Source organism: Mastacembelus armatus, chromosome 11, assembly GCF_900324485.2.
Source record: "Mastacembelus armatus chromosome 11, fMasArm1.2, whole genome shotgun sequence".
Lineage (NCBI taxonomy): Eukaryota > Metazoa > Chordata > Actinopteri > Synbranchiformes > Mastacembelidae > Mastacembelus > Mastacembelus armatus.
This window is the reverse complement of record NC_046643.1, coordinates 3,294,291-3,396,749: the sequence shown is the minus strand read 5'-3', so window position 1 is coordinate 3,396,749 and position 102,459 is coordinate 3,294,291. Positions and strand designations below refer to the sequence as shown.

The 102,459-nt window shown below is 39.5% G+C and overlaps 5 protein-coding genes across 5 annotated transcripts in view; 3 read left to right on the top strand and 2 right to left on the bottom strand.

Moving 5' to 3' along the window:
• The window catches only part of LOC113126247 (protein lin-28 homolog A-like), an 8,318-nt gene extending 6,421 nt beyond the window's left edge, over nucleotides 1-1,897 (bottom strand). The window contains exons 1-2 of the mRNA XM_026300204.1: nucleotides 1,867-1,897; nucleotides 872-1,026 (exon numbers count right to left, since the gene is read on the bottom strand). Coding sequence (XP_026155989.1) covers nucleotides 872-1,026; nucleotides 1,867-1,897 — 186 coding nt within the window. The remainder of the gene's footprint in view (nucleotides 1-871; nucleotides 1,027-1,866) is intronic.
• Nucleotides 1,898-8,939: 7,042 nt separating this feature from the next.
• On the top strand, nucleotides 8,940-16,503 carry maneal (mannosidase endo-alpha like). Its single transcript, XM_026300614.1, has 4 exons — nucleotides 8,940-9,462; nucleotides 10,258-10,367; nucleotides 15,010-15,086; nucleotides 15,867-16,503. The coding sequence occupies exons 1-4, from the start codon at nucleotides 8,958-8,960 to the stop codon at nucleotides 16,501-16,503; spliced, it is 1,329 nt and encodes a 442-aa protein (XP_026156399.1). The 5' UTR covers nucleotides 8,940-8,957.
• A 9,671-nt stretch (nucleotides 16,504-26,174) lies between these two features.
• Nucleotides 26,175-32,902, bottom strand: sf3a3 (splicing factor 3a, subunit 3). Its single transcript, XM_026301090.1, has 17 exons — nucleotides 32,676-32,902; nucleotides 32,510-32,557; nucleotides 32,196-32,248; nucleotides 31,942-32,047; nucleotides 31,784-31,856; nucleotides 30,851-30,942; nucleotides 30,682-30,764; nucleotides 29,583-29,721; nucleotides 29,372-29,440; nucleotides 28,797-28,864; nucleotides 27,950-28,057; nucleotides 27,782-27,851; nucleotides 27,519-27,683; nucleotides 26,956-27,066; nucleotides 26,691-26,781; nucleotides 26,545-26,600; nucleotides 26,175-26,470 (listed from the first exon to the last, which is right to left on the bottom strand). The coding sequence occupies exons 1-17, from the start codon at nucleotides 32,769-32,771 to the stop codon at nucleotides 26,393-26,395; spliced, it is 1,506 nt and encodes a 501-aa protein (XP_026156875.1). The 5' UTR covers nucleotides 32,772-32,902; the 3' UTR covers nucleotides 26,175-26,392.
• A 2,217-nt stretch (nucleotides 32,903-35,119) lies between these two features.
• On the top strand, nucleotides 35,120-92,185 carry LOC113127002 (ubiquitin-conjugating enzyme E2 E2-like). The gene is made up of 6 exons (XM_026301196.1): nucleotides 35,120-35,252; nucleotides 39,120-39,317; nucleotides 44,557-44,607; nucleotides 79,708-79,840; nucleotides 85,650-85,797; nucleotides 91,451-92,185. The coding sequence occupies exons 2-6, from the start codon at nucleotides 39,127-39,129 to the stop codon at nucleotides 91,546-91,548; spliced, it is 621 nt and encodes a 206-aa protein (XP_026156981.1). The 5' UTR covers nucleotides 35,120-35,252; nucleotides 39,120-39,126; the 3' UTR covers nucleotides 91,549-92,185.
• Nucleotides 92,186-97,391: 5,206 nt separating this feature from the next.
• The window catches only part of LOC113127003 (ubiquitin-conjugating enzyme E2E 1), a 22,608-nt gene continuing 17,540 nt past the window's right edge, over nucleotides 97,392-102,459 (top strand). Inside the window, exons 1-3 of the mRNA XM_026301197.1 lie at nucleotides 97,392-97,487; nucleotides 98,593-98,754; nucleotides 99,334-99,384. Of these exons, the coding sequence (XP_026156982.1) occupies nucleotides 98,600-98,754; nucleotides 99,334-99,384 (206 nt within the window). The 5' untranslated portion in view covers nucleotides 97,392-97,487; nucleotides 98,593-98,599. The remainder of the gene's footprint in view (nucleotides 97,488-98,592; nucleotides 98,755-99,333; nucleotides 99,385-102,459) is intronic.

Sequence of the window (102,459 nt, the reverse complement as noted above, 5' to 3'; positions counted from 1 at the left end):
CTTACTAACTTCACACCCTTTTGAATGACACACAGGAACAGCTTCTAATATATAGATACATTTTCTTTGACAATTATAGCCAGGAGCTAAATGAGACTGAGAGCAGAGAGTTTGAAGTTAAAAGCAGCAGCACTGGGTGTTAGCATTACCTAAATAATGTAGTCAGGCCAAAAGGGCTATGTTTTATAGGCTTTGTCAACTGTAATATGATGGTCAAGGTTAAAGCACTGCGTTGAAAGATGACAAGACCAACCAATACATTCAAATGCCTGATGGTCACATGAACCCGTCGTCATGTTGGGCCTAACATTACTCAGCAAAACAAATGCCATTTACCTAACTCAAGCTGTCTCCCTATGTTCGGTGAAATGATGGGTCAGCTGGTAACTGATGTATTTGTCTTTATAGAACAGAGACTCAGAGCCATGATGACACATCCTATTAGAAATAACATGCTTTACTTTAAGAAGACGCTGTAGCCTGGAAGCATATTCTCTGTCTGTAACTGCTGCATTTCATTGCTCATTGACTTTCACAGAAATGAAGTTGTGTTTATATGAATAACATTATTATAATACCTGTGTATCATTTAAAGAAATTATTACAAAACAACCCACCTGAAGAAAAAGCCAATGTGCTATAGGCTACCTATAGGATTTAGGGGTGAGTGGGTTATGCACCTCAAACAAGAGTTGAAGCACCACCATAAAGTCGCCAGAGATTTGGCATGACGACCAGTAACCATTTCAGTAATTTGATGTTGTCTGTCTAAACGCAACACCACAAAGACAGTGAATGCCCCCACACACGAGCGCTGCTCTTTAAGAAAATCACGCTTCTTTGGAAGCCGAAAGCAGCCACAGAGCCTCACCTGATGGACGAACACGTCGAGCGGCTGCTCCAGAGGCGCTCCGTCCCTGCTGCTCATGGCCAGGAAGCCGAAGCCCATCCGCACGTTGAACCACTTGCAGACTCCGCTGCCCCGGGACAGAGCCGCTTCCTCCTCCTCGCTCTGCGCGCACCCTCCTGCACAAACACACACGCGTGAAACACGGAGATGCTCAGTAAGCATTCACATCGAAACAGGCACGCAAAGTGAAGCTCGAGTTCTCCTGCAGGATGCGTCGACGTATTGCGTGACAGCGCTGGGAAAAAGTCAGATTAACAGTGTAACACGGGAATATTGATAATATCTAACAAAAATACAAGGGCTCCCTAATACTCCCTAATAACCAATGCTCTGCAGCTGCATTCATTTTATTATGCCCATTGCAAAATCCCAGATTCCAGATAATTTAAAAGCCTTGACATATTACAAAACCACAGAATATTGATTGTGTTATGATAAATAAAGCTAAGAAAACAGCTCAAATGACTTAATGGGATATTTTTAGTCGATTTATCTTTCCTACCTTTCTGACATTTTTCTTCTGCTGCTACAGGCCGATTACTGGTCACTTATAGCATGTAGTTCTCACAATAATACACACTGAGGACATGCATGGACTGCAATGAAATGTAGAAACCCTTTATGCACCAATCATTGGTCAAATATCAGTTTCATACATGACCTTAGACTGTGTAGATGTATTTAACGAATATATTTACAAATACAAAAGAAAGTACATTTCCTAATATTTGTACATACAATTCCTAATAACACAAACACATCCACTATCTCTAGGCTTCCCAAATAAAATATCATAAAAAGTTTTTCCTATGTCAATCTAAAAGCTAAAAACAGCTAAATTCTTTGAAAGCCATGTAATGTATATATATATATATATTACTCAAAAACAAACTTGATCCTTTTTTCTAAGAGAGGTAAAAGTTAGATTTATTAGTAGACGGTTGATTGTGGTCTACCTGTGAGAGTCTGAGTGGAACCAGAGCCCATCTCTCCGCTCTCTGCTGCTTTATCCCCGGCTTTAACGTGCACTGAGCTGGTGTCCTCCTCTACATCTCCATTTTACCATCACTTCAACAAAAGCATACCTCCCCCCTGACACAGAGTCATGGCAGCACATCTGCAGAAATGTTTTCTGAATAGACAACCACCCACCAGCCCCTGAAATAATATAATAAAGAAAGGGGAAGAAAAAGACAATGCAAGGGGAAGAAAAGCCAACCCTCTTTTTCCTCTCTGGTCTATTGAAGGACCCCGGTCCTTTCAGAGCATCTTCAAAGAGGCTCCTCTCCTCATACCTTCTGCCATGGTGGGAGGTTTCCACAGCCTCCAGCAGAAACAGCTCCGGCCCAGAAAGCATTAGATGAAATGAATTAATTGCATGATGGACATCTGTGCACGTTCTCTCCCTGCTGATTAACGCATGTAGGTCTGTGTGTGCACGTATGTATGTGTAATCCTCCAGGAGAAATAATGTCTTTCTTCGCTTCCTCCTCACCTCTTTCACAAATGCACAAAGCGTAAAAGCCCCCGACCCTCCTACATCTGGTAACCCCCACCTCACACACACACACCACCACCACCTTTTCGGTCAAGTCCACGTGATTTCCAATCACAGATAAATCACATATGTCCAAAAAGACAGGGAGCGAAAACAATTGAAAAACTGACCAATCAGAAAGCAACAGCATTAAGGTTGCACCCGAGGGTCCAGGGGGGGATAGCACACAAACACACACACACACACACACATACACACACACCAAAAACAAAGCTGATTTAGTAGGTACTATTTAAATTGAAAACTTTCAATTTCATTATTTTCCTGAATCTATAAAAACATTTTCAAATTTCAAATTGTGCACAAACAGAACTAATGTTAAAAGCAAAGGACTTCAGTTTTCATTACACATTAAAACCACTTTGAAAACTTATTGAAAATTTGCCTTTACATTTTAAAAACATTAATAATTGGAGAAAAAGTACACTGAAAGAGTACAGAGGACAGAGTTCAGAGGGAGTTTGGGCTTTTCATGTAATAAATACAATTAATCAAATTGTTATAATTACAAATAATTTTGGCGGAGCTTAATTTGTCAAGTTTGAGAGGTAAAATAATTGATAACAATAACATGCCAACACCAAATAGAGACTTTTTTCATTTCAAACTTAAAAAACAAAATTTGATACCAATGTTTAAAATGAAGAGTTAAATGCAGTTAAGCACTTTACTTTTAACATGTTATATAAACTTATATTATTACAAGTAATACAAGTAAGTCACTGACATCCTAGATATTGTTGTCACTATAAAGCTGAAACTTAATTTAAACCTTTAATAACAATTGAAGCTATGTGTTAATTTAATTTCATTTAATTTTATTTGGTAAAATGTTTAGCCTTTAAAAATTAACCCCATATGTGGAGCACTGCTGACTTTGTACACTGATTAGAAAATTATGGTATTATGGGTGGTTTATCTACCTTTTGCAATTTAAAAACCCTTTAAACCATAATCCATTTAAAATCTTTTGAATAAAGATTATCCATTTATTCATAAATTGACCCCATATTTAGAGTAAAGCCCTTAATTTACTCCCTAAAATACTTTACCCAGAAAGCCCATTACAAAATCCTTAATACAACCCATTGTTTTCACTTATTTACTGCAAATCTGGGGTAAAATTATAAAATAGTTGAATAATGTGTAATAATCCCTTAGAATATCAGAATTTGTAATGTCCAGATCAACCCTGTAACTTCTTAATGAATACAATTAAGGGACTATATAATGCTTCTATCTAAAAATCTATTATTATATGTAATAAATTATTAGATAGGGGCCTATTAGACACCAGATGGTTTCTGCCTTTTTCTTTAGTCGTTGAAGATGAATCACATCTGTTGTGGACAACATTAATCTGTTTGCTTTGTATGTGCTGAGGTGATTCACATCCACCTGTTATAATTTGTAAAACAAGGCATACGGTGGCCAGTTCATTTACTCCGCTCATTAATAGATAACTAGTGGTTTTGTAGCTGCTGTGGAGGACCACAAACCTGCTCTCATCGCAGCTGAGTCATGGAACTTCCTGTAATGACACACTCACACATACAGGAAATGTATATGTGCAGAGATAACGAGCTAAAGCCAGCAGATTTTCTTGCTTCCTGTGAACAAGTGCAGTTTGATGTCTATACATTTTGCATGTGTGTGTGCTCTTGTGTGACTGATTAAAACCAAATGACTCCCTCTTTTCGTTCCAGAGGCCTTCTTAAAGTCACCATGGAAATAGAAAAGCCTGCCAGCTTCTGCATAACAAAGCAGACCACCCTGGGGTCAGAAGAGTTTGTGGAAACAAAGCCTTGGCACACGCTTGTTCAGCAGCCATCACTGAGTCAACACACACAGACAGTTATCTCTCAGTGACTAATAAGATAACAGAAGAGATGCAGTAGGTCTTTAAACACTGGAATGCTTGAAACACAATAAACTTCCATTAAGTGCCTACAGTATTCATATTGTGTGTGTGTGTGTGTGTGTGTGTGTGTGTGTGTGTGTGTGTGTGTGTAATGACGTATTACTCGAAACATTCTTTGGGAATGACTGCCTGGGCCCTTGTGTATTACTGTGAGGAGAATAAACAGCTGTCCCATGGGAAGCCTGTCAGCTCATTTTTGTCCCCCATCCTCCAGAAAGGTATCAATCAATGAATTTGATCAATAACAAATCTATAGTCCACTGCCATGTTGCAACATACATTCCTCCAACCACAAGTCTCTATAGGACAGCCTATAGAGCATATATATTCATAAAACGTACTGTATATTTGTGTACACATTTTTATTATCAGTCTAGCTTTGTTTTTAGCATTCATTACTCAAACCAGAGAAAAGGTGTGTATTTGCTGGGGACTGGTTATTAATCCACATTTGGTGCTCCAGTAAGTATTTCTGGCAGCAGGATTGTGTATGTTGGATTTAGTCAAAATAAAGTAGATTTAAGCCAAATTAGGGAATGTGTTACCCAGACATTAAAATGATCAAATACAGATGCATTTAAGTAAAGGGGTATAGAAATTTATGAATGTGTGAGGTCAACAACAATACTCTGCCCATTTACAGTGGTGTGAAAAAGTGTTGGCCCCCTTCCTGATTTCTTTTTTTTTTGTGTGTGTTTGTCACACTTTGTTTAATATCATCAAACAAATTTAAATATTAGTCAAAGATAACTCAAGTAAACACATCATGCAGTTTTTAAATGAAGGTTTTTATTATTAAGGGAAAACAAAATCCAAAACTACATGGCCCTGTGTGAAAAAGTGTTTGCCCCCTAAACCTAATAACTGGTTGGGCCACCCTTAGCAGCAACAACTACAATCAAGCGTTTGCGATAACTCGCAATGGGTCTGTTACTGCGCTGTGGAGGAACTGTGGCCACTCATCTTTGCAGAATTGTTGTAATTCAGCCACATTGGAGGGTTTTCGAGCATGAACCGTATTTTTAAGGTCATGCCACAGCATCTCAATCGGATTCAGGTCTGGACTTTGACTAGGCCACTCCAAAGGCTTCATTTTGTTTTTCTTCAGCCATTCAGAGGTGGACTTGCTGGTGTTTTTTGGATCATTGTCCTGCTGCAGAACCCAAGTTCGATTCAGCTTGAGGTCAACAGATGGCCGGACATTCTCCTTCAGGATTTTTGGTAGACAGCAGAATTCATGGTTCCATTTATCAAGTCTTCCAGGTCCTGAAGCAGCAAAACAGCCCCAGACCATCACACTACCACCACCACCATATTTTACTGTTGGTATGATGTTCTTTTTCTGAAATGTGGTATTACATTATGGGACACACACCTTCCAAAAAGTTCAACTTTTGTCTCGTCAGTCCACAGAGTATTTTCTCAAAAGTCTTGGGGATCATCGAGATGTTTTCTGGCAAAACTGAAACGAGCCTTTATGTTGTTTTTGCTCAGCAGTGGTTTTCGTCTTGGAACTCTGCCATACAGACCATTTTTGCCCAGTCTCTTTCTTATGGTGGAGTTATGAACAGAGACCTTAACTGAGGCAAGTGAGGCCTGCAGTTCTTTGGATGTTGTTGTGGGGTGTTTTGTGACCTCTTGGATGAGTCGGCGCTGCGCTCTTGGGGTAATTTTGGTCGGTTGGCCACTCCTGGGAAGGTTCTCCACTGTTCCATGTTTTCGCCATTTGTAGATAAGGGCTCTCACTGTGGTTCATTGCAGTCCCAAAGCTTTAGAAATGGCTTTATAACCTTTTTTCAGACTGACAGATCTCAATTACTTTCTTTCTCATTTGTTTTTGAATTTCTTTGGATCTCAGCATGATGTCTAACTTTTGAGGATCTTTTGGTCTACTTCACTTTGTCAGGCAGGTCCTATTTAAGTGATTTCTTGATTGCGAACAGGTGTGGCAGTAATCAGGCCTGGGTGTGGCTAGAGGAATTGAACTCAGGTGTGATAAACCACAGTTAAGTTATGTTTTAACAGGGGGGGCAAACACTTTTTCACACAGGGCCATGTAGTTTTGGATTTTGTTTTCCCTTAATAATAAAAACCTTCATTTAAAAACTCCATGATGTGTTTACTTGTGTTACCTTTGACTAATATTTAAATTTGTTTGATGATCTGAAACATTAAAGTGTGACAAACATGCAAAAATATAAGAAATCAGGAAGGGGGCCGACAGTTTTTCACACCACTGTATAAATACATCAATACCCTCTGTCATACAAAAAAATGCAAGAGGACTGTTTCACCACCAGGGACAGCTTCTCAAACTAAGCAAAGGTTTCCTTTTGTGACATTTCATCAGCATTATGGCTAACAATAAGGTATTCACAATCTGTTTTATGTTTTATTTTTCTTAATCTTGGTGTACAGCACTTTGGCCAACTGTGTTGATTAAAGTGCCCTAGAAACAATAGGTAATAGATTGGAGTTGGATACATACTGTAAAGCACCTACTGTATATCAAAGAGTGAACTTACAATTAACTGAAAAGGGCACTGGACAATATTTTTCATACTCAATACTTTTTATGTTCCAACTAAAGCCCCCAACTTCTATAGCAAAAGTCTTTTTTGTTATTTTCTTTCTTCAGCTTGACAGCAGCTACTCATAGAATCTGTACTGAAAATGTCAGGTATCTATCCAGGCCTTTTCTGTTTCTCTGTTACTTCAGTGCTGTACAACACCTCAGCACCTTTACTGGTAGGAAGATGTCCAGTCTTGTCCGTAGCCCTGTTCATGTCAGGCATTGATTCTCATAACTTCTCCTGTTCCACTTACCTCAAGCCTCCGCAGTCGACACTGGAACCAGCCTGCCTCGTCCTGTCTTTTGGATTCCCTCCATGGAAGAAACTCACCAGCTCCTTGTCTGCTTTCCAGATCCTCGCCTGCTGCACTCACCTGTTCCTCAGGGTGCCCAGAGAGTCGCTCTGAACTCTGAAGCTCAACCTGACTCTCTCCAGTGAATGCTTCAGTTCCAGTATTGATATCCTGTGTTTAATAAAACTCTCTGCCTATACCCTCAGGTCCCAGTGTATATTGAGGTAAATGGACAGCTATTAATTAATCCAGAATGAAAATCTAAGTAGTATATATATATATACATATATATATATACATATACAGTATAAGCACTATATAAGGAGACACACTGGAACTTTTTTGCATACATAATTAATCCCTATCCCATTAATGGGATTATCCTTCAGAGATAATAACATCCTGTTGCGGATAAAGACTAGCTGTGAAGTCATTGCATGGGACCTACAGCTGCAGATAATAAATGTTCTGTTTTATTGCTCCCACTAGGTGTCACCTCAAGCATGTATTCTCTGTGACTAGGCAAGAGTACAATAACATAAAATGACTCATACATAATCCAAAGGAAGGTGTAGTCATGAGGAAAAAGAGGGGGTACCAAAAGAAAGCACTGTAGCACTTTCAGCAATAACAGATGTAAAGCACAGAGACATACAAGAAGTATCACTGTCTGTATAGCTGCACTAACAGAGTCTGTCTCTCCTTCCTGACAGAGACAAACGTGCCCTGCGTCTGTTTGCTGTGGTGAGCTTTACCTTTGCAACTACTGACACTTTCATTTCTGAGGAAATTAACTGTGTATCTACAAGACGATCATGGCTTGGGGTCCTTTTACCAAAATACACATTTTCCACCAAACAAGAAGCAGGTATGATGGAAGATTAGTGCCACAGCAAAGACGAGGGCAGAGATTTAGACAAAGTCAGAGTGTTGCTCTGTCTGAACCGCTGTACTGTCAGATCTTATCCTTGTCCTGCACTGAAGGGGAAATTAGCCTGAGTCACCTTTTTATCTTTGACACAATTAGGTCAGCGCATATGAACCTAGACAAAATAAATAAGAGATAGTAGGGGGCACTGTGGCATCAATCAGCGCTCATACATCTCTTTCCGGTCGGGCTTGATCCCGCCTCCCTCCTGCTCGCACCGCAGACACAAATGTTTGATTCTCTCGTCTAGTGCCAACATTAAAATAACGAAAGCCCGTGTTTCTACCGAGGGGCTGCTTCTAGCAGCACGACAGAAGCCGCCTGCTGTAAGAAGCAATGGGCTGACAGGCAGAGCCGCTGCAACAGCTCGGCGGAGAAAACAGGCGCAGGCGGACGGAATATAAAGGTAGCTGCTACCCTGATCAGACTGCTTTCTGTTTTCACCGGAGACATGAGAGAAGTATTGAGTGATGACATCTCCCAAACCCGACCTGTTCATCATGGCAGTGCAAAGGCGAACAGGCGTTATAGTGAGGATGCGCTCCGGCCGTGGTGATGGACCTGAAACCACAGTGTTATCGTGCGTTTTGCGAGCTCGGTCATGCACCAGCCGCTGCAGTGACTGAACGCTTTTGCTTTTACCTGCTCGACGCCAGTTCATGCTGAAAGACGTAGACTGCATTCATGTGCTGTAGCTGGCCCTGAGAGAAACCCGTGTTATTCCCCTGCTGGATTCTGGACTGGGTGCTTTTCTGCAGCACCACGGACAGCGACAATGACTCGGCTACGCAGGAAAGCCCTTGTTGCACTTTTCCTCTTCACGCTCTTCATTTTCGGAACCATGATGGGGCTCAGGACGTTGAAACCCAGCGATGGTTTCTCGGACCTGGCCCCGGGAATGGACTTTATCGGGGAAAGATCCGACAGGAAGCGGCTGGATGTGAAAGACGCGGTGGAGTCGCCGGATAAGTTCCATGTGGGCAGCAGCGACACTAAGGTGGTTTTCACCAAATCGGACCGAGATTACAGCATATTCTATGATGTTCACATATTTTACTACCTGTGGTACGGAGCCCCCAGTGTGGACAACAAGTACATTCACTGGGATCATGTGCTGGTGCCACACTGGGATCCTAAGATTGCAGCCAGTCATGCCAAAGGACGGCACACTCCTCCTGAAGACATTGCCTCAAGTTTCTACCCGGAGCTGGGACCATACAGCTCTAGGGACCCAAAGGTGCTGGACTCACACATGGCCCAGATAGAAGCTGCTGCAGCAGGTGACTATTCCTTAACACTGGCTCGTCATATTTGTATTGTTCTGGTAAAGGGTTGACTGTCTCCTATGGGCCATAGGCAGAACTTAGAAATCCCCACCAATTAATTGTCGTTTTATTTAGTCAGTTTAGGTCACATTATGATTAATAAGTGCCTGAAACTACAATTCCCAAATTCCCATTAAAACTATAGGTATTTTTGTGTTTTGTAATTAAAGCAGCACTATAACACAAGACAAGAACGTTGATATTAATATGATCATGCAAAACATTGAAAAACATGTCATGGCTTTTTATGTATATTATAGGATTAAAAAAAGCTGTTCAGATCACAAATTCTACTTATAATACAGCCTATAACTTACAGTGTAGTATTAATTCTGTATATTAATCGTGTACCAATAAAATATTTAGGTAAAGTGAAAGACAACAACATTATGGGGAACAAGAGAAAACCAACTGAGCATTTTAGAAGAAAAAAAAGAAATGAATGCTACCTCAAGAAGCTTTGTAAATATGGGTTACCTAGGAGGGACAGTACTGAGAGACAAGCCTGAAGTTTAAAAAAACACAATTGTAGTGTGTAGGAGAAAACTCAATATACAATATAGAGGTGTTATTACAGTGTTTCTTTAGCAGATAGGCCAAGCCACCCTCCATGGATTCATGTGTCATCTTTATGTCTTTTACTTTGTGGTATTGTTTGAAATAAAGATACAGAAAGTCCAGAAAAGTACCCTGGTCCTGCTGCACTCAGACCAGTCTTCCTCCCCTCCTCTCCATGCTGTGGTGTTGCAGGGGTGCTGGTGCTGTCCTGGTATCCTCCTGGCGTGGCAGACGACCATGGGGAGCCCACAGAGGACCTTGTTCCTGCTGTGATGGACGCCGCCCACAGGCACAGCATCAAGGTAACTGGTGAGACTACCGGTATGTTTTTCATTCCTGATGATTTACTGAATGAATGAATGATGTGCCAGTGACAGTTTGCTGTGTTGTCACAAGGAAACCTAAAAATATTAATATAATCAGTATGGAGAGCATGTTGGTTATGATCTTGACAGCATGACTATATGGTACTAAAGTCAGTTTCTGAAATATGTCACATGCTTCTTGGAAACACTTTACAGCATTACATAAAAAGACATGTAAATGACAAGAGCAAAAGCAACAGCACTGAGGCCTGTGTAAAGCACTGAAGTAGGTAGCTTTGTCTGAATGCTGCTTCCAACCTTGACTTGACTAATCACAGGGCTGCTCCAGCTGACCGGCCACTCACAATATCCCTCCATACTAGATGGCTTACAAATAACAGTCAATTACTGCTAAGCTGATAGTCAGTTACTAAGATAGTTAAGTAGATATTGATACAGCAGCTAATGGGTCATGATAGTCTCCTCACAAGTCAAGCAAATTTTAACTACATTTTGTAGTGATGCTGCTGATTTCCAGTCGGGCTCCATTAAAACCACTGCAGAATAAGAGGATGCCACAGGATAATGTAATTAAAAGAGCACCAGTCAAAGCTTCAGTACATGCTCAAGCCACATGCTTCATATACATTATGACTTATTTGCTAAATCAGTTTCCATGGCACTTTTTTCATATTTAGCTTTTATCAGACTACATAAAACATTGGTACAAAATTTTGAGATTTTTCATCCCGCTTTTAAAGCAATATGTCTGTTGTAGAGAGGTGATAATGTTCTACTATAAGACTAATTTTAGCTGAGAGAATAGCCTTTTTTTTAAAGACTTCAATTCCTTTGGGGCAGAGTTTCCTTTTCAGTGCACAACTCCATCTAATAATGTCTCCATCTATTGTAGCACTAAAAGGTTTCAGATACCATAAAGCCATAAGATGCTGAAGGTGCTTAGGACAGCAGTGGCAACAAGCTGGGTACAGACTGTAGATTCAGCATTAACCAGACAGAAGCGCTTTCCTTCAGACTACTTTCATGCTCCTTATATGGAAGTCTTAGACTGAGAACTGGGTCTCTCTGTGTGTCTCAGTCAGGCTTACACAACAGTGTCTATCTCACAGCTGACCTAAGGGCTAATGCTCTAGTGTTTCAGTGCACCAAAGTTGCAACTGACAAATACAGGCCGAAGTCTGTGAATATGAGCAGTCATGTGTTCATCTGCTCTGCAAATGTCATGCCTACCTAAGGACATCAGATAAGAGGACTCCTCTGGCTATATCCAAAAGTAGGATCAGGTGTACCGATTGATCACTCTACTAAATTTCATCAAGATCAGGCCATCTGTGCCACAGGAATCACTAAATGCATCACATATGTCAGATAGGAGGACACAGGCAGATCTATAATCCCCGGCAGTCTTCCATCCTCACTAAGTGATCAAAGATTAACCCAGGTGGCTCAGTGAAATGTTGATGTCCGAATGACTGCAAACAAAAGAGAAATTCAAATTTTCCTAAAGCAGAGACGTATTAGTGTTAGTATTCTATGCTCTAGCATGGTGCCTGTGGGAGAGTTACAGCAGGGGGCCAATCTATGCTGCCATATGCTTCAGGTTAGTGCTTTTTCATTATCTGAAGAAAAACCAAACATTTGAGAAAGCTGTTCAGGAGGCTTGTTAGTTGTGGGAGTGCCTGCACACCTGAGACTTCTAACGTAAATATATGAGTCTGTCTGCATCACACAACATAGAGGGAATCTGAGCAAATACAGCGCTTTTCATCCACATCCTTCCCAGCCAAACAGGAACCGACTGAACAGCATCTTACCTCACTGGCCTTTCATGATTTCCAACCAGTCAAGACAGCTGACAAGCCTGAGCCTGGGCGGCAAACACATCACGTTGCTATGGAAACTGTTTATGAAGACCTTGCAGCCTCTTTTGAAAGATGGAGTGGGTGTTGAGCATTCAGTATTTGCAGCACAACAGTTCTGTCACTGCTTTTCTATTTGCCACTGAGCTGCAGTAGACCTTTTTCTCCTTTGACTGAAGCAAACAAGCGTGCCACAGTTTTTTCCTGGATGACAGAGGGTATCTATCACTCAACTCTCAGCTCTTGTCACAAAACACAAAACACTGTTCTCTGTGGAATCATTTTCATGGCTACAGTTTCAGTGTATTTCATATTTTAATTAGGTGCCTCTAAAAATCTCTCATGCATATGAACTAAAATTCCCTTTGGACCGCAAACATCTAAAAAAGACTTAGCAGATATTCTTTCAAATTTTAATTATTATTGAGAAACCAGCTAAAAAGGGATTTCTGAGACTCTCCTGGGTCAGTCAAGGAGATGTCATCCCATGTCACCTGAGCGTACTGACGGATTAGATAACAATATGGGGCAAGCCTCCTCCTTCTGCCTCTCATTTCCATTCTCCAGAAATCCCCAACATGCTGCAGGCTAAAGATGGTGGTGGTAAGGTGTCATACAAGAAGGGAGAAATTCAGAGAAGACAACAGCAAGCTACTATGAGCAGTGCAGATTTCCAAACACTCAACAGGCTTTGGAAATAGTGTATGAAATGTAAATAAATTCAGTTGATTTATGTTTGTTAAATGTCATGAGAATATAAATACTTAATGGAAATAACAGTTATGTACTGTACCATTAACTAAAGAGTTTATTTGTCAAGTGCAACTTAAAATGAATAAAAATGATTGATCAGTTTTTGCTGTTTTGCACAAATCAGTACACCGGTACGTCCAGAAAATAGCCGTGGCTGAGTTTGCTTTGAGCCCAGTGGGTAATGTCTGACTGAATCAAGTTTTTCCCTCAAGGCTTACTATACGTGTACTGTATACAAACAGTTTAGTACTCCAAACTCATATACTCAACTCAACTGCTGCTGATCCTAGTTCTTGTACACAGTCTCTGCCCACCACACTTCCTGAAAAGGCAGAACTGCAGCATGTGTCGATAAATACTGAACAGACCATTTGGGAGCTCCAGTGCCCTACAGATTCATTCATGTATGAAAACACAGTAGACTCTTAGCCTCAGGATATTATTTGTGATATCTGCTGTCTGCAGACTGAGGACACTCACTGCTCTCTCATAGACTGTGTTTAGTGCCTGTTTGTTTTCAATACTGATGTAAACGTTTCTTAAGATCATTTTCTTGATTTATGATACTGTCAGCATGGTTATGATTAAAGGCATGTTTGTATATTTCTTGTAAGTAACATCAACACAATTATCATAATAAGTTATGTAAATTAGTAGACCATTCCTGATTTCACAAGGTATCAGATTTACGTAGACTAAAACTTAATATTTTGGGACAACAATAAAGGAGAAACTGCTTATTTTCTCTTGGTTTCTGTTAGTCCACCCTGTATTCTTGTGACCCAAACCTACTGACACTAAAAGTCACAGTTCAGGTTTACACTGCATGTGCAGGTGTGTCACGTGCATCTTTTGTAGATAAGCAGTTTGTATAGAAAACCATTACAGAAATGCTATAGAATGTGTGTGAAATAATTCCTCTGTCAATTATCCAGAGTCTCATGCACATTCATAAATGCTCTGCAGAGTCTGTGTAATAATCGTCTCCACAGAGAAAAAGCCAGTACTGTCTAGCTTCTTCTTTTATTATACATTAATATGACTGACAACATCCCAGTCATACCATTCATTCTTAGATACTTATTGCTCATTTGTCATGTTTCAACACTGTCAATCATATCCATGATGTTTTGTTAATTCAGTGACACTATAAAACCCATGCAAAATTTGTGAACAAGCCATTATCACTCCCTATACTTAGACTACACTTATGGGTTGTGGATAGTTCATGGTGTCCAACTGGAACAGCTTCATTTGAGCTGTTTTAAAATAGAGACATTTTAAAAACTATCACTCAGAAAGCCAAACTTCTGAGACTGTCTCGCCCTAAGCCTAACTTAGACATGTCTGTCATATCTTGTGTCTGATCTCACTGTTTTGATTTGGTGGTGACATGACCTTTCTGTGGCTTATTACTTAACATCCTTTTAACCCTTTAGTTAACCTCCATCTGTAACGTCATCACTTAACACCTTGTTCCATAATATGATCACATCTTTCACTTCCTAAACCACAGAGGAAAAATGAAAACAGAACCTTTTACCAGCAGTGGACTGCATCTTCAACATTCAGAATCACACAGAGGTCTACTGTCTGCCATGAAAGATATACAACCCTCTGTAATGTTTTAAAAAATGTTTAGTTGTTCCCCTAATACGGCATGCTGAAATCACAAATAGTGTCTGAAATGGAGCTGTCTGATACTTGAGAATTCACAAATGCATCCTGTATGGAGTACCTTCAGAGCAGTCATCAAATGACACTTCAGTCAACACTGTGATTCACACACAGCATGTTTAAATAATTAGCAAGGTTCACAGACCATTGATTTAATGCTGCTTTCATGCTGGCTGTCCATCAAAACAAATAATATGCTGGAAGTCTGAGTAGTGAGTGCTCACTGTGAAATGAACTACATGACTGCTTATTTTGAAGATTTTAGTGAATTCATGCTATGCTTTTGCAGAGTTTAGTTAACAACCATATTCAAATGTGTTTTTGCACAGGTGGCATTTCACATACAGGCATACAAAGGGCGGACAGACCAGAGCACGCATGACAACATCAAATACATTATTGACAAGTAAGTCATGTTTCTGTGTGTCTGTATGTGCTACTGGATTAGTTTCCTGTCATTCACCATTCAGCTTTCCTCATCAGTGGTCACTAACATTAGAAGTCTAGCAATGTTTTGATACATGAAGCTCACTAAGGGAAAATGAGGAGCAGGTAGATAAAATTGATAATTATAAATAGAGATGTCTCACCCATTCTCTTGCTATAATAGATCAGCAGGTAACGTTTGCTTTGAATTCAACCTGTGTCAAAGCAAAGCTGCCTCTTCCTTATAAAATTTTATGATATTCATATTCTTTTCCTATAACTCAGGTGATGTATGAAATATGTTAGCTTTATGAGGACACTGAGAAAAGCTATGAGATTAATCATATAACATCCATCCATCCATTATCTATACCCGCTCAATCTTAACCAGGGTCACAGGGATCTGCTGGAGCCTATCCCAGCTCTCTTTGGGTGAAAGGCAGGGGTCCACCCTGGACAGGTCGCTAATTATATAACAATTCTGCTAATAAGATAATTAGTAGACAAATAAAAAAGAAGCCACTGATCTCACACCGAGTAGGAATCAAGAGTGATGCCATAAAAAAAAAAAAAAAAAAAAAAAAATCAAAACCCAGGCTATACATTTCCCTCAGTTTTGAATTCTGGGTTTTATGCTGCCAGTGGCATGCAGAAATACATACTGCTAGCTGTAAAAATGTATCTACAGTATAGTAGCTTTAAAAATGTTTTATTTCATGCTCACTCTAACAGTTTTTTCCCTTTCTTTTAATTTCCTCAGGTATGGAAAACATGGCGCCTTCTACAGATTCAAGTCCAGCACAGGGCGAGTGCTGCCTCTGTTTTATGTCTACGACTCCTACCTGACACCAGCAGAGTCCTGGGCAGAGCTCCTAACAGCTAAAGGCTCCCACAGCATCAGAGGCACTCCTTACGATGGCATTTTTGTCGCCCTCATTGTTGAGGAACGCCACAAACATGGTATCCTAGCTAGCGGCTTTGATGGTATTTACACCTATTTTGCCTCCAACGGCTTCTCCTTTGGTTCATCCCATCAGAACTGGAAAGCTATCAAGACATTCTGCGATGCAAACAATCTGCTGTTTATTCCCAGTGTTGGTCCAGGGTACATAGACACAACTGTTCGAGCATGGAACAACCATAACACCAGAAACCGGGTGAATGGACGTTATTATGAGACATCCCTACAGGCAGCTCTGTCGGTCCGACCGGAAATTGTCACCATTACTTCCTTTAATCAATGGCATGAAGGGACGCAGATAGAGAAGGCTGTACCGAAGAAAACAGCAACCCGTTTGTACCTGGACTACCAACCCAACCAACCAGACCACTATTTGCAGCTTACGCGTCAGTGGGCCGAGCACTTCAACAAGGAGAAGGACAAGTGGCTGATGTGAACCTGGGTTTATCTCCCTGGTAGATGCCCTGAGCATGATCCCAGATGACGTTGAGTCAGCTATCACTAAGACAACAACTTTCTGTCCATACACCTATTTTTCTTCAGTACTGAGCACTCCTGGTGAGATGTCCCCTCCAGTGTTCACTCTACCCTCACTGTTTTTAATCACTAACAGTTTTGTACAGGGTTAATAATGTCGCTGATATGTTGAAGCTACAAGGTTGCAAGGATCAATCTATGTCTCTTTGCTGCATCAAGAAAGTGTGGCTATGTCTAGTAACTCTTCTCTCAAAGCTTTTTTTATTTTCTTAAAATAAGGTAAAGGACTGTTCTCTCCTGTATTTTCTTGAAGACAAATTAATTAAAACGTGTGTCTGTTTACTGTTGGAGAATCAGCGCTTGATGTAAAGTGACAGAGGTGTCACTGTGCAAATATTAAAAAAAGGCTAGGGAAAAGAGATCTGCCCAGGGCTGTAACAGCAGCTGATAAAAACTGTAAGCAGGCATGTATCTGGTTATAACAGCTCAAGTCTAATACTTCACTCAATTCCCAAAGACTCTCTTTGCTTGCATTTAAGCAATGAAGTATTCAATTCAGTTAACCTTAAAAAGGGCTGTACAGTATTTAAAACATGGGACAAAAGGGGAAGCATAGATTTTACAGATTTTGAAGTTCATCTGACCTTGTGGTCTCTTTAAAGTCTGTCTGCTCAATGGTATTTATTTTTCAATCTGATTATATTATACAGTGACAGGGAAGCATATGTAAAAACACAAAGTATGTGAAAGTCAACTTCTGCTCACGCTGTTTCTTGGTTTCGTTAGCTAGCCTGTTCAAACAATGTTACTACTAATAAAACCTTGCATTTTGTGATTGTTTCCAACAGCTGATTTGGTTTATGTTCATAGACCTGCACAGGCTAGCCTGTTCACTTGTAAAGGGATTGAAGGATGTATTTTCCAGCTTCTATCGCAAAAATTTCATTTAACTGAACTAAAGAGACGAAGCTGTAAAAGTTCATAATTTCCCCAAAGTTGCTTGGTGTCAGCACTCGCATACTAACACCTAGAAAACATCTGAGTTCATAAACCTATGGCGCATCTTTAAGTGACGCAAATTTGACTTTAGTTAGCTTACGAGGGCCAACTTTCTCCGGGGAAGCATGAGAAAGTGCCTCCTGAGCTGGAAGTGCAACACATCAGGCACAGTGAACCAACCACTGTCCATGTACTGTGGCTGCAGTCTTTGTGAGAACTGGAGCAGAATGGATCCCTCAGGACACGTTAATGCCTAGTTTTAATAGCTGTGCCCCCATTAAGCCTGTGCCCATCAAAATGACATGTTAGTACCAGGCTGCTGGCAGTCCTTTTACAAATGTCAGGCCTTGAAGCAACTGATTACTACTAAACTACAGACTGGGATTTAGTATAGAACAAACTACATTTTTTCCCTGAAACCCAGGATAATAAATTGCTGTCGACTACTACAAGTGCTACTGGTGATTTGAGCCTCAATTATAAATATTTACTGTTGCTTCTATTATTACTGCACAGTGGTGGGGTTTATATCTGTTTCTATTGTCTACCCAATCACCACAGACTGCTAACATTTAATAGCTAGTTAAAAGCCATTTAAGACTAAATGAAGGCCATATTTTACCATGTAGACCTTTTTAGACAGCAATCCATCCTAAAGTCTCCAATGTAGCTAGATATCATATTTTCCTCTATATAGATTCTTTTCTATCAATAACACTGTATAAACAGTATAAACACTGTATGACTATGAGTCCTATTGAACTACATGGTTCCTTTGCATCTAGATATATTTTTTGAAACAGTTTATGAATATACTATAAAAACTGATAAAATAATGATAATTCTTCTGGAAAATAAGCTTTGTGGTGGGAAAGAATCCAAACAGGGTGGTCAAGGAGATACTTCAAAATTGAGTGGTCCCCAGTGTGGGAACCTGCTGAGGCCACTCCCACACTACACTTGCCCTCTGTCTTTCAATTGAATTGAATTGAATTCAGTTTATTTGTATAGCACCAAATCACAATAAAATCATCTCAAGGCACTTTACAAAAACTAAAACTAAAAACCCAACAATTCCCTTATGAGCAGCACTTGGCGACAGTGGAGAGGAAAAACTGCCTTTAACGGAAGAAAAAACCTCCAGCAGAACCAGGCTCAGATTGGGCGGCCATCTGCCTCGACCGGTTGGGGTGAGTGGATAGAGCAGAGAGAAAAGAACAGCAACACTTAAGTTCTACTTCTTCCTCTGTCTCCTCCTTTGAACCTCCCTTGCACTGTGAGCCATTCTCCAGTTTCCAACTTCCTGATTCTGAAATCACAGACCTCATCCTTAAATCCAAGTCCTCTACATGTCAGCTAGATCCTCTCCCCACAGCTCTGGTCAAATCTTCCCCCTCATCATCCACTCCTCACTCACCACTGGAACTGTTCCCAATGAGGATCATATTGTAGGTCATTTGTGCTGCTTGGCCTCTCTGAAGGCACAGTGTGGAGTTGTAGAATTGTAATTTTATTTACCAGGACAACTGATACAAATGAAATAATTAATCCTGGTAGGCAGTTATACCCACTTGTTGCTACAGACATTCAGACCAATTTAGTGTATTGTCATGTTTAGCACTTTATAAGTATCTCATTTAAAATTAAAGGGTGTCAGGACTGACTACCAGATAGCAGGTGTAGGCCTAAACGCAGACAGCACGAGGCAACAGGGTTGGTTTGCAGGGGTTTAACACTTGGATCAGGGAGTGTGGACAGGCAAGGAAAAACAGAATGTCCAAGGTCTCCAACAGACAGTGGAAAACACACAGACACATGACACACGAGGCAAGAGTCCAAACAGAGTTCAACAAAATCAGGAAGTCTCCAGAAGTCTTTATTTAATGTCAGCTCTTTGCACTACCTGACCCTTTCAGTGAGTGACAATACTAACAATAATGTACAAATGAACCTCCGGCCATTAGCCTTAAAATTGTAAAATATCTGTGATGGAATGAAACTAAGTATTTTAAAGTATTTTCAGTTTATACTTCTACTTCATTTCAGATTGTAGTTTGTATTACACATTTATCTGACTGCTACTGTTGTACAAATAAATATTGTGGCATGCAAAACATGAGGTGCACTTAAACATTTACACTACCAAACACAATGTATAGGCACAACTGAAACAATGAGATGATTCATAGATAATTAATGACTAACTATTTTGGTTTAGTCATTTTTAGTTATTTTTCAATCAAAATGCCTGAAGCATTTTAAGGTTCCAGCTTCACCAATGTAAAGGCTTATTATGTTCTGTAATTTTGTGACCATAATACACTTCAAAAAGAGATTTTAAAATTTAAGGAGGATTTCATGCTTATTAAAACTGATTTAAAACATACTACATGTTTACATACTACATTTTATGTCTCTTCTATGGAGAAATATAATTTCTCTTCTAAGTTAGGACAGTGCTATGCACTCTGCACAACATCACTTTATTGTGTGGACCAGAACTTTGAAAATCCTCCTAAAAAGACTTGTTTGAATAGAGCTTTAGCCTTTTTTTTACCATAACTACTCTAGCCTCTAGGGACAAAGCATAAACATCAAGAAAACAAAAGTTAATACATTGATCCTTAAATGATGTATAAAAATAAACATCTCTGAAGATTATTAGCAGTTGATGGCAGCTATGATAAAAGGTCAGCAGCACTTTCACATGGGACAGCAGTTGATAATAAAGGCCTGTTTTATTTTATCTACCTTCAGTTATAAACTCACAGTAATTGGCAGAATCTACAATGTGTTTCTACCAGAAAAATATGGTAAAGCAGCACCATCTGCAGGCTTTAATTAGTTGTAAAGAAGTGATAATTGCATTTGATGTTGGAACAGGCTCTATGAGGCCATGGGTAACCTCTCTTATCTCTCTCTTGTGCAGGTTTTTAAAGGCCAATAATGTTTTGTAATTCTGTTTTTCTCAGGCTTTGTTCAAGGTGGAAAATCCTCTGGTGCAATATGTGATATAGGTTTAACTAAACAAGTGGAGCAAAAAAGGAGTCATACTGTATACCATGTATTTATCCAAAAGCCCTGCCATGTGGTGCAAATAGTATAAGCCCATTATGACACAATCACCCTTTGTCCAAAGCCCACTGCACTTATGTAATCTGGATTATCACTGTGCACAATACAAGTGTAAAAGCTGAATGATACACATCTGTGACACATGATGTTATTACTACACAACAGTGCTACACAATTGTAATGTTGTAGTATATATATATATATATATATATATATATATACATATTTTATTAGGATTTCAGTTACCAATATAAACATCCAATTTATAATAGTCTGCTTTATCCTTGCAGCATGTCTAAGTAATTAAATTGGTTCAATCCACAAAATTCATGAGCCTGTTTCAGCTGTAAATGGTCAGAAGTTTTACACTGCACTACATCATGTTTTAAAACCCATTATAGGGGGATTATGTTAGATTGCGCAGATGTCCCTGATAAAGTGGTCTGTTAGTGTATAATTCAGTTCTATGGGTTATTAATTGTTTTTTCAACTAAATGAAGCCCTGAATTTCAAAGTAGTCTTACACTATTACTTACTTTGATAAGGTGATGGGAAAATACAAAATAAACCCCTCCAGCACACGAACATTCAACTAGGGCTTTCTTCAGATGTTAGTACTCTGTCACTTTTAAATTCATGCACAAATTAAATAATAATTGTGGCACGTGTAAAAGTATGGGCCTGCTTAGCTTTTAAATCACATAACTGGCCCTACCCTCCTGAATTTTATTGACAGACAATCATTCTACTGGAAATTGGCATTATGAAATAAAAAGGACATTGGAAAAAGGACTTTTTGGAATAAAAACTCCTGCAATTTAAAAAAAGGAGTTTTGTAATAAACATAATGAATTAATAATGAAATAATATTTCATAATAATGGGCACATTTGTGTTCTCTCTCTGTACCTTCTGCAGGTGTCCCTGGTCCTGGAGCTGTATATCGCTGATGTGCAGTTACTGGTCCCACCAACCTGCAGTGTCTATTTGTTGTTTATTGTTGCTGTTCTTTTCTCTCTGCTCTATCCACTCACCCCAACCGGTCGAGGCAGATGGCTGCCCAAACTGAGCCTGGTTCTGCTGGAGGTTTTTTCTTCCGTTAAAGGGAGTTTTTCCTCTCCACTGTCGCCAAGTGCTGCTCATAAGGGAATTGTTGGGTTTTTCTTTTTTGTGAAGTGTCTTGAGATGATTGATTGTGATTTGGTGCTATACAAATAAAACTGAATTGAAATAAATTGAATTTGTAAAGTATAATGAAAAAATGTCATAATGAGCTGAACTGCAAAGATGTGTTGCATTATTTTACAAATTCATGGTCATATTATAAAATTGTATATATTTATTTAAATAATGTGTATATTTATTCAAATAATTTGTTATTTCATAATGTCCTATTTATTTAATTTTGAACACTCTGGGGCTCTGTAGTAAAACAGGTTGTCAGCTGATGATAGTTTCACAGTTCTCAGACTTCTAAGATCAGCTTAACTCTGTCTCCAAAAGGCATTTACCAGCTGCCCTTCTGTAAATACTACAGTTATTTGTTAAATTTTTTACCATTAAAAATAATTTAGAAAAGTTACCATATATGTTCGCAAATTTATTTTTGATATGCTACTGGAGACAAGAGCCCCATCTGGTGGGGTTTACGAGGCTGCAGAGTTCACTAACTAACAGCTGCATACTGGGTCAAAGGGTTTCTTCATTTTTCACATCCAGTAACTATTGCTGCATAGAAACGGATCAAACAGTATACAAAAGAGTTACACTGAAGACTGCTTGATTGACTCTTCCTACAAAAGCTGGTTTTAAATACCTCAGCTCCCCTATACTAATATAAAATCACTTAAGATACACTAACAACATCTGAATGCTGAAATTCACAGGTATGAGTACATGCTGGTAAACATATTATACAAGCAGAGACTGAATCTTAAGAGTATTACCTGCTACCTATGTATCTATGTATCTATGCATCTCTACTGCATCAAACACATGGTGATTCTTGTTTTGCTCTAATTTCTTTGGGATTTGTTCGGTGCAAATACTTACATTACTGGACACAGTGGCTCTCACCAGTAATATACTACACAACTCTTAGCCAAGTCGCAAAGTAAAGTTACAAACATTTCAGTTGACAGCAATTCAGACTTTTGAAAGTATTCATTAAGTCAAACTGGATCACTGCCAGTGTGGATTCCCTCAGAGACAAACTCTGGCAAGGTTTCTGTTTACATTAGGTATAATCTGTGACTAAAGTCTGGAAATTCTCGTCACTTGGAAATTCACTGTCTCTTCCCGCTCCAACCTCATCTGACATGATAACTTCCAGCTTTTGGTTGACTGAACACACCTGGTCCAGGTAATCAGCCCTGGGTAGGGCAGGGATAGTTGGAAAACAAGCAGGGCAGTAGTCCTCGAGTTGTCCACACCTGTTGTAGATCGACACAGTCATACTTAAGGAGCAAAAATGATATGTAATGTATGTACATAGTTCCCTGCTTGCTGCATTTGAATTCAATGCACAGAGATGAATACAATATATCCTGTACTGAAGTACAGTGAACAGGAAACTACATCAAGTTGGTGTTATGAGACACATCAGTGTACAAAACACAGACATGGTGTTTAACAGTTGAGAACATACAGGCTATGCAGATCTGACTTCAGATTTTGTTTTGGTTGTTTCTGTAATACAAAGCTTTGTGAAATCATAATGTATCTACTCAGCTTTTCATCAATAATAAGTTGTAATTCATAGCTTTATTAGTCATTGTTAAATAATTTACTAATGATTCATAGATCATTTAGAAGCCATTGATGAAAACATGTTTTGAGGTGCCAGGAAAGATGATTTTCCTTTCAGGCAATGTGCAGTTTGAAGTGTTGGTATGACATTACAAAGGATTTCAATAGGATTCTTGCAGTGCCAGACATTGCTGGGTGTCTGGCCATAAATTTGAATAAGTCATGTATGAAAGATTTTTACAAGAATCAATCTGGTCTGTAAATTTTAAACACCTGTTAATAAATGGACTTTGGTCCAGATGCTCTGTCGACCTTTGCCAGAAGGTAAATTGTCCCCTGAATTAAAGCACTGAAAGATAAAACATGTGTGGAGAATGAATCAGCCAAAGGAATTTTTCACAATTTGCCAACTGGTTGTCTAAAAATGTTTTATAAAATATTAGTGAATATTAATAAACTCATTAATAACAACTTATAAATCTTTTATATAAAGGATGCTTATATTAATTATATTAACTTATATTAATCATGCTACAGCTTTACAGGAGTAATACACAGTACATCAGTGTTACTGTGATATCATAATCACATCTTCTTATTTGATTTAGCCACAGACTGCTTATACATAATTACAGGCATAACTGGTGACTGTATGTGCTGCGTCTTGCCAAGCAGAAAAATGATTCCCACTCTAAAACTGAAAAGCTCATTTGTCCCTGCTTCAAAATTAAAAATTAAACTAATCAGTCATGTCCAGACAAAATGTGGACATGGCTGAATGAGACAATCAAGGTACCTCATAGATTTCAATATTGCTTGCATGTGAAAAATGAAATAACTGGGGAACCCAGGGGGCAGTGGGAGCATTTAGTAGGCGTGTTACCACATCTGTATTGCATTGTTATTGAAGGTGCTGATTTGACTTGGTATTGAATAAAATATGAAGAGTGTCCAGTGGTGCTTTATTTTCACAGGTGGAAATGTATTTATATTTATTTATTTATTTAATGCTAAAATTGAGTATCTCAAATACTCAGTCTAGCAGGTTTAGCAGATCTTGTAGCTCATCCAAGACACACATCAAGCAAAATCCATCAATCCATCTATCAAAACATAACATATGCTTTAACTGCTATGATGATCTTCAGATCTGCTTACCATTAAGGGTTAGTAATGGTCTTTCCATCCATCCATTATCTATACCTATTTGTTCCTGTTTAGGTCCACAGGGATCTGCTGGAGCCTATCCCAGCTCTCTCTGGGTGAAAGGCAGGGGTCCACCCTGGACAGGTCACCAGTCCATCACAGGGCCACATAGAGACAAACAACCTCACACACTCACACTCACTCCTATGGGCAATTTAGAGTCACCAATCAACCTGACATACATGTTTTTGGACTGTGGGAGGAAACCAGAGTACCTGGAGAAAACCCACACAAGCACAGGGAGAACATGCAAACTCCACACAGAAAGGCCATGACATAGTCCTATTAGCTGATCAACCAATTAACTGATTGGCACAAATTTCATCAGCTTTTTTGATAACTCTATGTATAAAACACCTGATATTTAATATTCTATGCACTTAGTCAATAAAGAAAATAATGGGTATATTCCTGAGACAAATTTTAATAAATCATATAGACACCATGTGGGGCCCCTTCAGATGTCTGTCTATGGTATTGTATTAAAAATGTAACATGACATAAAAACTTACCTTTTTGATTAGATAACCTGATAAATATTTGGTACATATTGTTCAGACAAATGTAGCGTATCTGACTAAGCTGTGTGTTTATACCTAGAAGGAAAACCCTGAGCAGAGCACAATCAACCCTATGTCCACACAACAGATGTGTTAATTATCATGGCACATTTTCAACTCTGTCTTAGCACCTACAGTGCCCTCCACAATTATTGGCACACCTGATTAAGATGTGGTAAAATTGGTTGTTATTGGGTCTTTCAGCAGGATAATGACCCAAAATGTGGCAAAATCTACTAAAAAATGGTTCAGCAGACACAAAATCAAGCTCCTCCAGTGGCCATCTCAGTCCCCAGACGTCAACCCGACTGAAAACCTATGGGGCGAACTGAAAAGGAGAGTGCATAAGAGAGGACCCCAGACCTTGGATGATCTAGAAAGATTGTGCAAAGAGGAATGGTTAAAGATCCCTCTCTCTGTATTCTCCAATCTTGTGAGATGTTAGAGATTAAGTGCTGTCTTGTTGTACAAAGTATTAAGATCAAGGGTGCCGATTGTGGCACACATGATTTCATATAAAGTCAATTATTTGTTAATGTTATTTTTGTTTTTTGCTGAATAATTGTATGTCAATTAAAGATTGGATTTTTCTCTTTTTTTGGATGTCCAAGATAAAGTTCTTTAGGGAATAAGAAAGCTTATTTTATCTTGTCTCAATCGCATATTTAGCAGCCTCCAATAATGGAGGCTAGTGATGGTAGAAAACACTAAAAAAAAGTTGACTTTTCTGTCGTATGAAATGGAAAAAGTAGAAGCTGGATATTATAGAATACAGGATCAAGGCTCAAGGGCTCACACATGCTATATATATATATATATATACACATGCATATACATGCTAGATATAACTATCAATATTTGAATTTATTGTCTTAGTGTTTAAATCATCTTGATGAGACATTATGAGAGTTAAAACATGCCTACAAGTCAATGGCACCAATAAATCAAGCACACTCAGAGGTCTGTCTCAGCAGAGCCACTGTAAATCCTGAACAGTCATAATAAACCCTGTCCCAGTAGAAAAACAAGCAGTGACAAATATGCCATGTCAAAAGTTTTAAATTTAAATTTTATTATCATGACCAATAATTGCCACATTACAAAGTTCTCAAATGAGGAATGAGGGTGAGACCCAGTGTGTAAAACATCACTATTTAAAAACAAAAACAAACAGAAATGAAATGAGTGGTGAAAAGATATTAAATTTTAGATGACACTTTTTAGAAGTTATATCTCTACAATTCCTGCTTCACTCATTCATCTACAGCAAGCCTTGTCTCTTCAGATCCTCGTAGGTCTTCTTGTTCACCACGTTTCCACTTGAGTCCTCGTACTCTTCCTATAAAACACAAGCAATAAGCATATACACTGAAGCATTATTCCCCTACCCTGGCTCCATCAGTGTGGACTCACCTCTGTGTCTGGCTGCCACCGCTCCGATGCCTTCTGGGACTTCAGTTTCGCCCACACTGGAGTGAGAAACACACAAACAGCTTATTTCAGAAAACTTCCAAAATTCTATAAAATCACGACATTCACAAGCTCCAGCCAAGACTTACAAGAGACAGCGTCCTCGATCTGTGTGACGTTGGCGAAGTGAGCAGTGTTGGGGATTCCAAGACATCGCATTCCATGGGCGTGCCTCCATTCCTGGCAAACATGAAACAAAATAGAGGTTGTACACTGTAACATTTCCTGTCACAAGCGCTGCAATATGTCTACCATTTCTTTATGTCGTTCTATAAAACTGTGTAAAAACTCTTGGATGACCTAAGGATGGTTACAGAATAAGTGCAACAGTGAACCCTCAATAAAACAACATACCGCAAAGTGTCTCTGGAAGGCTTTGGGTCCTCTGTAAGTGTAGTTTCCACAGATCTCACAGTTGTAGTTGATGTTCAGCCCATGGAGTTTATAGAGCCAGTATGGAATTGGCTGAAGGGAATAAAACAGCAGTCAGCAAGCATGGCCAAAATAGTAAAAACCCAATAGCACAAAAGCAGAGCAGTGTAAGATTAAGGTTTTGCAGTTCTACTTGATGCAGCAGTCTCAGATTTCCTGACTTTTACTCCTTGGTATGGGTCAGCAGGCAGAAAACACTGGCTTCTACCCATCCAATAATGCAGCAACCAGCATTTATTCATTATAGACTTGGTCTGGTAAATGCAGACAACATTCAAACATCTCACCCCAGACTGTAAAGAAGACTTCCTGTTATTAATTGAAGGCCACCCTAATGACATCACTGTGACATCCTCAAGATTCTCAGCTGCACTAACATTATACTGTATATGAAACTGTTTTCACAGGCTGTGTAAAATCTGTGAAGTGGTGAATTTGTCTTGGTACAGGAGAACTGATGAATCTGTACACAAATGAAGCCTCACCTTGCCATCCCAGCCCAGCGGCAGGTTCTTGGGGTTGTAGATGATCTCATTGTCTTCATCTTCGCTCTCACTCTCACTCAGCTGCTCTTCCTCCTCCTCCTCACGTTCCTCTCCGGTCCGTGCCTGCTTCCTCTGTACGTTCTCGTGAGTCAGCTGACGTTGCTCCTGTAACCACCGACCGTGTTTATCATCAAACTAGTCCATAGTTGGTCAAAATGTTGCCTCTAACCTTTCATATGCGTGCAACCTAAAGATATACCCACCCCTAGGATCTCTACATATTCGTAGACCTGAGCCTCCAGGAAGCCAATTTCCTTGTTACGCTCTGTGTCTCTGCAAAAGAGATGGATGGAAATTTTGATGAATTATATAATGTGCACTATAATAAGTCACTATCTGCACTAGACTGATTTTTTTAAACAACCACTTACTTTTTAGGGCCTTTGGCTTTGGGGTTTTTGGCAAACAGTGATGGGTCCAGTGATTCCAAGGATTTGCCTTTAGTGCTGAAGAGTCTCTGTGCTCTTTCCTCCAGAGTCCTGCACAACGTACATATAAATTAACATGTCTAGGGTAGGCTGTCTTCAATGTGTGACATTCTCTAAATTGTTTCTTGTGATTTATTAACCCCTAGAAGTCTAGGCCTATTTTCTATCTATCTATTGATCATGCCAGCATGACAGTAAACTCCTAAGACAAACTCCCATTCTGAGTCCCAGGCTGCAGTGAGAATGAATGATGTCCACAAGCTGTACCTAATGACAGCTTTGTGTTTGACGTGTTCAGCACTGTTTTCTTTAGACCATACTAGCTCAGGAGCAGGGACATCTTTGGGATCAGGAACTACAACATGGGAACTATAGAGTATATATAATGATGAACAGAAAACATATTTGATTTGCACTTGAAATTTTTAGTTTGGCTCAAATCCCATCCACCAACATGGAGGGGAGTGGTGTAAGACCTAAAATGCACCGAGCCATCTGTGGGTTATCGACATGTGGTGGCTTCACTTCTAGGAGCTATCAAAAAAAAAAAAAAAAAAAAAAATCACAGTAGCACAAACCCAGCCAACCAATCAATTCTCTAGAGAAGACACACAGACTAATTCTTTTCGAATAATCAATACAGACAATTTTGATCATCTATCCCGTCAGTTATTAAGTAAAACTGCCAAACCCCTACTGGTGTACACAGCTCAAAAGTTTCGAAAGATTTTTCTGTTTTCTGTCACTGAAAAAAATGAATGTTGCTGCATTTCACAGCAAATATGTTCACCCTCCACACTTCAGTCCTAACGCCATGAGAGCAGACTTCAACCTGTCCAGACCCAAGGAGGCTAACTCCTGCATGAAAGAGGAAAAATAACCATGAGTAAAGGCAAGAATGAGCATCAGCCATAGTATCACCCTATTCTCCACACTATAAGTCACTGTTTTTTTTACTCCTCTGGCTTGTTCTGCAACTTACACAGCAAAATGATTTATATATTTACAGTAATTTTGTTGAGTAGTCACTAGAGTTAGATGTCACCCTTGACTCAACTGAAGATAATATTGTACCACTGAAAAAGTAAAAACATTTATGTTCAAGCTAAACTCTAACTCCTAGTGTAGCACAAGTGAAAATGCTGCCCAAAAGAAAGAATTATATTGCAGACGTCAAAGTGCAGGTAATAAAGTCTGCAGCTGAAACACAGTTTGGAGGGAGTGTCATCATTCAAGCGACTTATATTTTTTTCAGTTAAACAAGGCTGTTTTTGCAAAACGTGACTTATACTCCGGTGTGACTTATAGCCCGGAAAATACAGTAAATAATAAATCTTCTAGCATAAGCACATGAATTTTTTTTACCTCCCAAGAAGAAAAGGCAGAAAGGTCCAGATGAGCTCCAGCATGGGTCAAGGCACTACTTGTCTCTTTCTACAGTCCAAAGAACCAGTAAAGAAAAAGAAAAAAACAAAACACCAAAGCAAAAACAAAAAACAAAATATGAGGTCAGACAAGGCAAATAACTATAACCAGATCCAGAATCACATATGAAGATGATGTCAGGAAAACTTACAGGCCAGCCTGGAAAGGTCCCATTGTCCCACTTTTTCTCAAAGTCAGACAGCACTTTGCCATACAGATCATTCTGGTCCAGCAGAGGCTTGACTCTGTCTGTGTAGTCCTGCAGGTACTCCAGCAGCATCTCCAGATATCTGCAAGGTAGACACCACAACACAGGTTCATTCATGCAGAGTTTTTCAGGTTTGCAAAATTCAATTTAAGATTTTTTAAGGCCTTTTTAATGGAAAATAAATTAAATGTCAATTTTCAGTCCAATACCACCAATAGTATAAAGAATAATAGTATGAAGTACAAAATACATGCATGAATTTCTTTTCCTATTTTCTGACATTAAGAGTGTATAATATTCAACATTAAACAACGTGCAATATGAACTGTACATAAGAGTATACACGTAAGGTAGAACATAAAAGTGTGATCCTTGTATGAGCGAGAGAGAATACATGAGCATGGCAGGTATGAAAAGACAGCTACTACATTTTGAAATATGCTGCCCTGGATGCCATCTCATCATCAGTCTTCAAATGTACTTTTTTACTCACTGCATTTATTTGATAGCAAAATCTAATCAAAAACAAATCACCTAGTATTAAACAAATGTATGTTTACGAATTAGGCTAACGTACACAAAGTGCATTGTTACTGATGCTATCAGCAGTGTGCTACTATTAGTAGTGATATTTCTGACTGTGCTGAAGAGCGCTTACAGTACTGCATCAGGAGTGTGCTGCTTTGTACTTCTCATGTACAATTGCAATGCTGTAATCCTCAAAGTCCAAAATTTAATAGATTTATGCCATAAAGTACAATTAGCCTCACAGTGCTTCTGTGCTCCTGGCCTTACCCAGTAGTACTGTAATACTGTGGAGTATCCTGCCATGATGACTACATGACACACTTGCTAGCTAGGTAGTAAGCTAGCAGCAGTTGTAATTTAGGACTTTTTAGACTTTTAGAGGCTTTTTTGAGAGAACTAAATTGAATGCTTTTTGAGACATTTTAAGACGTGGACACCTTGTCATGGCCAAGAGGCGTTCATATTCTTCCGTTATCAGCAGTTGGTTCTGATGGAATAAGAATGATAAACCTACTTTTTGTACTCTGCATTTTTCCTGTCCTTTGGGATGTCAAACAGCTGGTCGAATGAAGACAGGTAAGTGATATACTCCAGTTTCTGCAAAAAGACACACAGCACAGGCATTAGTTTAAAAACGAAGGTTCAGTTTGGTGGTAAAGAATAAAAGATTAAAGGATCCTCACCTCAACTCCCTTCAAGTTGATGTACTTCAAGTAGCAGTCGTGAAGATCCAGGTAGCGGCCATATCCTTCCTCATCAGTAAACTCCACCAGGTCTGTGGAGGAGACACAGATTTCCCTCAATCACACATTACAGATGTGGAAACACTGTGATACATCCAGATCTGTGTGTCAGCCAGCCATGGTGTCGGTCATAACATTCACTTTTAACCACGGTAGAGCCTCCGAATGTCATGGGTTATACAGATACTGAATGTGCAGCTGATTCAATCTGAAAATGGAAATACTGGGATACTTTGCTACGGCACTACACTATTCTCAAGTTGATTTAGTTTGCTTTAATTATCTTTAAGAAGTGCGTGGAATCTGACTGGAGTCCACAAACACCTGTGAAATTCACACTACAAGTCAGGACAAAAAACATGTTATGAAGCCAGAGGAACTCTCATTAGAGCTCTGTGTAAAGTTGAAGCCCTTTCATAGCCTGTACATATGTTATGGGTCACTGTCCTGTTGAAGAACAAATACTGATAGCATTTATGCAAACCAGATTCAATGATGTTGTAGTAGCCATGCTGGTTATGTGTGCTTTGCATTCTGAATGTCAGCAACAGTATCATTAGCAAATCATGCAGACATTATTTGTTCTACTTCTCTGTCTCAATAACCAACAATCTGAAATTTGGACTCAACAGACCACAGTGCAGATTTCCATGATGCACTTGAATGGCTACACTGACAGCCCTTCTCATTTCATGTGAACTCTCTCACTGCCTTAACAGACTGAGCTGATAAACCTTTTGTCAAAGCCCATTAATCTGGAAATACCAACGTAAGGCACTGATAAAAACAGACTGGTGAAAGTTGTGTTGTGACACAGAACATTTAAGGATAATCTGTCAGGCTGTTCTCTTGTTACATTGTAAGGAGACTTACTCTGAGCCTCTTCGCTGGGGTTGTCTCTGGCCTTCATCAGCTCCTCAAACTCTACAGACATGGGAATGGAAATCTACAAGTACAAACAGCATCATTTTTAATGTTCAGTTCCAACAGGTTTACACAGTACAATTTGGCAATTTACACACATCAGCTACCTCATTTGGGTGCTTTCTGTGAAATTCTTTGATTTGTTTCAGTCTGTTGTAGAACTCTGCAAATTCATTTGGTCCTGAAATGGCAGCAAGTTCGTCCCTCCTCATTCTGTTGATAAGAAACACCAAAATATAATTGTGATCCTTCAATAACTGATGTGTTTTAAAGAGTGAACCTTCTTACACATCTGGATATGAGTTAAGCCAGGTGTAGACACTGTACACTGAAACAGACTGGTGACTTAAAAAAAACACACCCATCTTTGTCTTCATAGGAGTCTCTGAGATTTGCGCTCACTTCCATGTATCTCTGTCAAACATATAAAAGAAAAACATAAACGCAAACATCAGTCTGTATGTTTTTTTGTCAACAGTAACAATGGATGCAGTCTGCACAACAATTACTGTTCCAAATTACAGTTTCTTCATCAGGTTACCAATGCCCCTACGAATGACACTGGCAACCTGTTAAGTAACAAACGTTTATTGTAGCTCAACTGTTTGCTACCTTCTTCAGATTACAGCCAATACTAACTTTGGTCTTTTTTAACAAATCGAAATCTTTGCTTACATCCAACATCGCTCTTGTTCGATGGTCAGAGTTAATCTGTTCTCGCAGCTGTAATAAAAAACAAATAGGATACATGTAAATCACAGCTTTGACTGAAATTTGTTTTTCGTGTCTGTATTATTTGGTTAGCAATATCGCTAAAGCTAGCAGAAAGAGGCCATCTTACCGTAGACTTTTTGTGTAACATTTCTTTAGTTTTAGCATCCATTAGCCTTTCTTTCTCTTCGTGATAGCGACGCTGTTGCTCTAAAATACTCTCCATTGTTTCTAAAAGTGTTCACAGTTCACAGCCCGCAAAATAAGACTAAGTACCCAGACAAAGAATGAACAAGTAACCCCCGCCGTTTCCGCTACGTTTGTTTTCAATGGCGCATGTTGAGCAACTGAAGTCCGTCACTGTACTCCGCGTACAGAAACATCAACGACGCGAAAAGGTTCCGCAGTTGGCAAGTGCCAGACGGATGTGGACAAATGCAGGCACAACGTTTTGAGATACATATTGTGATGAGCTGCAAAAAATCAAATCATGACACAATTCACAAGGTCAGTCACTTAACTCATTTATAATCACATATATAGGGGTCTAATCATATTTCTTTCTCCCAATATTTTACATTTTACATATTAATAATGTGACAAATGTCAATTACTGGCCCTTTGCCCAGTTCATCAAACAAACATCACTAACAGCTCCATTGTTGTAATAGGGCGCCGTGCATCTAAGTCCCTGAACAATATACCATCCACACCATATTGCTTTTGATCTTAATACACACTTTTCATAAAATGTCGGCTGAACCCGCGCATTATTCGTCTCTTTTCACTTTCTTTGTAGTCTTCACTCTCATCAAAGCCTGCCATAATGCTTGAGCACACAGTTTGCGCGCACTCGCGAGGGAGCGCGCACGGAGACGGACTGATACTTCAAGTTTCTGCAAAAAAGGAAAAGACCGGAAATGAGGCGTTCTGTGAAAAAATAAAAGAGTTGTTAAACGTTTTATTTAAAAACTCTGGACTGGGATGTGTTTTATGTTTTCATGATAGAATGTTTGGAAAAAATCCAAAATCCAATCCAAAAAATGTACATTATCGCTGCCACAGATTTTTAGTTTGAATTTTAATAATGATTTATTGTGTGGGCAGCATCATGGTGCTGCATTGAGTGGTTAGCATTGTTGCCTCACAGCAAAAAGGTCCTGGTTCGCAACCCGGCCTTTCTGTATGGAGTCCCTGTGCATGGGTTTACTCTGGGTACTCCGGTTTCCTCCCACAGTTAAAAAACATGCATGCTAGGCTGATTGGTGACTCTAATTTGCCCATAAGAGTGAGTGTGAGTGTGAGTGTGTGTGGTGTGTGTCTATATGTGGCCCTGTGATGGACTGGTGACCTGTCCAGGGTGTACCCCTGCCTCGATTTCAGCTGTGACATTCAGGTGGTAGGGTCAGAATTTGGTGTGAACAACATGAAAGCATGGATCCATTCTGCCTTGTATTAACAGTTCATTCTGGTGGTGGTGTAACGGTGTGGGGGATATTTTCCTGGCACATTTTGGGCCCCTTAATATCAATTGAGCATAGTTTAAACACCACAGCCTACCCGGGTATTGTTGCTGACCATGTCCATCCTTTCATGACCACAGTGTACCCATCTTCTGATGGCTACTTCCATCAGGATAATGCACCATGTCACAAAGCTCAGATTATCTAAAAACTGGTTTCTTGAGCATGACAGTGAGTTCACTGTACTCCAAATGCCTCCACAGTCACCAGATCTCAAACCAATAAAGCATGTGTTAAAATAACAAACTAAAGCAAATAATGAATTAACAAAATGGAAATCAGGGCAGCACAGTGGCTTGGTGGTTAGTAAAAACATGTATGTTAGGTTGATTGGTGACTCTAAATTGCCCATAGGAGTGAGTGTGAGTGTGTGAGGTTGTTTGTCTCTATGTGGCCCTGTGATGGACTGGTGACCTGTCCAGGATGTACCCCTGCCTTTCACCCAAAGAGAGCTGGGATAGGCTCCGGCAGATTCCCATGACCCTAAAGAGGAATAAGATGTATAGATAATGGATGGAAAGACCATTACTAACCCTTAATGGTAAGCAGATCTGAAGATCATCATAGCAGTTAAAGCATATGTTATGTTTTGATAGATGGATTGATGGATTTTGCTTGACGTAGGAGTGAATGTGAGTGTGTGTGGTTGTTTGTCTCTATGTGGCCCTGTGATGGACTGGTGACCTGTCCAGGTTGCACCCCTGCCTTTCACCCAGAGAGCTTTACTGGAATAAGCAGGTATAGATAATGGATGGATGGATGAATGTGTACAGATAGTAGATGGATGGTTGGGAATCAAAACCTTTGGTGCGTTATATTAATTGCAGTGAGCGGGCATAGATAATGAATGGATGGACATTATACATATTTGCAATGTGCAAACATATCCATCTCCTCTTACGTAGAGCCCGATATAATATGCAGTATTATTACTGACATACCTCACTATCGTTTATCTAGAAAAACAAACCAAAAACGTGAAATGCTCAATTGGGCTTTTATTTTGGCAGCTAAAACAGGAAATGGCGCTTGTAGCCACGGTTACCCTGACAGCCACATTCTCCAGCAGTCAGTCAAAGCAACGGACGGAAAGCAGCGGACAGTCAGCGTTACGGATTACGACCTATACAGTGGACATTATTACACATTTCTCCTGCCGCCGTGCGTCCAGCCCGCTTAGAAAGGTGAGTCGCCCATTTTCTTCTACAAAAATACAAGTCTCCAAATCGAATGGAGGTTTATTACGTTATCTCCTAGAGGGAGGGGGCGGTGGTTGGCGAAGAGAGGGGGCATCCATTCCATCTTTTGTGCAGGAGCAGATTGGCAGTGGTCGTTGCTGGAGGGCTTTGACTAGGTGTGCTGTTCAGCTTTATCCTGTTCTAACAGGACCTTCAAACAGACGTAGCTTATCATACCGGGACTACGTTGCTGGTAACTCTTTACAGATAGCAAGTAAGCCAGGACACCGGGGGCGGTGAGTGCTGGGGGTCAACGTTAGCACGATATGTGTCTTTGGGTCGTTTCCAGCAGAGGGTGCGTACCCCCAAACTTCGTACATAATATCAGTCAATTTGAACCTGCTCCCATTAAACCTGTCCGTATAGTACACGGGGATGACGTAAAAGAATTTAAAAAGCATTAGCGTCCACTGTTTAATTCGATGGATGCCCATTGCATCAAACTGCACTTCAGTTCAATAAAATGTAAATCTGCAGGTAGTCACACTTTTCCAGAGTTACTATGCAAACCAAAGTTGTTGCTACGTTTACTCGAAAGTCTGTTCATTCAGAAAAGCTTTAAAGTGAAATAAATGTTACGTGTTTGCCAAAAGCAGGCAGCATTTGGTTAGCAATCAGATATCTGAAGGAAATCTGACATGTTTGCCTGCTGGCATAAAAGCATGGAATGACTGGGAACTGTGGCATCTCTCCAGGGTGTGAGTTTCCTTAAGGCCTGCTCATCTTGAATGCTTTACCAAGGTTGGTAGTTATAGTTGAGCTGTTTTGACAGTTTCACACCTGAGGAGGGAAAAGACATCTGCCCAGTCTCTTGTGGCAAGTGCCCGAGGTGATGAAGTGCTCTGTCTGCATCTCTTACTCTCAGCACATTTGTTCTCACCTGACGACTAGTAACACGCCATTTCCCACAGAACAATAACAGCCTACCCTGAGAGGTTTGCATTCACCAGAGTATGTAGATGTTACAACCATTGAAACAATGCCCCTGTGTGTTATCCTAACATATACAGGTTAACCACGCCTCAAGTGTATGGACAACTACTAACTTTCAGTTCTTCTGGCTCTGTTTTTAGTCTGGTCCTCAGCAAGTGGATTGCAGCTCATTCAGCCTGAGATCAGGCTCAGTCGAGGTTCCGCCTCTTTATCCTGAAAAGCTCCTGGTTGTTGTGGCTGTATGTTTAGGATCATTGTCCCGCTTAGTGATGAAACATTGTCTAATAAGATTTAATACACTCCCAGAGGAAAACTGTGCTGCTCACACTTTCCTTTGTCTTCTGAGAAGTAAATCAAACTCTTACTGTCAGTCCCACGTTTTTCTCATAAAACCTGCCTTGGGAAAGCTGTGGAGCATCAGCAAAAATCATTTGACAGAAATTAATCCTTGAACTGGAGAAGGAAAATAAATGAGGGGGTTGTAATATTAGTTGTAAAATGCAATGGCTGTAGGATTCTACCGAATGATCGGTTTGATATAGATGTTTGTAGTGTTCATTTGCCACAGCCTGACAAGGAGCTCTGTTAGTCAAATGTTTCGCTCTTAAATTAAATAGGAGCTGTCAGTGCAATAATATGTGGGTCTTTCAGTTGACGTTTCCTCAATTTTGTAATAAAACATCCTCATTTCTGTTGGGCTGCTTTAATCAGACTAAAGTGTAATAAGCAAAATACTCAACAAAGTAATGCATGGTATGAATAAATAAATTTACTGAACATTTGTGACATCTAATAGTTGCTATCAATAAGAAAATTAACTAATCAATTAAGTGTGAGTTCTTTCAGACAAAAAGAGGTGAGAAAAATGTTGAATGTTCTAAGAGCTGACAACAGGATCAGAGTGATATACTGTAACAAAGTGAAATTTCTCAGAAGCTACATTTCAGAAGTATGTGAAATAGATCAAAGTCTCATTCTGATGTTAAAACATGCTTAAATGTGTCTAGGAGAAACAGCGTAGACAAAGATAAGATCTTTTGAATTTTGCTTTCCTCTGGGTTTGACTGAATCTGAGTACACAGAATGTGCCTGTAAGCCTCTGCCAGGTCTTCTGGCAACCATACATGCCCATACCCAACAGAAGCACCAACATGTTTGACAGATGAGGTGGTGCTTTGGGTCATGAATAGTTTCTTTTTTTCTCCACGCTTTCCCATTTCAATCATCATGATTTTTCTGTCATCATTCATTAGAACTTTGTAGCATGGCCTTACTGTTTTTCAGGTTTTCCAGAGGTTTGAATCTGATGCTAAGTTCTCGTAGTTCTATTCATAAAGATATCTCAAAATGGTCACTGGACTTGCTCTACAGTCAAATTTGGGTTTTCTTCACTAATGATTTTCCGCTAATCTATAACACTTGATGATCCTCAGTCTGCCAGCTTGTTTGACATTTTCTGCTTGTCCTGTGTCCACTTGCGTTTGTAGAATTAATGCAACTGATTTTGGTAAAGAGCCTAATTGTAAAATATATATCTAATACATTTTTGCTGTTTTGACCCTAATTATTATCTTTTTCTGTTTTATATTTACATCATATAACATATTAACACACAGCTCCATCTCCATCTTCAGCTCTGTCAGCTCTAAGCCACATGGGAGGTCTTTTGTGCATGGACTACAGCTAAAAGCACACAGCTGCCCAAGAAACGTTTAGTAATTATCAATCCAGTTACTCTATCTCCCACACAGTTCATTTAGTATTGACATAAACCTCCTCAAATTAAAGAGACATGGCATGTTAATGTGCCAGAATACAGAGCTTGAAGAGCAAAAACTGTGTAACGGTCCTAAGCTTACAGTCTGGACTGTTATCTCCCTATCAGCTCACCACCAAATGCAGTTAATTGCATCCGATAGCTTGTGTGCAGTGGCTGTTTGTCAGAAGTCAAAAGTCGAGGCAGGCTGCCAAGACCCCTCTCATCTGTCCTTACGTCTGTCCAATTTGATATTCAATTCAGCTGAGCAGTGTGCAGCAACTGTACCCTCTCACTCATTCATCTGTATCATCCATTTTTCATAACGGACCTGCTTGTGTAAACAGAGGCATTCACCTTGAGGCTCACACACACACACGCACACATGATGAGAGAATTGGATTTAGTGAACATGACCTTGTAGGTGTCTTTTATTATTGAGACTAAAGGCTTGTGACCAGCAGACATTGAACTTTAGTGATTTTGAGGTCTTTTACCACTCAGAATATGAAGCTTGTGTTTTACTTGTGGCTTCAAATATACATAGGAATAGTGAAGAGATGATAGGAAATGAGTAGTGTGAGAAAGTAATGGGAAAAGACAAGCAGTAAACAGTAAAAGTCCTTCACTGGTGTGCCCCTCGTTAATCATTTAAGTCATTTATTTAAAAAAAGGCTAAACATTTCTGTGATTCCAGCTTCTTCAAAGTGAAGATTTCCATCTTGTCTCTGTTTTATATCATTGTCAACTGAGTATGTTTGGATTATGGATGTTTGTTTGGACAGAACATTTTAAACATGACTAAACTGGTTCACAATTTAATTATGAAAGTAACTAACCTTGGGAATAGTAGTTTGTTGAGACAATCCAAATTCAAGGTCTTCCTACTGGCTTTTTCCAGTCCAGACACCATCCTTTGTTAGAGTGCATGATTAAGCCTGACTGCTTACATATTTATTTTGTGGCTGCAGTTCAGAAAAGTCAGCATTGGCGTGTGCCTTCAGAAGAAATACACTGATTGCACCCATGCAGATAAAGGACCCTGCAGTCCAAGATACAGAGAATCCTTTATGTGTGTGTTTTGTATACGCTGTATGTGTTTAACACTGTCTTTGTGTGCACAGTATCAGCATGTCCAGTGAGGTGCAGCAAAGGCCGGACGACAGCCCCAATACCAGTGGGGGAAGCTCGGACGCTGAACAGAGAGAGGCGGCTCCTCCGGAGCAGCCGGGCCCTGAGCAGCGAGATCAGACCCAGCCCAAGAAAAAGGAGGCCAAAATCTCCAGCAAGACTGCTGCCAAGCTCTCCACCAGTGCCAAGAGGTAGATCTGCTGCACATTTACTGTCCTCTGCTGCCTGCACTGCCCTGATGGCTTTGTTTAGCTGCTCAAGTGGTCATCTGTCATTTATGTGTACTCTGATTTTCTCTTTTGTGCTAAGTACACACTGCTGAGTTGCTTTTCCAGAAATCATGTGTCAATCAAAACAGTATATAGTCTGTGAGATTCTGTGCACAAGGCGTAATGGTAAAGCAGAAAATAATAGCTCTAGTAGTCAGTTAATCATTTATCAAACAAAAATATACTCACTCTGGACTTCTCCTATGTGAGGTTTTTGCTGCTTCTCTCTGTTCTTACATTATTGTAATTTGAATACTTTTGGGTTTGGGACTGTTGGTCAGAGAACAAACCATGTATTTAATTTATTCAAGTGTGAACATGATGTTGCTGTTCACAAGTCAGCTCTTTTTACGTGGGTCACTATTATGTTGGGGTTTTAAGCTGAAGCCCCCACACACCCAGTCAGATCTTAATAGCTAATAGAAAATGACGTGGAGCATTGGGAGTAAGCACATAATTCAACCTCGGAGAGGTTGCAAACCTCATTTTTACTTTACACACAATCTTGGTGCATCTGCCAAGTTCTCTGGTAACACAGCAATGATTCAGTTTAGAACCAGTTCATATCAGGTTGGCACTGAATATCATGGGGTAATGGCACAGAGCAACAACAATTATCTGAGGGCTGGGTTATACTGCCACTTTTTTCTCATAAAACCTGCCATGGTAGGGCTGTGGAGCATAAAATGAAGGTAACAGAAATTAACCAAAGTAAATGAGGGAGATATTACTTGGGATATGCGGTGCTCCTAGGTTTCTCCTGAATGACTGTTTTGAGATACCAAGAAATGAAAAATTCAGACTGACGGTCAGACCAGTGCATATGTACTGCTTTGCAGTGTTCATTTTCCAGAGCCTGGTCTCCGCTAGATCCAAATGTTTTTTCTGTTAAATTCATTCACCATGCTGTGTGTGAATCTTTCTTTGAGGACCTTCTTTGATGTGCTGCATTAGAAGGCAGTTTGAAAAGCCAGATGTTATGGATAGGGGGGGAGATGAGGTATAATCTAAATACAGAGCTGCCATTGCACATTTTCTGACAGTTTCTTCTGGAACGTTGGATTGCCAGTTTCGGAAAGTAACAGAAAAGGTCGCATGCAGTCCCTCTGGCATCAGAAAGGGCTAGAGAAGGGGGCTTCTGAAGTTAATTCAGCAGTCCCACCAGCAATTCTGGGTCAATAAACTGGCTCCTTTGCAGTCACTGGAAACATATAACCCTGCTGTCATAGAGTTGTGGGTGTGCATAGTAATCGTATAAACAAAGACAACTCAGGACAATGTTTCCATCAGACATTCATAGTGCTGTGCTTATTTTCAAATTCAAAAGTGTTAAGTCATTGCGACTACCCTCATCCTAATCACAGTCATCATATAATCAAGTTTGGTAACTACTGCCTTTCAGTGTCATAACTCCCTTGGATGTATGACTACTTTAATGAAAGTCTCTGTACTGGCTCCTGTAAACATTTTGTTCCAGGTGTATATCTTGGGAAAATATCCTCTGGCACAAAGGAAGTATGATGCACTGTACACTTCAGCCAAAACTGTTTCTTACAGTGATGACTTCTTATCACCAGAGATGGCTACAACATAAAAAATAAGGACCTCCAGGCTTATCATTTTATAGGGAGGTTGACAGGTACAGTGTTATTTAACCGCTTTCATTGCTTGTTCCTGTTATAGAGCATCAGCCGCTAGACAAACACAAGCCAAAGCTAGTGTTTTTCATAAAAAACTATATCCAGGTAATATTGACTTATTTGCATTTGTCAAAGCATGCTAAATGTAATAGTTTAGTGCTTGAAGTGTCTCAAGGGATTATCAAATGCAATGAGCTGTGGAAAATTAGAGGAAAGCAAGTGCTTGGTTAAAGAGGACATGCAGGAGTACGAGGAACTCACAGTCAAATCAGTGCTTTTCCCTTTGGATTCCCCTGGCCTTGTTCCTCTTTCTCTAACAGGTCCCTAGCTTCAGCAATCAAAATGTGCCACCTCAGGAAATACTGGAGATAAAAATACACAGCACATATTTACGCTGAGATTGACTCCGATACACTGGCGATTGTATTATAGGCTCCTTTACAAGACAAACAGTATGTCTTATAAACTGATATAAACTGAAATATTTACTTATGTGAATGAGAGTTCTGAGGTATTGCTGTCTGATGATGCTTTAGGTCTATGACCTGCTCACAAGTCACTGCTCACTTCCTGCTCACTTCCACTGGAGTTACATGTGTCATGGTGGATAGCTTGAGCTGAAAGTTGTCCATCACAATGATGTATTCAGTAAAAATGTGCTGTATAAAGAATTCCCCTCTTAAAAGTATTTTTGGTGGTTTCCAACAAGTTGCTTCATTTCATTTTTACAGTACTTAAAATGTCTATATGTAAGCTATGCTGTTTGCCTTGATATTAACTACATTCGATTCCCATGCAGTGAGAGTTTCAGTGTAATATAATGTAAGTTTCACATTGCAGTGTGACTACTGCACACCTCTTCATTTTGCACATCAATGCTGAAACAATATATCATATCAGCATCATCTGTTTGTGCATCGTCTCCCTCTCTCCTGTAATAGCAGAATAGTTTATGTCCCAGCTAACAGCAGTGTAAAAAGTGTTGTCTGTTATTTATTTATATTTTTCTTATAATGGCCTCTTGAAAAATTTCAGTTACTGTATAGCAAGGATAAAAAAACAAGATGCACTGGGAATAGAAAAGGAGCAATAAAGGAAATGGGAAGTGAAGAAAATCAATATTTAAACAGAATATGCCATGTTTGAGCTTGTATTTTCAGAAATTTCAACATTGCAAGATGAATTCAGAAGTCCACATTCACAAGACTGTGAGGAGGCATGCGCAATTAAAGGACAACAGCATTCTTGCTGAGCACATCAGCTCTGCCACTTTATCACAGTTCATCATAACTATACACGATTGCCAGACTAAGCAATTTGTCTGCAACAAATATTATATTGCAACTCTTAAGAACATGCATACTCCACACTAGGGTTCAAACCTAGAACCTCCTTGCTGTCATGCGACAGTGGTTACCACCTGTCTCTGAAAATTTTGGATGAAAATATATTTAGTAGTAGGTGTTATATTGTTAATTATAATTTTATTTAAAATTTGAAAGCACCAATACAGCACTTGGACTTTTGGGTGAAAAGGTTTCCTCAAATTGTTTATTTCTATATCTAAAAACTCACCTGGGTCACAAAATACTATTCCTAGAAAAAATTAAGTCCTACGTTCATGGGTTTGGCTCATGTTTTACACCATTGCTGCTGGTTGATGCAAAGTAAATGCTGGGATAGTTGCCTGCTCCAAGTTCACACAAGTCAGGTCCCAAAGCATCACTGATAAAATAAACAGCACCACATGCTTGTATTTGGAAAGTATTTGTTACATATCAAATTTCAGAAAAGAAATGGCACTGACAGACACCTTTGGGACTTTTCCACTAGACTACTCGACTCGGTTTCTGGGGGTTTTCCATTAGGGGATAGTACCTGGTAGCAGGTACCTTTTTAGTACCTCCTCGGCCAAGTTTCCAAGTGAGCCGAGCCAATACTAAAATGTGATATGTCAACAGACTGCGGGCCACCAATTGGCCAAAGAATGACATCTCTAGAGGAGTCATGAGCGCAACGTCCAACCGCGTCCAACACAAGAATCAAACCAACCATTTTTAAAAACCAGCATCAGCGAACGTTTGTTTTTCCATTTTTATAGTCTTCAGTGAGGCAAATGGCTAATGTTACTTGCAAAACAACACTGTGGTCCTTCATGGAGGTGTGTATGTTGTGCTTGGTGGCGTTGAGGTGGTGCTCAATTGTAATAGAAAATGACCAAAGCAGAGTCGAGATGAAACTGTATAATGTAAAAGGGGCAATTCAGTCAGGATGATACCATTGGCACCTATCTTGGTTGGCTTAAATTCCACTTTCACAAGATTGTGTTTCAGATTTTTATTGAACAAAGCTTTGGATTTCATTATAATACAGTCAAGTTTAATGATTTTAATCATAAGCTAGCAAGCTTAATTTAATACTCCGTACAACACTTTCACATCCAGACGGTGGAGGTCAAACTGGAGGGATTTTGGTGCATCATAGCACCATAAACCTTCTGCCAGGATTGTCTAAACTAAGGATTTATGCAAGCAGGGAACCTGAGGATAAAGAAGATAGAAATGCTTTATATATTTAGTATTATTTGGTAGATTTTTAACAAAACTGCAAAGGAAAGAGAATTTTCATCCCATCCAAAAAAAATAAAACAACCCCACAACAAACAAATTTACTTAATATGTATTTTTTACATGGAAGAACTCAGACACTCATTTTTGAGTTGTGATTCATCTATCGACCCCCCCCCCCCCCCCCCTTCCAGGAAGCACCCTTATTATATGCCTTCTGGCTTCTGCACCAAGGAGTATCAGGTCCACCCCAAAAAAGAAAGTAATTTAAGCTGCTTGTATCTACAGTATTAAATCTCTCACAAACCAAAGCTCATGACCATATGGTGACGTTTGGAATATAGGTTGACCTGGTAAATTGAGAGCTTTGTCTTCAGCCTTGGCTTCCTCATCAACATAACAGTCCAGTACAAGAGCCACATTACAAATGAGGCTGCACCAGTTCACACAGAATACTTGAAGTCCTTCAGTTGGTGCAGCAACTCATTCCCACTTGCAAAATCACAAAATGAGGCAGAGCATATAGTGCTCTGCCTGCCTATAGTAACCGAGTTACTAGTTTCTCATAAGCAAATCACAGGTATAGTTATATACTGAATACTTAACCAGGCAGAAATGTGACCTTTCTAGTGAATATTCCTTAAACCTTTTTAAAATGCATCCAACAGTTTCATGAAAATGCAATAGCTGGCGCAGGACCATGATCAGCAGCAAAGTTCATTTACCTAGATATATTACCTATGATTCCTCTATCTAATATGGCCTTTATAACATCCCTGTGTTGTTTTGGTTTGACTCAGCTTGTTTCTTTGTTCAATCGCAGCACTCAGGAGCTCATTAGAAGATCAATGAAGTAATCAGTGTGTCCATTTATAGATTGATTTTACAGTCAGGATTTCTATAACTCTGTGTTTGAGTGTGTGAATTATAACACATACCTTTGTCTCATTTCAGAATCCAAAAGGAGCTAGCAGAGATAACCTTGGACCCGCCGCCAAATTGCAGGTAGGAGCCTGCTGATTGTGTGTTTTTAAAAGAGCTATTTGCAGTGACACCTGAGGCACTTCTGTATTTGTGCAAGTGTGTGTGTGAACCTGCATGTGCTCTATGAATGCCTTCTACAGGCTCAGTGAGTCACATGAATAGCACAGGTAGATTACTGTGCTCTCTCTGTACCGCTGTTTGCTCTGGTTGGACCATAATGCATGTCCCTTTTAAGCAGACTGAATCACAAACAAGAAAAAAAAAAATATATATATATCTATGCGATTGACCTGATTGGCAGTGTTTAACATTAGGATCACTGTAGCAACAGTATTGTGTTTGCTCTTACTCCCTAAAGGCGAGGAAGGCACTTTGCAGTGGCTCGACTGTTTGGCATGATTTATTTTACTCCTGATCTAGAGTGGTGAAAGGAAGAGTTGCTCTACAGGCCTGTCAATCAAGATCTCAATAAGAGCTTTCATTGTGTGACATTTTCGATGAGTTAGCAATTGTTATTCTGCTTAGACTGATTGCATTTAGGGGTAGTGGTAAAAGGTGAAGGGAAGGTAGAGGTGTGACCATACAGCTTCACACTGTGGACAGAGTAAGCAGCAAGTCACTGAAGTTCAGGCATTTTCCGCATGACGGAGAAAGCAGGGAATCTGGGTGGTACATTGATGTTCTCAGGCTGTTAGGCAGAGCAGCTGCATTTAGTCACTCCGAATATTTCAACCTGATCCAAAAATTAGGGATGCACAGATTTAACATTAACACCTATGGGCAGTTTAGAACCACCAGTCAAACTGATGTTCATATGTGTGGATTGTGAGAACACCTGGAGTGCTCACCACAATGCTGTCCCCAAGATCTACTATTTCCATCTAAACAGTGTAAAATAGACTAAGACAATTTTGATTTGTGTCTGTGAAGGTGTAGTGTGGGTGTGTTCAGCTTTATACAGATATAAATTATATTCTCATTAATTTTCTAATTAATGGTGCTATTATGTTAGTGATAAACGCAGTTAAAGAAATATTAATATAAGGTGTGGTGTATACAAAATAACTGCCATAACATAATAGTAGTAATAGTAATAATGGTATTAATAATAGTATCTATATTGTCTTTACAAAACAAACAGGGAAGGGGGATGATAATCAAAACAGGAATAATAATAATAATTATAAGAGTAATAACAGTTAAGCCCAAAGAACAATAATAATTAAATAAATAGTAATAGTAAATATAATAAAGTCAGCATATTTTGTTTCTATGAGGTTATGGGAGTTGAGATGTGTTAAAAAGGTTCTATATGTCAATAAATGCTTCTATATCAGAAAGCTAGTTCATTTCCTCATTTAATCATATTATTATATTATTGTTGTGTATGTATCTGGTAAGAGCTTATACAGCTTAGATGTTTTTTCTGGAAGGCTGTAATGAATTATATTAATCTTTATTTTAATTATGGATTTAGCATTTATCAATTTTTCAATAAAACAGCTGCATCCACTGTTTTGCATTGATTACAACCATTTTAATTATTTTGGGCTCACTGTGTTAATCAAAACAATGTAATTTTTGAAAGGTGGTTTTAAAAAAGATATTTTACCTTTGAAAAGGTTGTATCTACAGACAAATGCATAAATGGAGGTGAAGCCTGTCACCTTTCAGAATAATACAATTTATCTGTCATGTTGCTTGTGGTTTAATTAATAAACCACTGTGTTTTTTAGCAGATTAGAAAGAACAAAATAGGATTGTCTGTCACAGTTGCAGTCGCAGTTTTCTCAGTAAGTTGCAGTCTGTTTGTTGGCCCTCTAATCTCAAAGACAAGGCTAATGTGTCTGAAGTAAGCCATTATGTTTACTGACAACGGACCAAACAGCAGAGAAGGGGAAAAGAAATTTCAGGGGCTGACATTTGTATAGAAGATGACATTTTTGTGTAAAGAGCGGCTTCCTATGCACGCTGAAAGGAGCCCTCATGAAGAGCCAAGTCCTCAGTCACAAGTGAAAAATCAGTTTTAGGCTGCTTGAGCATATTTCAGCAGCATTCAGAGATATGAGCCCATGGAGGTACAATGCTGCTTGAAATGTAGATTTCTGTTTTCATATGCCCCCTGGGGTATTTGCCTCACACTTAACAGCTCCCGATTCCCCCACAAGGCTGTCACTTCCCCGGTGTTTGATTTAGCCTACATGTTTCACCACAACAATCCTGATTCAGCCTGTTCTTTTGTGTGATAAGCGAAGCACAATCGCACGTTGTGAACACTAAAAACCTTCTGCCGAGATAAATTCCCTTGAACAGCACTGTAGCTCCTCACACAGTGTCTGTTCAAACAAAAAGCCCCACGTCTCCCCAGCCCTTTCTTCAGCTGCTAATTGATCTGACAGTGTTAAATAGGCTGTTTGCTGAAAGACATTAGATGTGAGGGGTTATGAACGGACGCTGTGATGCAGCTCATTACCTCACAGGCTTTAGCTATATCTTTCTTTTTTTTTCTTCTCCTGCCCGAATAAAGCACTGCTCATGATCACAGTCATCATTCCAACAAACATCCTCTCTGGCTCTTTTTCTACATTCCCTTCTCAGTAGACGTAATGGCACTCTAATTCCTCTTGGGAATGAGAAAACACCTTTAACTTTAACTAAGACAGCATGCCTTGTTTTCATTTGGCTCCATCTGAAAAAGACTTAGCAGATTTTTTTAGAGCCATAAGAGGAAATATTTTTCATCATTCTTTTTAATGAACTTTGTCACTCTGCCAGGGAGTAATTAATTCAATGTGACAAGTGCTCTGGAAGGGTATGTAAATAACCCCCACACCAGACACACTATACCAGCCCAGTGCATGGTCGGCCTTCCTGGTTCTGTGTGTGTGTGTGTGTGTGTGTGTGTGTGTGTGTGTGTGTGTGTGTGTGTGTGTGTGTGTGTGTGTGTGTGGATAAGTGTGTGTGTGAGTGCTTTCCATAATTACCATATCCTTTTATGATAGTCCTGGCAGCATTTTGATAAGAATCCCCCATCGGCTGAGGGGAAACAATGTGTGGATTTCAAGGGGGAATTGGCCACGCTCTCTCGCTCGCTCTCACTATCATTCATGGTAGTTTTCTTTCTCCATCATAATCCCACTAAGACTTTGTATGTTCCATTCCATGAGAATAACTTACCAGTGAATATCAGTATCATCTAAGGAATAAAAGCAATAAGGCAAAAGAGAGTATCAGTGCAGAATGGGCTGAGTGATAGAAATGTAAATTCATCTCAGGATGTAGACATGATTGACTCAAGCTTGATTCAACTTTCATTGTCACCTGCCACGAAGCGCTGGTTTACTTTTCAGCTTCACTCTGCAGTTTCTACAGTTTCATCCACCTGGAAAAAAAACAAAACATATATCAATTTTGTGTTTACATCATCTAAGTTGATGCAAATTAACATTCTTTGTTCATATTATTATATTGAATCAATGACGAACAGGTAATTTTAATTAAGCAGAAGTTAGGTTGTTTTTCAGTCCCAGCTGCTCACTGCGTTTCATGCATCCAAAGCTGGAAACAAGGAAATACAAGTAACAATATTACTATGTGGCCAGACTAACATACTACTAAAGTAAAAAATTGATATCAGTCAGCAGTTTCATTCATCTTTAGTTTGGTGCTGGTTCTGCCCCCTAACAGTAGCATAAAGGTTTATCTAAGTCTAAAAACTTGCAGTGGGCTTTTTCGTCTTTACGCAGACTGTTTTATTAGGTCATTCAGTGGTATACAGTTGTCTTTGGAGTTATAGAATCATAGAGTATTTGTGTTGCTTAAAGAGCCACTAAGATTTTCATCAGCTTGGTGTTCCATATGGGCTTCACTGTATGTGTCTCATTTTATCCTGGGCTTCTCCGTGGTTATATTTATATATATTTATATATAAAGTGTATATATTTATATATATATTTATATATATATATAGAGACAGGAATAAAATAAAAAGTCAGCATATATTCCTGCATAGGTGAAATATAAGTTTCTGAGTTTCTGGGTGTATAATGCTAGAACAATGTGTAGTGTACAGGCTGCACTGTACCTAAAAGAATCTTGAAGGCAATAAAATAATGTACAGAGGGATAGAGCTGGTGATAGTGGTAGGCTGTTACGTCACTAGGGGCTCAACAGCAAACTTTTACACCAGGGCCTATTCATAGATTAATATAACTGCAGGAGCAGGAATTTTAGAGAATTTTAGAATTTTCTGTGACCAACCAGTGAAATTGGTTTTGATAATAAAAACATATAATATGAAGATGTTACAAGCAAATCAGATGCAAATCAGCATGAATAGTCAAAAAAGGAGAAGCCAAGTTTAATTTCAAAATTCTTGCAGTCACTTAAAAAACGAATCATCACATTGCAGTTAGCAACTCAGGCAGTGATATTTATTTATTTATTTATTATGAAATACATCATTGCAATAAAAGATCAATAATTGTAACCAACATATGTAGGTTATATTTTGTGTCAGTACATTTAACACCCTTCAAAAAAAAGAAATAAATAAATTTTCTCCAAAAGTCACATCTGTTCAAGTCAGCATACAGGAAAATGGTGTGTTTTCCAGGTCCTGGTCTTGCCTTAGCCAGCAGAACAGTGGAAAGTAGTTTCACTCTGCATAATAGTTTCCCCATAGCTGCTTTATTTTTTAAAAAGTTGAAGGCCATACAACATTTGTGTCAGTTAAAGGAAAAATATTTATTTCATTGATGTTGGCAAAGCACAGAATGTTCCTAGTAGTGGTTCTTGATTCATCTGATATATCTCTCATAACTGCGTTTTGTGAAAACCATCAGTCTCTCAGCAGCTGTTACACTTTTGATAACTGTAATAAATCAAAGTCATAACCCAGTATCATCAAAGGTTCCTAGTCTGCTCAAATGTCTAATGCTGCCACAAGACAACATTTAAAGATTAAGATAAACTGTACAGTATAAATTACCTTCTCCACACTTTGTCTACAGTAGTCTCACAGAGACTCTCTGACAGAGGACAAATTAGTGCAGGATGTTATTCACTACAGGGTTGTACTGCCTGTCAGCTCTTTTCCTGCTATAGTAAGCCAATATAAATTGAGCTTTTACTAGAGATGATAAATCCAAAAGCCAACAAATCTGAACCAACAGAAAAATGTTTACCCATGGAATGTGATACATGTTGTGCCAAACAGCGTTCAAGATGAGTTTAAAAGTGGTGACTCTTTGAGTTAAGTGGCATTATTAGCTGCTAGTTAGTTCCAGAGCAGCTATTTGGAATAATTAATAACTTAACATGTTTAAATGGGTGTATCAAACATTTTTCTCATCATGGTTTAATCATTAACACATTATTACAATTGCTGCATTCATCATTTGACTGTTCCAAAAAGCATCTGTACAATCTATTTGTTTTCAGTGCTCTCCAACAGCAAGAATAAATCCCACTTAAATTTCCAGAAGACACCCACTAGATCGGACAGGTGCATCCATGTCACATCCAAACTCATTTTAAATCCCTGTGTGGATGAGAATGCTGTTGATAGTGAAACAAACAAACTGAGAATATACTGAATACTGTTGAAGAGATTGTTCTGGATTAAGGCACATGATAACAAAGAGTAGTATAACCAAATTGAAGTTACTGGATTTATTTGTGGTACTGTGATTACTGAAAGAGAGAGAGTGGTCTGGCGTTTAGTGTGGGTCTGCAGTCCTGTCCTGCAGCATCCCACTGAGCTGCTTTAGCTGTGGTTGTGGTCTTGTCAGATAAGGGGGGGCTCCAGTTTGTTATAGGAAACATTCCACAGTGAGACAGCCGGCCAGTGGGCACAGCAGATGTTCAGTCAGCAACTTGCTACTCAGACTAAAAGATGCATTTACTCACACTGAGAGGATGAATGACAAACAATATGATCACAACAACAATTATGATAAGCCTTTAATGATTATTTCTAACCAAAATGGAGTGAGTATGAAGCAGCATGCCATAGCATCGGTGATGACTACATAATTTAGTGTGTTTGCTTCACAGGGAACTGTGCTGAGGCTGTGGTTTGCTGCTGAGAAATACTCATGAGTTTATTGGCAGTGGGTGTGGATTATAATTACAGCAGCAACAACAGAAACAATGAAACTAAATTGATTTATTACTCTACTTTGTTGCCACATATATTTCACAATTTATAGTGCACATGTTAGAGTTTAAAGAGTAGTTGTTAGTGATGCCTTCCTCATTTGAGCTCAAGGTTACACATCCGGAGACATTCTCACTGTTATTGTGAGACGCCCAATCTGCCCATCACCCTCAGCTGTGTAAGGCTAGAAAGCCACACTGTGGTTAGTAGTTACTGCTCACTTTTAAACCACACAGTTAACTTGTCTGAGTCTGTTTTAGCTGATACCTGTTGTCAAAGCATGTGGAAGAAAATACTTTTGACCACGGTTTCTCAAGGACCTAGATAAATATATAGAAAATTGAGTAATAATTCAATTAATTTCATTACTTATTCTTAAAGGGCTTACCCATATGACACTATGGTGGATGAAAGTGTGTATAAATAGTTCTACACTTCTGATCTAGGGTTGCTTTTTATGGTTTATGGCCTCCTTAGCTTTACTTTAGGATAATCTTTAATACTGCAATATACAACAATATTTTATTAGACAACAGTGTGCTACCAACGTTGCCTTTCTCTTTCCCGTTTTGACAGTGAAAGTGCCCTCTGTGTGCAAATCCAAGTTCATAATAAAGTGGTTTTCCCAGATTGATCTGGGCTAGTTTCTAAAACTCTTTAAAAATTCTCACCTCGTGTCTATAAGGTCTTCAGATTTCTGAAACACACTAGAAAATGACAGAAAGTCAGTAATAATAATAAATACTCATTCCCCCAAAAACCTGAACTACAGCACTGCACCAAACATGCACAGCAGTGTTCATTCCCAGCAAGTAAGTCTGAGGCCTGGCACAGGAGGGAGAAGCAACTGTGCTGCAGTGTCTGAAGATAAAGTCTGAGCTGCTCTGTGGGAAGCTTAACCACCACCGCAACTTAACTCAGGCCAGTTCACTTGTAATGAATGTAATATACACAGTAGCAAGCCATTGACTGAGCTTGACTGATTTTAGTAAACATCAGAACACGTGTTTTTTTTCTTCAGGCTTTAATGTATAACATTTACAGAGTGAATTGTAGCTAGGAGATTATTGCTGTTTTATTTGCTAGTTTATTAGCTACACCTAGATCAAACAGAGTCAGTTGAAGCTAACAGTCCTGCAGTAAATTCTCCTTCATGGACGTGATAATGATCAGTTTGTGCTTAGATTGTTTCAGAGCTATTCATTCAGATGGATGATCATTTTGGAGGCTGTAGTTCTGCTGCTGTTAAGTTGTTATACTGAGAGATGGTTCTGGTATTTAGCTCAGCCTCGCTGATATAATTTGGGTTGACAGAATAATAGAAACGGCTCTCTGTGAGATGCAGAACATTTTGGTGGCTGGGGTTTGTGCTTGGGTTTTAACAAAGCACAGCACAGAGTATGCACATAAGCAGGCTGCATCACTGACTACCGCTGTGCTGTGGGCTGGGCTGCACTAGCAGACTCACACTGGGAATAGATTTCCCATGATGAGATGAAATATATAAATGTTAAATCTTTTGTGTTCTTGTAGTTTTATTCTTTCCTATTAATCACATTATAATTTGCTTTCATCAGTAAAGTCCTCGGTCATCTTCCATTGAGTCCACATTGGCTCAAACAGGGATGCATGGTGCAAACTGACACTGATGTACCTTGGAGTTCACCTCTAATCTCTTTGGAAGTTGTTCTGGGCTCTTTGATTACCATTTGTATTATCTATCTCTTCAATTTATCATCAGTTTTCCTCTTGTGGCCACGTCCAGGGAGGTTGGCTATAGTCCCATGGACCTTAAACTTCTGAATAAGATGTGCAACTGTAGTCACAGGAGCATCAAGCTGCTTGGAGATGGTCTTATAGCCTTTACCTTTAACATGCTTGTCTATAATTTTCTTTCTAAACTCCTGAGACAACTCTGTCCTTAGCTTTCTGTGGTCCGTGTTCAGTGTGGTACACACCATGATACCAAACAGCACAGTGGTTACTTTTCTGTGATGCTAATTACAGGACACACTTTAGTTTAACATGTCCCTATGGTCAAAGTATTTTCAATCTTTTAGGGGTACCATCATTTTTGTCCAGGGCAGTTTCATTAGTTTGTTTTTTTTAAATGCTTCTGTTTAGGGGTGCTCTGATCAATAGATGACCTGATCGGCATTGCATACTATCAGAATCAGACTAATTTCAGCCAATCAAAAAAGCTGATCGTGCAAAAGAGGGAGACATAATCCACAGCTGAGATGGTGTCGCTAGTTTGGAAGATTTTTCATGTGTCAGACAACAACAGTAAATTTGAGTGCACAACACTAACTCTGTGCATAAGTGTAGATAGTGAGCGACTTTTTAATGCAGCAGGAAATATTGTGGATGACAAGAGCTAACAAGCTAACAGCTAAAAATGCAGAGATGCTTATATTTCTGACAGTAAATCTACCTGTGATGCTGCTTGAGAAGGAAAGGAAATTTCCATTACCTCATACACATAGTTCTTGGTTTGTTTGATTGTTGAACACAGATTTTGTTCTAAAGCAGGCCTTGGCAGCTATTACTTTAATACTATTAATTAATATAATTTAAATAATATTAAATTTAATAACATTAAATTAGAATAACTGCTGTAACAATTGGATTTCGCCTTGGGGATTAATGATCTTCATCTTCTTCTTCTTCTTCTTCTTCTTCTTCTTCTTCTTCTTCTTCTTCTTCTCCTTCTTTTCTTCTCCTTCTTCTTCTTCTTCTTCTTCTCCTCCTCCTTCTCCTTCTCCTTCTTCTTCTTCTTCTCCTTCTCCTTCTCCTTCTCCTTCTCCTTCTTCTCCTTCTCCTTCTCCTCCTCCTTCTCCTTCTCCTTCTCCTTCTCCTCCTCCTCCTCCTCCTCTTTTGTTGAAGTTGACTAAAGATAGCCTTGAATGTTACAGATTATACACATATTGCTATTTTATTCTACAAAATTGTTCATTGTTCACTTTTCTACAGAACGGTACATTAGTTGTGCAACTAAGTTGAGTCTGGACAGTGTAATGTTGCATATTCTGGTAAATAAAATTGTCAATTTATGATAGTCTCTAATCTCTTAATTTAGTTATGATTAATATACAGTGTTAAGCAAGCTTCAAGTTCAAATAGACTCTGCATGATCGGTATCAGCGATACTGATTTCAGTGATCAGCCCCAAAAACCCTGATCAAAGGACCCCTGTTTCTGTTGAACGACAATTCAAAAGAAATGTGTGATTTTCATGTAAATGAAATGATGTAAATTTTTATTGATTATTACTTTTGTCAGATTCATGTTATTTCAGTGACCATTGTGGGATTTTCTTTCTTTAATGGAAGGGTACCAACAATTACCACGTGTACCACAAGGGCACCACGTGTGGACAGACAAGGACAAAGACACAGAAGCGGGGATGAGGAAAAAAAGAGAAGAAATGATTGTGGTGGAAGAAAATTAGCTTAAAACAGAATCAGAAAAAGGGACAATGAAATGCTCAGTAATCATGAATGTAATGTTTGCCGGCTTATATACTTTCCACCACATACACTGCACTCAGACTTGCTTAGACCTTTTTGTGTATCATGTAAATTAGTGCCCTGTAGCAAGAGACTTCAGAGACAGACCTGTTCTGTTCTGTTTTGAAGGACTCATAAAAATGTAGAATATCGTGTTGTATTTATGCAGTCTCATTTAAACCTGTTATTGAAGGCATTGCTGTACACATGAGATTTCAGAAACCTTTTTGCATTACCTGCCCTCTGTTCTCATCGTTCAGCTGATGTGTTAAAACCAGCAAAATATGCATATCAGAATGTCAGCTTGAGTCCAAACCAGCCTTCCTTCAGTTTGGCCTGTAGCTCAAACAAAGGTCCCATTAGTTGTATACAAAAAAATGGTCATTTGTTGTAAAAGGGTTTGTGAGGATGCTTTAATGACTGTGTTAATTTCCATGAATGATATAATCTCTGTTCAGTAACATTTCATCAAATCCATATCCACTGTCAAATCTGTTTATTCAATCCCAATCCACGAATCTTAATTAGATTTTGCTATATATGCTGTTTTAATGGCACCCTAATTAATGCTGGAATCAAGGTTTAACCTGAAAATGAGATTAGCAGAAAAAAAAAGCCGATTTGTTGATTAAATGGATCTCATCCTTAGCCTTCTTATTTTTGCACCTTATTTTTCTTGCTCCAAATACTAGATGAAAAGATCATTTCTCTTGAGAACAGGCACCATTCTGTTGCTGTTGGAGTACAAAACACGCAGCCCACTCATGGTTGTATAGAGGTGTTACAAAGTGGTGTTTCTTTCTCCTCACAAGTTGTCCTCAAAGGTACCAGATTGCAACACCAGCAAAAGGGTTCAATATAGCCATTATTAAATCCATGCTATTTAACTGCAGCATATATAATCTGTTGAGCTGCCATCTTAACTGTGAGAAAGGGTAAAAAAGTAAGTGCCTGCTACATGAATGTCTCTTTTCTGTTTAACCAAAAAAAGGGAAGCAGATATAAAGGGATCGATAAAACATTTGTTACTGTTAGATTCTAATGAATTTGGGTATCTGCCAACCTTTAACTGGTTCCAAAATGAGGCTAACTATTGGAACCCATCTTTAAATCCCGCTAACAAGGTAGTAGGAAAGCATGCACTCTAACCCGTAAAGCCTGGATTTAAGAAGACACTTGTTTTTCTAAAAGGGAAACATAAAAATCATTCCATAATCACCCCAACGTGCTGGTTTAAATTTGGAGTCTTAAAGGCATTGATATCAGCAGCTGGGACAGTGCAACTTGTAACAAGTATCTTCTGCAGAGTAGAGAGCTGAATGAACTGTCTTTCTCACAATATGGTTTTGTAAAAAAAGCATGTGATTAGAGCATTAACATCTAAGGAGGCTTTAAGACAGCAAGCTTTAACTGAAAAAGCGTTTACTAAGGCTATCTGAATTTTAGTTATAATTCAGAATTAAATTGAGACTGCAGATCTGCAGACACAATTGGGTGATTCATTCTGCTGACTCTAACAGGGATTGTGTGGTTGTCTAAAGGAACATTTACTACAGTGAGTGGCTGCTTAGGGCCACTTTGTTCTCCTGTAAAAGATTTGAAGAAGCTGTAGAAATCATGATCTGTGAAATCACTTCATATTTGATCGGTGATGCCTGCAGTATGGGTAGAATCCCTGGGGATTTGGGCAACAGGAGTTATGAAAAATCGTTTTCCTTTAAGTTCATGGACCAGGGAGGCAAAACCAGTGTTGACAGTAATAGAGACATTTCCATCAAGTTCACAGAGGAAGCAGAGGAGGAGCTTAGAAATTCTAGCAGTCCCTCTATAGACATAATGGAAATACTAATTATTCTGCATGCCAGCTCTTACACACTCATTGTGGCTTTCTTTTCTATTTTTTATTTATGAACTTTCTCCTGTCTCCCTTCTTATTTACTTTTAATTAGGGCTATGCAATTAATCGAACTTTGATTTTGATTTTGGGTCTCAACAATCACAAAAAATCGAGTGTAAAAAAAAAACGATTAGTTATCGTTAAGTTATTTTGTCCTGCGTTCTTAATGACGCACATGTGCACTTTCCTCCAGAAGTGTGAACTCTCAGCCTATACTGTCAATGAAACAAGTCATGTATGTTACATTATACTTAAGTATCTGGTGGCATTTAAAAATCAGTGCGAGTGAAGATGGCGGAAAGAGATCAGCCATAGAAGTCTTTGGTCAACAAAAGAGGTATAAGCAATTCCATTGTTTGGGAACAGTTTGGATTTGAAGAAGCGGAAATGGATCAAAAACATATTATGTGCGAGATTTGCTACGTGGTGGTGTCGGCACCGCTTGGTAACACCACCTTTTTAACCATCTAAACTTTAAACACAGACTGACATATGGTCAATTAATAAAAAAGAAACAGAAAGAACGAGCCATTGATTAATTGTGTAAAATAATCGTGATTTCAGTAATGACCAAAATAATCGCGATTATGATTTTTTTCCATAATCCAGCAGCCCTACTTTTAATTTCATGATTACTATGTTTTTTTGTGTTGTTTTCTATGTATGTGAAAGTGAAAGCAAGACCGTCAGTTATTTGTGCCCCAAGCCTTTCCAACTGCTTTCCTAGCACATTTGTGGCCTGCCAGTTATATCTTGGCTATATGCCAAGTTTTATTTCTCACATTTGATAAAAATATGAAATTTAATCTTTGAATGTGTCTTATGCCAAACTATAACACTTGAAAGGAGTATGAATGATCTGGTGTTTTAGACTTTAAATCCACACAAAAACAACAGCGAGTGAAGAGTTGTCTGGTGTTTTCTTTGTATGTCAAAGCTGTGTCAGCAAAGTAAAATCAAAATATTTACATTCCATGGAAGAAGAAATAAATTAAGATTAGGCTAATCAATAGACAGAGATGACAAAAGTACTCACATACTTAAGTAGAAGTACAGATACTTTTCTGAAAAAAAGACAATGGCAATGATACACAATACTTGATAACCCCACAAAACTAAAATAGGTGGTGATGGTGCCCTTTTGGCTTGGCCTTGCTTGTAAATAAGGTTTATGATCTGCTTTAAATCAAATATATATATAATGTTAGTTTTAAAAATAGGCTGCTGAGTTTGCTGTACATTTGAAATGGCCACTGCACTGACACTTTGCATCACACACACCAGCAGAAGGTGGGGATTTGTGTAAAGACCCCCCATATGCAACCTTACCAGCTGGTAGAGATTACTGCAGTGTATTTTGGGGTCTGTAATCACACACAAAGCAGCGTGCCATTGCACTTTGTGTGGAGGATGTGGAGTATTCTCATGTGTACGTTCATCACAGTGCACTGTAGCAGCAAACAAACATTCTTTTTTTATATGTAACCTGTTTTAAAGCTCACTCTGTGACCTGCTTGGAAAATCCTTCTGTATTCATGGCATTTGATATAGACGTAATCATAAGACGTAATAATCAGCTGCATTCAGAAAGGCCCAGATATTGACAGAGTGCTGTAACTGATGTTACAGCTTTTTTCATGCTTCTTTGGGCTCTTCCATCTTCAGTCAGTCATTTCCTTCATGCTTTTCTTGTCTGCGGTTTGCTACAGTTGACTAAGCCTGTCTCTGCAGTGGTGGGTGCCTGTGTGTATAAGGTCAGTGTGTATTCCAGCTATGCACATCATGTCTCTGTGTTGGAGGAATTATTCGCCACTTATTAGATATGCTGTCCTCTTCTTTCATGGAAGGACTGTAGTATCGTCCTATAGTGTCACTCAGCCTCATACAGAAACACATGCGGGCAGTTACACATTCTCTCAATTACACAAACACAGACTCTTCAAACAGAAACAACATTGCACTCAAACATAAATATACCACTTCCTCTCCTGCACTTAAAGAGGAAACTTCATTCATGTCAGATACACAGAAACACACTTTCACTTCCTGAACATTACCCATTAGGACTAGACTGATACATCCAGCATTAATTGGGCTTTTTTTAAAGGCTGTCTTACATACGTTACATCCCCCTCTGATGTTATCGTTTCTCTGACTGCAGCTACATACAGACTGTCTGAAAGAACTACCAGTCAAGTTTCTTTTATATAAATTCTCTTTTATATTGTAAAAAGGCTGTCCCAGTTTCATCAGCCTGATTTTAAGTGGACAGATGTAGTCTGTCAGGATGGTGCAAATGTTTCAGAGCTTGTAATAATAAAGAGCCTGAAATGCAATCAGACTCATTAAGACTTTTTGAAGTTTCCTAGTATGGAAGCAGCGTTCACAATAACAATGGCTGCATCTGAAATCACATACTTCCCCACTATATAGTACGTGAAAACCAGTATGTGAGGCAAGTAGTTGTGTTCCAATTGGTAGTATGCAAAAAACAGTAGGCAAGAAGGACCTGGATGACCGACTACTTTCACTCAAATTCTATAGTATGCATACGAGGCCGTACGAGGCCACAGGAGAGGAGTCGTCATATGCTGGAAAACTGCTGAAAGTGCAGAGGTGGTTCTTTTCAAGACTACTTAAGGGAAAAACGTCGTTCGTTGTGGGTAAATTGCACTTGTTTAACATAATCTAAATAAACGTCGATGAGATGATTTTGGTAGTTGGTTGTAAAAAGATGTTTAATCATTATTTTTGTGCAACTCAAGCTAACATCAATGCTGGACATCAGCTTGTTAATACTGATCTTTTAACAGAAACGTTTGTTATTAAGAAGTTTAGCGGAATTAAAACATTGCCGTGCAGTAGAGTAGGCTCTTTAAATATTTGTTGGTTGACAGTTATATGGTTGTTACGACATGTGACAACATCAACATGGCAGATGTAGTACGTCCAAATTCCATTCATACTACCCATATTCATACTATATAGAACATTTTTAACGGTCGGGAAGTGCATATTTATTCCAATGTAGTACCTACTAGATAGTATGCGATTTTGGACTCAATGATTGAGCCAATGATTTGTCACACAGATGATTCAGTTCCGCCTATAAAAACCCACACTGATGTAACCCAGGCATGGGCAACCACACATTACAACAGTATACTGTGTATATAGTGAGTGTTCTGTTTTTGCTGGCTTTGCATGTTTGCAGTTAAAGCTTTCTGTTGTGATGTTTTTTTTTTTTTCTTCTTGCTTTTTAAATGGAAAGAGAGAGATATAGTGATATAGTGTGATACTGTGGATGTGTTCAAAACTCCATTGGAAAGGTCAAAATTGACAAAGTCCACCTGTGTTCACATATGTGACTGAAACTTCATTATTGCTGTGTGGGGAATACATTGTAGAATTACTATATACAGAGGAGCATCATAGCTGTCAAGGTGACCAAGTCAACAAGTGGTTAAAACTGAAACTGATGTCAAGTAGCTACTCTTAGGTTCAAATAAGTCTTTTTCTATATAATATTGCACTGTTTGTAAAATTCAGCCGTATTTGTGAGGAAAACTTCAGAACCTGTTTTTTCATAGTTGATATTCTCTGACACCCAGTAACTCTCACTTTTACACACGCATACACAAACATAAAAATAACTTAGCAAGCAGTACGTCATGAAAGTGATTTGTGACTGATTTGGTCACCAATGTGGCCATTGACTGTAACATAGCAAGCCCACTTCTGGGTTTGAATCCATATATTCCAACAAGCCCTGGCTCCCATGGACTTCCATTCAAAAATCAGCCATAATTAGTAAGCCACTATTGTTGCCACAGTAATCACTGTGGCTTTCTCATCTTTGAACATGCTCTTAATATTCCTAATTTTTTTACGTAATATAATAACTAATAACTGCCGAATCAGGTGCCTCTTTTAATCCACTTCGCCTCGATCCACCCACACATGGGGATGGTTGACAGGTTGATTGGCAGGTTGCATTATCCATACACATTATGGCTTTAGGCTTGACAATAACTTTTAAATGGCATTTATTATTGATGGAGACACAGACATTTTCACAAAGGATTGTGTGATTGCTTCTTTTTATCAAGCACTTTAAATATTCTTTTTATGTTTAGTTTTAAAATAATTTAAGGTTTTCAATTTTTTTCAGGGGGCAGTCGTGGGATTGGGGGCAGTCGTGGCCTAATGGATAGGGACTCGGACTTGTAACCTGAAAATTGCAGGTTCGAGTCTCAGGTCCGGCGGGGAAATTGTCGGTGGCACGTAGCGAATAGCCAGCGCCCCGTCCACCTTCAATACCACGACTGAGGTGAGACCCTGGGGGCAAGGCACCAGACCCCCAACTGCTCCCCGGGCGCCGCAACATTGGCTGCCCTCTGCCCCGGGTGTGTGTTCACTTGCTGTGTGTGTGCACTTGGGTTTGGCTTAAAAAGCAGAGCACAAATTCCGAGTATGGGTCACCATACACTTTCACTTTATATTTATGCTGTTGTTTAGAACAAAACCACAAACAAAACCACAATTTAAAAGCAATGTGTGATTTTCATTAGTTCATTTTCAGTTAATTTTATTTATTATTACTTTTGTCAGTCTCAGGTTATTTCAATGACCATTGTGGGTTTTTCTTTCTTTAATGGAAGGGTACCAACAATTTTGTCCATGTCTGTACATAACTGGGGAAATTACATAGCAAATCAATAAATGCATAATTGTGATGCCAAGGGCGCTTGTGAAAAAATTGGGTTGCACCTAAATATAAAGGTTAGGCAGACCAATGCAACCAGTGCATTTGTAGAAATATTGACTTGGCAAGCTTTAATGCACAGATGCAACAGTGTTTATGACTGTTGACACAGTGAAAACCTAAATGTTACATACAAGCATCTACAGTATCTTTTAAATCACTTTAAAATGTTATGAACTGTGGCACAGAAGATGTGGTTTCCAGTACAGTCATTTCAGTTCAGTATTAAGGGGGCTTTTTTGTGCTGGCAAATATAGGTCAGTTTCAGCCCTTTAAATCTAGAGGTGTGCTGTAAACAAGAAAAGAGCAGGAGTTATACCAGAGCTATAGCAGGTCATAATTTTTTATAATTCCATTTTTTAGTGGCAATAAATAATGTCAGTTGATGGTCCTCTTTTTTTGAGCCCAACTGAAATACTTTGCATAAAACCTTTTACTCCTTCTTCTGTTGTCTTTACACAAACAGAAATAGGCAATTATTTTACTGTTTTAAATTCAAATAATAATGAAAAGAATCATTTGTAATTACTAAATAATCATTCATAATCGCTAAAATAGCATACACTGCCAAAAAAAATGTCAGAGGACACTATGCAGAAGAGTAGATTAAAAGTACAGAGAAGCTCTGTGAGCTATTGTGACTTAACAAGGGCCAGCTGGCCACCAAGCATGGTAGCAGTTAGCTTGCCAGCTATACCAACTAGACTGCAAGTGTAGTTTCCAGTTTACATAGACTCCAGAACCAGATATTTCTCAATGAGATGTGGATCAATTTTACTGCCACTTTCAGGTGTGACAAGTCCTCAAAACTTGAAAATATATTACTTTAACCCATAGGAACAGTGAATAGTAAACCAGTTATCTCAAAGAGATATATAGGTCACAGTATGAAAAAACAGTTCAGTGAACAGTGATGTTACATGTAACTTTGGCACCCAGCTGGTCCAGTAAAAGCTTCTCACATGCCACCCGAAGAAGTGTGAATGTGCACAACTAGATAAACACAAAGCAGGAGTGGCTGCTGCAGAAGTGAACTCAGGCAGCTACTATATGTAGAAAAATCTAGATTTCTTCCAGCCTCTACAGCCTCTGCACTCATCCTACCCCCACCTGAGCCATCTTTCTGCAAGTTTGATTGAGAAGGCACGATGATGTGAGTAATTGAACATCAGCTCCACTCATCTGTAGAGGAAAGGCTGAGTCGTGGGCGTGTGGTTGGTTAGTAGCCAGAGTCCCCTGTCATCACAGAGATAAAGCTGACAGAAACAGTCTAGGGCATCTCTTTATCAGCCTGTGTTGTTACAGCTTAACTCAACCAACCAGTTGTGAGAGAGGGAAGATAAGATGAAGCTGTGCTGCTCTGACAACAGTCATTATGCATACCTGAACCTGATACAGGACACAGAAATACATAGCCTCAGACAGCCCATCATTCTGTTGACTAATCTGTTTATGTCTCTCTTTAGGTCAAGGATCAGTTATTGATGGTTTAGAAACAAATGCTTACACTGCTTTTCAGGTTTCATTAGCATTTTGCTGTGCAAAACCTTATGTCAATATGTATCTTGGTAATTCATTAAAGAAGGCATTAGAGAAGACATTAAAGAAGATATGTCAAACTACAGTTTGTTCATATGTGGCCCTGTGATGGACTGGTGACCTGTCCAGGGTGTACCCCTGCCTTTCACCCAAAGAGAGCTGGGATAGGCTCCAGCAGATCCCTGTGATGCTAATTAGGAATAAGCGAGTATAGATAATGAATTAATGAATGAATGTCAAAATACATAATAATAATCTGATCACAGGACATTTAGTTTTCTACTTGCTACCATTCTGTCTGCCTGGTGATCAGGTTTCAGTATGCAAATTAGGTTGCCATTGCTGACCAAAAGGGTCCTGTTTAGCTTTTAAAACTCAACTTTGGATGAGTTGCGCCTGGTAGGGATTGCTTACATTACTGCATAGGGATTGCTTGCATTAAGAATTGTAAGTCTTGAATTTTCTACTTTCCAATGTTAGCCTACACCCAATACCAGTTTGTAATGCCTGAGTAGCACATTGACTATATTTTAAAAACAGCAAGGTTCCCTTTCCAATCAAACTAAAAAGCTGTTGCTAAAACAGTTAAATAGATTTTAAAATGACTTGTATAGTTGAGTTTATAATGTGGCATTGTAATTGAAACTAAATCATTCGTTAAAGACCAAAGCAGTAGGTATAACCATGAATCTATATTTTTTACCATGAATCCAGGCCTATTAGCCTGTTCCCAGGGAGCTCCCAGAGATCCCACTTTGCTGTCTGTTTATTTTCCATTTCTCATATCCAGCCAGTGCCTTTCTAAACTGCAGTGCTACTGAATCAATAGTGCAGTGAGAGCTGGGCTGTACTCACAGACTCCTCTGTAGCATACACTCCACAGCTGCTTTAAAATCTGACTATAATGAGTTTCAGTCAGCAGACAATGCCACAGCAGGTGTGGGAATAGTGTATTCATTTATCACCTGCAGTTGTTTTGCAAACCATCTCCTCTCTTTGCCTGTCAAGCAGCTCTGATCCCTATGTATCTGTAGCTCTTATCATCAACCACCACCAAGTATTTTCATTCACTCAGTAACCTCAGCTGTCCTTACAGTGCACATAATGCCCTTGATAAGATTAATTAACTTCAGTCCAATTCAGTCCAAAGATAGTTGGAGTTTCAAGGTAGTTCTACTACTTTTATTACTATCATACTACCATACTAGTTTTGCCGATCGTAGGTCACCTGCATGCCAGATGCACTACTATGGAGCCTGTGGGAGCCATTTGTGCTATTGGCCTTCTCTTTTTGATACCAGTCAGTGCACTGGCAGGGCCCTGAGCTGCTATTAATCAAAGAGTGTGTTTCATAGGAGGCCACAGGGGGAAGCGGCAGATTCTACATACCTCACAGGATCATCCTCCACACAGTAAATCTCTGGCTAATTGTCTCGTGCATGCCTCAGTTGGTTTTCCAGCTGATGTGGCTGCGCTGGCTGTTGAATTCTTAATATGCCCTTTTGCTTTCAGCAGCTATCACCTTCAAGCTTTAGTCCTTAATGGGGGTGTCTGCCCTTTTATTTTCAAGGCAGGTCAGCATTGGAAAAAAGCCTTAATGTTGTTTTAAGAAGAGCTAATGGATTGGCGTAAATCATTGGGTGGATCCGTGGTCTCTGCTGTGCTGTGACTAACTTTTTAGCTCATACCCGAGGGCTCATGAGTGGGTAAACAATGAGATCTTGGCACCAGAACAAGTAGTTCCAAAACAGAGAAGGCTACTGTGAGATTCCATTACTGTTTTGGCAGGGAGCTCTGCGCAAACAGCCAGGCCCAGGCCCTGGCCTCATCAGCCACCACACACATGGAAGATCAGGTTCCTGCCAGGGCTTTTGATTTCATTCAGGTAACGAATCCCTGGCAGCTGGCACAGAAAGAACAGGCAGGAGGCTGGCAGGACACCCAAAGCTTTACACTCAGACCAAAGACAGTCTTCATATAAAATTTAAAATTAGGATGTCCATTATTTATCATATGTCCTCAATTTGACATTGCCTTGACAGTGAGATCAATAGTTTCTTCATTATTATTGGTCATAATTACTACATTTCTTTTTCATCTTATTTAGAAGTCCCTGTGGAGAACCACCAAATGCAATTAGAATTTTGGGTGTTGTCATACTGTACAGAACTGGAAACAGAATCCTGTGTTGTTTTTCATTAGTAATCAAATTGATAAAAATGTTTATTTGGACACCCACTAGTGAGAAGCATGGGTTATTTTCTCTAACATTCACAATGGTCATTAATTGAGATTCCTGCAAAATAGGTTGAAACTCCACCACAGACGCTGCCTGTGAGAGAACCACTGCTTACTCGTTCATATCAGCTGCCACATATCACGCTAACATTGTGACTATTCCTGTAACCAGTCCTGGGATAAGGGATATTATTTAAGGGAGACCTTAGTTTGAATGCCCCAAAACTATTACTTTTACACATATCTATTTGACAAATTGACCCTTAAAGATATCATGTTCGTTTTACATTTAGCTGATACTGGATGTATCTGTACAGGGTGGTGTGAAAGATCAGAAGGATGAAGGACAGTTAAAAATACACAATGTTTCTGGCTGGTGGTTGGTGTCTATAGCAGAAGATTGCTGTCGTAGTAGGACAGGGATGGAAAATGGGCATTGAGAGTGCAACCTCATCAATGTTGACATGATGGTTATGGGGAGGGCACTGAGTGACTGTTTTATTTGGTTAGTCTGGGAGGTCACCCTGTTTCCTTTGATACACCCACAAACCTATGTGTACAATAATCATGGTGTGGTGTGTTTTATTATAATGTAATAGTGCTGCAATTTTGATATCACTGTTTGTTCACCCAGACTACTCAACGTGTTCTTTTTCACTATAACTTGGCAAATTTTCTTTATTTAATTTTGCCCCTGCAGCGAATGTGCTCATTTCTGTCAATGAACTATACTATCAGCATTACATACGATAATGAGAGAACGCCTAATGAGGAGCTTGGGACACTCAATCTCAATAGTGAGCTGAGTTGGCAGGTCTTCGTGACCTTGGTGTGTGTGTGTGCGTGTGTGTGTGTGCTGCGTGTGTGTGCGTGCGTGTGTGTGCCTTTTAAGGACCATGTAATGTCAGGCCAGGTCTTTCAGAAAGTCCAGAGAGTGATATATTATTGAAACGCTGTTCAGCCTCATCCAAGACTTCATTTTATATATATATTAATAGCTACACTTTATGTATATGTGTTTACTTGAAGTAGTGCTCACCAAGCTTCAAAAGTATATTACAGAATAAGCAAGTGCATGGTGATAAATGGAATAACAAGACATTATAACACAGAATCTGACAAAGGTGGAGGTGGGTTGGTGGAGTTGTACTTTTTGAAGTATCTTAGCTCACTTCCACGTCTGTAGTTTCAAAGTTGTGATCAAATAGAAAAGCAGTTCAGCTGTCTCATACACTTCAAATGAAATTTTTAAGCGCTGGCCTTGTTTACATATTAACTGTCATTTCAACTTCTCTTAACCAAGGCGAGTTGATTTTTATTCTTGAAGTGATAGTTCAATTCCTTTCAATATTTACACTCAAGTTGGTGTGTTTGTGAATATCAACATATCAGTCGACATTCAACTATCTTGAGTTTTGTGTTCGTCTCTTTAACCTGCAGTTACTGACAGTTCAGCTACCTTCACAGTTTAAGCTTCAGCTGACATTAAGTGTTCAAATGGCTTCCACTTATTGCTTTCAACTGCTTTCATCTTGGTTCAGCTGGAAGTTCATTTGCTTTTACTGCTTGCAGTTCAACTACCATTTCATGAATACTTTCACACATATACAGTAGCTCAGCTCAATGTTTTAATCCTTTTGCACTTTTGGATGTATTCTAGGAATTGTCATAGTCATAGTAATAACATATTAATTATCACACAGTCCTGAGGAATGTTCACAACAGTGTGATTCAAGAATCTCCAAATGCTTGCAGAGTTTGATTGACAGCTTTCACATCATCCAAAATGAGACAAAATTAACTGGCAAATGCCCTAGAGTTCATCTATGCAGCACCAGTACACTTACCTCAAGGCCAGGCCTTTAAGCCAATGTAACTGAGGCTGGGAATTTTTGTTTCCATCTTTTGTTGCTTCTCCAGTGTCAACATTTTGACTGGCTGGTTGTCAGCCCTCTATGCACTAGTTGTCAATCACTGAGATATGCTGTCACAGGTAGAGTATGTCACCACACATCAGTTGTTTCAGGCAGGATTTTCAACAACATTAGGTTGCTCTACAGGATATTTAGTTTTAAATTCACAAGAAGACTATTCTTTATGTTTTGTCCTTAATTAATTATTATCATGTTTTTTAAATTTGAAACAATGTGTGTTCTCAGTCTACTTACTGGTATGGTAAAGTTTGAGTATTTTAAGGACTTTTTGTTCATGATAAAGACACAGGGGCTCACAGAGAAGACAACATGCAGGCATTCCAAATTTTAACAAAACATAATGCATATTGGGCAAGCCCACTGATTAAACTCCTGTTAGGGAGGTTCTCTAGAGAAAACATTTTGAAGTGTGAGGAAAACCCAGACATCATGGTGATACCATCAGGGTTATCTGGGTTTGAGACTCCAAACTTACAATACAGAGCCTGCATTACAAACTTTTACATAGCATTTGAAAGTCACAGGATTTAAGGAGAGACTCTAAAAGTTATATTAAGGGAAGTGCAGGATTTTTGAAGATTGAATAAATGTCAACATAACACAGCCACTGCATTTTGACCAAAATTGGTGTCTTGTAAATCTTCCAACCCTACGGTAGTGCAGTACTAAATAGAATACCCCTTGAACACACTAGCTACTTGTAGTGGTTGTGCTTTGTGGGGCAAAAATAGTTAATGGCAAGATATTAAAAGGAATGTAAATTTTTATTGTTGTATTTTAAGAAGAGAAGCTTTATAGGTCCCCTTTGAGAGATCGAGCACAAAGCAATGGATTCAATAGGGTCATACAATACACAGAAGTCACTGTGGCACTGGCTTAATGTATCAGGTCATCCTCCTCCACAAAATACAGTGTCAGATGTAATATTGTCTGAAGTTAAAGAACAAGCTGCATTTGTGTTCACTGGGTTTCCTGTCAGTCCCTGACTTCTCCAGAATTATTTTGCTCACACATTGGGCATTGTGTCTGCCTAGTTAAAGTGTTTATTGCTTGTAGCATGAACACTGAATGATGGAGGCATCACTGGAGTCAGCGCTGAATTAATTTTAAACAAATGGTTCGCCTCTTAGCAGAGATCACTGGTGTGACGCTGCTGCTGGATTTTGTTGCCTTTCAACAAGATGAGACAGTGCTGACTGCACATGTACACACACACATGCCAGCAGCAAATCTCCATTATCTTACAAGTGTGAAATTGTATGCCCTTTTTTGAAGAGGATGAAAGAACTTTAATAATAATAAGATGAAGGCCTTTTAGATAAGTGGTACCAGTCTGACTTTATGAAGACCACAGCTGAGACCATGAGTGAATGACCTGCAATTCTGTCAGGAATTCGACTTTCTTTCAGAACTTGTTACAGTAGAAAATTTCATTAGGACAGTATTTAAGAAAAGTTTGTACAAGGTGAAGGGCTCTGCAATATATCACCACAATTTAAAACTCTTTGTAAGTAGTGAGTGCTGTCCAACAGTGGTGAGCCATGTCTAATTCTCTGTCATACCACTCTGAGGAATTGTTGTAGTCCATGTAAGATCTTTAAATCATAGTTAAAGTATTTTACAAATATACAGAGTCAGGGTTTTTCATCTAGTAGTCAGTTACTTTATTAATCTTGACACCAGTAGCACACAGGGGTGTGACATACATGGGATTAAAATGTATGCTTCAAAATATGCATAAAATAGGACTGTGGCATATTGTTCCAGTGCCTCTGAGAAAGAAGTAGACTAACATCACTGGGTAGTGGTTTGCAGTGTTAATGGAAAAATGAAAAAATGTAAAAAGAAGTACCAATGTTTATCTTACATTAGTTGGTTACCTATCAACAACCTAAACTAGAATATACAGTACATTGCTCAGAAGTATTGCAGTGGCACACCTACCAGACCTTTGTCATCATGGAAAAAATAATGTCCAACTACATCCCTTTTTAATAAGTGTGGGGCAACCTGAAGCTGTCATTACAAAACAAAGAGAAAACCAGTAACAAGGAAGCAAGCGATGCAACTAAGGACACAAGCCAAACTCAGAATAGGGATGTTGCAGTATATCTGGCATGCAGCTTTATTCAGTTTATGTCATAACTGTACCTTTTAAATAAGCTTATGTCATCAGATGCTAAATTTGCATTTGTGCTGCTTCATTACCTTAACTTACTGGCAGCTCCTAACAGGTAAGAATACCCCTGGAGCTAAAAATTGCTTAAATGCCTTTACTCCCATGCCTGCATCACTCAGATTATTTGGCCAATTAAGATAGATTTTCTATTCTAAGACAGCCTCTAGAAGCTCTTTGTGAAATGCCTTGCTTTTTGTGTGTGTGTTTTTTCCCTTGCACTTTTAATAAAAATAGTTGTCAATAGTTGTCCTATCCTCCAGTTCTCTGTCTTCTTGTTTCTGCTCTTCCTGTAGTGTTATCGGCTGTAATTTCTCAAAGCTGTTTGAAGAGGATGAATTACCATTCATTCTATGTATAGGAGCTGCTGTGGGCTGCAGCAATGGTACAGTTTACAGTGACAAGAAAAAGTAAAGGGACTGCAGCTGTTTTTTCTGGTTTTCTTGCCAAATATCAACAAATATAATATTTCTAAGCTGATAAGAGATAGTCATTGTGTCTTTATTCAACAGCTGGTAAACATCTCTGTTCATGAGTAAACCATATGCAAAACATTGAATTGTTTGGGAAGAACACACAGCACTATGTTTGGTGTAAAAAGAGAAGCATGTACCAACATGAGAACAACATCTCAGCAGTGAAGTACAGTGCACAGAGCATCATGATTTAGGGCTGCGTTGCTCCCTCTGGACCTGGACCGCTGGCCATTGTGGAGGGGAGAGTAAATTCTCCAGTTTATCAAAATATTCAACAGGATAACGGGTGCATTTGAGGCTGAAGCTCAGCAGAAGCTGTGAGCTGTCAGAGCCCAGACTTCAGACCAATAGAAATGCTGTGGAATGTCCTCAAGAGAGCTGATCACAGCAGTCATCCTTAAAAAATGGCTGAACTGAAGCAGTTCTGTAAAGAGGAATGGTCTAAAATTTGTCCTGAACGTTGTGCAGGTCTTATCCACAGCTACAGGAAGTGCTTGCTTGAAGTATTGCTGCCAAATGTGGTTCAACCAGCTATTAAAACAATATTGCCATTACTTTTTCCACCATCACTTTGTATATTTAATGGATGTGTTGAATAAAGACATGAAAGATCATAATAGCGTGTGTTGTATCAGCTTAGAAATATTGTTTTTGTTGATTGTGACTTTGGTAAAGATCATATTTCATGAGCAGTCTATGTAGAAAACCAGGAATTTGCTAACAGCGCCATTACTTTTTTTTGCAACTGTTTCATAAAAATACTTGCCTCCCTTTAGTGACTGAAAGTGTAAGAAGATGATGGTGAAACTGTATAATTTTCTTTAATTATCATTGTGGATGCAGTGTAATAGGCTGCTTGGGAAACATATAGTATGCCAACTAGTTATTCTGAAAGCGTCAGGAAGTCATTCACAAGATGAACACAAATATCAGTTTGTTTTTCACACAGAACTGGAGAATATGTAAAGAAGTATGAGGTTTTATACACAGTTCCAAGTTTAAGTTTTCATAACAAGATGTAGTGCTGGATATAATTTAAGGTGATAACTTATTATTAACCATTTAATATCTGGGGCATCTGGCTTCTTGTGTTAGGAGAAAAAAGGATCTTGTAGGAAAATCTCTTTAATTGGATCCACTCAAATATTTCTAGTGTGGTTAAAAGCTTCAGAAAACAGTGAAACAACTATTTCCAAGGTTAATGCAATACTACTACAATAATCTCAGTAACAATGTTATCACCAAAATGAATTGTGTCTATCCTCAGGGTCAGCAAACATGTTGAATCTGTTTCCTTTCTCATACAACACTTTCTTATTTTACATCTTTAAAACACAGCCCTGTTTACACCCATGCTTATCTGGTTACAGGCTTTCTCTTCCCTGTCTTTGTTGGCACGCTGTCGTTAAGTGTTGTGCTGTTCCACATAAGCACTAACCAAACTGTATCCCATGTGAAAGAGCCATCAGGCTGTCAGTGTGTTTCATAAAGATAAGACAAGAGGTAAATGAGTTGGGAATGAGGAGCTTTTCCCATGCCTGCACTGTTATTTCTCATCATCAAGGCAAATCATGCACTAGGCCTGAATGGTTTAAGTAACTGCTTTATTCTGCCTTTCTCACTTATTTGAGGCATCAGTACTGCAAGCGCACAGGGAGTGTATTACACCTGATGCCTGCCCATGATCTGCCACTAACAGTTAGAAAGTAGTCTGTATCTTGATTCTTGTCATTTAATTTTGTTGGCTAATTTAATAGCTCAATGTCTGTTGATTTGTCCCTGAAGGTTCTATTTGGAGATTATGAGCAATAAACAAAGATAGGTATATGAGACAATATATTTGTTTATTGGTGTTTATGTTTTACCCATCAAGCGAACTGAAGTCAACCAGGGCTGTTGTCTCTGCTTGCACTACTGTTGTTGTTTCCATGGAAATTCCTCTTGCAGCACAAACTGCATACACACATGCACACAGTCGCTGCAGGGATGTAATGTTGCTAGGCAACACATTTAAGACAATGGGGAAGTGGCACTGGTCTAGTCCTGAATTAAAAGTTAACGGGTGTTGGATTAACACCAGGCCTGGCCTCCAATCAGCCTATCTGTTGCTGACTTTTGTCACCTGCGCTTCTTCTGAACTTGTGTATTGTCAATAGAACTCAATAGAATGAAAGTGCAGAGGAACAAAGGCCTGTGCCAGCCAACAGTTAGTCCCTCTAGGTAAAGCAACAGAGGAATCAAAAGAGCTTTTATCTAAAGAGGCTTTTAGCATTTCACCTCTTTCAAGAGTCTTCTTAGAGTGGCTCATTCCCTGAGACCTTCAGCTTACCCTTTATTAAAATAACTGGCATGATGATGCCAGTTAGTGTCGTCTAATTAGGCTTTGAAATACTGCTAACCAGCAAAGAAACAGTCCCTAGGAATTTATGGCAACTCCGGCTATAATAGGTTTATAGTTTTCAGTCAATGTCTGCAACCCTGCTGAGTTTTCTCTAGTGATTTCTGGGTCTTGTTTGACGGTATAAAGGTTTTGTAGTTGTAATGTGTATGAGCCTTTCTTAAGATGTATTATGTTTTGTCCAATCTGGTGTTCAATGTAGGTTGGGGGTTTAGTAATTAAAAACTAGACAACTAGTTTGACCAGTGTTGTCAAATCACATCTAAAGAAAAACTCAAATGCATTCACGATGTTGTACTTCCTTTAACTTGGCTAATTTCAGTGTAAAGTAGACATGCTTCTCCAAAGGAAATTAGAAAGAACTGTCAAATGCAGTTGCCCCAATTCCAATGTTGAGAACTCTGGAGCACATTGAGGTCCTAAGAACTCCTAAGAAGTGCATAGCCAGGTCAGTGCAGGGCTGCCAAGTCACGTAATTCAATTTCTCATGCTGAGAATCCCAACATAAATATACATTTCACATGTAGCTTAGCACATGCTCTCACTATAGAAAGCGAATGAAGTGCAGCAAATTCTGTGACTACGTACGGTAATGTAGTAATTACACAAACGTTCGAAGACTGTTTACTGGGTAAAGGCAGCAGAAACCTTGTGTAATTGCTAAGTTACCAAACATAGTCACAGAACGTCTGTCAGGTAAAAGGATGCTGACTAAGGTGTTGTAGAGCCTGATGGCAGAGGGGATGAAGGATTTCCTGTATCTGCAACTGCAACTTTATTTATATAGCACATTTAAAACAACCAGGTTGAGCCAAAGTGCTATAGAATAAAACAACATATTACAATAAAATGTGCAGATAATTAAAATCAGTAATTACAATAAATACAAAATAGTAAACCAAAACTGTAAAAATAATAAAAACACCAAAGTGCAAAACTCATGCTGATTTAAAAGCCAAGGAATATAAATTTTCAACCCAGATTTAAAAATAGGTAGATTTGGAGCTAGTCTGACCTGAAGAGGCAGTTTATTCCACAGTCTGGGGGTGCAGCAGAGAAGGCTCTGTCCTTTTGGCTCTTGAGCCTGGTTGTTAGTGCTACAAGTAGCAGCTGTACATTAAACCTCAGTGACCGTGCCGGGACATGTACTTGTAAAAGCTCAGATATATAAGAAGATGCTAAACCATTAAGAACTTTAAAAACAAATAAAAGTATTTTAGAATCAATTCCGTACTGGACTGGAAGACAGTGAAGAGAGGCCAGGACTGGAGTCATGTCTCGTTTACGGGTTCTAGTAAGCAGTTGAACAACAGCATTTTGTACTAGCTGTACAGTGAGCTGACAGTGAGCCTTGGCTTACTCCAATATAAAGTGTGTTGCAGTGATGAATAAAAAAAGGCTTGACCTTAGAGAGATATCTCTTTTTTTTCAGCTTTGACTCTTTGGTGGTTGCACCAGCTGTCTTTAACAATATACCAAAAGGCTTGCAATTTGTCCTATTTCTATTTGCGCTCTGCTTTCCTACATTCACATCTAGCAGAACGCGTCACGTCATTTAACCATGGGTCGGTTTTGGGTTTGTGGAGCAAGGTGTTGAGAGGAGCAATAACATCCAGCATGTTCTGACAACTTGTTAAAAAAAGAAGCGGTTAACTCCACTGGGTCTAAATGACCAGTGTATCTCTCAGCCTCCACAGACACCCTAAATGAGCTCAACTCACCATCTCTCAGCCAAGTTTCAGTTACAAATAAGAAATCTAGATCCTCAGAGGAGATAAAATCCATCAGGATATGTATTATTTCTTATTTGCCAAAGACCTGGCATTGATCAGGGCGCATCTGCCCGGGAGGTTCAGTGACCAGTCCAACTTATTGTCCAGGTGCACGCACCACTTCAATCACCATAGATGTTGATTGGACCAATTCACTTTGTCTTCCCCCACTTTCACCTTCATCTGAGATGGTATCTTCCAGCTTCTGGCTGCTTAAACACCTGATCCAGGTAATCAGCAGTGGGTAAGGCAGGGATAGCTGAAAAACTATCAGGACAGTGACCTTTAAGGACTGGAGTTGGGAACCACTAATTTACATGATAGGGGACCTGGCTCTAGTCCCCACGAGAAAGCCACTATCCCCATAATGTGTCAGTGTAAGCAGGTTTCAGTTCTGATGTTAAAAAATTAATAGAAAAAAGTATTTGCCACACCTAGGTTAGCACCTAAGTAAGCATTGTTGCACAGTTCTACACCAGTGTAGACTTGCAGGCTGAAGGATTGCGTTTAAGTGCCATCAGTCTTCTGAATCTACAGGTATCCATCCAGCCTAGAATTGAACAAGTGATAATGTTGCCAGGCAGGTCTAATCCTCTGCCATCCTGTCTTGTTGCTCCTGCAATTTGCACAGCAAACAGGAGCTGGGGAAACAGTGTCTTTCTGTCTTTTTGAATCTCATCATACATGGACAACGATCTGTCTTTATGAATCACCTCTGCCCTGCTAGTCAGAGACTGCAATGCAATCAGAATCTAATCAGCTCACTGTTGGAAGGTAAAACTGTTCGTCTAGTTGGGGACACTGAGTGGAGTAGCAAGGACCTCATTTAATCTCACTGGGTTTAATGACTGAAAATGTTTGAGTGTGAGGCTGGTAAGTGCAGCAAATGTCGACCTTTAGTGGAAAGACCCTTTTTTCACAGAAAACCATTTCTGTATTTGGTTTATTTATATTTGACACTTCCAATCAGAGGTAATCCTGGTTTGCTTATGCTAAGAGACACTTGAAAAAAAAATGAATGAATGAGGGAAAAAAGCTTTTGGTTGACTTTAGAGTTGAAATGGAATTGTTCACATGTGGTCAAACACAACCACTAACTTGTTTCAAAAAGAAGAACTTTTTTTTTTTTTTTTTTTTTTAGTTTTGGTTTAGGCAGACAACAATGGAACACCTTGAAGAAAAGCATTTAGCACTACTGTAGTCTTTCTTTATTGTAAAAAGTAAATCTCACTGTAGTAATTACCGTATCAAGTAACATTTGTCTAGTCTATAGACATATATAATTATATATTATAGCTTTAACAGGTACTTAGTTTTTTCTGTTAAAATATTATGTGATTTTAGTTATAAATTTAATGGCGAGTCAAACAAAAGATGTTTTGACTACTGCTCCAGACTTTATTTCCAGGATATACAGCAAATACAATAAGGAGTGGATTAGAAAAAGCTGAAGGAATGTTTTCTCACAATCCACCACTAATTAGGACAATAAGAAAAATCATTGTAGGGGAATGGGAAAGATTTTCACGTGTGTTTGTACAAACATCCATAAATCTTTCCTTTAATCCGTCCCAACCTTGCAGGTTTTAAACTGTTTGTGTATGTAGCCTGACAGAGATGGACAGTCAGGGATCCTCTCAGGGCTCGGCCTCATTAGCTGAATTGATTAGCTAACACAATAATTGATTCACCCACAGGGGATGGGGTTAGATGACGCCACATTGAGCACAGAGGTCACAAAGCCACTGCTTATTTAAGATGCCAGTACTCTAAGCTGAAATCAAGTGGACCAGCTGTTATAGCACAGGTTTGAACATTAGTGGAGCTGCTATATTTATATATATATATACATATATTTATATATACACATAATATTTTGTCATCTCATCATCTGTATGATTTTTGGAAATATTTGTTCAAATGCAGCACACATAGCCTAATCTAAAACTATGGTGTGTTAAATATTGTACCATTCATTCTTGCAATGAATTCCCTCACTTATGAGGCTAACTGAGAGGTGATTTGATAGATGGAAGTGCAAGGAAGGAAATACTCCTGTAACAGCAGTTGCTGTTCTTTGAATCCCTGGATGAGGATTGTAATAGTGATGGTAAAAGTAAAAGTAAAAAGAAAAGCCTTTCAAACTGTCTTTTTAGAATCTGATTCTGAGTTGTATACAGTCATTCAAACTTCAGATTTTTGATGAAAAGCACCACGCAATCAATCAGTTTCATAATGTATTACCCTTTACCCTCTCCTGAGTGGTATTTAATGAATGCCACAGTAAATGTCTGTTTCTGTCACCACCAAGCTACCAGTGTTAAAGTGACTCCTTTAGAGCTGAAGATAAGAAGAAAGCACAGGTTGGCCTTAGAGATGCTGAGTGCTAAATGCTCTTTTCTCATCCAGCTTTATTTGCATACATTTCCTGTTCTGGTTCATGGGGCTGTTGTCTATTTGTCTGCCCACCAAGAAAGAGGATGGTGAAGCTGACTAAAATTACAGTTTGTCCTTCAGCTCCTCTATGCAGCTATTATGGTCTATTGTCCCAGCTGGCTGTCAGAGATTGTATCCTACTGACTTTGAGGATCACCTAAGTACATTGTCAATGACTTGCTTTTTCCTCTAAGAATTCTCAGATTTTCATTTGGGTTAAAATCACTTTCTTCATTGTGCTTACAGTAATAACGTTGTGCAACAGGAATCATACAGCAGTTTCTGTTGGAAAGTCCTGTGTTTTCCATCCATCCACTCCAACCTCCTCCTAACATGGACATTGTGGCCATTGTGTCATTACTGCAGTTGCAAGTGTATTTCAGGCCATACAACAACCAAAAAGTAGTTTCATTTGATTATGTAAAATAAGTGTGATTGACTGGTCAACTGTCCTGTGAGGAACCTAAAGCTTTTTACACTTCATCTTTTTACTTTTCCCATTGAGGTTAGAAATTACATCTTTGATTTGGGTGTGTCAAGAATTGCAAAAACAAATGCAATTGAGTTGAGCCCCAGCCGTGACTATTGCAACACTACAAGGCTGGGTATGTGTAGAAGGCAGCTGCTAAAACAGAGCTGACTAGAGTTGTCTTTTAACAACGCAATTTCCCCATTGCGGGACAAATAAAGGGTTTTCTTTTCTTTCTTTATAAATAAAGGTTTATATAAAGGTAATCTGACATAGCCCAAACCCTGGGTGACTTAGTATTCTGCTATTTCAATGTGATGTCCTAACAAGCTGTCACAAGAGATTAAGGCTACTATCTCAGCCACAACTGACAAACACCCACTCAGTTCAAACATTAGTCACATTCAGCATTTCTGTGAGTGCAGAACTGCTCTCAGGTTTTCTTTTAGCTGAGCTCTTGCCTGTGGCCATGGGCAATGAAGCACAGCAGTCTCAAACTTCTGTAGCCACCAGTGAAAGTTCCTCTGTGTGTGTGTGTGTGTGTGTGTGTGTGTGTGTGCGCGCGCGCGCGTGCGTGTGTGTACGTGCGTGTGTGTGTGTGTGTGTGTGTGTGTGTGTGTGTGTGTGTGTGCGTGCGTGCGTGCGTGCTTATATACCCTGTCTGAATAAAAATAGTTTTCAAGAAGAGAAGAGCTACAAAAGAAGTATGGGAGAGGAAAGGTTAAAAGGGCTCAGGTGATCCAAGAAGTGTTACAAAGGTGTTGGATGGCACAGCAGTCAGCAGTGAGAGTAAAACAATATTGAATTTCAGTAAGTACCACAGTATATATAAAAGATGTCCTTGGGTTCCTGGAAGAGCCTGTCAGATTAGAAACTCTGCAACCAAAGCCACAATCCAGAAGTATTAAGTGATTCATATCCTTTGAGAAAGAAAGTAAAACATTTACATGGTTTATTAGTTTTGAATATGTTTCTGACCAATGACTGAAAAACAAAAGTTTTGAAACTAGGGTTTTAAAACCTAAAACAAAACAAGATTGTTTATATCCACGTCTTAAATTATAATTTTATTAATATTGGTTTATTATTAATTTTCATATCCTTGCTAATATTGTAAATACATAATAATTCTTCAAATATTTTTCTCCTACCTAATCCTGTCAGGCCACACTGCAATCATAGAAAAGTGAGGGTTACTGTTAGCGGCCTAAACATTTCCAGCTGCAGCAGCCTTCTATGTGGGAAGACAGCAGAAAGACAAATCAGCGGTTGGCCAACCATAAGAGGCCTAGACGATGATTTGAAACGTCTATTATTAGTCAAACATCATTTGACTAATAATGGGTTTTTCAAGGCTGACAGTGGTAGTTTGTGGACTGAGCGTACCAGGAGCTGCTCTTTTATGCTCATATTCATTAAAATGAACCAGGATCGTGTAACAAAGTTGACAGGGTGGGTTTTTCACACAGGGAACATCAAGAATAATAAAGTAGATTCTGAAAGCAGCTCTTGATGAAAGCATGTGTGCTTCAAGCAGAATTTGTTCAGTTAGATTATTTTGAAACCTTCACCACTAAATACATGAATAAAACATGAACACTAATCACAGTCTTTATTCATACAATTAATTAGGATAGACTTAATACATGAGGGGCAACAGATGCACTTTTTAATGAAAAGACCAGAACAGAAACAGCCATTCTAAAATGATAGGATGCTCTAAGGTTTGTCACAAGTCCGCTAGTGAAGTTTTGAACAAGCTGAAGTTGATTAATAGAGATAAGCCAGAGAAAGGTGTAGTCTAAGTTACAAATACATGGGTGACTTTCTTGGTACTGTGATGTGAAATTAGATTGATAGGGTTGATGGGTGCACAGTGGTTACCTCTCACCCTGAATGTTAATGAAATGTGAAATTTCACTAGTATGCCAATGCTGATTGCATACATGGGATACGTGCTAATTTTTAAGCTATGAAGTTAATAATAATGCTAAGTGCAGTTGTCTTTAGCAAATGACTATATTGTGTCTATAAATTGAATAGAAAGCAAAAATAATCATTAGTGTGGGAGTTTGGGTTCAGCCAACAATAAAACACCAACTATGTGCTTTATTTTACCATATTGTGGTTAAACCAAATCTGCACTACATTCATTTGCATTGATCAGATATTTGAAATCCAAACATAGATATCTCCACTGAGTCACATCAGGCCACTGTTTCCTGCAGAGCAGAGGGATTTTTTTGGCCTTGTTGTCCTACATCGGCCCCAGCACACTATCATTCTCCAAACTATTTTTATCCACTCAGGAGGACATGTTGGCATCCTTTCCCCAGCCCGCTCCCTTTAATTCCTCTCAGTGTCCAAACACACACTGACAAGAAATAGATCTGCAGTGGCCCCGGTACTTTACAACAGGCTGCCGTTTCACATGAACAGCTCAACTGACACGCTCATCTTACATTTATGTGCCTCACATATGCTCTCTCTCACTTGTTCTCATGCTCTGTCTGTCTCCCTCTGTCTCTGTGTGTAAATGATGAAAGTAAAAGTAATACATGAAACCGACAGGGGCATCTGGCCTAATTCCAATAGAAAATGGAATTGGATTAGTGCCTCTTTTCTCACAGCTGTGTGTATGTGTGTGTGTATGATTTCTTGTGTTTGTGTGTGTGGAGTAGTTTTGCTGTTGTTGTGGGGACATACAATAAATCTGAGTACACAGTAACATTTTGGGGATTTCACATCTTTTTGTTCCCTAGAATGGAACACATTACATTTTAGAGTGATGGCTTGTGTTAAGGTTAGGATAAGTTTAGATTTAGGTTTAGGTTAGCCTTAAGGTTAGGCCAGAGTCAGGGTTGTGATTGGGGTTCAGAAAGTAGTGATTATGGTTAAGGATATGGTAAGGCTCACAATGGAAATGGGGGGATTGGAGGGCTCAACAATGGAGCTTAGCAGCAGCCAGCTGATCAACACTGAAACAGTGCTGAATGGTGAAGAAACAGAGCTGTTGCTGCTGGTGTGCAACACCTTCCTATTTGTGTGTGTGGCAGATCAGTCATCCACACAAGATTGATCATAATAATCTTTTCCCCATGCTTACAGATGCTGTGTTTTCTACACACAGTAGCACTGTTGTCTAATCTTGTAATGGGTAACAACTTTAAAATGCAGCTTTGTGCAGCTGATTTAACAGCGACTTTGTTTATTCACTCCCTAGCTGCTGTACAGGGAACCAAGTGACATGACGATTGCATCTTTTCCTTTTTAAATGCCTGCTGGTTGATTCAATTTCTCCTTTTCATCCTCTTTTTTTTTTGTTTGTTTGTTTGTTTTCTTTTAAATGTAGCGCCGGCCCTAAAGGAGACAACATCTATGAGTGGAGGTCAACCATCCTGGGCCCTCCAGGCTCTGTGTATGAGGGTGGAGTGTTCTTCCTGGACATTGCCTTCACACCAGACTATCCCTTCAAACCACCCAAGGTAAGTGTTGCCCTGCAGCTACGCAGACCCCCCCCACCGCCACCCACGCCTTCACCCAGAGCTTTGAACAATGCTGCCATTGTCCCAGTTGGCGGTCAGCTTTTCACTCTGTTGTTCAACAACAATGACTTGTTTAAGCCTTGTTCACCTACAACACGTTTACAAAATACAACACAAAGGCACACAATAAGAACACAAACAATGCTCCTGTTACTTTTATTTTGTGGGTATTCGTACAGTATGCTATTACACAACAAGACTAGTGTTATTCTATATTTTTTATTGTAAACACATCCCATGAAAAAGCCTAAACAGTGGATTCTAGGAAAAAATTATTAATTTTATTTATGAAATTTATGACAAAATTTGAAAAAGTTCAATTTTGTCTGAAAAGGCAGGCAGCTATGAAAATACCAAGGTAAAAAGAACTACTGACTCTATTTAAACAGGCAGCAACATGGCAAATCTGAAAATGCAGAATGAAACAGAGACAAAAACACTTGCTGAAGTAAACCACTATATTTTTTTTACAAAGCAAATATAGCCACCATATAGCCATATAGTACCGTGACATACTTTTAGGCACTACAAATACACAGGGATGCTTTTTAGTATAACTGACATTAAGTAGTTTTTCATTTGTCAATTTACTTGTGCAGTGCAGTAAAGATGTGTAAATGTAATCAGTATTTGCAGCACTCCCCTTTGCCCTTAAACCAGGTCTTCTGTAGATTCAGGCTTCATGTGATCCCAGTCTGACTCCACACACACACACACACACACACACATATATACATACATAAATATATATATAAATATATATGTGTGTGTGTGTGAATGCATTTTTCATCGTTGGTTGTGATCTTTGGACGAGAAGAACAGCACAGAATATTACTAGCTTTGTTCTGTTTCTTTGCTGTGTTATTGTGCTCCTCCCTAATATGCATGCTGCTAATATTCAGCTGCATTTGGCTTCCCTCCAGTGAGGCTGTGGGTTTGCGGGTATGCATGTGTGTTCTACTGATGCAAGTGTGTGTCAGTATTTACACAGCAGACTGGCTGACAGCGGTTGCCACCTCCCTCAGTTTGTATCATGCTTCTGATTTAGCCTTGGGTTTTGGTTTCAACTCTAGAAATACTCCCTGGCTAACCTCTATCAGCTATTTAGAGCCATGTGTTGTAAAAATAAACAGGAAAAAATTAAACCGGTAAATATTTTAAGACATTTGCCCATGTTTAACCATTTTAAAATTGACCTCACAGTATGGAAGGGTACTTTTAGGATTGAGAAGTGAAAGTGAGTTGTTGAGGAGAAACAACATTACAGAACATACCTTTGAATCTTTGTATACAAAGCGTGTCCTGAGGGTGATGCTAGAAGAAAAGTCTGGTGGTTAGAATTTATCCTCAAGGAAACATAAAATGTCATAGGAGTTGAACAAAATCCAGTTTTTAAGATAAATAAAATGATGACTGTGGTTAAGAAAAGGTCAAAGACCCAGAAGAAAATAATTTTCTGTATTTCAGGTAAATCTATTCTGTAGTTGTGGGGATATTTTATTTTTTCTGTACAACGTCCAGGTAGTTCATAAAATAGCAAGCACAAAAAATGACAATCAAGTGACACCAAAGCAGCAGCTGTTGTATCCATACATTCACTTATTTTAAGTACAAGTACTGATGTACTGCAATAATCGTCTCACCATCCCTGACTAACATATTGCAAAGCAAACACTGAAATGGGCTGCACAGCTGCACAGTTTGGGTGCTAAAATAGTGACTTACTGTAACTCTTAACTTTAAGTTGCATTCCTTGGCCATTAGAGTGGTCATGTCATGCTGGATGAATATTTTTAAACAAATTTATTAAATTTATTGGGATTGTTGTTACAGTCTGGGACATTTGATCTGCAGTGTGGTGTGAGTGATGATTCTTAAGGAGAAACAATGTTCTTCTCATTTCCTCTTAACTGGGTAAAACTACCTCCTTCCTAGCAGTCCACGCTGAGGGGGAAACAGCTTGTTAAACCGTTGGCCTCCTGCTGCTTTGTTTTTCCAGTCTGGCTGTGAGCTGTGCCATCCAGCAGCTCACCGGGTCACAGCCACCAATCTGACAGCTGCAGTTGCTCACTACACTGGCTCACTGACTAATGTTAGGATGAGAGGGCCAGTTAAGGCTGACTCTGATACTCTTAAATAGAGGTTGAATGCGGCAAGGACAGTGCGTCAGTATTTTTGGTCCAGGACCTGTTCAGAAACCTGTGTCAATTAAGTTAAGTTAAGTCTTAGCCTATCTTAGCCGTTACGAGATGAATCTCTAACTAATATTCATCTACTCTGATTTCTTTTATCATCCGCTGCATGGTCTCATTCTCATTTTATAACTTGTGAAACAGGCTGTTCAATGTGCCATGAAGAGTCATGCTTAGGCTAACAGACAGCCATTCCCTAAATTCTTGCTGTCTCATTTAAAATATGTCATGGTGACAGACTTGCTATAAAACTGTGAATCAGTTCAATTGCTTTTCATTTTGTCTGCCCAAAACATTTTAGCACTAATGTGGGCATTGGATATGAACAGAAGTGAGATGATGGTAGGGCCCATACTCTATCATAGTTCAACCAAATGTGGCCCTGTGCTGCATGCAAAGCCATTAAACGGCTCTCACTGATTTACTTGATTCTCCATAAGTTTGGGTGATGTGATAACACTGTGAAATGGAAAGAAAAATGTTTATTTATGCCAACTTAGCAATCCTTTTACATCTTGATCTGGTCTGGTCAGCAGCTTACAGTGGCTAATATTAGCTAACACTGGCTAAATATTGCTGCAGGGTTTTCAGTTTGTCACTTCTTCCATTCATTCTGCTGGTATGCTACATTTAAGCACTCATCCATGGCAGCTAAATGTGTTTAAAAAAAAAAACAAACAAATAAAACACAAGTGAATACAGAGCAGCATTTAGCAGCTCGAGAGTGGATTTCTATCTAGGAGTTGGTGGCAAAAAACAGATGTGTTAGATTCAAAAGGTGGATAGAAATGGAAATCCAAGTGAACAAAAAATAGTAATCGAAAACTAATAACTAGGGGACGGCAGCAAAATCTATTAGCATCGGTCATGATGGTCTTACAGCCTGTTAACAAGACCACACAGGCTGGCAACAGATTGGTTTCGTGGCTGCTGGCCTGCCAGCATTAGCACCCAACTGCTAACCTGTCACAGCCGAGGGGTGAGAACAGAAGAGGAGTGAGTCGGACCGGCCCTCAGACAGTCACCATCAATCACTTCGTCTTCCCGCCTGCCTGCCTTTTCTTGCCACATCTCCAGAAATCCTTTCACAGAGTGGACAGCGTCCTGTTTATTGCACTGTCTGTCACAGTCAGCCACTGTCTCCTTCATAACTCAAGCATGGAATGTGGAGAAGGGAGGGCTCAGCTCTCGTGCCAGGGTTGTTTGTTTCTCATAAGAATGAGATGGGAAGGGAGGAATGAAGAGTTAATGAGAGGAGGAAATAAATGAGAGCAGGCTGCAGCTGCAAAGCAAGCAGGAAACAGTGCTGGCCTGTGAGCATGCCTGGACTGCTAGGCATGCTGACTGCTAGTGTTGGTTGGCAGCATTGATTTCACAGGTCAGAGGTCACTTCTTAATGATGTTGTGCTCCTTATACTGATGTTTGACTCTGCTGAACACCGCAGGCTGTCCTGACTTCACTGTTGACTCAGGTATGTCCACAGGGACAGACAGGTTCACCTTCACACTATAGTCAAGAGGATGAAGTGCATGTCATTGACTTGGTGAGAGCAGCAGCTATAGCTTCATCTCAGGCAGCTCACTTTTACCATATTCTTCTTTCACTGTACTGACTAGTGCATTCCTGTAACTTGGCCTTCAGGTACTCAGATGGAGGTACTCAATTGATATTTGTTGTTTAGCTTTCCAAATGTGAGTAGTCAGTGATTTATATCATTTTAAAGTCAACTGTATTTTGGATATATTGGTCAGACAAACAATACATGTAAAGACATTGTCTTGAGCCCTGGTAAATTTATATGGGATATAGCCTAAAGTGATTATTGATTCAATGGTAAAAAATAGATTAAATGATCATAATTATTGGCTGTAGTGTCAATCAAATGCTACCGAATACATTCAGAGTGCATGCCACTGCCAAGACACCATATTTGTATTACTTTGATAGACAAAAACATTTAGAACTGTCTAGAATCTGATTTAAATGTGCACTAAGTGACATTTTTATGTGAATAATGGGTCAAATATGGGATAAAGGTGTGGCTTGCAGAAGGGAGCTTACACTGAATTGTCACTAAGTCTGCAGAGTCAGTGACAGATCAATGTTTTGGTTTTACAGCCAACATTTAATGTGTGATTTGCTTGTTTCCAGTAGCAGCAGGCAGCTGTCTGAGTTAAAAAGCTTTAAAAGCCCGTTGTCTGCTACCAACCTAGCACCACACAGCAGACAGACACAAGTAGAGACTAGTTAGCGAACATAATGGAGCATCGACGGGGAAGGAGAGAGATATTATACTGTGGAGTTTATGGAGACCACAACAGAGCTAGAAGAGAGTGAATTTTTGTTTGTTTTAAAATATTGAACTTGATCAAGTGGACATAAACTTCACCCCAAATTAATGATAATGTTGCTTATTGTCTGCTCGATGTGTAAATAATCAAGTGGTTGCTAACATGTTTATACTCAGAGCCCTATTTAACTTTAAAAGGTGATAATATTCTAATGTTATTTAAAGCTTGTTGCTGTATACTCCCACCAAGTATTTAATTTCTTGTGTCTAGAAAAATTCAACACAGTGTGTTTTTTCTCATGTTTTTGTTCCCTTTCTGTAAGCGATATTGTAAAGGTGCAACATGTGAATTGTAACAGATTTAGATGTTTCCAGACAAGAGGAGGGTATAGTGACTACCACGTGTAAAACAAAACATGATTCTCCGTCTAGAGACCGGCTCCCTATGGAGATATAAAAGGCTCATTCTAAGATTAAGAAAATGCAATAGTTGGTATTTTCCAGTTACACAAAAATGTCAACATATTTATTAATACAGTATTCCATATCCCTTTAAATATTACACACTAACCCTTCATACACTTTACACACTTCAACGGGCAGCACAGTGGATTTATTAGCACTGTTGCCTCACAGCAAGAAGGTTCCTGGTTCGAAACCTGGCAGGGGCCTTTCTGTGTGGTTTTCTCCCAGAGTCCAAAACCATGTATGTCAGATTCATTGGTGACTCTAAACTGCCCATAGGAGTGAGTGTGAGTGTGTGCGGTTGTTTGTCTCTATGTGGCCCTGTAACCTGTCCAGGGTGTACCCCTGCCTTTCACTCAAAGAGAGCCACTGTGGATGGATGGGTATAGATAATTCAATCAAATATTTTATTTCTTTTCTTTTTTCATATATAGCATATTTGATGCACCTGTATTATCTAATCTCACAGTATGCACTGTGATCAAACTATATTACAGTTATACAGTACCAAATCACCTCAGCAATTTGGCACGTTGAAATGTCAGGTCAGGTTCTCCACATGGATAAGCATTTTATGTCAGTGCTAGTCTGAATTTTGATTTAAATATCTGATGATGATTTCAACACCATCTCAAGGTTTTTCATTCTGACAGCAGTTATAGAATATTTCTGCTGTTTTAGTAGTCTTACGTTAAGGTACTGTCAGAAGTTAGGACAAAATATTACTTTTATGCAACTTGAAATTCATTTGTGTCTTTTAAAAACCTGTAATGATCTAAGCCTCCTGCTGTGTTGTCCCAGGTGACGTTCCGTACGAGGATCTATCACTGTAACATCAACAGCCAGGGGGTGATCTGTCTGGACATCCTGAAGGACAACTGGAGTCCTGCCCTCACCATCTCCAAGGTCCTACTGTCCATCTGCTCCCTGCTCACTGACTGCAATCCTGGTGAGAGCTGCAGCACACACACACACACACACACACACACACAGATACACACGCTCAAATGTACTTTTCCTTGTCATGTCTCTCTCCAGTTTTAGCCGTGACAGGTTGACTTCGTGGATAATGTAGATAGTGTGCCAACCCTGCTTCTATGTAGCAGGGCAGCAGCAAAATCTTTGTTACTGCGATGGAAACACTGTCTGTTGAAGTTGCAGCCTGGTCAACATGATCTGTTGACTTAATTGGTTAATAATAGTGTGGTTTTTTAGTGGCATGTATCATGCAAAATGCTTGATATATTTTTAAGACTAGTTTATTTTTCTAGTGATAAAATGCTTCACTTCTCCTCCTTCATTCAGCAAGTCATGTTTACTCTTTACTTTATCAAAATAAGCCTGGGCTGTAGCAACCATATTCAATTCACACTGTGTTGGAAGTGTTGTAGAAGTTAGCTGGTTCAATATTGTAAGATTGAAGTTTTGAGTTTTACAGGTAAGCTGCTTGGGGCCAATTCATACATGAGACCTACATGTAAAATTAGCAATCCTTTAGGTAATGAAGTGTGAAAGAGGTTTTATTCAGAGTTCCACAGAGATCAAATGCAGAGTTAAAGCCTCAGTCTCAGTTCATTTGTCTTTAGAAATATTGTCTGACTTCGTGTCACACCATTTGAAAGGATTTCAGATGCTCCAACAAGACCTTTGAAACCTACTGAGGTCTCTTCAGTAACCACCACTACTTTCAGTGTAAATGTAAGGCAGCTATGTGCATGAAAAGCAGCTATTATGACTGTGGCATAATCATGTTGTAAAATGCGAGCCAGGGCTTTCCTGCTCCCCTCACTGCAGTCCAATCAATATTTAACCAGGATTAGCTGGCTAGATACAATCCTGTAAACAGCTGACACCATTCACTGAGAAGACATCAACATTTTCAGAGCTAATTAGATCCATTATTGCACAGTTTACCAGCAGAGCAAAGAGCACCACTGGAGAAACGGGGAATTCAATCTGTCTTTTATGACCAGTTAAACCTAGTTCCACTGGTCCTCAGCTACCAATACAGTTAATGTCTGTTGGTATAAAGTATTAAATTGAGCAAGCAGAGGTGGTAAAAATAGCTGTTATAAAAATCTGTCCAATATCACAGCAATGTCAGGGTGAAAGAACTGGGAGGAATGTGTCAGAGTAATAGCGGTAGAAGAAAAAGCGCTGGGGAATGACAGGTGATTTCAGATGTGAATGGTAAGGAATGAGATGGCAAGAGAAAAGAAAATAAAGTGTGTGTGTGTGGAGGAGGTGGGGTTGGGGGGGAGTATTGTGCTGATTGTGAGGACCTCTGATGATAGCTTGTGTCCTCTCTGTGGGGATTGCTCTTTTATACATGTAGCATTAGAATTCCTTTCCGTGGGTGAGACAGAGAATAGCTTTTCCTCTTCTCCTCCTTTTTCTCCTCAACGTTCTCAGATGTTGCTGAGATTATATGAGCCGAATCCTTAGAAGTGGGATACAAAAAGGTCTTGACCGACGCCTCGTCCCTGCTAAAATAAATAAATAAATCCATCACCACCCCTCCTTTCTGTTACCCACACACTTTCTATCCCTCTTTCTGATTCTCCCATCATCAAAATCAGTCCACTCGCTACATTTTTCACCACTTGCCTAAGATTTTTGTAAACCCAGCCTCAACTGCTGAACATGGGCCCTGGATCTGAACTACCCTAAAAATATCTCTCCTGCTTTTTCCTCCACCTCCTGTCTAAAGATTTTCTTTCCCATGCAGGCAGAGATCATTGGCACATAGCTCATTAAAGCGGGGGAAGAGGATGTAATGGCAGTTAATCAACCCTCCCAGAGCTGCCAACACTGTCGTCATGCCACAAAGAGCCCTACGTCAAGTCCCCACAAGCAGATTGCTACCTGGGGCATCCTGGTGGCTCTTTGAGGCTTAGCCACATGCCATGTCAGAGTGTATCTGGGGCTGAAATCCAGGCCAGGGCCTCTGTCGCCCGTCATCCCATTTTCCCCATCTTTTCCTGTCTCAGCTTCTGTGGAACATCCAAAAATGAAATTCGTAACAAAGCCAAGAAGGATTTCTCCTCAGTGATTTCTGCTGCTGTCTGGTTTTAGGTCATTTATCTGGCTGATATTCAGACAGTCTTTTATAATAAAAGTGTCTGCTCTTTTCCCAGGTTTGTTACACCTGTAATGCACCTGCCTCTCACCACCACTTAAATGAAGACTTTACTCTCTGGACTGATAACAGGCCAAGTGACATAACTGTGATGTATTATGAGCATTTGGTGTGGAGGAGTGCTGATATCCTGAGTTCAGATAAGTGGATGTGCAGGGTCAGCTGCACAGCCAGAGAGCAGGATAACCAAAACATCTGGATATGTAAGGAGCAATACAAGGAGAGAACAGCAAAGACCATACATCAGCAGCTGGAGCATTTACGCAAACATATTTTATTAGACATTTATAGCACACCTTGTGCTATTAATAGTTTTACCATCTTTATCAAAAACATATCTAGCAAGTCACATGACTGATTGTTGAGAAAGGCTCTGCTCCAGAGCTTTAGGTTACTAGTACAGTTTACATACTTTGGCATCCTGAATATCAATTAAAATCCAGGCTTCTTATTCATATTCACCTCTTTAATCTTGTAACTTTATCAGTGCAATATAACCACCTGCAAGGTAGCATCTATTTGACCCTGCATTTATAAATGGTGATGAAGTGATGAAGTGTTGATGAACTGAGGAGATAATGAAACTGGGACTTGGGGTTACACTCATAATACAGTTATTAGGCTTCACATCATTATACTTTAGTTTTTGGAATAATTTTATGGTTTGTTTTGGGTCTCTTTGCCTCTCTAGAAAGCAGGTTCACTAACTCTCCATGGCCCACTCTCTACTGACACAGAAACCCATCTGTGTTGTAAGTGACTTACGGCTGAGTCAATAACATTTTAAGTTTTGGATTAACCATGTCTTTGAAGAAGCGCCAATCCTACATAAAGCAATAATGAGTATGAGCTTTAACAAAGTTTTAAAGATTTGGAATAGCAGGCTCTGCTCTGTTGCCTCACTCAAGTCTGAGCCTGTAGAGACACATTTTCATTGACCATGTATTTACATGCTACACTCCAAGGAGGCAGTAATATGCTAAGGTTACCGCTATGATGTGTGATGTACTTCCATGCATGGAAGTAATACTTTTTTTAACCAAATGGGACAGCTTGTTAAAGTTAATGTATGTCCAAGATCGTAGAAACAAACTATGTGATTACATTTTACCAGAGAATCAAGGCAAGCCTTTCAACAGCCTTTAAATCCACCTGTTTTATCTGCATTTTCATTTATATAAAACAGAAGTAAAACCATTGCAAAAGACTTTTTACACCTAGTTGTGGTGTATGACTAAAAGCTAAATGATGACATGGAAACATGAGGAGACTGTAATATCCCCTATTGCTAGTGGATGAAAACACATGAATTTAATTTTTGCTTTCTAATTTTATGGACATTTGATTAAAACGGATATATGGAAACCTAAATGTAGAGAGGTTGTAGTTGTATGCAGAGTAAAAAAATCTTGAGAGAGTTCAAACTTTTGGTACTTCATCACTCTCATACATCATCTGTGAAGTGTGGATATCAGATTAGCAAGTTTTGGAAAGTTTGATTCAAAACACTAAAATTCTTCGAAAATTTCCACCAACAAGCAATTCCTATTCAGTCTTTGTCTGGCTCATTGTGTCTGGATACAAATTAAGTCAAGCTTCGACTTTGTTGTAATAAGAAGTCAGACACGTCCAGTGTCAAGCCATGATGCCACGACATGTAAGGGTCTATTCATCCAGAAATATGGGAATAAGTCTGTATAAAGAAAACCCATCATTGAAACCCTAGCAAGGATTAGTGTGGAAGGGTGTTTGTGCTGCTTGCTCAGCCAAGCTCATCACACTGCTCTGTCAGCAGGTCGAGCACTGCAGGAAGCAGACTGAAGCCAAGCAGAGTGTATGTGAGGCTCAGGGAATTTGCTTCTCTCTCTCACACCTCACTGAGAAATTGACCAGTGTCACAACAAACTGAGCAGCAGCAGCACAATCAATACAGGGGCCAGTGGGAATTCATAATGGTGGCTGCTGACTGACCGGACGTGTGTGGTGTATCAACAGATGGGGCAGCACAGGACTGCTGCTGGAGCCCATCACGATCACCTCAGATTTACAGCAGCATGCACATTTTACTTTGCTGTCGATAAAAATGTTGGCTCGGCCGTATGTCATACGATACAAGCTTTACTTCAGACTACACTAGTGATAGAATCCCATTTGTTTGACTTATAGCTTTTCTGTGGTTTTCACTGGTTGTTATAAAATTCTAATGCATGCTGATGAGCCAGGGTGGTTGGCCGCAGGTTTCTTCACCGTTCGACACAGTTTCAACTAATTAGACGTCAAAGATCACCATGCACCTGTTTGTGCAGACATGCTGTGTGCAGTAAATAAAATATCACTCACAGATTTGGATTTTTATAGGCAGTTGCTGGTATCATATTTGCCTCCGGAAATCTGGTAGTGAAGCTGTGAGAGGTTTGCAGTATAGTGTGACCAGGAACTTAGAAACTACAGAACAGATTTTTGGGGAATTTGTCATGGATCTTAAGGTTTTTGGTGAACTCTTTTCCTGGAGATCTGACTGATCCCAGGTTCATTGTGCAGGACAACAAGTCCATAAAGAACCCCCTAGAGTTTATGAAGAACCAGGAGTCCTGCAGCAGATGATCTGAAGTTAATTGATAATATGTATATATTCTTAAGACCTAAGAATACAGTTTGTACAATTGAATACAAAGCAAACCATTTAGTAGTATTTTGAAAAGTACATTTTTCCTAGACATGTTTTCACCTTACTGTTTGTTCCCTCATCACTTGTAGACTAACAAAAGCTTTGAAGTCAACTGACAGTGTTGTTGGCATGACATTGACATGACATTGGTGATCCTAACTTTAAAAATAAACTGTAAAAAACTGCAGATACCAAGTTTTAAAGCTGCTAATAAATTAAAAATTGCATTGATATTTTATATATATACTTTTAATCGTCCAATTACTGTTGTTCTCCAGGCTGAAAAATCATTTTACTGTCATACAGGGTCAAATGATCATTAATGAAACCACTATTACTTCATTGAATTTGGAAAAATAAAGATAAAGGTGTCCTTCATAGATTTTTTTTTTTCTTTATAAAGTTATGTTTACATCCTGTTTCTTAGTAAAACTGTGAGTGTGATCCAACAAACACATAGGATGCATTTCCTTCCTTTTAAAACATACGTAAATCTTTACGTCCATGCTTGCTAACCTTTTTATTGCTTTAGCAGGAATAGTGTATATTAGGATGAAAGCAGTAGCAGGAATGTGCATAAAATGGGAGTCACACATAAAGTCATTCCTCTATAGCACTATTTCATTGGTTAGATTTGGTAAATATGGTAAATGTAAGAGTTTTGATTGTCGACTCAACCACTTTATTTACTTTAAATCTGTGTAAATTGAATGCTTATATATGATAACGTATCCATTCACACACTTCTTGTTTGCTGTCTTGAGTCTGACTGAGTTCAATCCTCTTGTGTTACAGCTGACCCTCTGGTGGGAAGCATCGCCACACAGTACCTGACCAACAGAGCTGAGCATGACAGGATAGCCAAACAGTGGACCAAACGCTATGCCACATAGACCAACCTGAGCCCTCCAGGAACCCAACCCCACACACACACACACACACACACACACACACACACACTTCCAACACGTCCCTTCCTCTGAAGTCTATGGAAGCACACCCACCCCTTTCATCCACCCTGCCCCCACCCTGAGAAACGAACTGTTATTTGTTCCATGCTGACTTGAAAAGCTTCTTTTTTATACAAAGAGTCTATTGGGATAGTATTTTCCAATATACTGAATGTTGATATGGTCATGAAAAGCTTTAATACTGTTATTGTTCTTGTCGATGTTGTTGTTCTTATTGTTATTGCATTGTTTTAACAGTTGCCACCCTCATCATCTTTATCTAAATGTGTGCGTGTATTCCCATTTCATGTGATGGTTTCATGTAAAAATGATTATACTGAGTGAGTGCATTTAGTTTCCTCCAATGGTTTTACAGCTCATGGTCAATATTAGTGCATGGCATCAGAGTATGTGTTCATGCAGTGGACATGTAGTCATGGTATTATTTCTGTCTTGGCAGAGTTCTGGCATGGAGTGAGCCCATCACCATGTATGACAATAGTGGTAGTTTGCTGTACATTTAATGCCTTGTGAGATACATACTCATTGAATACTCAATTAAACACTGGCTGTAATGTAACAGAGCCTGTGTGTGTCTGTGTGATTACACTGTGTGCACATGTAGCCTCATTTCTCTGCCCACTTCCTGTTAGAAATGAGTTGTCACAGACTCGCCATAGAAAGCAGAATGATTAGATGGTGAAAGGTTCCTGCAAAAATTATATTGTGACATTTGGTTGATTGTTATCATTTTCACTTTCTAGGGTAAGAAATCAAAAAGAGTTTGCTGTGGTGTGTTGTTTCAGGTACCAATATGAGGCAGCAAGGCTTTTTTGAGTTAAACACTCCGGCTCATCAGCTGCTAAAACACTGAACAATGTTTAGAATAGTATTACAATGGACAGCTCTGAAAAGGTATCACAGGGGCAATCATTTTATCTTCAATGCTAAGTAATTTGCCAGGAATGTGCACTTGCATGTACTTGATGGCCCACACAGTATTTCAACAGATGACGCTAAACATTTTGCTGCACTGCACTGCAGTAAAACATTGAACTTTCTGCACTGGCACCCCTGCCATGCCAACACTGCACTCTCATTGAAATGAGGCTTGCCTGTTAACCCTGAGGGGGTTGCATTTTTATGCAGTGGCGTTGTCTGTCTGAACACAGGTCTTTGTGTTCTAAGGTCTTTAGAACAGCACGAATTCATCCAGGCAATGAAATTGGGTATTTCCAACTTTATTTTTACTCTGTGCTTTACTGTCTTGTTCGTTGTTGTCGTTTTATTAATGTTTTACCCATGAGCCTACCCTCACCCCCCTGTAATACCCATGGAAAATACGCCACTGTAGTTTGGGTGTACTGCAGGTACAGGGGTTCAGGTGGGTATAGCTAGAACTGTACTTTCACTCAGTTGTTTTCTGCTTCTAGATCTAGAACACATTTTCTCAAGATGTGTTCCAACCAACATCTGCACTATGTGGAAAAAGGCAGTGCCTGTTTCATTTCAACATGACCATGGGGGGTTGGGTCCAAACATAGTGCTCTGGAACAAACATATAGGGTTCTGTTGAAAGCTGAACCATGGTTTTGTTACAACATCCTTGGACAACTTGTTTTGCCCATTCCAACACACACACAATGCTGAAACAACAGGTTTTCCTCATTTATATAACACACAGTCCTCATGTGACATTTGACGTGACTGTTGAGGCAGTGAGAGGTGTGGGATTCATGTACTCCATTGGCAACTCTTGTGTTTTCCATACATTTCAAATGCAGGTCGGAAAGTACCAGACATACATGGAAACATCTATTTCTTGGTAGGATTAGAGGAATAGTGGTTTTTCGAGTCCTTGGACTATGTATATTTTGTGGCCATTAATTCTGGTTGTATTATGCAGTTTATTGCCACTAAACTGTAGCGTGTAGGGTTATGTAAACCTGCCTTTAGTTAATCAGATTATCACCAAAATGAAAAGTCACACAGTATTAAACTGTTAATTTAACATAATCCTCACACATTAAAAATGTGTTTCTAATGAATTTTGATCGTTAGCTCATGAATTCTGTTATAAAATCACATTTCTTGTCTGCCACCATGAACAAAAAACACTGAAAAGCACTACTTTTCACTTAATTGCTCCCTTTGCAAAGCAGTAAAGACATTATGTCACACATACCTAGAGTGGACAAATAGTTGAGCTTCAATGTGGTTGTTATAGCAGCACCTGGTCTGTTAACTGGGGACAAGAAATCCTGAGCAGGGCTCACCCAGCCATAGTGAAGAGGGATTCAGCTGAATTACATCCTCCTGCTATTAGTGGAATACTTCATGTTATTTATGGACAGCGTGGGGCATCTTTAAAATGATGGAGGTTTCAGCCTGTCAGTCTATAAAACCTGCAATGAAGGAAAAATCCTCCCTTGGCTCCTTATACTGCCAAACGTCACCAATCTGTAATGTTCGGTGGATTTGAGATCCTATTTCATAATTGCTGCTTATGAGCTTACAGTAACTTTTTCCACAGCCACCAAAGTGCCAAAACATTGTTTTTATCTTATCACAAGAAAATAACTTGGGCAGACAAGAACATGATATTTTCTAGTATCATTAAGATTATCTGGAATATTTTTTAAAGTTTGCACATCAGTTTTGCACATTTGTTGTGCTAAAAGGATATCTAACATGTTGTTCACATCAGGTTTGCTCAAGTGATTGCCTTGTGCAAACCAGATATTAGATATATGATAAGAATAAGTTCACACCAGTTATTATCCAGTTACCACAAAGTAAGTTGTGTCCACAAGTTGTTATCTTGTTTGCATAAGATAATAAATTGTGGGCACAATGTTTATAGCACATTATAATTAGAAAACTACTTTATAATGGATCATTTAAGGGACTTCAGGGGCTCCATAACTTTCCCTAGCTTCTATTTACGCAATTGCTAATTAAGTGTGTGATTCCTACATTTCCCAACATGCAGTTTGACAGCCCATAGAGAAGGAGATGGCTGTTGAAAGAAATTGAAGGAGCTGAATAAATTGTAGAAGAACGAGGGGTGTGCTGGACAGAGAATCCACCACAGTGGACAGTGCTTGTTGATGGCCCTGTTTACAGCAGCCTCGTCCGTGCTGTGGTTTTACTCCCCGACTGTGTTGCAGAACCTGCGAGGTGGAGCAACAGTGGCAGAGTTAATTATGGTTGACACATCAGGAGGGGGAGGGGAGTCTTCATTCTCCCTCCTCCCTTCTTCCTTCACATGCTGCAGTATGAAGAGTCTCATGGAAGAGGAGAAGTCATTGATGCATGAATAATAATATAAGATTTGCAATGAGACATGCAACATCAATAGGGAGTGAAAAGGCCAAGGGTTGCAGTGTGAATAAACAAGTACCTGGTCTGCATAGTAATGTATATTATGCAGGTATAATGTGTTGGAGAGGAGGCTGTCTTTATTTGCAGCTGAGAACAACATGTTGTTATTACTGATCGCAAAATTCTCAACGGATTATTATGTCAAACAGAAACAGTTCGTCCTAAACAGCAAGTGCCTGATGGTGTTTTTACTGTTACATCATAACATTATTCTCTTACTCTGATTTCATAGATTTTTTTTTTCATGTCACAGACTAGATATATTTAGTACCTAGTCTACAGTCATGTTTTAGACTCTAAGCAGGACATACTGAGGTCGAGAGGCTTACCCCCCTAAGATCCTCAGAGGGCCCACAGACCCCAGGTTCAGCCTGTGGTGTGATTCATAAATTGATCAACAAATTACAGGCAACTTAGGGTGCCATGTACATGTAATGGGGCCATGAGTTGAAATGTCTTTTTAAGACCTTTGGTATTTCGGGTTATTTGTGCTTTTATGGGGCACATTCCTAACCTGATAAGTTTAATTAACCTCCCTCCAACTACTAACTCACACATACATAATGCAGAGTGGAAAAAGCGATAGGTCAGTAGTTCACAGCTGAGTTTTTTCAGCAGGGCCACTGAAAACATTTGGATCTTTTATTGGGTTATTTATGTTGCTGACTTACAAGTAGTTCATTTTAATATACTGGCTGTAAGAATACTCCCAATTCATGTTGGTACTACTGCACTGCACAGTTAAAAACGGCAATGTTTTACATCACTGATCTTTTCAGAGCCCTCCACTTCACCCACCCACCAACCCCGTGCGAGAGCTGACGATAAGATAAGAGGAACCTTTATTTGTCTTACAGAGCAGGATAAAACATCTGCTCTGCCTTTACTCTCCAAACAGCCAGGCACATCTAGAAAAGATGTAGAAAATCGCCACATAATCGATATAGAAGAAGGTTTTTTTTAAGTGCAAATGGTTTTAGGATGAATCTCACACCTGTTCCTGTTTTCGCACTTTAAACCTGAGCATTACGTGCAAGGAAGAGAGGGAGGGACACTATATTATTCTTTATGGGAATTTCAAAGAGTGAGTTTAAAGTTCTCCTAAAGATTATAACTCAATGGCCATGTGTTCTCTCAGTAACGATTCAGCTAGTTCTTAGTTCTGCAGAAACCTCAGTGTAGAAGGCCTGCTATGAGAACTCAATAACAACAGTGTCACTTAATAACTATGTGCACTTATCATGTCAGCTGCTTTGTTTAATGTTTATTTAACCTGCAACACATTTCACACGTCAGGCCGCTTTATCAAGCAGCAGAGTGGCCTTTTAAAACCGTCACTCAACTCTTAGTCATTGTGTTTTAGTGTTGGATATTAACTCAGGCTACTACAGTGGCTCTACTACCCAGCAACGCCTAGTAATTCATTGAAGGTTATACTCAGTACTAATGGAGTTTAGTTACCAGCCTGTGGGAAACACATTGTGAGCAGCTGATGGCTGATAAACGCTGCTGTGAATGTTCTTCACTTTGAGCAAGACGCTGAGAGGCGTGTTCAGGAGGATGGACGAGCTAACCAGTAATGTCAGCAGGGGACAGGAACAGCGGGTGGTGCAGGGCTGCAGCAGGCTGCACAGTGTAAACTAACAGGCAACACGATGAAGTGTTAGCCAGGCTTGAACACGGTCTGAGCACGTCCACAGCCTTATTCTCGTACAGAACAGCTGTTATTACACGGCCGCCCCTGGTTAAAAATGAAACTGATGAATGTAGATAACAATGTCAGGCTGTCTGTCTGCTGCTGGACCAGCACTTCCGGCGAGAAGAGGCACGCGTCCAGCAGGCGTCAAATTAGTGATAATAGTTCACGATTGAATACCGGAAGGTACACCCTCATCCCTACAAAATAAGAGCGACAACTCATGACTCCGGCTGCTGATCCCTGTCACACACCCAGATTCACCCAATTAGTTATGCGCACTAGAGAGTGTTTTTCCCAAGGTCAAGGTCAACAATTGTTATAAATGTGCACATTTTAGTAAATTAAACTCTAAAAGCTTTCCAAACTCACAAAATATGTGGTACGCTATGGGCATCATAGATAGCAGCTAATAATGATAATAAGATCAATCCACTCCGTGGACTGAATGTGTCTATATAGCATTTGGTATATTTTATTGTATTTTTAATGTGGTAAGTGCATTGTGCCATTTGTGCATTATGTTTTATATGGTTGCTAACGTATAGTGTTGTTTTGTACTTTATTTTGCTTCTGTGACACTGAAATGTTTCTGTGTGCGATTTAATAAAGTTTCTCTCTTTTTTTAAAAAAAGTTTCTCTTGTTAATGTAAATAAACTTTCCGCCTGCGCTTACCCTTGCTTTTATTTTGAAGATGAACACCGGAAGTGTCGTTCCCCTTCATTTTAGGTGCTTTGACACTGGTGCGTCCAGGCGGCGGAGGCACACACAGAGGCTGTGCACATACACACACAAAGAAAGGTACCAAATACTTCATGTTTGTGTTACACTGCATTAGGCTGTAACGTTGTGTGTCGTTTGTGTTGTGTGGAGGGTGCTGGGACTACAAATGTGTCCGTGTTACCGTGAAAGGAGCCTGTAGGAGTCGGTCCGTCCTGTGACTGGCTGCCCTGGGATCAGCTGCATGTCGACGGGCAGAGCTTTAAAAGCAGGGGAAACCTTTGCGTGGACGGCGTGGTGTGTTTGTTTTGAGTGGCTTAAACTGGGCTGAACGCGGCGGAGACGGCTTGACAGCAGCTGTAGCTGCTCGCTCACTTGTTTGGGTGAAAGTTTCATTCGCCTGGAAATCGGTGAGGGCTCCCTGTCGACTGCGACATCGCCCCGTCCGTGTATTGCTGCTTTTCCATTTTGACCCATTCTCACCCGGTCCGCCGTGTGGCCGTGAGCAGCTCTCTGGTGTCAGGCAGGACTAGGCCTTCAGCCCAACTATTTCACCAGATGATTTCCTTTGTCGCAGCCCGGCAAGGCTAAAAATAACGTCCGACTGCAAACATCAGCTGCGGCCACAATTCAGCGTTATAACAGAAAGTGATCCGTCCATAAGTTCCTCTGGGAACATCCACACTGTGGCGATTTAAACTGAGGGAACCAGTTAACCCGGGTCAACATCTGGTCCAGGCCTGGCAATTAAAGCGACGGAAGCTCTCAGGGGGTCTGCCTGCACTGAGGGGTGCTTGGGTGGACTCTAGCCTCGATATGTAGCCGTCACACACATGCATTAGAAATCTTTCGACTGAGAGTCACAAGCTGCAGTCCACTTCACAAACATGACGTCTGCCTGTGGAGGACTTACACTGGGGGCACAGGCACACCGTGCAGTTCAGAGAAACCTGCACTTACATTGCTTCATTCAACTCACAGGCATTTTTACTTGAAAGTGAGACTTAACCTGCAAGTTCATTGAAATATGAATGGACTGAGCATGTGCAGGGTTTAAGTGTACAACCTTAACCTGAGCTTAAGATCCAAGTTGTTTCAGCAGCTGTAATAATGTATCCTAAAACAAGGCTGTGCCAGAACACTTGGGTCGTGTATCTTTTCTAAATCTCATTTGTTTGTTCCCAAGGCTCGGTATGTCGGATGAAGATTCCCGTGCCAGCACCAGCTCTTCCTCGTCTTCCTCCTCAACTCATCAGCTGCAGCAGCAGGAGGCAACCCCCCCAAAGAAACGAGAAAGCAAGGCCAGCATGAGCAAAACCTCCAAACTCCTGTCTACTAGTGCTAAAAGGTGAGTTTACCCATAGCTACAGTGATACATTTGGTGTAAGGGGACCCCTTTTATTCACAGCAGCATAAAGATTGGCCCACTATTCCACATAATGTCACAGTAACTTTCATGCTACTCTACTGGATGTTTGTATTTTAGAGTGCCTACAGTGGTTTAAAGGCTGCTGGTTATTCCCAGGCCTGACGTCGTTCGCTCTCTTCAGCTGAGAACAAAGTCAGAGTCAGATTCAGCTCATCTTGCTCTACATGGCAAGTTCATATAAATTTTAGGCAAACAGTGCATGATTTGGAAAGGATGGACTCCAAAAGACCTCAAGAGCACCTGCCCAAAATGAGACCAGTAGTGTTAGTAATATTAAGAAAGAGTTGCTGGTCGTCCTGTACAGCATGTTCAGTGTCTCTCTTTAAAGTTCTGTGATATTGTTGTCAAAAAGATTTTCCACAACTCTTGCTTATCTCAGTTTGACAAGAATTTGTGACAGATCATCTACCATCAGGCTCTGCCTGGGCATTGAGTTTGAATTTTCAGTGTTTGATCAGGGCTTAGCTTTTGATCCATGCCTTTTATTTGCCTTTGCAGAATTCAGAAGGAACTGGCTGACATTACTTTGGACCCACCACCAAACTGCAGGTAAGCAAATGAGTGTGCAGCCTCATTTACTGGAGGATTCCAGTAGTCCTTCATGTTGGTTTCTTGAATTTTGAAGTTATGCCCCCTTTTTCTGTCAGTGTGCCAGAGTCTAAAAGGATGTTTTTGAGTCTGAATTGTTTGCTTGATAAACCTGTAGTTAAATGTGCTTTTGTTTTTCCAGTCTTCCGTCTTCTCAGTAGATCATAGATACCTGGTCTACCATTCATCACTTACAGAAGTTGTTATACTGTAGAAGATCGTTGCTATTCGGGTCAAGCACTGAACGTGAAGGCGGCATTGGTACTGTGCGAAATGACTGTAGCAGAGTGTTTAAAATCAAGTATTGAAAGCTGGCATCATGTGACTGGTCAGATTTGCTTAATCTTTTAACAGATAATTTATGATTTTAATTCAGACTATTTCTAAATTATGCCATTAAGGAGCACTTCTTGTACAACTGCATAGAATACAGTTCCATTCAGAATTGGAGATGTTTGGGGTTTTGTTATAGTAAAATGAATGAAAGTGCTTTTTTTCCCTATAAAATCATTTATGCTCTTCAGAGTGAGATATGTGAGGGGGCACGTCTTGATATTGGCACCAAAATTCAGATGTTTGCACACTAGTATCTCAAAATATTGAACGATTCCCAGCTCTAATTATTAGGTTTTCATAAAGCTGCATGATTTATTATTTTTTTGCAAGAGTGGCTGTTTTAATTATAACATAGCATTTGTCACCCAACTGTTTTTTAGACTCTTGTAAATTTGCTCAATGGCCGCTAATTAAAATTGATTCTGGGAGGTGGCCAAACACCAAAAAAGCCTGTTGTCTGTTTAATAGGTTCTCTTCATTGTGGTGTCTCAGCTGGGCTTAGTCAGAGAAGAAACATCTTATAAACAGACAGTGGGCTGTGCCTTTTTCCTGTTTGAAGACACATGCTGTGCAACTCGGCTTGCTCTGTTCAGTCTGTTTACTTTTTCTCTTCCTGGTCAGAGTCAATACCAAAACTGGACATCTATGTAGCTGTAATCAATAAATCCCACTTTTGAATTATATTTGAATAGTATTGAGTGATGTTAATTGATTCAAATTAAGTCAGCTAGCCTTCCCTAGAAAGCCATCTCAGTGTATGGATGAGTTGTGATGAGCAATGCTGCATTATTTTATCTGGCTCTGCTGGTGTAAGATAAATCAGTGATTATGTCTGGGACAAACAGACCTGTGTTGATAGGCCTTTTTCACAGCTGGCATTTTGACAGGTCATAGTAGGAAAAGCACAGGGTTAAGCAGTAAAATGAATGGCGTCTGTATTCCATTTGGTTCTTTCACTTTCAGGGTACTACTGTTTTCCATGTTGGCTCACTGTCCCGCTGTTATATCTGGCTGGGACTCTTGAATAGAACAGAGCAATTGTCTTATTTTGCAGTTTTTCTGTAATCCTTCAGCCCTGGCCTGAAGAAGGAAATGGCTCTTCAGTCAGTGAAGCAGCTTATTTTTTTTTAACTTGTGCTTCAGACAGGCCTGGCAGGTTTAGACACGTGTCATGAAAATTAATTATCAGCATGTGTTACATTTGCTGGGGCTATTCCAAAATTCCTGCTATTACTTAACATGCTGTCCGCTACAGATTTGTTTTGCCCAATACATCTGAGACACAGATGTGATTCTGAGCATTCATAAATCTCTTGTTTGTTATGCATATTGTGGTGGGATAAACTGCATTGTGTCATTGAAGCAAAGCTGTTGCAGCGCCATGTACTAACACACCTCTGCTACAGTAAGCACACAGCCAGGAGCTGGAGAAGGGTGCAACGTTATCAGAAGAAGAAAATCAGGTTGAGAAACTTGCGATGTCCTTTTTAGATGATTTTCTAACAGTTGAGGGATCATGAAGTGATGACAGTTCTGTTGTTGATAGGGGGAATAAGGTGGGTGAGGTGCATTTCGGTCATAACGTCTAGACCTCAACGGCCTGATTATTGCTATGGCAGTGAGCTCAAAACCACAAGTTACGCAGCCAAGGCCCAAAACAAGCACTTAGAAGCTGAACTGTGGCCACAGAGGAGCTCCAGGCTTCACGACGAGCCGTTCCATAATGTGTTACTTGGTCTGTGCATGTGACTCATAAATGTCAACTTTAAGAAAATGAGCACTGTAGCTGTTCCCCAAAGCCCACTGTGGTGCTGTGGATTAACTCCTTACACCAAGGCCCGCTGGAAGCTGATTTAGTGAGAAAAACATCTTCTGACTGCAGGATTGTTCACATGAGATTTTGATTTTGAAACTGTTTCATACAAAAGAAACAGTTTGACATCATAGTCTGAGTCAGCTTTAAGGAGCTGCACCACAGATGGATACTACTTGAATTGATAAAACTGAGTCAGGCATAACCTGCACTGATGTGGCTGAAATACATTGAACTATGTTTTTTGTGGTACATTGACGTTAATGAAGCAACATGCTTTCAGACACACACGTGTACATTGCCAGACATTATCCTGGTGAGCTGCATGTAAAAACACAATTGTCCAAGGAATACTGACTGACTGGATATTAGCCGGACTTTGCTCCTAAGAGCTCTTCTGTACAAGGTCTGGGTAGTGTTGGCCTCTGAGCTGTGCTGTCTCTCTCTTTCCGTTGTGCGTGCGTGCGTGCGCGTGCGCTTTCATTGTCAGCATGACTGAAACAGCAGCTGAAAAAAAAGCCACAACAAAGAAAGGAGTCAGTGTGGACTGCCATCAGATAAAACAGCAGTCTGTCTGCTCAGTGAGATGTAGAAGTTACTGTGTCCATTGGCCTGAGAAGCGTAAACATTTTACTGGATAACTGATTATTCTCACCTCATAACAGAAAACTAGAAGAAGAAGGCTCCACCACTATCCACATAACAGTGTAAAAGTTGTTTACTATGGAAAATCTGACTTTCACTCTTCTCTGCTTTGGCCAGTTTCATCTCTGCAGCTGCTCATGGTGTCACAGTGTGTCATCACAGCAGCTCTAACTAAACAAAAACTATGTTTGCTGCCACCTATTTTAGTAATAGAATGTGTTATCTATTTTATTGATTTGTTG

Excerpts from the sequence above, each read along its gene's own strand:
- maneal (XM_026300614.1), top strand. The coding sequence starts at position 8,958 with ATGACTCGGCTACGCAGGAAAGCCCTTGTTGCACTTTTCCTCTTCACG. Across the intron at positions 10,368-15,009 it reads CCCACAGGCACAGCATCAAG|GTGGCATTTCACATACAGGC; the intron begins GTAACTGGTGAG and ends GTTTTTGCACAG. Across the intron at positions 15,087-15,866 it reads ATCAAATACATTATTGACAA|GTATGGAAAACATGGCGCCT; the intron begins GTAAGTCATGTT and ends TAATTTCCTCAG.
- sf3a3 (XM_026301090.1), bottom strand. The coding sequence starts at position 32,771 with ATGGAGAGTATTTTAGAGCAACAGCGTCGCTATCACGAAGAGAAAGAA. Across the intron at positions 27,067-27,518 it reads CGCTGGGCTGGGATGGCAAG|CCAATTCCATACTGGCTCTA; the intron begins GTGAGGCTTCAT and ends TATTCCCTTCAG. Across the intron at positions 26,601-26,690 it reads GATCGAGGACGCTGTCTCTT|TGTGGGCGAAACTGAAGTCC; the intron begins GTAAGTCTTGGC and ends TTCTCACTCCAG.
- LOC113127002 (XM_026301196.1), top strand. The coding sequence starts at position 39,127 with ATGTCCAGTGAGGTGCAGCAAAGGCCGGACGACAGCCCCAATACCAGT. Across the intron at positions 39,318-44,556 it reads CTCTCCACCAGTGCCAAGAG|AATCCAAAAGGAGCTAGCAG; the intron begins GTAGATCTGCTG and ends GTCTCATTTCAG. Across the intron at positions 85,798-91,450 it reads GCTCACTGACTGCAATCCTG|CTGACCCTCTGGTGGGAAGC; the intron begins GTGAGAGCTGCA and ends CTTGTGTTACAG.